This window comes from Scatophagus argus, chromosome 18 (assembly GCF_020382885.2).
Source record: "Scatophagus argus isolate fScaArg1 chromosome 18, fScaArg1.pri, whole genome shotgun sequence".
In the NCBI taxonomy this organism is placed as follows: domain Eukaryota; kingdom Metazoa; phylum Chordata; class Actinopteri; family Scatophagidae; genus Scatophagus; species Scatophagus argus.
Window position 1 is genome coordinate 4,564,298 of NC_058510.1, and position 129,304 is coordinate 4,693,601.

Here is a 129,304-nt window from a genome sequence, read left to right on the forward strand (position 1 = left end):
TCCACACGATTGACATTGTAAATTCATATTTTATTGATTTATTTCACACCTTGCAATCTGCATCCAGACCTCAAGCTTAACTTTTTCCAAAATTTTGTGAGGCCAAAAAAGATGTGCCAGCAGCTCTGTTGCTAATGCTAAGCGAAATGCTAAAGTGAGTATGATGTTTACCAAGTTCACTATGCTCACTAGCTTAGTTTAATATGTTACTGTATGCTATTTTGAATGCAAAAAGTAAAATGCAAAGTATAAAGTCCTGATGGGAATGCACATATTTGGTAGTGGACAAACTGGAAATTTGACCACTAGATGAACACCCCAGTCAGTCCATCTTATAGTTAATATATTTCAGGAACAAAATCATACGTATGGTGCTGCTAGAGGAGGAGTTAGAGGATCACCAAAGGTAATAAGATACATAATCTGGGCACCATAAATGTCTTAACTAGATTTTCCAGCAATCCATCCATTAAAGGTTGAGATATTTCACTGGGTAAATGAAAATTTAAGGTAGTTGATGGTGCTAGAGGAAAAGTTGAGGGATCGCCACACTTTGTAGAATCCACCCTCTGGAGAACATGAATGTGTGCATAAATGTTATGCTAATCCATCTGCTAGCTGTTGGGATATTGCAGTCTGGATCAAAGAGATTGTTGCCATTTCAACAAATCCTTCTACATAAACAAGATTCAGACTGTGGCTTATCTCATCGTGCAAGTCACATATCGTGACGCTTTGACTTCTTCATGCACATGCAGGCACTCACACAGTCAGTCTCTCTGACAGGCACAAGCCCTGCTCTTGTGACCTTTAGTTGCGACCTTTTGCAGCCCCTAAATGCCACTTTGGGAAAGTCATTTATTGTCCTCGGCCCTGCTGTCAAAGTGGAATGTCACATGTGTCTGACTGTCTATGAGCTGCATAGCTCATTGCTGACAAATTTGCAGAATGATGAAAGTGGTGAAGAAAGCTTCAGCACTGCTCTGTCCACAAAAGTGTGTGTGTGTGTGTGTGTGTGTGTGTGTGTACAGGAAATAGACACTGAGGTTTGATGAGGTCAATGTAGGACAAATGGCTGCTTTATACAACATGCATTCTGAGAGAAATGTGCACATTTGTAGTTGCTCGCACTGCTTTACCAACCTTTAACACTCACTTACAAGTGCACATACACCCAGTGTACTCTCGACCCTGTATGTGCATATGCAACCACCTGAGTGACTTTTGCTGCATTGATTTGTCAGGTAGCAGAAGTGAGCTTTGGAGCCAGACAGCACTGGGGCCAAACATTGAACTGCCTCAGCAGGCCCCACCCCCTCCGCCTCCAACCAGCCAAACAGCGGGGTGATTAATAACACCCCCTCCATTACCCTCTGCACACAGATGGGACGTCAGGTTGAAGGTTGATGGAGAACAGCACGGTGTGTGGTGTTACACCCCATCATACAGATTAGAGTTTGGACTTTAGACAGCGCCCCTCGCCACCTTTACCCCGCTGCCTCACGCGATTTGTATCCTTCAGGTATCCTTCCACTGCTGCTGATGCCATTTGTCACTGCAGGGCCCAGCTGAAGACTCCTTTAAAAAAAAGTCTTCCGCTCTGATTTTGAGTGATTTATGAAGTGTTGGTGTGTGCTTACGGAGCTGTGGCTCTACAGTGTTTTGCTCGAGGAATATCAAAGTCTCTAAAGTTGTCAGAGCAAACCGCAGTGGACAGAAGGGTCTCACACCTGTTACTGAGGGCTTTATGCCACTGCTTTCACTCTGTCTGAAGCCATCTTCAAGTCATAAGCAGAGAAAATAACACTTCAGGAGATCAAAGGCGTCATATCAAAGCTTTACAAATGAGAAAAACGCATCTGTAAAACTCACACTCTGACAAGTCTTTTGTGTACGAAGCAGTTTTTTTTTAATTTATGCACAGTAACACAAGCAAACATGTAAAAAGAGTTAGTTGCAACTGAGCCATTGAATAACCTTATATTTGGTTATACTCTGAACAGAAATATCTCAACTTGATGAATGGATTTCATCTTATAGTTTATAGGTAGCACTCCAGTAGGGGTTCGGGAGGACAGTCTCTGCTATGCTCTATCTGTACAGTAAATGCCATCAACATCCTGCACTCACAAACACATATTTAACTCAAAAGCCAAAGGAATAGCGAACACTATCAAAATTCAAAAACATTCTTTTTTTTTCTTTTTTTTTTACAAAAAATATAAAAAGTACGCTGACTGAACTTGATGCAGGCTGATATGAATACTCCAGATTACTTTTCAGATTATTTTTAAGAATGCACCTAAAATTTTATGTCTTTATTTCAAAATGAAATGTTTTATTCTTTAAACACTTTGAGACATTGAATAAATGTATTTAGAAAAACTACAGACATAGGCTTCAAAATAAACTTCCTGTACAAAACATATGTACCATTTAAAGCAAAAAAGAAAAAAAAACCCCAAACACAAAACAAAATTTTTACACTGAAAGTTCAATCACTGCTAGCTGCTACAGCCTGAAACAGAAAGATAAACAAAAAAAGACAGACTTCAAATATCTACATCCTGATTCTGGGTTGGGGAGTAGGATATTGATCCATCTGGAAATTTCTGCAGCAGTAAATAGTAAAAGTCATCAGGCGTCACCACCATCTTTGTTTTCATGACTTCCTAAACCAGTCCTGAACCTCAGACCAGCATAAAACGCTGCTTGCAAGTCCCCAAACTATGGAATGCGATCAACCATGCAAAACAAAACAGAACAGCAGAGAAAACACATCAGATGAAGTCATGCAAAGCAATTTTGTGGTTATTTCCCATCATTACAAATACAGGTCTTTTTTTTTCTTTTTTTATTTTTTAGAGGCGTCACAGGAAAGTTAAAAGGGATCACCTTTCCCACAGTCTCTTTGAGTTGACTTCTTTTTTTTTTCCCTTTTTGTCCTCATTGGGGAAATCCAGTTGTCTGTGTCTCAGTGAGAGTCAAACAGTGAGCTTTCCGAGTGTACCCCAAGGCACCTGAGAGAAAGTGGGCATTTCCCTCTGTTGGCAACGCTGGCTGTCTGTGTTTACATTACATACCAGCTGCCATAGAGTCTCAGAGTGGGACTATCCCACGCATGGTGTCACGAATCTCAATACAAAGCACAAAGAAAAGAATATAGTCAAAATGGATGACAGGGTTGGTATCTCCTCTATGGTATGGAGTCTGAACTGCCGAATCAAGGGTTAATAGTCATCGTAGGTGTTGAGGTCAGTGAAGTATGCGTTGGTATAGGTCTTCCCGGCAAGCTGTGGGTTGAAGTACTTATTCCTTTCCTCCAGAATCAGATTGTTTTTGTTGAAGGCCTGTGAATGAAAAAAAAAAACACACCAAAAAAACAAAATAGATGGAGAGGAGAAAGGGAGAGGAGTCAGTATGGACTTGTTTGCGACACATGGATCAAGTGATTATTCAGCCCAGATGGCAAGGTAAAAGCAAATCCATCTAGCCCAAAAAAGACAAAAAAAAAACAGAAGGTGCAACACAAATCAATGGGAGGCTGCTCAGTGAATGAAACATACATTTCACAGAGCAAGGTCAAAGCATTTGCAAACAGGCTGGAAAAATGATAAGCCACCACAGGGCTGAATTATTTTGATGTGCGTCCGTATGTCCACCTCTGTCATCCCTAATACCCAGCATCAGCAGTTTTTATGGCCCTCAGATTGTTGGTCCTCTAGGACAATCCAAACCATAAAAATCGATCAAAAGGGGGTCTCTTTTCTGTTAAACAATAAGGATGAGCCATGGGGGCATCTTCTCTGTCCCCGTGTGACATAGTAAACATGGAATGAGCTTCTGATGCGGTGCTCAGTACAACATTGGCAATTTGGCGAATGGATGTGTTCATATCCAGTCTGTTGTAGAGAGTGTGTGCTGGGAGTCCCTTGGGGCAGTGTAATTGAACACTTGATGATGCTGCATTTGCAGCTGATGGATGTATGTGACTGACACTGATAGGGAACGGGTGTGCTGGACAAAAAACTCATATATTTTGCCTCTTTCCCATTATGTGATTTGCACACAAAGGGGTTGTAATCAACACTCCAGCAGCCCCCGAGACAGTTATGTGTCTCTGCAGGTGGCCCCACGGCTGCCTTTAAACAGCTGTGCAACAATGCTTGTTAGCATCATCTACTTTGTCTTCTCTTAATTGGCCGAAGAATGATTACGTTTGAATTTTTGGTGCAGTAAACAAAATTTGCCTAAACAACGAAGTGGCATTAGTGATGGAGAGGTAATAGAGGAGCATAATAAAACAGCATCGCAATGAACTGTCTTTCTCAAACTATCAAATTAAGCAAAAAATAGAGGACAAAACAAGAAAGACGAACATGAAAAAACATGCAAATGGAGGCACTTGCTGAAAGAGAAAAATAAAGGAGGGATACACTGCCTTCTCACAAGCCGGTGAGGGTGGGGGAGCGGGTGAGGGGTGCACGAGATGGAGGGATGAAGGAGTCTGAGCACAGAAAGAGAAACTAGAGTCAGTACTCCAACCTGCCACACACAGGAAGTGCCACGGGAAGTGGAAGGGCGGGGCACGGTGTGGAAGAGGAAGTAGTAGTGGTTGGGGTCAAAGAGCTGTTGGGGGAGGGGGTCAAGAGGCGGGATGTTGTAGAGGTCAGAGGTCAGTGGTTAGTAGAAAATCTCCAGGCCACGCATGGACACCCCCATGTTAGCAGAGAGAGGCTGGTGCATGGCAGGGTCGTCCAAGGGCAAGAGTACCGACACATCTGGCTGCAGGGAGGAGAGGAATGGGCAAGAGTCATCCTCACAAAAACCCTAAGGCCATATTCTGTCTTCCAGGAAGACTGGAACTACGATCAACTGTACATAAACCCACAGCCTAAAGGTAACGTAAGTTGGTAATAATAAACTAGGCTGCTTGAAATACACCAGCTACCTGAGAAACCAGCACCTACAATATATTTTACATAGTAATAATGACTAGAATGAGCAGGATATGAGCCAAAAACTCAAAAAATATGGCATCAGGCATTCATCATTCCTCACTATAAATGTTCAAAGGAGGTATATTATGGTTCTGTACACATCGTTTAGGCTGAGTGAGTGACGGCTGGAGGCAGAAGATGCTTTTGAAAAATTACGTCGTGTTCATTTGTCATGTGGCTCCTTTTGTATTCTCACACAGACTGTCTATACTCATATCCATTTCTATTTGCAGCAGATCTAACTGAATTATGCTCTATGCTCCTGACTCTATTTGCATGACAGATGAACGTTCCTCACACCTTTATTTCACAATGAAATTACATTTGGAGACGTTTGCTCCGAGCCAGATGATCTGTTCTCTCTGCGGCACTTTTACAGAACACTTTCAAATCTGTGAAGCAGTTTTGAAAACAGAGGTATTCACTTAGATTACAAAATACAATCTGCTATTGAAAACTTCCTCTGACAGAGGATCCCAAACACAAACACAAAGAAAACCTACTTAATTGCTAAAGTTGAGCTTCAGTATTAAACGTTACTTACATACTATAACTCCAGATTCTATGAGTACAGGTGCAGCTCTCTAAGGCTGTTGCTCATGAGTTTATCCCTCATGTGACTGTGTAGCACTGAAAAGTTTTCATGTCCACGTGGTGTGTGGGCCTCACACTGAGGCTATACAAGCGGCTCATAAAAACAGCTTTTCCTCAGCAATTCACAGAGACCACAACTTAGAGGTCCCCACTCATAGAATCTGGAGTTACGGTACATAACTAACATTTCCTATTTCCTTTCCCCTCTAATCTGCTGTGTCAGATTTTGCCCAACATCACAGTGTTTATTCACCATTTTACTGCTGCTCCTCTGACCACTTGTCACAGCCAACATCAGGTGTCTGCTTTTAAAAGTCGGCAAGACAACTGTGTCATCAGTTAAAGACACACTTTCAAACAGGTAGCCATGTTGTAACAAATCCCTGCTATGCTGAGTCAAACTAAGTCAAACCAAGCCTGCACATGTATATGGAAAAGGGCTCTCGTACTTCCCCCTGGGAGGAGACTGGCCCTGGATGCTATCAGAGTTTAGGCTAACTAAGCTCTGTTGTGTTGTTTGAACTGTTTTTTTATCAGCTGGTGAGGATGGTGACATTTTGCATTGCACATGTAGCTTTAGCCTCAGCCTTCTGGTACAATATCATGCACATTTCCATTAAGTGCATATTTAAGATTTTTTTTAAAACAAGTCAACTGGAAACACATGAAGCTAACACTAGTTTAATAAGCTACAGCTTCAACAACTACTAAAATCTGAAGAAGTCTGCTTCTGTTTGAAATCAAAGACCCATTATTACAAAAATGACTACACAATTCAAATTACAAATCTAAAACTGTAATTATTGTAAATTGCATGTCTGCCGTGTGAGACAGGAGAGCTCGACAGGCGTGGGAACATAAGCTATACAGTAGGTTAGCAAACGGTACAGCCTTGCCTCTCTGCAACTATGATTTGTGCCACACAGTCTTGCAGTCCAATAGCTGATGATCTGCAGGAAAGCCAACTGCTGCCACATGCTTTTAAGTAGCCAACTAGTGGCAGACCTACAAACGTAATTTGTAAGAATATTTTGAGGTTAATTATTCTATTGATATAATCTTGGGATACCAGATTTATGACTCCTGAAGCTACTTTTTAATTAAAAAAAAATGCACAGTGTGTTTAAGTGTTTGAAATACCCTTTAACAAAGCTGTTAATCCTTGAAAAAAGCCCAGCTGGAGCATGAAGTAGCTGTGGACAAGCATTAATCACCAGCTCAGTCTGGCACTAAAGACCTGATGCATCAGCGGATAAGAGGCTGTTTGTACCATGAGAGTGGCTGGATCTCTGTCACTGGCTCTGCTACATCCTGACTGTATGCAATTTAGTATGCCATAATGACACAAAGAACCCGCCTAAGCAGGGAAATGTGCAAATGCAGTGCGTCTTCGCTGATTACCTACCCATGCACTGATAAGTAATTGCATTAGTATGTTATGAGAAAGCAGTGTATGACCACTGACACAGAACAAAGTCACACACTGAGACAGACAGCAGAGGAGCACACAGAGAGAGAGGATGTACGCACAACTACCTATCTGTTACACGACTTGAGTGTGTCAGTGCACAACAGGAGGCGGTGTGACAGTGAGAGTCATGCAGTAAGAAGTGTATTTAATCAGAACTGACACTGGGGCGAGAGGCAAACCGTTGCTCACTGACGTCGATTGATTAAGTCAAACAGTAAGGAAATGCCGCTTAGCCTCTACCCATCCGGACATCTGTCAAGCATGACCCGCAGTGAACCCAGTGCAAACCTGTCCACGGACCTTGATGGCTTCCACCGAGTCGTACTTGTCCAGTTTGTTGATGTGGTTGGTGATGCTGGTGTTGAGCGGGGCGGCTGAGATGGGGTGGATGACAGTGGCGTCGTGTGACTGCTGCTGGTAGCGCTGGCAGTACGAGTAGACCAGCAGGGTAACCAGGCAGCCGAGGATGGAGCTGCTGAGCCCCACGGCGATCATGTGGAAGAGGTTGAAGTCTGGAAGAGGTAAAAAAGAGGATTGGGGTTGGGGTAACTGGAAACGGTAACTGATGCTGCCATTCATATGATAATGATGGAGTGTTCATCAGTAAAGAAGATTTGTTTTGTTTCTTTCTTTTTGTCTTCTGTCTGTGTGTTCTTACTAAAAAAATGCAAAAAATACAATAAAAAAGAAAGAAATTGAATGTTGTTTACTGTATTTTTACGCTGATATATCAAGCAATTAGCTTTCAATAGCAGCAGTTAATACATGATTTAATTATTCAGTATACTTTTTAAAATCATTCTTCCGCAGTAATGTAGTCTAGCAGGATAATTTCTGCATTGGTTATAGTAATATTCCTTATCAATCCTTACAATCCCTAATGAACATCATTTTTCATGGATAAATACTTAAATCCACTAAAATATAAATAAAATAAATTGTATTTGCTATCAGTCAGAAACTATGAACCGTTTTATCAAGAGTGCGCTCCTCTCTTGGCTTTTATTTATGTTCACAATAATTATATGAGAGATTTTTTTCCCTTTTGCCTTGAGAATTGTCTGCACTCCCTCTCAGTCCTCCTCGAACAAGATAAATAGTCTGTGCAAGAGGCAATACTCAGGTCACAGAAGGTCCTTAAAGCCTCGTTTCTCCTCGTGTGGCCTTTTGTCGTGGGCGCTGTGGCCTGTTGAAGGCAAGTTAGATGAGTCTATCCGTATTTTCAGAGCATTAGCATATCTGCATTGTTGTGGCTCGGCAGTAAGATGACACTCTGAAATGTGATTTTATTGATTTCACTCAAACTCCAACTGCAACTGGGGAAATCATAGTGTTTAGGTCATTCAGGGTGGCAGGTTAGACCAGGGTTGCCCAAACTTTTTCTCTTGGCGAGCCAAAACTAAAACTTGATGATGGGCCATGGGCCAAAAGCCAACTTAAGAATTAACTGACTTTCTGTGCCAAGTGTCTCTCTGGCCGTCATGCTCGGATTGTGAAAAACAATTAGGGATCCAACATATCGAAAGAGAACTTTTACCTCAAAGAAAAATAAAACAGTAATTATAATTGCTCAAACATTTTCTTTTGCTGACATCTACCAGGCCAAGTCAAACCTTATGGTGAGCCAACCTTGTCCCGCAGGCCCCACTTTGGCAAGCCCTGATATAGCTGAAGTAAATTAAAGTTTGCAATAAATCTCTAGCAAATCATACATGATATACATATAAAACAGCAACATCAATAAGTCTCCTGTGCTGACTCTTTTTGGAGGAAATGATATTTATGGTTTGAGAAGTGCATCTTCGACTACCTCCAGATATGATCAGATCACCATTCTTCTTTAATATAGCCTTCTTGCTTGCATTTACAGTCGGATTTATATGTTGTTAAGCTGGATTTGGAAAGCGATCGTATTGCCGAAGATGGCGTACATGTGCTATGCCACATGTTATCCTCCCATCTCGCTCATATGCACATACTAAAAGTTACCTCCACAGCGCCTCTCCTCCTGGCTGGAGCGTGCAATCGAGACTTCTGACAAAGGAGAAGGAAAAGCAAAAAGCAGCAGAATTAGGGCCAAAAATCATATACACACACATATCGCCCTGTTAGCATGACAAATTGTACCCTTGAAGGTGAGTATGGAGATGAAAGCTGTACTCAATATGAAACAGATCATCGTAAAAACTCTGTGAGCTAATCACGGCTGTGGCACCTGGAGTGGTTTATGAAAAGTATCAGCTCTCATTAAAGGAAATGAAGTACAAGACGTTGCTAATGAACCTTAATGGACTACCTTTCCCATTAAAGGGGATGGATGATAAGGTATAAAGGCAAATGGGTGATTCTATAAAGATCTGTCAAGAGTTTTTCATGACTATTATTTCCCTGCTAATTAATACAGAAAAGGTTACACATTTATGTTTCAATCAAATGTTTATTCTAACCAATAATTACTGATTCACAAAGTTTAAGAACTCAAGGCTCTGCCCATGAATATATATATATATACACTGTATATATATATACACTGTATATATATATATATATATATATATATATACTAAATGTGTCCAAAGATTTTACAGCACTTGTAGTGTTTGCAGTGATACAATGTGATTGTCTTATACTGTGTTACAGGGAGGAGTTTTAATGATCTCTGCATTGTAGAGATCAATGCTCTAGTGGTCTTGCATTACTAGTTGTCAATAGGGTGATGCCTGTCTAAGCAGACATCAATATGAATGGTGTGCGTGGGATATGTGTGTGTGTGTCTGTGTGTGTGTGTGTGTGCATGTACAGGCATACTACTGTTCCAAAGTTTGGAATTGCCTGTTGAATTGATGTTTTCCCCCTCTCATTCAATAATGGTTACTTTACCCGAGATAAAAACAGCAGAATTCAGATCCCAAAAGGATTATTTACATTGGAAACCATTTTGGGTCCAAAAGAAGACTGGTTAAATGATTCTGAAAACTTGAGACTTCCATTTGCAGTGTTGCGTGATTTTTTTTCCTCCAATATCTTAGAATTTTGACTTTATTTTCCAGTCCAGACAAGCTTAAGTGATCCAGGATTATAACTCAACATATTTCTAATATTCATATCTTACTGTTGCTCAGCAGTGTCTTTGTCTCTTTCTGTCCTTTCAATTGTCAGGCTGGTTGGACCATCGCATAGTTTTGCTCTCCATGTGAAAAAATATTACTGTGTTGCTTTTGAGGCAGGCTATTAGAAAATCCTAATAGGTGCCTTAAAGGTGCCTTTTAGATGCAAAGTACGAGTTCTGTCTTTGTGTTAGGGTTTCTTATTCCTCATCACGATCAAATAAGCAGCTAATGTGCATTTTTGAAAAATGCATTATATGTTAATCTATTTAGTTATTGCTGATTGAATGTTTTTAGTAAAGAATGCGTCACCAGCCTGTATGGTCGCTCTTTCATTCTGCATCATGAGAGAAAGTTGACCCACAGTAAATTTAAATATGCCATAAAAAGTGGTTGTAAATTCACTGTTTTAAGATCTCGGTGACTGGTGTTCAAATATATGTCTGGATGGTTTTTTTTTTATAAAACTAAATATACGATTCGGCCCCATTGAAAATTAAAAAGTCAAAATCTCACTGAGCTAACGTTAGCTTCATTAGCTTGGTAGCTGCAGCTCTGCGACATATTGACTACATGTCTCAATGAAATCAGTGAGCCACCATGTCAAATATTTCAAGCATTTGCAATTATTATCATTTTGAACTGCGAATGTTCTGTGCGAAAACAGACGTCTTGAAAGGCGTAGCAAAATAGGGGTTAGCGAACAATCGAGTTTACCCTCATCTTAAGTTGAGTCGGCATTTAAGAAGTTGTTGGAACCACACTGTTGACAAGCAACAGAAAAGCTCCAACATGCTTTCTAATTAACACTGTGAATATTCTGACATTAAGAAAAAGGTTGAATTATGAAAGGACAAATATGATATGATATGGATGCCAGAAATAGTAAATAATGAATAAAAATACTTCTGGGATCAGATTCAGGAAACAGCCTACAGGAGCTGTACATCCTCCTCCCTCCAACATATAAAAAAAGTAATACTGGCGGTGTAAGTGCTTTTTTCATGGCCGGACAAGACTTCTAGGCTCATAATGAAACTAATATAGCAGCGGGGCTGTTGGAATACAGAGTACAGAGACAGCCCTTAAGTGCAGCACCTGGGTTCACGCCCCCGTGTAATCGTCTGCTGCACTCAGGAATCCTTGTGTAAGACACTTATACCAACCATCCCCAAAAGAGCTGTCCTGGCGCTGAACCTAACCTCTGACCCGAGGAGAGTCCCTTAGAGGGATCAATAACGCATTTCATTATCATAGGATTCTTGGAAATAAACTAAATTACGGCTGTGGGCATATGGTGGCTGGGTGGCACAGAGTGAGGGTGTGTGCTCACGTTTGTGTGCTAAGTCATGCATGAGTGCCCAAGACTTTCCCGAAATGAGGAGGCGACTGTGTGCTTGTGGTCACCTGGTATAAAATTGGAGTCAGGAGAGCATGGCCTTGTCTCGCTGTTGTTTCCTGAACACTGGTTCCCAGTGGGAAACAGGACGTCGCAGTGACGCACACGCTTCTGGGCCCCATTGGAGTCACAGTGAGACCACTCTGACCAGCTGGACCAGCTCTCTGGAAATGGCAATGACAGTTTATCTCACAGCCTGTTCAGTGTGTGTCTGCGTATATGAGTTCTGTGTGCTCTCAGCTGCACATTAGTCATGCATGGGCGCCCTCTGAAAGACTAAAGAAAATAAGCAATGAACCTGTGATGGATTGGTGGCCGAGTCAGGGCCCTAAGCTGCTTATCACTGAAGTGTGTATGTGTGTGTGTGTGTGTGTACCTGGACAGGGTTGTGTGTTGCACAGGGCCTCCTCAGTGTGCAGTCCCAGGCAGATGTCCCCTCCGTAAGCAGGCGGAGGGTTGCTGCAAGTTCGCGTCCTCATGTAGTGTCCCCCACCACACGTCACAGAGCACTTGGACCATGAAGACCAGCATGACCAGCTGCCGTCCACTAAACCGGGGATATCAGTGTCATATTGTTTTTGTTAGTACCTCAAAAAACCTGTATGGTTACATTACTTTGAACATTTTTGACCTGTGCAACTGATGCAGGACAACAGAAAGCAATCACAGCTATTCATTGAATATTCCCTAAAACTTTTCTATTTCCTAGGATTTAGGTTCCAGGTCATTTCCAAAGACAATTTCCTGTGAACATCAAGTGATTGGAAGTCATTCCAAGCCTTTTCAAACAGCAATGCGTGACGCACAAATATGAAGCAATTTGAATATGTGTGTGTGAGTGTTTTGAAGTGACAAGAAGTGTGCTTCACCCAGCTGTTACTGCGAACGCCTGACCCCCTCCCGAACTCAACAATCTCTCCTCTGATTAATAAAGATAAATGAACCATCGCAGCACGCTGTTGTTGTTCCTACCTTCATGTGGTGCCAAGTGGCAAACAACAGGCAGCTAAAAAAGCACGTGAAAATTCATGACAGTATCAGGACACAAAGAAGACATAAATAGATGTGGGAAAAGAGGGGAGGAAAAGGAGCAACAACATGGGGGCAATCTTTGACCATGAATCACAGCTAAAGTAAATATCCTTCTGGTCAAACATCTGGATAAACCCCTCACTGGCAGAGAGAGATATTCCCTTTTCAGAACCATTTGAGAATTGCTTTTAAAGACCTGATGATGGCTGGCAGCACAGTACAGGTAATTGAAGTTGCCGATGCTTTTTGTCATCTAAGTGTAATTTCTCTATCACAAAGTGACAAGGAAGTCGATTCCTGGCCCTCGATGACGGATCGTCTCATCTCGGGCACAGACGCAAGGAAAACACAGACTCATTTGTCTCCAAACCAGATGGATGGTAGGCACAACACCTTTTCTCTCCCTCTCCCTCACAGCGCACTAACGCATTTAAAAAGCACTGGATTAGCCATAGGAGGATTACAATTGGTCTACTGGCACGGTCTGCCTGCCTCTAAATAATATCTCACTTTCAGAGGGGTGCTAATTGAGTATGCATTAGTATTCACTGCTACTCGGGCTTGGTTAAGTCCGTTCCTTTGGGGGACAAGAATGTGGAGCTGTTCGTAAGCACACTGTAGCCGTGGTAATATTACAGTCAAAAGAGCAGGTGTACTACATGCATTAGCATAGTGATGTCAAAGTACGTTCACTCGACATTTTACTCCGGGGGAACACTTGTGCCAACCATACAGGCAGAGCCCTCCTGAATAAAACAGATCTGATGCTCTCGTCCAAAGTCTTCGTCTGAGCTCACAGCTAATAACAGCTTCCCCTATTAGTGACGGCAGCGGAGCTGTTGGCAGCTGAATGCTGTACACTTTCGCTCAACGAATTAACAGGCTGTAAAAATAGTATGGCCCTTCAGTCTGGCTCTTTTGCTTGCTTACAGCGTGGCAGCAGATATGAAGACAGATTGGGGCTGCTCAAGATGACGTGCAGATCCAGGTTTTTAGTGGGATACTTAAGCTCTACTTCAGGGGGCTTGATTAATAATCATCTGGGACAACGTTCCTGCTTGCCTGTTTGGCGTCAGAGCTGGATACCAGGTGTGCTTTATGCCAAAGTAAGCACTGGATTTCCATTTAGACAGCTTACTTCCCTTGTCAGATAGAGTATTCTTTTAATTAGAAAGCGTCCTCTCGCCGTCTTCTGCTTTGAGGGGTGTTGAAAATGCATTGTCTCCAGGCTTTTCACAACAGAATATGGCCTCCCATCGCTGGCAGCATAATTACCCAGCAATGTAATTACACACTGGAGCGCCGCAGGGATTGTCTCTGATTCCTGTTGTAAATTGGGGTCTTCGTCACACCTCTTATCTGCAACTGATTTCTTTTGTGGTTCCTGATGATTTGGTAAGTCATTTTGTCAGTGTAATTCTTTATCCATTAATCAAGGAAAAACATAGCTTCAGTATGGTGCGGAGTAGTGTGTATTTATCTGTGTGTGAGTGAAAAGGAGAGCTGGCAAAGTAATTGACTCCTTGTCTTGTATGTGTTATCTCTGTGTGTGCTCTATTTATTGTGCCAGTTCTGTTTGTGTGTACGGTATGTGTGTTTTTGCAGCTAAAACGTAGCATACATTTATGTGTACAGTTCTTACCTGGACAAGGAGTGATGTTACACTCCTGATACTCCTGTGCTGGCCCCAGGCAGGTCTGACCTCCATACCTGGGCTCTGGGTTACTGCAGGTCCTCTTCCGGCTGCGAATTCCCCTGCTGCAGTCTCTGCTGCACTGGGACCAGGAACTCCAGGACGACCAGCCACCGTTCACCGTGTGGCCTGAGATCCTACCAAGACGAAGCACCTCTCCTGTTGGGAACAGAGTGGGGACAACATAAAAAATTAGATTACTGTCAAAACTATTTTGATTTCATAAAGCTAAAAATACCACAGGTCTAATGCTTTTCTCAGCATTAAGATGACATTTCCTGAAAAACACCGCTGTTTTTTTTAATAAGAAAGCGGGTGATAATTGTCCTCCCATGCCGGCATCACTTTGTGCATTTGTTCTGAAGAGCAAGATGAGGGCTGAGAGTCAAGAGCGGCTCTTGATAAGAGCACCTTTACTCTAAAGCTGTTGGAGTATCAGCATCTCTAAAAGCTTTTGCTTTATTTGTGCTGAAAGAGCAGTATCCACTTCATGTTTTGTGTTGTTATGAAGTTGCTTTCTACTGTAAAGCAATTTGACGATTTTCATTGAAAAGTTAACTGCCAGAACATCATGTACATACAGTGTAGGTGCTGTCATCTGAGGTTCTGTTTGTTTACTATTAATTTAATATCAGTTTTCTACATTCCTGGTCCCAAGAGGATGAGGCCTAAAGACTGGCTTTGGAGTGGTAAACCACCATCTAGTAATTTGATGAACTCGGTAATCAACTATCTTTCATCAGAATTGCCAACACGCACAAATGCTCCAGAAACACAACAAAATGGAAGAACATTTCACAGAGTTGCTAGCATGGCTATAGACTTATAGCACTTTTTCATGTAGCCTAATGAAATTAAGTAAAAAGAACTAAAAATCTTTCATTTTTATCTTCGATATTTCTTATGTCAGGTATTTGTACCAGTTGTACCATTGCCATAGAGCAGAAAAGGTCAGGAGAGGAGAGAGGAGAGTTGAGTTCCTGCCTCAAGTGGAGGAGTTTAAGTATCTCGGGGTCTTGTTCACGAGTGAGGGAAGATGTGAGCGTGAGATTGACAGGCGGATCGGTGCAGCGACAGCAGTAATGCGGTCGTTGTATTGGTCCGTCGTGGTAAAGAGGGAGCTGAGCTGTAAGGTGAAGGTCTCAATTTACCAATCAATCTACGTTCCTACCCTCACCTATGGTCATGAACTTTGGGTCGTGCCCGAAAGAACAAGATCTCGGATACAAGCGACTGAAATGAACTTTCTTCGCAGGGTGGCGTGGCGTGGCGCTCCCTTAGGGATAGGGTGAGGAGCTCTGTCACCCAGGAGGAGCTCGGAGTAGAGCCGCTGCTCCTCCACATCGAAAGGAGTTGGTTGAGGTGGCTTGGGCATCTGTTTCGGATGCCCCCTGGATGCCTTCCTGGGGAGGTGTTCCGGGCATGCCCCACCGGGAGGAGGCCTGAGGAAGACCCAGGACACACTGGAGGGACTATGTCACTTGGCTGGCCTGGGAAGGCCTTAGGGTCCACCCGGAAGAGCTGGAGGAAGGGTCTGGGGAGAGGGAGGTCTGGGCATCCCTGCTCAAGCTGCTGCGCCCGCGACCCGGTACCACACTGATATCGTCAGAAATCAGATGCATGAATGTAATCCATCTTTTAATTCTTCACAGACCTCTTGTCATTCTCTACAGATGGATTCAATGAGAGCTGAGCGTGTCCTGTCAACACGCAAACGCGCCCCCTCATCAAACAACATCAGCTGACTAATCTGTGTACTCTCATCTGGAGTGAGTCCAATAGAGGTTTCCTAATGAAATATGAAACAATTTCTATTAAACTATAATTACCACATGCATTAATCAGAGTCGTGGAAACGAGCAGAGAGAGAGAGGGAGAGAGAAAGTTCTGGCCTTTTTTTGAATGAAAAGAGTGAACTCATGTGTTTGACTGAATGATAATCATGTCCAATGAAATGGCAGTCACTGTCCAAGCACTTCTCTGATGATTCACTCATTCAGCAAACTGGGCTTTTATCTACTTTTTTTGATAACAATGGAAGACTTCAATTTGTGTCTGTGCTGCTTCGGCTTTGTGTCGCATTCTGCTCTTTTTTGCACTGTCACTTTCTCTTTGCTTCTAAAGGAAACTATTTTGTGTTGTTGAGACAGACAACAGAATCACATCTGGATCCTTGGGTCTTAACCACTCGACCATGCCACAGCAACCTGCCTTGTTTGTCTGATTCTGTTTCTAATCTCTTAATTTATCTTTTTCTATGATGCGTATCTCATTGGTTTGCTCGCTACCTCTCTATATTGTCGTCTTCCTCTCTGTCTATCTTTCCCATTAACCTTCCCCTTGCTTTTTATCTCCGTCCCTCTCCCCCTCTACCTCCGTCCTCCAACCTGGCCTCGTTGTTTTGTCAGCATGCTCTTTTCACTGACTGTTAGCGTGGCGCGACTGTTTTGTATTCTCAGGGAGATGACAGTGTGTTTACCTAACCCAAATCCTCGACCTCTTCATAACTACGGCCGACCTTGGCAGTGCACAGGCTGACTCACCCAGGCATCAAGCTGGCGTGAGTGCTGACAGGCCCGTCGAGGCTCCCGCTCTTTATCGATTCTGAGCAGGCAGCAGCACGGACGGTCCTGCCTGCCACAGTGACCTGTAGTCTTTATCAAGACCTCTGTAGCCCAAGACACTGGACTGCTGCTCTGCTCTAAAGGCAGTGGAGTACCTTATAGTCCTCCCCTTGTAAACATGTGCATACACATTAAAAGATTATAACCTGGACACACACACACGTGCACTAAACACCCATGCGAATCAATGCAGGTATGCACAAAGCGTGACACGTAGTTCCACTAGACACACACAGCACTCCTCTCACTTAAACTGTTCAAGCTTTGGCTAGAAACTCTGATGTACTGTGTGTATTGTTAATGCCACTTCACAGGGTCTGCCCTCCCGTCGCAAAAACAAACAGTATGGTGCCCTCCCTCTCAAATAGGTAACGACTGGATCTATCGATCTGCACAAGAACCACACACAGGCGGGGAGAATTAATCCTCGCTCTCCTGACGAGCTGGGTCGGGCCAAAACTAAGAAGGACACGGCACAACATCCAATAGTCCCCGCTGCAAAGAAACTAGGGCAAGAAAAAAGTTCCCTCCTCCCTCCCATTGCTCAACCTCACACCCTGCTCAAAGGCAAAATACACTGTAAACAAACTTATGAACTTCAGTGCGAGAAAGGAGTTCACAGAGCAATGCATGTGTGGTAAAAAAGAGGAGAACAGGGACTCTGCAAGGCCACACAGTCACGCAACGCTGTGCAATCTAATGTACTGTACAGGCAACTGTAAAGACGCCGAAGCAGGGAAGGCGTGAGAGGGATGTAAGGAAGGAAAAGACAGAGACGAAATGACATCTGCGAACCAGAGAGACAACTCTGCTTTGAGACAGACGGATGTGAGAGACGGGGAGGTGGAAAAATCGCTAACTTTCAGCAGTGAAGGGAGATAAACTGTCATGTGTGAGTTTTATCACTGCCAGACTAACACCGGACCACACTGAGAACAAAAAAGTGTTCCTTCCAGACTGTCCTAGATTCAGAACCACACGTTTACTCCACATTACTCTTCCTCCCTCCCATTAGATCAGCAAAGCCTCCCTATGGAGGAACCTATTTCTTTGATTGCACAGATGGCTGTTTTTGCATGTGTAATGCCACATAAAACCACAAAACAAGGACTTCTGGTAGGGCTGGGTATCAACTGAAATAACCGAGTACCAAGTAGCACTGAAACTCCTCCAGTCAAACACCACCTGCAGTCCATTTGGTACCCGGATCTAGAAGTCATACATTGAAGCCCCATACGCAACTGCTTGCTTCCAATCACATGATGGGTATTAAGTACTCTAATAGAATCAATATGATTTTAAGGATACAGTTAATTCCATTTTAGGCTCTGGGTTTCAGTGGAACAATATGACAGCACTCCAGGTGCTGTTCTGAGATCTGCTGAGCGACGGTCGACCGAGAAACCTCCAGAGGGATGTGCTCATGGAGGAGCTAATTAAAAGTTTGTAAGGGCACAATTAAAACGGCAAGCCCACAGAGCATGAGGCATCAGCGCACAAATGTGCAGAAACACAGATGCGCAAATAGTCAAGAAGAGGACATACACGCTAGGCTGATATGAACACAGAGAGTTACCGAAAGTTTAGATTTATTGGACTGACGTGGTTTTAGCTCATCTTCTGTCTATAATGTTTGGGCTTATAAGGATGCAAGGTCTAAAAGCAAAATATTACCTACTTGTAGCAGGAGCCATATTTGTTTACCCTGTGGAATTTCCTAGGATTTAACGTACAAAGGGATTTGCTGGAGATTAAACTCAAGTTTATGGCTGCATTTGTAGACCACATCAAATTGCACACCGTTTCCATTACTGCTAACGTCTGACATCTAAAGTTTCCATCCATCCAACAGCAACCTTTCAATGCCACAAACTGACAAACTCTTCCTACTGTTTTCACAATGTCCGTGTTTGCTTGCCATTTCTCCTGTGAGTTTGACAATGTAACTCACCATGATATAAGACTTTCAGCTCCTGACTGACAATTTGCCCTTGAAAGCAACCTCAAGGAGAGTGCTGAAAACGGTCTCTGTTGTTCCAGACTGTGACAATAACACGACTTTGACAAGAAAATTAGGGCAACTAAATGTTTACTGTGATGGATTAAGGCCCACATGCTGATTTCAAGTCACCACGAGTGAAATGAACTGAAACCTGCTACTGGTTGCAAAGTGGAAAATAAGCCTAAAAGTTTGTGTTGTGTTTGAGAAAATTGTTGTCATGTAAAACCCATTAAATGTAATTTTCCATTAATGGGTTTAAGCACACAAAGCACTGGTGCTATAAGTAATTCATCAAATTAACTTTCGAAGCTAAATCTGTAACTTTTTCAAGCATGTGCTCTCTTCTGCGCCAAATTCCTCAGCATGAATGGGCCTTCGTTGAATTCAGCCTTGGCACATTTGCTCTTAAGCTCTCTTTTTGTTGCTTTCTGTTTCAGGGAATACAACAGAAAAAAAACAAATACCACAAGTGAGAATTCAAGACCAGTTTCTTCATTTATCCTCCTTGCCAATACAATCACAGGTAACACAAAATACCAGCTGCTACTGCTGGCTGCAGCGGCGGGCATTAAGTATACGTGTGTGATATTTGTAAGTGCTTTCAAAAGAACAAACCACCTGCAACAACCAGAAATTGCCAACAAACAGGACTAACAGAATTGATTTTTTTTTTTTTTTTTGCTACCTCAGGTAACTTGCTTCCATCAAAGAAAAAGCCATATCCTTCTCCCTGGTAATTTGAAGTACCACAGCACTGCTCTGCACTGTGCAGTAGCATCCAGGCTGGAAAGAAATAGAAAATTAAAAAAAGAAAAAAAAAGCCCCAAAGCAAAAAGGGAACCAGTGTGAGTGACGACATTGAAGCAAGACAAGCACATGAGTGTCAGAGTTAGAGAGAGCGCAGACTTGTCCTGGGTAATTAGAAGGTACCGTCAAAACCTTATGATGTTTAGAATAGACCTAATTTCATGCAGGCATGTTGAGCAAAGACTTGCTTTGTGCCAGTGAAGTAGATTTGACAGGCAGTTGTTGTGTGTTTTGTTTTTATTTTCCATCGCCTATGCTGATTTGCTAATTTGTTGACTCTTTGTCGGCAAAATCTGTGCCACTGTGTGAGTGCCGTGTTGGGGCAAAATGTGAAACAGACAGTGTATCATCGCCAGTCCAGTGGGCCTGGCAAATGTGGTGTCGAGGATAATTGCAGTGAATTGTGAACTCCATCTGACGGTAATCTGCGGAGAGGCCAAGGGTTACATACTTACATGAGGCATAACAGACAGAGAGACGTCTTCATCAACAATTTGGTGAGAGCAACTGTGCCATAAGAGATGCAGCTATGTCACATATGAAGGCAATGTGACCCAGACTGATCGGGCAAGAAAGACAGACGAAAACAGAAAAGAAAAGCAGGAGTGAAAAAAGAATTTATTGCAATTTATATGAAATTAAGAGTCATTGTAGGTTTGATTCTTGTGTACATTTTTCAAAATAAAGTCATGCCCTTAAAAGTGCTCATCATTAATATAATTCTTTTTCATGTGACTCTCTCTTTCAGATTCATTATTACAAAAGCCACTGCCTTTTAGGGAGATTCAACTTAGATCTTCCATTTTGCACCTACTGGCTTCACTTCACCTCCACCATCACCAGCGTCTGAACTCCAAAGGAGTCGTATCCTATCCCCTGACATTTTTGGCTCTTACTTCACGGGAGTCTTATCACTAAAGACCCTCTCTATCTTAATGAATATTGTTTTAAATTACATTTCCAGCCGACTCTTACTGAAATACACAATATGTGGTGATTCAAACATCAGGGGAAAAGTGTACTCTCACACCCTTCGGGCTCTAACTTAAATTTAACAGAATAAATCAGATGAATTTAATTTAAATATACATGTATTACTTTGTACCAACAGAAATAAACACCTCAGGAGCCAACTCAGCTCCACTGTGTTCAAGTATTAGCTCAACCAGTTGTGTTTCTAACCCTGACAGACACTGTGACGTCCACAGAAAAACAGAGTGAGAGAAAGACAATAAGCACACTGGAATGGTTGCCATCCGTCAGCGGCGTCCCTCAGCTCCGTCCTGTGTCTACTCAGTGTCTGCTCACGACACCCGTGCGGGAGAAACTAATCTGTCACCCATGAGGAGGCCCTGGCCTTGATATCAGATCATCTGAAGTGAAACACATCAGGCTGCTGACATGCCAACGTTTCTCCGTGGGTAAAAAAGAAAAAAAAAAAAATGAAGCCATCACTCACTGACGCAAGCCAACAAAATTACAAACTCGCAGCCCTCTCCAGAAGCGCTTTCTTTTACCTCAGTGTGTCTGCTTATGCCTTTGTGAGAAGCAAATGGAAAAACACCAGGATGATTGCTCGATTTCAATGCCTTTTTAAGCATGATACTACCACTACTGCTACATCATAAAACTAGCGACTGAACTTTTAACTCCTATGTCGAGGTATTGATTACATCAGGCAGGCATATCTGTTTCACAGACATATGGCTTCGGAGACATCATTTAAATTGTCGGTTTGTGCAGTGGGCTGGCCCAGGGCAACAGAGACAAAGTGGCAAATAACAGAGAAGTTTGTTTGTGGAGGCTGACTAATGACAGAGGGGTTTGAATCCTGGCAACCGTGGGAGCGTGAATTCCAGCTGTATGGCAGGTAATTGACAGTTTGGGAAAGCTGAACAGTGAGAGTCCACTCATAGCTTAGCAACCAGAAGAACACGCTGAAAGCCTATCAAGCTTTGCATTTCTCACAGGGATGGAAGATAAGGATTACATTTAGTCACATTAGTCATTTGTGTTCTTGTAGTAGGTTTCCTTTTTAGAACAAATATTTGAAGAAGAAGGTCTGCATCTTAACCAGTCACTGATGCCACAGTGGACTGCTACTCCAGCGAGCCATGTGAGACGTTTCTGTCAAAGCTGTGACAGCAGAGCGACTTTCAGCTCAAAATGGGAGAAGCTTAGTGGACGGGTTATAGTGGGACAGACGGGCTGAGTGGACGGGTTATAGTGGGACAGACGGGCTGAGTGGACGGGTTATAGTGGGACAGATGGGCTGAGTGGACGGGTTATAGTGGGACAGACGGGCTGAGTGGACGGGTTATAGTGGGACAGACGGGCTTGAGTGGACGGGTTATAGTGGGACAGACGGGCTGAGTGGACAGGTTATATTATACATTGAGGATGGTCAAGCAGCGAAGATGAACCAAGAGCAGACTGAGGACTTTATTGTGCACAAGGCAAACATACTGACGTTCAGACAGGTGAATACATCCACTGCGTTGCCTAGCAACATAGCGTTTTGTGTGTGTGCGTATGTGTAAAACTTTGCAGCTGTCTTGGCAGCACAGCAGCAGTTACTTCTTTTCTCTACACTATTGTGAATTTCCCCACTGCGGGACTAATTAAGGATTATCTTATCTTATCTTATCTTGTCTTGTCCTGTCCTATTATTAGCACCTGCTGCTGTGTCCATAGCTTGTTTGATTTATTTATTTGTTATTTATTTTGTCCTTTTTCCTGGATAATTGTAGAGGCTATACGGAGGGAAGCTGTTGTATATCTATAGATTTTTCATTAAGAGGAACTGGAGACAAGTCATCCATCTTTACGTGTGTCCATGTGTCCAACCCACAGTCCAACCCCACAGTAAAGCATTCATAAATACTATGTATAATACTTAAATACTCATGCATTAAATAGGTAAGTATTATATGAAGATTTACTGTATTATTGAGTGAGGCAAAGAGCTGCATAATGGGCAGCGAAAGGGAAGCCATGTTTTATAAATTATCTCTTGATTTTCTGTTTAAAAATACATGTCTATATGGGCAATTATGCAAATGATTAAATGTTTGCTTGTCATTCAGGCATGTGAAAAGTGGAAAAAAAAGGGAAAAATGGCTACAAAAGCTCCAAGACTAATAAGTGGGCGTACATGACAAGAGAGGTCTTTAAATCACTCAGATCTTAAGTAATTAACTCATCGCTATCATTAAGCTATGATCACTGATATGAAACAAGTCAGTATGTTATATAAAAGCTCATTGTAAATGCTTGGCTAATCATATATTTATAATGTATCTCTCATAATAAAGACAGATATAGAGCTTAATATGAGAGGCAACCAGAAAAAAAAAGGAAAAGAGAAGCTGAAGAGAGGTCAGGAAAGTTTCTAACATATCTCACGCAACAATTCACTCTCTCCAATGATGAGATGATGGAGGGATTAACTCTTTATATCGGTGTGTCACAGGTGAGACTTTCAGGTGTGTGTCAGTAACAATGCACCTCGTCTCCACATCGTCAAATGTCAGCCTTATCTGATGGCTCTGATGCTCAAAAGCACAAAACATGGTGACATTCAGCCAGAGCAGGGCGAGACGAGGAAGATCTCAGACAACGTGGCAGACTGGCCTTTTCACTGAGCAGCTGGGAAGCAACATCGAGACGGCGAAAGACACAAGAAGGACAGTTTTGGCCGTAAGGAGACTTTAAATTGGCTTGAAAGTCTCTTAATGCTAAAGATTTGGTAAAAGGATAATGTCTTCTATTCGCACACACAATCTCTACACACACCTTACCTCACTGAAAAGTTTTACTTTTAACATACACAAACATCTTTTAGGAGTAACACTTTTAACAAACAGCTTAAGGGATTATGATTTGAAATTCTGCGGTTACGTTAAAGTTAATAATAATCTTCATTACTTTCACAAATGGCTGAACTCGTCTCTGTGTCTTTTGGGAGTTTAACTGAAGGCTGATGTCAGTCTGTGTTGAGTGTATTCACAGAACGTACTGCAGGATGCGTTAGTTTACGGAGGTGGAGGAGGTGGAGAGTCTCTCCTAAAATAAGACAAATGTGCCTCTTTGGAACTTAAAAACAACATCTTTTTCTTATGTTGTGCCTCTCCTGCAGCCTGCTAGCCTGCTAGCCTGCTCCTACATTCAGTTAGTCAGCCTGTAGGCGCGGACAGGACTTTTATGGAGTCAGTCACAGTAAAAATCTCCAAACCGTCTGCTGGCTGCTTGTTAAACCACAGTGTCCTGTTCTTTATCTACTAAGTGTGACATACAGAAGATTTGATAAGTGGGTTTGTAAGATTTGGAGCTGTTTAAAGGAACCTTTCAGTCGAAGAAGTTAGAGCCACGTCATTAATTACTTTATTTAGTAAACTTAATGTTATTTTCCAATGTGTAGCTTATTGCATTTTTCAAGTAACTTGCCCAACACAGCTCATATGGCAATCAGTTTTATGACGGCTCATAATGGGAAAGTGCAGGTTGTGCATGGAGCTCTAATCGAAACTAAGCCACCCGATGCAAATAGTAAATCTTTATCTGGTGACACACCATTCATTTTGGGTGCTCATCATCTCAGAGGGATCTCGGCATCCTTTTGCCCCAGTGGTGGACATCAATACAAGCTGCCACTGTGTTGGTAATTACTCTGCAATGGCTACTTGCTTTAAGCACCGTTGTCTGCTGTCTTGGATTTGGATGGTGGGAGGAGGACGTACTGGGAAAATAATATGTACACACGCAAACAGCTGCACATATCCAACCGCCTACAAAAAATTGAAAAATTGGCAAAAACACACAATAAGCCTCCCTTGCACACACTAACACACAGATACACACACAAGTGCTCTCCAGACGGATGGTAAGCTTGATAACAGTTGAAATGAAGAAGTGGATCGCTGAGAGTCCACCCTCTTTCATGAGCTGAAACTCCTCGGAGAAGTGACTCATATCGAAACCTGGAGACGAACAATCGAGGCGGGACAAGAGGAGAGGTTGTGTACACCTGAGTAGGTCTTGTTTTCACTCAGGCCGCACGCTACATCTGCAGCGAAACAGATTTTTTTGAAGAGAGAATAAAGTGTTTCATATTCAACGTTGAAGTTTTTCCTCCTTAAAACCCTGCAAGGTTTCAATAAAAAGAAGAACCACATCTCTGAAAAAGTTTTAATGTAAAAAGAAACAACTGTTTCACTGAGCATTTAAATGCTTTTATTAATCTGATACAAATTTCCAATTGTATTAGCAATGTAGACCAGGCATTATTGCCTATAGTGATTTCAATTACTTATCTAAGCATCAATAGGAGGAATACAGATGTTGATAATCTTTGGCAGTGAGTGTATAATGAAGCATGCATGTATGAACAGAACTTATGTAAATTATAAATTATGACTTCTCCTCCAAAAAAGGAGTCTAAATGTGACCTGCAATACTGCTGGTGCCTAATTTCCACCTTCACAAGGTGAGTTAACAGTGCTTCCTGATGCCAAATTCGTGAAAATAACACCTATGCTTGAACATTGGGCGTTTTGAAGCTTGTACTGCACAGCTCACAAATCTCCATCTGCCTGCTGCATCCCATACAGACAGACTGACACGTTGTCAAAAGCCTTCGTTTTTCAGTTTGTATAATAAACACTGAGGCTAATCTGATGTCAGGGCTTCTGGTGACAGCCTCTAATGAAACATGCAGTGTCTCTTACTTCCTCATGTTAATCTGAATCAAGGCATACCTATTAAAGCTCAAGTCTTTGTTCCCTAATGTCTCAGATGTGTGGCTGTCACTCTTCTTAAGGCTTTGAGCCGACAGTCAGGTTTTCTCTGTGCCTGCCAGCATTCATTTAAACGCCGTCAGGAACATGTAAGTGTCAGCTTCAGGGATGTGAAGAGAACGACTTGTACCAAAGACAGCACAGGAGGACGGATGAAGATTAATAATCAGAGTGCGATCACAGAGGAGAAAACCCCAGAGATAGCGTACATTAGGACTAACCCCGGTGATTACCGCAGCTTGTGACATTTAAGTGGTGTAGTGGCAGACCACCCAGAGACACAGACGAACTCAAAGTGATGGGAGGCCACCGCAGCTTAGGCAGGCGCTAACTCCAAAGCCCTTAAAAAAAAAATCTGATTTTCCCTCTGAGGCAAAGAGCCACGCCATAAACAAACTTTAACTGCTGCATCTTCATTTGAAGCCTCTTTGCTGTGGTGTGGTGCCAACCCGCCTGTCTCCCTTCTAATATGGATCCTTCCAGTTGACAACATAAACAACTTGTCAATTAGCAGCCTGTTTGTACAAACGCTTACAGCGTTTAATTCACCAGGGGTGTGGCTGCACGAGACTGTGTGGTGCGAGGGGGAATAGCTGGGATGACGGATAAAGAGTGTGTGTTTGTGCTTCTTTGCAAGACTATAATTTGAGTTTGCGCATTTGCATCAGCATGGGAGAGCTAAAACCAGTTGTAAACTGCTGATCGGCTTTGCGGATTGGAAGTTCATTAACACGTCTGACGCTTTGATCTGCCGATAAAGTTGAGGCGGATGGGACCGCAAACACATGGGCTGATTAAAACAGCCCTCCTTTAACTTCGCAAGACAGAGAGAGAGACAGAGACAGACTCAGAGAGAGGAAAAGTTGGAGGAGGTAAGGAAAAAGGTTCTAATGAACAACACGCACACAGACAGAAGGAATGGCTTGAGGCATGGAGGCCAATAACTGGCGTGCAAAGATGCAGAAAGCCAGCTGGAGTGAGATAACACGCAAACATCCAGAGGCTGAGATAGCTGGACAGAGACCATCTGTCTCCTCCCCTCTGCACTCACCGTCAGTGGAGCAGCCGGTGGAGCCATCACTGGAGCAGTAACGCATCTCGATCCTCTGCCTGCCCACTTCCAGCAGGCTGGGGTCCGGGATGCGAGCTTTGCAAGTGTAGCGGAAGCGCTGCTCATAGTGGCCGCCGTTGTCTGAGATGTTGACGGGGGTCCAGGGAGTCCAGGGCGTGGTCTTCTTCAGGTCGGGACAGGGCAGGGTGTTGCAAGACTGGTACTCCTACAGTGACAGAAGGCATTTTCACTGCATTTAGTGTCGTTTCATGGCAACCACGTTTGCAGGCAGGTGAATTTCACGCGCAGGAGGAGATAATCACAAAACATTAAAAACAAAAAATAAACATGACAAGCTCAGACAGAAATTTGTGGTGTATTTCTTAAGCATGGTAATGGACAGGACAAAGGCTTTTGAAATTCTCTGCAATGACTAATATGGAATTAAACAGCTCGCTTTATGAGGAAATAAGCAGCCTTTTCAAAGCTTGCATTATCATCCATCCTTGAAAGCCCTCTTGCTTCCAGTTCTGGCAGGTTTACTGTACTGCATGTTGCCAGATCCAGTACCACTCATCCTCCAAAACATCCCTTACAAACCAAATGAGTCTGTTTTCCTGACCACAACACGGCCTGCCAGTCTTCATGCATGCACCGACATATAGATGTATTCACATTACAGTGGTATGAAAAAGTTTGGGCACCCCTGATCATTTTCAGGATTTTCCTTTATAAATCATTGGTTGTTCGGATCAGCAATTTCAGTTAAATATATCATATAGCAGACAAACACAGTGATATTTCAGAAGTGAAATGAAGTTTATAGGATTAACAGAAAGTGTGCAACAATTACTTAAACAACATTAGGCAGGTGCATAAATTTGGGCACCCTTGTTGTTTTATTGATTTGAGTACCTTTAGCACTAATTATTGGAACACAAAGTTTGTTTGGTAAGCTCATTGACCCTTGACCTACATACACAGGTGAATCCGATCATGAGAAAGGGTATTTCAGGTGGCCAGTAGCAAGTTGTTCTCCCTTTTGCATCTTCTCTGAGGAGTGGCAACATGGGAGCCTCAAAACAACTCTCAAATGACCTGAAAACAAAGATTGTCCAACATCATGGTTTAGGGGAAGGATACAAAAAGCTGGCTCAGAGATTTAAGCTGTCAGTTTCCACTGTGAGGAACATAGTGAGGAAATGGAAGACCACAGGCACAGTCCTAGTTAAGGCCCGGAGTGGCAGGCCAAGAAAAATCTCTGATAAGCAGAGGCGAGGAATGGTGAGAACGGTCAAACTCAACCCACAGACCAGCTCCAAAGACCTACAACATGATCTTGCTGCAGATGGTGTCACTGTGCATCGTTCAACTATTCAGCGCACTTTGCACAAGGAGATGCTGTATGGGAGAGTAATGCGGCGGAAGCCTTTTCTACGCACATGCCACAAACAGAGTCGCTTGAGGTATGCTAAAGCACATTTGGACAAGCCAGCTTCCTTTTGGAATAAGGTGCTGTGGACTGATGAATGTAAAATTGAGTTATTTGGACATAACAAGGGGCGGTATGCATGGCGGAAGAAGAACACAGCATTCCAAGACAAACACTTGCTACCCACAGTAAAATTTGGTGGTGGTTCCATCATGCTGTGGGGCTGTGTGGCCAGTGCAGGTACTGGCAATCTTGTAAAAGTTGAAGGTCGCATGGATTCCAGTCAGTATCAGCAGATTCTTGCCAACAATGTTCAAGAATCAGTGACAAAGTTGAAGTTGCGCCGGGGCTGGATACTTCAACAAGACAACGACCCCAAACACTGCTCAAACTCTACAAAGGCATTCATGCAGAGGAACAACTACAACGTTCTGGAATGGCCATCTCAGTCCCCAGACCTGAACATTATTGAAAATCTGTGGTGTGATTTAAAGCGGGCTGTCCATGCTCGGAAACCATCAAACCTGACTGAACTGGAGATTTTTTGTAAAGAAGAATGGTCAAAAATACCTTCAACCAGACTCCAGACCCTCATTGGAAGCTATAGGAAGCGTTTAGAGGCTGTTATTTCTGCAAAAGGAAGATCTACGAAATATTGATGTCATTTTTCTGTTGGGGTGCCCAAATTTATGCACCTGCCTAATGTTGTTTAAGTAATTATTGCACACTTTCTGTTAATCCTATAAACTTCATTTCACTTCTGAAACATCACTGTGTTTGTCTGCTATATGATATATTTAACTGAAATTGCTGATCCGAACAACCAATGATTTATAAAGGAAAATCCTGAAAATGATCAGGGGTGCCCAAACTTTTTCATACCACTGTAAGCAATTGCCAAACATGGCAAGAGGCAAAGAAGCCAGCCAGGAAAGGTCATTGATCAAGTTTCATTTATAACGAAGGGGACAAGATGGAGGACAGGAGGGAGATAGAAAAAGAGGAGAAAAAGTGGAGGGAAAGAAAAAAAAGAAGGCAATAATGGCAACTCTTTCTCCCATCTGCATCTGGCTTTGAGAGCCAAGCAGTAAAAATGAAAAACGCTGCACTGAAGCTCTAACAGCATGATATGTGGGCCTCATTCAGAAGTCTCATAAGTATATATTTTGCCTCCACTTCTCTTAGCCAACTTCTATTTGGACTAGTGGTGGAAAGGAAAACAGTCTACTTCTTCTGGGCTGTGCCATATATGATGATACTATTCAGGGAGATAATAGGTGGGTAATAGGCAGTCCAGAACCCTTTTGTGCCCAGATAAATAAATAAGGAGGTGGAGGTAGAGATACGTCTGCAGAAAATGACACCACAGAAGAGTAGGTGAGATGGCTGCCATTTTCCTCACACTTGTTTATTTATGCCAAATAGCCCCTGAGTGTCTGCCAGACCTTGACAAAATAAGATAAGAGTTCTTTTCTGCACATCCGTCAGCCTGTCACATGAGATAGGCTGACAGGTCAGCCGAGGAGAGGAGCACTGTACATTATACAGTATGCAGCTCTGTTTTTTTCTCCTCTTTTATGCTCTCTCCTGGTCTCACTTTCCATCCATCCATCTATCTTTATTTCTTTTGGCATCTTTTTCACACACTGAGCATAACTCGCTTTGTGTCACCTCTCCTTGTTTCTTTTTGCTTCTGCATGTCTGCTTTATCTTTTTCTCTGTCTCTCTCTATACATCCTCGTCTGTCTTCTCCTTCTCCTCCTCCTCCCGCTTTCCCGTACCCTCCTGCCTCTCTTCCCTGGGGTACCAAGGTTAAAAACACAGGGAGGATTTAGATTCTGTTAGGGCCCCGTGATGAATGAGGGTGTCACCTCCACCGCACTTCCTGCCTCTCTCCATCTAGCGCAGTAATCATCTCCAGACATTAATATTTAACATCATCACGCATCACAGACCAGCCCATGATCAGCCAATAATATAAAGGAGAAGAAAGTCCATCTCGGCGTCTTGCTGCCGCCTACAGCGAGAGCAACACATGGCATGAATGGGGTGGAGGCAAACGATCTGAGTGTTTGTTGTGTGAGCTGTTGATGGTGGCCAAACACAGTAAATATTTAATGAGGCTTGTCTGGTAAGCGTTTTTTTTTTCCTGTACTCTCTTAGGATTAGCGTTGATGCAGAGGGCTAAGGAGATAATTACTGGGTTTAAAGCTGAACCTCATTCAGAGTCTCTGAAGGCATCCACATCAAGTGCAGTTAAAGTATACACAGCGAGGTGGTCAGTGTGTGCATAACAAAGATGAGACTGAACAAACACGAAAAGCTCTGTGGCATGTTGAGAGGACTAACAACCATGCACTGGAACTTTACAGACATATTTTCAAAGCAGATCGAGGGTTTTCACTTTTTTTTTTAGCTTCTTTTTTGTTGTGAAGTTCAGGATACTTTGACACAATCTGAGAAGGAAAAATAACTTGCTGGTGGAGCTGCTCAGCCTGTGAGATGGGATGACAAACAGATATTATTTGATTTTAAGAGGTCACAAGCGAAAAAGGTTGGTATCAACTGACCTCACAGTCTGTGGTGCAGCTTTAGAAATTCGGTGGTAAATTTTTTACCCTGCAGATGTTTATTATTGTTTATTAATGTTTATTTGAAAAATGTCTGAAGTATGTACAGAGGGACAATAACAAAGATCTGAGTATTTGCAGTACATATGCGAGACTTGCCTGACTTTTATTTTGAAAATCCAATTAAAGAAAAATCAACAACAAAAGTGATAATATTAATAATGCTAGCAATGTTAATAAACTGGGAAGGTGAGAACATGACATATTGCCATGAAGATATAGTGGTTTCCAGAATCATCCACCTGGAGGTCTATGATATGAAAAAAAGAGACCTCTGCTGTTGACTACGACATCCAATAACAAAAGTCGAAGGGCAATGGACAGTTTATTGCATTTTCCTCCAAAAAAAACGACAGCCCTGTTATATTGGCTACGCACCTGAATACAAAATCTGGTACAATAACAAAAACAAAAACAGTCCCCCTGCTTTGAGAGTGGAAATTTTATAACGTTTTGAATAATGCATTAAAAATGGACCTGAGGACGTGAAATAAACATCCGTATATCTCTGCCCACAAAACCCCCCTAAATCCAACACACACATACACCCACGAGCGAATGACATTCACTGAGCCAGAGCAGCGAATAGGTCACTTCAGGCATACATTACATGTTGGCCATGAAAATGTCCCTCTGAATAAAATAACCGCATTTCTGATTAAACTTTGATTCACTGTTGAAACATTGAGGCAAAAGGAAGATAATCAAAATGAACCATTTAAATGTTTCATCTCACTCTTTCCAGTTGATGTGGCGAACTCATAAAACAAAGTCATAAACCTACAAGAAACCACAAAAAAAAACAGGAAATGTTCCCCGCCTCACTCACATCTCAATTTCAGAGAAATTAACCGAAAGTGAAAACACGGTGGAAAGCAGTCGAATGTGACAAGTGGCATGTGGAACACAAAATTGGATTCAATTAGTCCGCTGATTTCGACTCATAGCCGCGCCCCCCCAGGCGAGAGCAGTGATATGCATTATGGGCAAATGGAAAGCAGCGATTTTATGCTGTGCAACACCTTTAACAGGCAGCTGCTCAGAGACGGGCAGCACTGTAATGTGTTTTTGGCTGGAGCTCAGGAGAGCCGGGCCGGAGGACGCCTGATAGCATCTTTACTTCTCCACACAAACAAGCTGCCTGGTTGGTCAACATGGAAGTGGTGGTCCAGCTGTGTGTGTACGCAAGACTGTGTGTATGCATGTGTCAATTCGACTACAGGGTGAAAGTTTGACTTCAGGCTTGCACTTTGAAACTGATTTGCGTGTGTGTGAGAGAGTGACGCGTGTGCATGTTTATAAGTTTATGCATGGCTGAGTTATGGATTTAGGCTGCTCCTATCTCACTCTGTCTCCAGCTGCAGACCTTTTCTGCTTATTTTTTAGGTGTTATAGGCTGAGAGGATGCAAGTTGAGGAGGAAGAAGAGCCAAAAAGAAAAAGAGAGTGAGACAGAGAGACAGAGAGAGAGTGTGTGTGTGTGTGTGTGTGTGTGTGTGTGTGTGCCAGGACAGTGTTGTATGAGTGCTGGGGCAGTACAACCCTTCAGCCTCTCTCCTTATTTTTATAGAAGAATGTATGAATGTGAAGTGGAGAGTGAAAAACCGTGTGTGTCTTTACTTGTGTGCTGTGTGTGTTTGGGGGGAAAGAGTGTGTACATGTGTGTGTGTGTAGGTACAAAAGGCTCATTGTGGTGTCTGGCCAGCTGTGGGAGGTGAATAATAAGGAGTCGTGCCTCTCCAGCCTCCTACCATCATTACACTCATTATACTTCTTAGTGGACTGGGAGAGCTGCGAGTGTGTATGAGAGAGACCGGGAGAGGAAAGTGTGTGTGTTGCAAGGATGCCTACATATACACAGTAGCACCCTGACATTTAAGTGAACGGTCCAGATGTGAGATGTGAGTGACTAATCCTCTCCAGTGCCTACATCTCTATCTACTGTGGCTGAGTCCACGGAGACGGAGTCCTAATGTCCCTCAAGTCTCTGTGACACATCAGTTCAATTAGCAGCGCCGACCACAACACACTTTGTCAAACCCTGACTTCTCTCTCTCTCACTCCGTCTCCTCACCAGTCCGACTCCATAATGAAGCCTGCTGTCAGCCAGGAGCGGCTCTCTTGGCTACACACCAGTGTGCAAACACACACACACATACTCGCAGCAAATAAGACTGAACAATACAAAAAAAAATGCACGAGTGTGTTCACACATCGGTCTGCCTACACAAACACTGGGTCCTTAACTTTCATTCCACCGCCTGGCAGCACTGTTGAATTTATCGCAGGTAAATAGAAGAGCTCTCAGTGTCATTACGCAGCTCTGCACATCATCAGCTCTGCACATCATCAGTTCTGCGTGGCCCATATTTGACTTATTTAACACTGAGACGGAGAGTCAAGATTCAACAGAGAAGAACGTCCTTTTTGATCCGCGCCTGTGAGACATACTTGATGCATTTTATAGGACAAATTAGGAAATACCACGCATGTGAACGCTGCAAATCACTGAAGCACGCCTTTTTTCATCTAATAGTAGCAATTACAGTAATACATATTAAGCAGATATATATTTTTCATAATGTATGTTTTGATTGGAAGTGGATCTTTTTAAACATTTACTAGTGACTACGTGACTTAACTGCTATCAGATATGCACAACATTAGGGAAGACGTACATGTGACGTTAAATTAACATCTCAACTTAGAAACAAATCCAGTGGTGGAAGAAATATTTAAATTCTTTACGTAAAAGCAGCAATTACACTTAGATACATTACAAGTAAAAGCCCTGCATGCAAAATCTCGCTGAGCAGAAATACGTACTTAAAGTATGAAAAGTAAAAGTACTCATTCTGCAGTAAAATGTTCCCTGTCAATTTTTTAATCTTATACATGATGTTTTTGAATCAGAATACTACTGCACCATGAATGTTTGTTATACATTTCATTGCCGCGCACTAGTTTTCATTTGTACTACGTTTAACTTGTCTGATCATGATCGATCATGATCAATCATTCTTCCCTAACCCGCTCGTCACTCAGCCTTGACGAACTGCATGTGGGTTTCAACACTTTGTGCAAACTGCGCCAAAAGACTTGAAGTAATGTTGTATTAATTATTAATTATAATGTTGTATAGCCTCTTTTCAGAATACCTAACCTTTAATGAATAATTGATTCAAAATTTTGTGATTTAGAAAAAAAAATTAAATAAAATTCCTTCCAGTTTTATCCAAGGTTGGTTGATTTATGCCAGATTCTCTTTTCTAGCAGAGTTTTTGAGCTGCTGCGCAGGACAAGACAGGGTTAGTACATCAGTACATCAGTGCGGAGCCACCAGAGCCTCACTTGTTTATTTCCAGCACAGATTTTGCCTGCTCCTCCGGGGACTCAAACCCGTAATGCAAATACAGCGAAACGAGAAAGAGAGGGAGAGAAAGAGAGGGAGACGGAGCAGTGCTGCATGGACCGGGGCTCAGACTGATGAAGTTGCAGTCATGTGGCCTTTTGCATCAGCAAAATGAGGCACCGAGCACCTCAGGACTAAATACTTCCATGATGATAAGACTGCTGAGGCTTAAGGCAATGACACACAGGGCAACATGAGGGCATGTTTGATGGAAATTATGCACCTTGAAACTTTGTTCTATTAACCATGCGTGTGGCAACATTTAGTTTTTAGCAGGGTTGCAAAGTCAGTAGAGTCAGTGTTGTTTAAACTGAGGTGTCCTTGACCTGCTGAATCCCTACTAGCTTCACTTGAGCTGTTCTGAATCTGACTCTGTGCTATGAGCTCCCTGTGGAGAGGTTATAAGCGTAGAAAATTTTTCTTCTGGGATCAATAGAGAATCACAAAAACGTAACAACTGAATAGATTTTTTGCTCAGTGATTCGCTTTATGGCCTGCTGAGAGTGTAGACTGGAATCACCAGATTCAGTGCATGCTTGTGTACTTACTTAAAATAAGTTCCAAAAAGTTCGTTATTTCTCGCAAAGTTTCTCGCATGACATCTCTGTTGAACACCAAGCAGATGTTGGCTCACCACTGTCCGTTAATGTCTGGCAGACGCCTGCAGCTGACCGCAGGTGGCTGCGGCGATACCAATCCAGACAGGTAAACATGAACACACACGGCTACATGCGCACACCAACGTCTAAGACATACACAGTGTTCATCACTTCAGGTCTCAGTAGGGTGTCTGGTCTAAAAAAGTAGCTGCGATGACAGAAATTGCAACGTGTGTGTGTGATTATGTGTGTGTGGTCTCCTTCTGTTTAATTAAACATGGATCTGTCCGGGGGAAGAGAACACAGACAGATGGCACATAAAAAACAAACTCCATCACATTTTTCACTTTTTCTTGTCGGGGGTGGGGACAGGTGCAGAGGAGGGGGAGTCCTTGATGAAATGAAAAGAACGCATGCCCATCATTCTTGATCTTCAAGTGCTGCATATAAATTTGTACAGTTTTGCTGGAAAGATAGCTGCCGTTTCCAAGCTCTGTTTCCTGTCTTTCACACTTGAACTTTACCTCAAGTGAATTCAAGCAATTGTTATACAGTAACAGCTGTGTTATTAAGCACCTTATTGGAGCTGTAAATGAAAGGTAGCATATGCTTCTTTGATCTGAGTAAATATGCAGCCATAATACAAGTTAGCCAAGCTGTCCAAATAAAGTCCTCTCCAGGAAAGAGAAGGTGTCTGTGAAATCTGCATGTAATTACGACTGGTGGCTGAAGTGGCCCCAATTAGTCTGCGTCGGCATGTTTGAAGACAAGCAGTCAATGAGAAAACAAAACAAAAAGGGACAACAAGTTAAAGTCCAAGAGCAGCGATGAAAAGAAATGTCATAGGGGAGAAAGGGAGCGAGTGGGTGAAACAGACAGAGAAGACTACTGACTTTATACAAGGTGCTCTTTTGACCTTTCCCACTGACCCAGCTTTGCTCTCTTCTGTATGTCACTTCCTTGTCTGTAATGACTATGAAACGGTCCCCTCAGCTGACACCAATAGAAACTCCCTCTAACATCTCCCGCTCGGTGAGCCTGCGCTCTTCACCAAACATCAAAAATAACCACCACTACAGACAGTCAAAGCGAGGCTTTCCCCTTTTGGAAACAGCAGTGACGAGCTACTCAGATTCCCTCATGCCCGTCATCTCTTTGCTTTTCTGATCCGAGTTCCTACAGGAATGCCGCTGCATTCCCAGGATGCTTTAGTGAAGATAATGGTCCCTGAGCAGTGACAGAAATGTGACAGCTGCCATCTGATGGGGTGCATGTGTGACAGAGAAAGTAGGCACACGTGGCAGCAGATGATATTGTGTGAGTGCTAAATTGTGACTTAATGCAAGGTCAGTCTTTTCATTTGGTTGTTCTGCAGCTACTAATGTGTCAGGCAATTATCAGATATTATATATGCTCTTGAGGTTGCAAGGCCCCGTGTGGGATGTTTCATAACGCTGTCGGTGTATCATTGAGCTTTACAACGGGCCATTACACAACCTGCGGGATGTGCTTTTTCAGCTAAATGTTATTTGGGTCGTTGAATGCTTTTTTTTTTTTAGTGTTTGTCAGATATTTTTTTTAAAATCAAATTTTATCCCTTTAATTTTACACAGCAATAAATTCCATGCATATATCGTGAAAACGTGTGTTTTAAATGTATAAACGCAAACACAGTGTCAAGGATGTGGCGTGCATGCGATTGGAATCTTAATTCCCTAAACCTAAACCATAAACTCAAATTTTCCCTCATGATGATGAAGAAAACCCACAAACAAAAGACACATTTAATGGCTCCCATGCATCCGCAAGACCCTGACCCACATTCTTAAATCCTTTTCCAAGAGGGACCCAAGAAGCCACAGCCATCATGTTCATCCTATCTTATTTTTCCCAGGACTGTGGATGACAGTGAGAGCCTGTGTGTGTGTGTGTGTTTGTTTGAAAATAGCAGCATAACACAAGCATCACGTAATTCTGTCAACCAGAAGAACGCTCATATTTCAACACTTCCTTGCATCATCCATGCTTTGGAGAAAGCTTTGCGGCAGAAAATAAGCCTATTCATATGTGGAGTGATTACTGTGTGTGTGTGTGTGTGTGTTTGTGTGTGTGGCATTAAATAGGTCTTGGTAATAAATCTGATGGCTGCTGCCACTGTGCAAACATAACCAGGGGATTTGGTCGTGTTAGATGTTCCAGTTTCATCATAACCACTGAATGTTCATCGGATCTCAGGGTGACTAGACAATGAACAGATGAACGGATACAAAGACGATGCACAGGAGAGGCTATTGTTTGTGTGACATACCTGACCACACCCGGGACAGTCGTTGCCGTTCTCACAGGTTCTGCGCCGTGACTGGATGCCTCCGCCACAAGGCACAGTGCAGCGTTCCCAGGCTGACCAGGCTGACCAGTAGACGTGCGGCGGGCAGGGCAGGTGTTCATTGCAGTACCTGAGATGGAAGAGCAAAGACAGCTCTTAATTCATCATTTCAAAGCCTTATATAGACATTAAATAGATGGTTTGTGTTAAAAGTCAAGGGCAATTCAGAGCAATGGGCGTTTGCCTCTCCTGAACAAATGGCCTTTTAATCCTTTTATCATGGTTTCAGAAGAATTAACCGTCAGGGCGATAGCATGTCACCCTTTGTCTGTTTGCTTTTGGTGGTGGGCTGCGAGCACTCTGTGAGTTTATTGGAGCTTTTTGGCTGAAAACAGCTACCGTTTCCTCAAAATCAAATCAAACCTGAAATAAAACTTACTGTATAATGGGCACGACTGGATTATGTTTGACCGTGTTTCGAGTTATCTGTGGAAAACGGAATAACTACTTCATCTGACTGAGCGCTAAAATTATATGTAAAGGGCACAGAAGACGTCTCCGCACTTGTGAAACTTTGCCACTGAACTGAAATAGCTACAAAGAGCTCACACCACAAGACAGTGGTGTCTGAAAAGGCGTGTTAACTTGATTTAAAACAAACCCCAACAGATGTCCTTGATGTGGCCACGGAGGGCACAGAGAACAAGGTGAACACTGCGAACCAGAACATCTGATTGACCTGAGACTCTGTAGACAGGTCCCTGGTATAATGGAGTGCGTGTCTTAGCGGAAGGTGCTGCATAAAACTACATCTAAGAACATTCCATCTCTTCACCTTAATGAACGTGCATATGCATTTTGCATAATTCATTGACACAGCCTATTAAAAAAAGCCACAGTGATGCATGCATCATCTCTAATTACATCGTTTTACAAGACAGGATTACTGCGATGTCTAAAATACTTAATTACTCAGTGCCCATTATACAATAAGCCAAACGATTGCCAGGCTTATTAGAGCCACATAATTTATTTTATAACTCCTATAAAATTGCTTTTATTGCTATTTTGTTGTGTTTTGGCACATGACTACCTTTTGAGGAAAACTAAGTCTTCTTGTGCTAAAACAGCTTTAACTTTATACCCTTCCTCCAGAGGCTCAGCCAGCGTATTTCCATTGTGCTAGTCTCAAAAACTCTCCTATTGTTCATGGCGAATCAAAAGCCACATTCTGTATACCCTGGTTGTAAGAATCCTTTGAGCAGAGTGTTCTTTTCCACTTTTACTAATCTGCACGCTTGTAGCGGGATGATACAGCGGGGAAAAGGAGTATGTGGAGAAGTGAGGAAGAGTGTGGATTACAATCTCGCACAAGACTGAGAGAGAGAGAGAGACAGACGCACACACATGCTCTCTCTCACACACCCACACACACGCACGCATTTACAATTCATGCACAAGGGCTTGTACACAGACGCCAAATACCTCTGCTGCACCACGGCACAATGAAAAGCTGCTGCGATCAATAGGAAGCAGATTCAGAGCTTCAGAATCGTCATCATACACACTTTGATCGTTTCAGACAAATCAGAGGCTTTAGCTTCTTATCCTTTTCTTTTAAAAAAAAACACACAGGGCTGATCGGACTAAAACGCTGCTAATTACTCGCTATAGGCTGAGTAAGCAGTGTGGACAATGTCAGTATGCTGAGGGAAATGCCAACAGAAGGTTCATAAATGCAGGCATTAACCAGCCAGATTTAAGCTCACAGCGCTGCCGTGCACGGTCGGTTTCGGAACATTTGCTTTATCTTTAAAAGCTGTGGCTGATGCAAACAATCAAGGCCAAACTTATAGGGAGGCCGCTGGCTAAGACACACACAGGAACGAGCTGAAAGAAGAAGTTTAGCTTGGACTTTGGACTCTTTTTTTGTTAGCTTTGTAAATATGCATGCGCATGTACATATGAGCTCACACCATATGCACGCATGTTTGAACATAAGTCTGGAGCATTAAAGCAAACACGGCACTGAAGGCAACACGGGAAGAACAAAGTGAGGCTTACTCCAGACGCCTAACACCTCTGAAAGGAGGCCTGTGCCCCATAAAATAAAACTCTTTCACGGCATTAAAAGAATAGTTCTGTGAGCAAATAGTTGATAAAGTGCCAGTCCTTTTCATGCTACGCGGATTAAAGCTTTCACAAAAGACTTTACCTATTTCACAGATGAGTAACTATAAACAACAGATATGCTGAAAGTTTTTGAACACCGTTACACGAGTCAAACATCCAGTGAGAAGTTTTACCCAGTTTTTGCAAGTGGTACACTTGCCTGATACACTTGGATAGGCTCATATTGAACACACACACAAACATTTTCAAGCATCCCTTTCCTATCTTTCTCTCCCCCAGGCAGATTCAAACTGACACCATATAATTCATCTTTTTACACATTCTCTCTATCTATCTCTGTCCTACTGCTCATCTGTCTGCCTGCCTGCCTGCCTGTCTCTCTCTCTCACACACACAGAAACACACACACACACACACACAAAAGATTCCTCTCCTTTCATTCCTTCTTTCCAAAGGTCCTTCTCCAGACCTCACAGCTGGCCTCAAACTTGCCTAAGGTGTTTCGAATAGCTGAACAGAACAAGTACTGAGAGCAGGAAGCGGAGATGAAACAAAGCAGATTAAAGCCGGGAGAAAGAAACAGTGGAGGTGGCAAAATCTGCGTCTAGGCCTCCCGTGGTCTTCGGTGCCAGCCAGCTTCGTTTTTTGTTTTTTTTTTCTGTGTTGGAGAGTGTTTCATGAGTGACTGGACTGTGATGGTTCCTTCAGATTTCTGCTCCTGGTGGAGGAGCCCTTAAGTGAGGGGCTGCAGGAACAGGAGTGAATCAGCGAGATAGAAAATGGGAGGTGGGAAGACAGGGGAGGTGCAGGAAAAGGAGAAGAAGAGGGTATAATAAAAGGTTCAGGTCCTTGAACCGTAGGTCCTTGATGGCAGCGTCCCATTCCGTCGCATTACTGTTTCTGTTGCCATGGTAACAACTGGTAACAACTGATTTTTCGCATCCCCTCTGAACTGTATTTATTTGCACTTTTTCTGCCTTCACCTCTGGTTATCAACAGGAGTTGGATGAAAAGCATGATGACACTGGGGACACAGACCCTCACATCATTAACGTGGTGTCTGTAGTTCAGTATGGATAATGTTTTCTTGGAGCCATGATTAGAGAGGGGTCTTAGGTTCAAGGGTATTTGTTATATGGGAAGAGTGACCTTTTTCCCCCTCTTTCTGATCCAACATAGAACTGAGATTAGTTGATGAATGACAGACGTTTTATCTCTTATCCACGTTAACAACCAACCTATATAAGCAGGTGGTTAGAGATGATTCGGCAGTGAGTTTCTATTGGCTTGGATCCACTCACATGTACGCAATTGATGCTGGGTTGCTTTGCAATTAACCTTTTTATACAAGCAAGACGGTGTCAGCGGAGATCATTTTCAACATCTTCACATCATCGCTATCTAATATACAATGATTAATAAATACCATTCTCCATTAAAAGGGAATTTAAAATAAAGTGATATAACTACACGTCTGATTTTAAACACCTTGCTAGGTGTCACAGTTTTCCTCAGTCATTTTCTCATTTGGCAAACGCTGAACTAAAGTTTGAGACAATCAGAACAGATTTTGACCTTTACTACCTGGGCTGCTTTGTATGTCTCTTTGTGCTGCTTCACATTCTGTCTCCTTGAAAACCAGATTTTTTTTCATTTTTTATTTATTTTTATTTTAGGCTTTGAGGGTTGCTTAGAAACCACACAAACATCTTTAAAAAGGCGATTATTCTACGCCAAAGCCTCCAAAGCTTCAAAATGCAGACTCGGCCTGTGTGTTAAAGCCAGATAATTACCCAAGCACAGGCCTATCCCACTCATTCCTTAATTGGCTGTCACAAAGTTGGACAGAAGTGAGGAAAAAAGGAAAAAAAAGAAAAAGACACAGGCAAAGTCATACTTCCTAAACTGCAGGTTGCAAATCATGGAACAAAATAGTTTTTTCTCTCGTTAACATGTGCATATTTGCTTTATCAGTGCATGTGAATGAACGTTTGAGCATGAAGTGTGTTATACCTCTCCTCGCGGTTCTGTCCCACACACACTCGTCCGCCGTGGCGAGGGGTGGGATTGCTGCAGGAGCGTTGGCGGACCTGGAAGCCGATGCCACAGGTGGTGCTACAGGGAGACCAGGATGTCCAGGGGGTCCACGCTCCGTTTCTGTGTGGAAACACAATCAGGGCAGCTTCAGTTTAAGACACATTAGTCACTGATGGAGAGGTGATGGGTGCTGCAAGAGTCCAGTACATGAACTACGAAGTCCCATGAATCTCATGAGCTGATCACACCACGAGGAACGCCTTTTGTTTTCCTTGTAGAAGACTTACAGTAAGGTTTGAATTTCAGTTTGCATGTCGTGTTTTAGGATTTGAAGGCGTATATTAAAGTAATTCAGAACATTTAATGACAATGAAGACATGCTTTTGCTCACAGAAGAGGTTTTGGTCTTTCTTTTACCAGATTCTGCTATTTTTAGTGCTCGGGGAAAATAAGAGAGAAAATCCATTTCTCCTGACATGTTTCACGGTAAAGACCTCAGGACGCCACTTAAGCTCTTGGTTGCCAAATGATCACGGTAAATAACTAATTAAAATAAATAAGAAGAAGATCAGAATTGACCTACAATGCATAGAGTCGTTTTATAAGCTTCTCTTAGCTGTCTCAGGGTAGCTCTGACTGAGCATGAAGGCCTGGGATTTCTTATGAACACAGTGCTTATATCAATGGATTAATCTATCAGTCGAGTAACAGAAAAGTAATCAAATTTTGATAAACAACAAGTAGCTACAACAAGTAGCTCAAGACATGAATAATGGAAATATAGTACATAATAAAAGCTTTTCTATCTGATAGGACTACATTAGCTGTGCTCTTTTGTAAATTTTATATCTTGGGCTCTGAAAACTATATTCTATTTTAATTTATCATTGCAGTGCTGTCAGACATTAATTAGATCAAAAGATGAAATACCAAATAAGCAAATTAATAATGAAAAATAACCCTTGGTTGCTTTACCTTCTCAACTCACACTTTGTATCCTTCATGGAAGGACATGTTCACAAGAGCTGCTCAGCAGATGCAGCGGCAGCATCTCAGTTAATTTTAACTCTTAGTGTTAAAACCATCATATCAGCTGAATGGATGGAAAAACAACACCCAATCAACACTTCTGAACCCTGAATTACTGACTCTGAATAAGCAAAGCAGAACAGTAAACAGTGTGAAACAGTGTGGATTTCTCATGAGCAGATGTGAGGATGCAGGGAATAAATTAACAAATTTAAATTAACAAAACTACCTAACCACACAGAGAAAGGTGCCTTCGTATTTGTAGGCTGCTGACAGAGACAGAAGACAGAAGAAAGATTTACAGATGTTTGCAGGTGTGTCGCCACAGAATTTACCTGGAGCAGTTGGCGACCTCCACACTGATGCCATAGCACTGCTGGCCCCCACACTGAGGGGCGGGGTTATTACAGGCTCTTGTCCGACACAGACAAGACCCTGCGCTGCCTCCATCATTATGACTACATGTGGACCAGCCAGACCAGGAGCCAAAGCCTCCATCAACAGTCACATTACGGATCTGTGAGCAATGAAAAGGGCCAAAAATAAAGCATTTAGGAGTGATGGCTTTTCTCAGAAACTAGTCATTGCATTGAACCGATGCTCTCAGAGATGTGTGGCTCTGGGAAACGTATCCCATGGCTACTAGGGCAGATGCAAACAGAAATCAATTTGCCTCAAATAGATACAAAAATAACTGCATTACAGCACATCTGAAAATTGTGTAGACATATGGACAAAAATGTGCTGTAAACACTTGGAAGATATGATGAGATTCCAGAATAGCAGAGGAGATATTCAGAGAGGCAAATCAATGGTGTGAATGGACACATTCAAAGGACCGAAATATGAGGAAATAAAAGTGGCAGCATAAATAGATATCTGAATCACAACAGAACAGAAAGGCTCCGATATTTACAGGAGCTATGAATTACGAGTGATATCTTGGGCGTATGAGCTAACTACAAAAATGCACCCGCGTGAGATTCAGATCTGCAGATGATATGAGCCATGTCATTGCTACATTCCAGGGTGATCTAAAAAATGTGAAGAACAATTTCATACAGGGGAGAAAAGAGAAGCGTGATCATCAGCTGCTTTGGCAGAAGCAGAAATAACCTCTGCCATCCGCTCTTACTGCTAATTGAACTCTGCTGTGTGCCTACGTGGGGGATGGTTGGCAAACACAGACAACATTTGCATCAGTGGACTTCAGAGAAAGCAAACAACCAGACAGAGACAGACAATAACACATCACTGTCAGTTTCATTTACAGCTGAGACTAAAAAGGACTGTACAGGTACATATCAATATACAAATTTAATGCTTTGTAAAAAATTAAAACATTTTTCTTTACTTATAAAAAAAATAAAAATAATAATTTCTTTATAAAATTGCAACAGCTGTCTGTTTTATTCTAAAGAACACTTTAACATCAGGTTTTTGAAGCCTGGGTACATTAAAGGCACTTTTAGGCAGAATGGGGTCCATTAAAAGCATTTATTGAGTAGAACCTTTAATTTTACCTGAATAAAAACATGCAAAACAGTGACTAAGAATAAGTTTAAAACTGCCTAGGAACAGATTTTTTAACTAGTCTCTGCCTACACAGTGTAAATCCATCTCCAGACTTTCAGACATTCAGCCTGTTAATGGACTCATGGGGAGTGAAACACTAACTGTGATAAAAGACAACTTCTTGATTTTAAGCTTTTACTGCTTGGCATTGAAGTGCTGAAAGCAGATAATCTTCTCATCTTGGTCTGGCTTCACAAGCCCCTTTCTATAGTCATTTCTCTCTGCCAGCATTCAAAGCTGTTATTGCCAAAGTTAATTCATGCTCATTCTGAATGGATTGGACCTGGTTAGACCAAAGTTAAGTGAGTAAATACTGGTGTAGGCAGTATTTGGCCAAATTAAAATACATCAGAACTAAAAGAGTGGTGGCTACAGGGGTGCTGGAGACATGGATATTTTCTCAAAACTTGCTCTTTAAAGCAACAGTTTAGAGACAGTTGGCTTAGCTTAGCATAAAGCCAGTAAACAGGGAAACAGCTAGCCTGGCATTTTTGATTTTGTACAGATTAAACAAACACCAATTAACACGAGCATGTGTTAATTAGTGAGCTGCAGAGACGTTGACCTTTTTTCAATTTATTGTCATTTTTAGCTTTGAATAGCGCAAGACCTGCTGTAGCCCCCCAGTTTCCAGTCTTTATGCTAAGTTAAGCAAACCATCTCCCGGCTCCAGTCTTATATTTACTTGCACAGACATGAATTTGGTATCAATTTTGTCATCTAATTCTCAGTAAGAGAGCAAACAAGTATGCTTCGCAAATTGAGCGATCCTTTGAAATATAAGCGATAAACAGTCAAGCGAAACTAATTTAAAGTAGAGACAGCATACATGAAAATATGACTAAGTTCGACGCAGTAATGACTACATACTAATACTCTGATTGGCTGAAAAAAAACGTTGAGCTGAAGCCAAAATCATAATATGTGCGTCTGTTTATGCACATAAGCATGCATATCTGTCCATGTATATATCGGCGTGCATATGTGGATGCAAGTGTTGGCCAAGTTTCTGCCAGAGCTCTGCTGACAGATGTCACTGGGCGCTCAGTGGCTTGAGTGCCAAATGTTCCTCTGAACGCGAAGCCACATTAAAGAGTACGGTGGCACACAGCACTCTCAGCTGTGACTGGCTTGAAAATTATGTCTGCGAAACCCTGAAAAACAGCGAAGCTGTGCTGAAATTGATAGGCTTACTGCCCCCTAATACTGCTCCCAAAATTGGTGCACGTTAGAATAAATGGAGGAGCTGTTTTGCTAATGAACAAGCAGTCAGAGGTGAATGATTGAAGCAGTGCTCTAGATCATTCCCGGGGTACACATTGCTCCCTTCAAGTCAAGTTGTTCAGTCCCTTCTTCGGCGAGGATATATCTTTTCGGCTGGTTTTAAGGGTCTGTGCTTGCAAGTTGTGAGTGTATGGAGAGAATACAGAGTAAGAGCTGCAACTAGCATTGGAGAGGAGCTCACACGTATTCAATTTACGTGAGGAGGACAGCACGGAGGCCGAGTAATGATAATTGTGTGCTCTGTACCAATTTTAAAAGTTTCAAAGTCAACCAAGGAAGCCGGTAACAAGCAAGTGAAGTACAGTGGTGGTGGTGGGGGATAAGGTGGGTGGTGGATCAGGCGGCAACTCACAGGGCATTTTGTGATACTCTGTTCCCATTGGCTCATTCTGACACTTTCCTCCAGTGTGGTGCATTTCTTCAACAACAGGTCCCAACCACAATATGGGTCTCTGGCCCCCACACAGGCTCTGGAAGGACAAAGAGAATGAAGTTCACTTTATAATGGGCTTTTGCTAAACTGTCATATGTGAATACAGATAGCTGTGCACCGTGACGGAACATGAAATCAAACATCAGGTTTAGGTTTAGGCGGGGAGATTAAAAGAAAGGAGATTATGGAGAAAGTTGGGAGATAAGATGGTGGGAGAAATGATGGATGTAACAATAGGAAATGGGAGAGATAAGACGGGAGAGGAAGGTAGGGGAGACGGTGGCAGAGTAAAGAAGGGGGACGCATGGTAGGAGAGAAGTGTAAAGGCTGAAAATTAACATAGATGAGAGGGAGGGAACAAGGTATTCAAGTGACAGAAAAAAGGAGCGAGATAAGTAAGGCAGAAAAAAAATGTTAATTTTGTTTATTCGTGAATGTTGACTATTGCGATGGACTATAATGCTTAACACAATGCGCTGCCTGATTTCTCACGTAATCTTCAGCCAGGCGTCAGGATTTCAGTTTTTGTGTCCACGCACATGCACACACATGTATCTGACTTAAATAGCTTATCAGCCCAGCAAATATTCACTGTGAGGACGCTATAGCAAAGATACCTGGATCTGTCTCTGTCGTATCGGCTCCAGGTTGTTTATTGAGAGCAATAAAAAGCCTGATGTTACTCTTTTCATGCAAATACGAGTCTGCGGTGACAGCACAATGACAATATCTCTGAGCCACAAGCATCAGTGCTGCCTGACACGCCCGAGTGAAATGTAACCAAAGCTGTCCGTGGTTTTCATAACAATGAGCCGAGAGAAACACAAGTGCACCTGTGCAAGGACACAAGATCATACGCAGCCATCCACACGAAAATGCGAAAAGGCAGACACTAACACGCGTGCAGGGTGGCTGACGTAGTGTCTGGGCGCCTAACGAAAAGCAGAGAGTTATGGACAGGGATATCAGGGGTGATGACAGCAGTGCAAAATGAAAGGAAGACAGAGCAAGCTGATACCTGTCTTTCAGAGGGCCTTAAGGCCTTGAAGATTATACACCACCCATCAGTGAGCCACACAACAAACACAGCCAAACAAAGAGAGAGCCGCCTAATATTTCAGGTGGACCTCAAAGAAATGTCAGCGATGAACTCGGTAACTCTCCCTGTACTGCAGCTGCCAGTCTGTGTGCATGTTTGCTCTTTCTTACTGTCTGGCGCTCTCTATTAAAGAAAAAAAAAACGTTGTGAGAGAGGTGATGAAGTGCCATAATGGCTGCAGCATATATCACAGAGCAACAGCTGTAACGTGCAGCCTTAACTCTTCTGCTCATTGTGCAACAGACAAGAATGCAGGTGTGATTCTTTTTCTGTGTGCAATGATGGATGGGATCCCGATCTTATGGTGAGTCTTCACACCCCGTTCTCTGTCTCCGGGTTTCGTTGCCAATATTTACGCTTTGACGAAGCGTCTTGCAGACAGACAGAAACTCAATACAGTATATCTACTTCACACACACACAAACACACACACAGAGCTGCAGCAGAAAACGTACGGTTCGATGATGATGAGAGGAAGACAGTGAGACAGACAGACAGACAGACAGACAGACAGAGGGCAGCCTCGGGCACCTCCAGTGGCTCAGACAAAAGCTGATTTACAGGGTTTAGAATCTCAGCAAAGGCCCCCGACCAACACACAGGCCTGGCCCCCTCAGATAAAGTGCATCTTATGAAAGAGGGAGCTTTAAAACTTTGCTGAGTGCATATTTACTTTTGAGAGTTCCCACTGAGATTAATGGCGTTGGTTTGTGCATGTACTTACTCTCGGCTCTTGTGGTAGCTGCATCTCTTGAGCGGGATCTTGATGACCTGGTCTCTAACACCCACATAAAGCTCGCTCCGGCTGTGCAGAATCAGCAGGCTTCGGATCGGCTGCCTCTTCCTGGGTGGGAACAGCTCGATCTCCTCCAATAGGCAGCTCCCCGTGGACTGATTGAGAGGGGAAAGCACTTTCCTGATAGTACCATAATCTGTAAGAGAAAGAATGAAAGAGGAAATGGTCACAGAAAGGAAACAGAAGAAGTGTTTATCCGCACAGGAAAATGTAAAATGGTGGCGAGCAGATGAGAGAAGGGGTAAGAATAGCAGAATATGAAGAAGGAAAAACCTAAATATATATGCCCTGGATGAGCACAACTGTACACAAGCGGATGTGAACTCAGTGTGAACCATAGAAAAATCACTTCCTTATGAAATAAGGAATATGGTGGTAGAAGCCGTGCCAAGCTTGGTTATGCCACCAACGTGCAGGGATGTAGATGCAACCAGGGAATTGGTATGGCAACCGAATACACAATTTCTCGCCTACTTTTCTTTGAGGGTATATTCCAGGAGAAGAAACCTCTTTGTAGTTCTGAGAGAGAAGAGTGTGGTAATGCATGTCATTGTGAATACACCCTGCCCTTTATCTTATGTAAGGTAGGCCCCCTGAGATAAAGTTAAGGGCGTTTTCTTTTGAGAACACTAAAACAAACATCATCTATTATACATGAAATCCCCTGGGTGAAGATAAAGTAATTAGGTGCACAATGTTACCAAGGGAAGAAAGGTGAATTGCTAATAGATAGTTTCAGAGTAAGGGATGCAAAAGTTAAAGGTCCAAAGCAAAGGATTTAGGGTGTTTAAGCGGAAGGAAGGGAATACAATATTCATAATTATGTTTTCATTAGTGTATAATCACCTGAACCTAAGATTCTCTGCGTTTTTGTTACCACTGAATGACCCTTTCATATTAACGTGAGGAGCAGGTAGGTCCTCTTCCTCCATGTTGTACAGCCATGTTTCCACTGCAGCCCAGAGCAGACAAACCAAAAGCTGGCTCTGCAGAGGTGCTTTTACATTCTAGCAAATGTCCAATGGGAGAGCGGCAGGCTATGTAGACAGTTTGACAAAGTGGCATAACTGTGTAGCAACAACATCACAAGATGCATAGGGGCCAGCAACGGATGATTAGCCCCCTTTTTTTAAGTATGGGAGTTGACATTTTTGTCTCATTGCTGACTGATCTGATGGGTTGGGAACATGTGAGCTTTGTGCAGGAACTGGAGGCGTGTGTGTAGAAGCAGTGAGCTTCCTAAAAAGATTCCCAGTAACTCCAAAGTTGCCTTATAAACATGTTGTGTGTTCTCAGCCGGCTGTTTTTGTTTATGTTTGGAGGTTGCTATGTGCTGGCATAGGCTAACATTAGAACATTAGAAATTAGAAATTGTGGCTCATTAAAGACAGTCAAAATGCTTGTTACTAGTTTACATTAAATTAGTCTTGCACTTACATATAAACATTACATCAAGTCATATATATAAAAACGTGAGGGGACTTGTGGACTTGCTGCTATCAATTAAACATTATCATCTCTATCACTATATGCCTCCTCCTCAGATATGGTACTTCACCACTAATTTTGAGTTGAACTGCTTAAGTGCATTCTCACTTTTATTTTAATATCCACTCGAAAATTATTCCTCGTTTTCTCTGTTTATTTGCAGGCTACGCACCTCTCTGATTTGTGCTGCTGCAGCCCACTGGGGATCAATAAAGACTTATCTCCCTTGACAATGTCACCTTTTTTAATTCTGCACATGCTGAAATAATTACTTTTGCTGTTTAGTAAGTGCTAAAGACATGTAATTCAATTGGTGATACGTAATAAGGAAGTTATAAGCAACTCGACCCACACTGGCCCCACTGGTTTCTGTTTCTCAAGGTCTGTACCTTCACAATCTCCACCACCAGATAAAAAAACAAAGTACTTTGGTGAAATAGGAACTTAGAAAAAAAAAGATTTTGAAATTTAACTGAATTATGTTCACGTCAGAGTTCACTGCAAGAGCAAGAGATTTACTAAAGAAGTGAATGGAGGTATGATTTAAATATATTCATATTTTATATATTTTGTAATTTAAATTACAGAAAGCTACACCTTGGCATTTTTGGCCCCCCAGTTGGAGCTATCAGGTTTTCCACAATGGCCCCAATCAGCAGAGAGCATTTAGGCGTTAATAACAGCATGTGATTAGGTACAATGTGTGCACTACGCAATGGCCCTGGCAGTGTTTCAGATGTTTTCATTAGCGTCTGGTTATTGTCTGGGGAACTTGCAGTGTGGGCAGCTCTGGTCCGACGCTACATTGATCACAGCACCATGCAAACAATGAGCGGGGAGTTTTTGAGGGAGATGCCAAGCACAGAGCCAGTGAACTGGAACAGGCTGTGCGTGTATGTGTGATATCCTAAAATAACACTGACGCTACAACAGGAAGATCATGTTGACATCTCCCAGTGGTCCTGCGGTACATTAGCACGGTGAAGTGGGTCACTACGTTCAAATTCTGTTTGGTGGATTTTTTCGTAATCCATATTTTCTGTCATATCATAATACAGAACAGACACCAAACGCCACTGTGTATCTGGCGTCTTGCTGATGCTGTTTTCAGCACTTTGCCAAGTCTAACGTCACATACTGTCACAGCAGGATGATCAAACAGCCTACTGATAAGCAGGCAGCGCCATGCAGTTCAGACAGGGAAAAACGTAGAGAGTTTAAATCAGAGTTGTATGTGTGTCTTATTAATTATCCGTCCGTCTTCTCTTGACACATGGCTGCTGGCTGTTTCTTGGTGTCTACGATCTCTTAGTAAGCAACTGCATGGGAGTGATATGCAGTGCGATGAGTGTGTCAGTGCATATGGAGGACATATGGAGGTAAAGAGCAATCAAACTTGTGTCAGGATTAAACTTTGAAGTCTCAGAGCTACAGATCTGCAGGCCTCTATTTTTTCTCATGCTTGAAGTGCACTTCAAGGGCTTAAAGCTATTGACTTTGGAAGTATTCATCTATAACAATCAACATTCACCGACAATAAAAGAATAAGGTTAGGGGTATAATAGGTAATAGGTCTATTAATTTTAGCAGTCCTAAAACCATTCTGCTCCTCCAGAGTGTGATTTTATCAGATTTGACTGAAAAAAAACTGTCATCACATGTTTAATGTAATAGTGCTGAAGCCTGATGGGCATTTGACAGTTTGTGATTTAATATATTTTTTTTTGCATCAAATCCACATTAAACCTGTGAAAGGAGGTGAAAATCAAGGCAAAAATACAGAAATCCCTTGTGTGAAATAACAAAAAAAGACCTATGCACCTATGCACCTATGTTTATGTTAAGATAACCGAAAATGACAGCACGTAGACACAAGTACTGCACATGTATGAGAACAGAGCAGCTTTATAAAACATGCACTTGTGCACAGGAAGTCAAAAAACACTCCATGCTATTAACCTACCTGTAGCCAAGAAAATGATGTGAAACAGCATGTCTTTCCCCTGCACCACATCCACCGCCACATGAGTGAAGCGCACATTATCCTCCATGAAGTAGGGCACAGGAACCACGGGCTGGACCACCTCATGCATGAGCAAAAACTTCTGAGCGTCCTGCAGGTTTCTTTCAGTTAGGTTCACGTAGGAGCCAGAGTCGATTGTGCCGCACTGTGGAGATGGGGAGGACAGAAAGGATAAGTTTGACTGACTACATCAATAAAAGCCAAGCTATTTGGGATGGCAAGCGATGTTAATAAGTGCTGCCAGAGACGGGGAAAGAGAAGGATTGAATGATTAAATGAACAAGGCTTTAATGTCGATTACCACCTCGATGTGATGGTTTGCTGTACTCACATCCTTAAGGCTTTTGTAGTGAACACATCACAGCTGATGAAAGAAGAGTGAATGAATGTTTGACTGAGCATGCAGTTATCTCTTTTATTAGATTCTTCCTCATATGCATATATATTGCTGGGGAGTTTTATTAGTAACTCAATAGTAATGAGTCTGGCTGTTATTTTTTCTTGAACCTCAAAAATAAGCTAAAATCTCAGAAATGTTGTTATTTTCAAAGCTTCATTATTGCTTTTTATATTACACAAAATATGCATCCTGTAAAATGCTGCAATCTAATTCAAACAAAGGACTCTCCCAAAAATATCAAAATTACTTGCATCGACAATGTTAGGACCTGCCTAGAAAACAGTTGGAATAACAGATTAATTTGGTTTTGTCAGGCACTATTGGCTCCACATCCTCATTCTGTGTCCCACACGAAGCAGCGCTGGTGCCACAGCTCTTGGTTATAATGTCATATATCTGATATGTAAGATATTTCCCCAAGTTCTGTTATTACATGCAGTTCAATAAAGTGTACTGTCTCCAAGTGGGACTGAAAATAAGGAAATATTAAGGAGTCAAAAGTATTTTTATTTGTTTGTGATGTTGCAGACTGCACAAGTTTATATGTGCTTTCAACAATAAAATTTGAATTTCCTCTTCTTTTTCTCTAAGACACAAAATATTAAAAGATGACAATGCTATCAAAAGCATCCTGTATTACAATGAGCCACTGTGAAAATATTAATTCTGTTGATTCCACCGAGCAGAATGGGACCAAGTGAGGCCAGTCCGGCTGAGGCAGAGCTGTATGAGTAAATCTAACCATGCATGTCTCTTCTCAGTAAAAGAGGTCCCAGACTGGGGACATGGGTTTGGACTGAAGGCCCATCCACAAAGCAAAGGAGCTACTCCAAGACCGCCACACTAATCCCAATACCTGGAGCTGCTTTTGTTTATGACAATGTATCACAGAAGCACTGGAGAAAATTTGCTCGAGGCTAAGCGTTCACGGCTTCGTGGTACTGAGCTGAGACTGGACCTTGGGTGGTGATTAGTTCCCGCTGACTAGCCATAGTAGCAGCAGCACCGCAGACACTTTATACGGATCTATTCCTGGCCTTCCCTGGGCTGACAGATGAGAGTCATAGCGGGATTCCCTGGGATGTGCAACGCTTCAGTGCCCTCACCACATCAGGACATGGGAAATTAAAGCCCTGAAGGACGTGGAAATGCAACAGTGTGTATATGTGCCTTGAATGTGAAGCATGCGCCTCAGCCAAATGACAACTAATGTCTAAGGTTCTCTTCTGGGCTTCGTCCTTGCATTACTTGCATGTGTGTGAATCCCAAAGTGTCTGCATGATTGCATTTCTGCCACAGTGAGACAAAGTTAGGTGCTGACCAGCGAGGGTCTATCACATCTGTGAATGTACAGAGAGAGACGGATGTGGTGATTTCCTCAGCGCAGTCAAGGTGAGGGACAGAACCATCATTTGGCTGAGGACCCATCCAACACTCAGCTGTCCCGCTCATCATCAGCACACTCTGCTCTGCCAGGATGATAAGTGCCACTGAGAAATATGGCTATATTACAGCATGTTTTTGCCAAATGGCCTTTTGTTTAAAATGTACCCCATGTTGTTAAATTTCAGCATCCCATTAAGATCTGATGCTCAGTTGTGGCTCAAAATGATGATAAACAAAGTTGAAATGTCTCTAACAAACTTTCCATCAGCTTTTGCCTCAGACTCCATTTTCTCCTACATATGGAACTTAACAATGAATGGGTTTTTACAGTAAGTGATTACAGTGCGACAGAAAACCTGTACAACAGAGAGACGGCATTAGGTCCTAAAGACCAAAGAACATGACTCACAGCTTGAATAAACACAGCAGGATCACTCTGTGTGGTAGAAATAAATAGGAGGGATTTTCTCTGCAGACACACAGGGAATTAAGCTCTCAATCAGTGATCAGTGTGACTGTGGAGCGATGAGTTCACCGTCACATCCCTATTTGGCAGAAATCTGCAGCCCTCTATTTTTGCAGGCGTATTTGTGTACAGCAGAGATGTGCACGGCCAGTGGCTTTTATAGATGCTGGTCTCCCCGTAGGTGTGTGTTTGTTCATGTACATGTTTGTAGGTGTGTGTGCACAAAGGGCTGGGGGGAAAAAAACAAGTGCAGGCCATAAATCCTGTGCTCGTAAATCTAATCCTCCAACACTGACAAATGCTTGATGAAGATGTCACTGAAACCTAGATAAAGTGTGCATCGGTCCAGCAGTGAGGAGCAGCCATTGTGCCAAAGCTTAAATGGAGAGAGGCGGATGGAGAGGAGAAACCGATCCTGGTTTATCCTTGAGGAACATGGGCTGATGGGTGTATAGGAACCTCTATGTGATGTCCCTACAGTCTGCTGATCAAGATAAATCTGTGGTCAGCACTGACCAGATGACGGAAATTGGTTTTCTCGAAGGTAAGTGCATTTTAGACATATAGATAATGTTGTATATTTTTCTCAGTAACCTGTCACAGCTAGCATTTTTTCTGCACGACCATGTCATTATAGATAATGCGTGCATAACTTTTCGATAGCAGGCACCGCGAACGCTCATGCACCCTCCGGATGGAAACATGATTGAGGTCCCACTGATGGGAAACTTGCAGAAGTGAGACGTGTGCCACTCATTGGCCGCCAGACCTCCGAGGGAATTCAATCCCTCATGGAGAGCTGCATGGACTAGCTCCCTCACTATCTGCTAAGCCCACGACAACTGAGAGCCACCTCTTCTAATAAAACATTCCCTTTGTGTCATCAGGACAGAGCAGCACCTCAAAATGGGATAATGCCCCTGCACTCGGTTTGCTCCTCTGGGCTTTAGGACAGAGAATAAACATAAAGTGCCACTTGTGCAAAACAGTTTATGAGTAAGGAACCGCAGTTCAGAGAATGAGTCTGTGAAAGATCTTAAAGGAATGATGATGGTGCCATTGTAAAAATCACTGGATTTTATAACGAGCGGTCATAACATGTGTGTTCATGAGGAGAGAGAGGGATGATTGAAAGAGAAAGGAAATTAATGAGAGTGAAGCATTTGCTGGAACTCTGAGGCACGCTCATCAGGGTGCACACACATTTATTTATGAGGACACACACACACACATAAACACCACATGCACAAATTTCCTCAGGCAGGCAGTTTTGATGAGTCTAAACCACCTCAAGCATGAACAAATGATCATTAAGGATTAGCTCTGAACTTTAACTCACACGCATATTTGCTTTTGTCAATGTATTTGTAGCCAGCTAATGATGTGACTATAGTAATGCCAAAATTGTATCTTTGCACAAAGATACAACTAAGACGGTGAACACGATAAACATTTCACCTACTTAGTGGCATAGCACCTGCAGCAGGTAGTGAGAACAGCTGAAAAGATCATTGGGGTCACTTTCCTCCCGACCAAGGACATTTACACCACATGCCACATCCGCAAAGCCCTCAGCACTGTGGACGACCCTGCGCACCCACACAAACCGTTCACTCTCCTGCCGTCCGGGAAAAGATACCGAAGCATTTGGGCTCTTACAACAAGACTGAGCAACAGCTTCTTCCCCAAGTCATAAGACTCCTCAGTTCTCGGAGGCTGAGACTGAGTTCTCTACACATCACATCATGCACATTGTCACCTTATACCTCATAATCTTAACAATAACCGTTCTCCCTGCACTTTATACTGTCAACACTGTGTACAATACTGTCCATACCTCTGCTTTATGTCTGTCTCACACATTTCATAACAGGTAGACTATTTGTCCTGTTTCAGTGTTGTACCTGAAAGTCCGGGTTGGGGTTGGGGTAGGGAAGCCACGCAGACCTCGAGTTCTCCTGGTACTTGAAGGGCCCATTGAAGACTTGTGATATGGCACTGAGATTGAAGGCACACACCGCAGATGCAGCAATGCTGTTTCTGAATGTTTGGAACAAGAAAAAAGACACCCAACAAAGTGGGGAGAGGGGAGAGAGGATGGGGGGGATGATGGATGGGAGAGGGACAAACAGAGGAAGGTATTAGGAGGAAGAACTCTATAAAAAGAACACCACAGCTCTAGAAGAAAACCCTGTTCAGATTTTCTTGGTCTTTGTAAAGCTGGCCTCTGTATGTTTGCATTTCATCCAACAATACAAATCCAACACCGGGCACACAGACGCCGTCATAAGTGATTGTCATTATTGGATTATAAATCCAGCAATAGGACTCAGTTAAGCTGTTGGGCCCCTCTGATTAACTGTACAGATCTCGTTCCTGAAATACAGCTTTGACTTTTTAAGCTGTCAGTTTCAACAAGTACCGGTCTCCTCCCTCCGAAGAGAAAGTAAAGAATGAGAGTATTAACTCTCAACTCAAACTGTGAGACTTGGGCGAAGTGAATTATAATCCAATGTGGCTGTTCATTAAACTCTGTGCCTGCAGGGGGAAATGTTTCCAATACCCTTCAAAAGACTTCTTTTTCAGCAATGTGAAGGCATTGACCATAAAGAATAGATTACTCAGCTTTTAATAATGGTCTGTGCGTGCATGAGTGTGTGTGTCTGTGTGTTAGTGAGTATGAGGAGGTTAAAAGATGAGAGAGAAAAGAGAGGAAATGGCGTTTGTGAAAATAGAAAATAATAGTTTTCATCCATGGATGCATCTCATCTCTTACGTCCCCCATGTGCATGATACAGTGTACATGATGATAAGCTTTTTCACATTATTTAAACATGAGTGGGCAGAGGAGCAAGCAAGTCTGTTTGTCGGCTGGTTTGAGTCCTTATGAGAGGAGATTTCTACAGGAAATTCAATTTGAGATGCACTTTTAAATATGCCATGTAAACATCATTGTCATGTTATGTATCACTCTATTCTATATACTCAGTGCACATGCCACAAAAAGGTCACATGCCAAGTTAATGCAGATGCAGACAAAGCGTGATTGTTTACACAAATGCCAGTGTCAAGCCAAAAACACCCTGAATTATACATGAAGCTATTCTGCAGGTGCATTAAAATCAACAAAGAATAAAAAGAGAAGAAAAATCTGCCGATATGTGTCCATATATTTCATCTGATCCCAAGATGCTGAGAGCTGGAACTCACTTCAGGTCATCCTTCACAATGCAAATTATACATACTATCAAACATACGATTAGAACTGGGTTGATTTAATTCAATCAAACGACTCAATCTGATTATTCACAAAGGCTGCGAGAAATGCATGCATATTACAGTACAAAATAGAAAGGCCTTAGATGGGAAACAGAGCAATTTGTGGAAATTTACGAATCACTTGTGGCAGAAAAAAATTAATTTGCTAATGCAAAACTGAAATTGTTGAATAAATAATAACATAGGCCTTGGAACAATTAAAATTTAAACATACTGCTTAAAAATATGACCAATAAAGCATAATCAAACCTTTGCGTTGCATGTTTAAACTAGCAGGTAGGACTAACTGAGGACAGTGCTGCTCCTTTATTTCCATGTCTTCAAAGAAAACCAGGGACCCCTTTCTTAGCTTTCCATAGTGTATAAGTATCCAACAGGTGAATATTTAAGACTCTTGTTTGAGCTTACTTTTTTTTAAACATTAACTGGAAATGTTGATTTTCCATCAACTCATGGAGCTAACAGTAGCTCAATTTTGTCATTTCAAAAGCCAAAATCAACAGCTGCTAACTAGTTAGAAATGTGACGCAGCTTTTGTCGACCTCTTTCTAAAATTCTTTCAAATATTTGTTTGACTTGTTATTTGACTTTGTTACTGTTGACTTCGTGTTGTGTGAGAAAAGAAAGCAAGGGCAAGGAAAAAGTGGTCTGGGTTTAGCATCTGGTCCACGGTGGATGTGAATTCTGTTGGAACAATGTAGAAGTAGAACTAAGGCAAAATCTGGTGTTACTCACACGTTGGTAGTGAAAATGCCGTAGAGTAGCTCCAGCTCGGGCAGGTAAAACGTTCCCTGCAGCTCATTGTAGTTGAAGGGGATTTCTCCTGGTCGGGAGCAGTTCAGCCTGGCCTTCATGAAGGTGGTCCACGTGTCCTCTAGGAGGAAGCGGCCGCCAATGTCATTCTTACAGACCCGTCCTGCGCGGGAAAATACCGTCCGGCCGCAGTCATGCTCCACAGCGTTTTCCCGGAAGAAGAAGTAGGTGAAGTTGCCGATATCGTAGGAGGAGACAAAGTTCGGTTCTGTCAAAGGAGAGGTAACACGGGACGAGGAAAATGAAGGCAGAGAAAGAAAAATTGAAGAAAGCAAAGAGAAAGATTAAGTGTGCATAGAGGAAGAAGAAACAATATTTAAGGCTGTGGGAGTACGAGGGAGTCGGGGAGAGACGGGGGACGTGTTATGACTGATTGACTCGTACTGTGTGTGAGCGTGAGGCCCACACAACAGCAGGTGATCAGGATTAATAACTACAGGCCGTGTTATTAATGGCGTTGTGTTGTAATAAGAAAACTCATTTTTCACTCCCCAAACCTAAAGGTTAGGATGAGAAATGGCCAAAACAGGTGTAGCGTAATAGCTCTCCCCTATCTGAAACACACGACCTCCATGACACTGTCACTGCTAAGGCGTTCATCTTTATGTATGACATTATTGGATCTTAACCGCACACTTTATTTTCACTGGCAGTGATTTAATTCTCCTTTAAATGAGAGTGTGTCCCCCCCCCCTCCTCCTCATTTCAACCCTCCTCTCCTCTGCGCAGGTGCAAGGGGAGACAGAGGAAGAAAATCAATTCACCATAAAATTAGTTATTAAGCCTTGTCCCTGAAGGTTGCTGCAAAGCAATGTATGTGGTGGCTTTTAATTTGTTTTTTTGGGTTTTTTTTCAATTTAGCTTAAATGTGAATCAGATAAAAGTCACTTGCTGACAAGATACAGATTGACCTGCTCCACTGTAGGCTGGACACCTTAAGCTGTCTGAAGTTCCCGCTGAGGAGGTTTGCGCTTGAAGTGGGCCTGAGCTTTCAGGGGGAAAAAAGAACATTGATTTGTGAAGAATTCACAATTTTATGCTCCTCAGAGAGAGTTTGAGATAAGTATGATCTTCTAGTTGCTTAGTAAGTAGAGATAATTATTTTTTACTGATTAAAGGCAACAGAAGAATTGTGAAAAGGATCGTTTTTAGCACTTGCCACGCCACTTCACACAGCACAATGGTGATTTGAGTGGGAACACAATCCAGACAGATTCCACCTCCCATGTTAGATAAGCATCTGCCATGATTAAGTTTCCCTGAGCAAAACCCTGATCCCCCATCAGCTGCAGTGCTGATGTTCCATAGGGGAAAGTAAAATTAGATTTACATAAACTTTAACGTCTCCTACCGTTCAGCCACTTGGAGTTGTACTGGGCAGTGCGGAGGGGTGGCAGGCCACCCAGGCTGCGGTAGATGGCGGGGTCTCGCCCAGAGAAGTCCATGGCTGTGGCAGCATAAAGCTCCCCACTGGAGGTGATGAGGGCAGTGGAGTTGTGGAGGGGGTTGTAAGGACACCGAGCCATCCCACTGATCTGGTCATGGATCTCTGTCAAATTTGTCAGCTGCAATTAAGGGGAAAAACAAAATAGGACAAGGTAGAGGAGAGAAGAAGCAAGTTTATAATGGAAAGAGGCAAAATGGATGAGACAAGATGCATTTTCTTAGTATTTCTAAATGATGGATAATTCTAAAAAAACTGCATAAAAATATAGGACAGAGTATCACAGGGCAACATTAAAATTCAAATCACAGAAGTCTGGTAATGTTTTGTTTGTTCCTGCCAAAATGCAAATGATGCAGGATAGAAAAAAATTCTTCATCTCACTGTGTTTTGTTTGGTTTACATCTACTGAGAAACACACACACACAAAAGATATATATGAGCAAAACCTTCAGGAGCAGGAAACATAATTTGCTAATTTTTAGAATCATTAGCAGCATAAAACCCACAAACACAGCAGCTGCTTCAAGTCCATTGTGAAGAAACCAACTGTTCAGAAAGCAATGCGATTCCTAAAAGTGGATTCTTAAATAAAGTCATTTGGCTGCAGTGTTTCCTTGGCTTAAATTTGGATGCCTCTATAGAACAAGCAGCTGTTTGTCTCATTATAACATTATTACACCACACAAGCCTCTCTGAGTCCAAAACAGGCCTGATGTGAGATGCAGTCTTCACTCGTACTCAGCCTTTGAATATGAAGCCAAATCCGACTCCCCGCTCTTTAAAAATACTTCATAGCATGACCCTGGCTTAGCCCTGACACACTGCACTGGTTCTTAGATTGGAAAAAAATATATATATACAAGCCATAGTTCACTGACTCTGCCTTGAATATCAAAAAGAAGTAATGCGTTTTTTAAATCCAAGATGTAATTATATTTTATGGTGCAAAAGTAAACACAGTATACAGGGATTAGCTCATGGTTTCTGCTTCCATCCAAGTTCATCTAAGTTCTGAGGGCCAACGCATGATGCAAAGTATGGAGATTGCACTAATCTCAGGTTTTTCACAAATGATAATTAAAATTATTCTATTTGCAATTACTTTTCCATCACTCAGGATATTCCACATGTTTGACTCCCTGCTGGTCCACCAGTGACAGCACAAATCCTGTAAGATTCACAGCTCAATTTCCCCTCATGCATTTTCACATTTTCAGCGACTGAATAATCCGCTCTTCCACACAGGAGGCCGGACTCCATTCAGTGCACGCGTTAGGGGAAAACAGGCGACTTCTTTAGCCAATTTCCTGGAGCTAGTCGATTTGGATCAGGGGTTCTGTTAACTCCAGTCACCTCTGCTCCGCCAAAACCACCACAAAACAGAGCAGCCCTGTGTGAGCTCTGCCGGCCTGAGATGAAAGCCTGGTATTGACGGGTCTCATTCTGTGGGCCGGAACAGCCGCTTTAAGGTCAGCTGGGTCATTTAGAAAAACAAGAGGAGGAGTGATAAATAGATAGACGGCAGTGCGTCTGTTGCATTTTTAGGAAGAGGAGTGAAAGTCATCTCTATAGTGCACCCAGCAGCTGTGCGAGTAGGACCCTGAAGTGACTTTGAATGCTTCTGATAGAGATGTCAGAGAGACTGCTGTGAGAGCCCGTTGGGTGCTATGTATGGTGCTGCTGAAACACCATTGTGGCTTTTTGAGAAATCTAGCAACAAGCTTCATATAAGCATGACTCACCCTAGCAGCTATCTGCCGTGCAAACAGAACAAACGAGTTTTCAAATTCTGCTGTTGTACAAAACAAAATCCTTATAGAAGTTCCAACTTCAACACTATAATCATCTTTATAATAAGCCCCTTTATTAATACCATTCTGTCAACAAGCACTGAAATTATTATAATAGCTTGACAGATGAGATGAGAAGATTAATTCCACTCCCATGTTAACGAGTAGCTTAATTCATTTTATGGATTTTGTTACCTTTGAGCAGAGCCAGGCTAGCTGCTTGCCCATTTCAAGTCTTTACACTACGCTAAGTGAATTGGCTGCAGCTTCGTGCTTAGCGTACAAACATTAAAGCTGTATCAGTCTTCTCTTGGCAAGAAAACTAAAATGGGAATTTCCCAAAATTTCAAACTTTTCCTTTAATATAATCACAGAGATGAATAGATTGTAACATAACAGTGTGCTAGAAAGGAAGAATCTGCAATCTAATCTTCATTTATTTTAGCATATGTTCATTAGGTGTCCGGAGACCTTGCTTTTCCTACAATGTATTGACTGAAAAAAACAAAAAGAAACATATTAAATGAATTTGGTATTTGAATCGTCAAAAACATTAAATCCACAAATCCAAATACACATATTCAGTACTTCAGTACACGATGTCCTCTTGAAATGACTTTTAAAAAAGCTGTTAAATGGTTCAAAAATGCTCCTCTTTAATGCTTTTAGGTAAAGACATTCTGACTTCTGCTCTTGTTAATGATTTATCACACATAAAAAAGAAAAGAAAAGCCCCTAATCGTCATGATCACTCTCATTATCACCATCAGCATCATCATCAACAGGGGCAGCGCTGCCGAAAGTCAGGGAAATTAACAGCTGCTTAATCTATAACCTCCGAGCACTTATTTAACTAATAAAGTATTCTGCTCCGTCTCTGTTCATCCATCACAGCTGATAGTAAATCTGTCAGAGTGTGATTCCATTGCTGTTGCTGTGCCCAACCTGTGTTTCACAATAACGGACGTTCAGTGGGTAAATATGACAAGGCCTGATGAAATACTGTTGTAATAATGTCATGACATTTCAACTATATGTATTTTCACAGCAGTAAACAGCATTATGAGCCCATGACCTTTGGATGCAGTGCTTTTGGACAAAAACAAATGTCATCATAATAGTAAACTCCTGCCTCCACCACTTCTGATATCTCACAAAGTAGATGTACATATTTGTTTTCGGGTAAACACAACACTCTGGCATTTTAAATGCTCGTCTATACTTAACATCAGTGGATATTTGTCTCGAACAAGAGGGGATAAAACAATTTGTGAACTGGCCATTTCTCAAGAAACACGGTTATTATCACGGTACGCTTTTGTGATAAAATTTAAAGGGTGGCAGCAAGTTAAAAACCAGTGGTTAATACACCCTCCCACCCCCAAAATCATTTTCCAAGAGCCTGCTGAAACGCAACGGCAACTCAAAATGAAAACACTGCACAGCACTAGAATAATAGATAAAATAAAGAAAAAACAACACAATTTGATACAAAGAAGAGAAGCTGTGTGCAATAACTCACTAAGAACAGCAAAGCAGCGCAGAGGAGACAAGGATATGTTTACTTTTAGGCAAACGCCAAGATTATCAGGAGTAATAAGCTCAAGGCAATATTTTGATCACGACATTTAACAAGTTTGAGAAAACACAACTTTGTAAATAATCATGCCTAATAGAATTAATCTTATAATTAGTCCACATCCCCGGCTGCACAACAAAGGAGGTGAGAACAGGCACAACAGCTCAAACAGTAAATCCTGCGATATAAACTACACGACTCAATCACACCTTGATTAAACGTGCTGATCAACCTTGGCCTTCCCTTCTGACACTGTCAGTTTAGTCAATAAGACTTCGGTCTACATATTTGTTTTGTTATCAGGCTTACCCAGCTTGACTTATCACTGTTATTCAAGGATAATAACTTATTAGGGCGTGTTTCTGGAGTAACAAGTATGATTTAACAGAATTTTAGCAAGCACTGGCAATCAACTGTGACAGATATTAGAGAAAAAAAGAAACTTTGGCTGCCGTCAACTTTCATTATGCACTGCAACATGGAGAGGGATTGTAAGGTGAGGGTCACATCACTGACAAAGACAACTGAATGCGTCAGAAAGGCTTATTCTTCAGTGAAGAATAAGATCGCTGAAGAAAAGGGAAAAAGCAGTAACTGTGACTGTCAGTGTGACTGGAATGCATCCAGTGCCAAAAACCTTTCAATGAGTCTGTTATTTCTATTATTTCGATTTCTATGATATAACGATCCTTTAAAGTGAGGTAACTTTTGCTAAACAAGCCCCAATTTTGCGGTGCTGAAAATCTTAATGTAATGAAGAGAAAAGAGCATAACATAGTAGAAAAACAAAAAAACATTGGTTGTAACTGAAATATACCCTTGGTTATATAAAAATGAATAAAACTACACGGCAAAACCTGCAGCTAGTGTGGTTTATAAGGTAGCCAACATGCTAACACATTAGCCTGCCAGCAGTAGTGCTAACTTACACATCATCTTTGATTTCCCTCAGGTGTCTCCCCAACATTATTGTGCAAAAATGACTTGCTGACTTTATTTGGACCAGACAAGGGAGTTTAATATGTTACTTAAACATATGCTTTAACTAAGTTAAGAATAGCATTCTTGTGAGCCAACATAACATGGCAGCAACAAGCAGCAAAAGCAGGCTACAAAGAGAAAGTGATGTTCATACTGTTCGGTTGGTGCAGATGGGGGTGAAGGCATTAGTCCCGCAGGTAAACAGCCTGTTCCCATTCACCAGCAGCACCCTGATGTAGTTCTGGCACTCCTCCTGTGGAAACACACCAGCAAACACACATATCAGAGTTAGCAGTTAGCAGCACCATCATTATCTATCCATTGACAAGCAGCAGCATTAGGCAGAGGGACAAAATTACTTTTTATGCCAATAAATGAGACAAACACCTGCAACTGCGGGAGGGCTACTCTAAAACGTGGCCAAGCTCGACAGAGTCAAATCAAGGCTAATGCCCACACGGCTTAGCCATGTCACATCTTAATTCAACAGGGACCAGATTTGAAGAGGGATCTGAATGAGGTGGAGAACAGATAAATACAACGGGCGCAGGAGAGGACCACTCAGGATTAGTTTAGAAAATTGCCTTGGCTTTGTTGACGAGCCGAAAAGTGAAATAAAAGTGTAGCCTCTCATATGCTTCATTCAAGCCTGTTTCTCTCAACATTAATCAATCCAAGCCATTTTGCTCTATATTATAGTGAAGTACATGCTCAACACTCTTTTCTTGGCTCGCTCCTCCTCTGAGGTTTTGGCCCGAGTTTCTACAAAACCACTCAGCACTTGTTTAAAAGTGCACGACAAATAAAGTGGGACAGGTGAAGTGAAAGATTGATTGGGTGATTGATTTCCACTGAACGAACTTTCAACATCGCTGTCTGGCTTTTGCGCAATTTTGCTGGGGATTTACATCAACAAAACTCATGGCAAATGTAACAACAGCAGCAGTGAGTATTCATGTCAGAGAGCAGCATTACTTTTTGTCCTAGGACAAGGTAATAAACTCAAAGGGTCCCCTCCATCTGAAAGGGGCCACAGCTGGGTTGGTGAGGGCCCCTCGTAGAAATTTAAAACCTTGTAAATCTGCTATTGTGTGAGCCACTCGAGGTGCCCAGGGCGACTTCCCCTCCCCATCTCAAGGGCCTGATTTAGGAGTGGAGGGCACTGGAGGAGAGATGAAGGGAGGAAGGAGGGGAAGGGTTTTTATTTCTCCCTATCAAGATGGACATTGACTCATAAAACAACTCGTTTACTGGTGCTAAGCACAGACTAAGTACGTACTTGTTATGTGTGCCTATATATCTGTGCTATTTGTACAGCTTGTTGTGTACTGTATGCTTGTGCATATGTATGTGTAGGAGTTGGGGTGGATTGTGTGGACTCTGTATAATTCAATTCTTCTCTGCAGTTTGTTTCTACAGTAAATAACGGCGTATTTAATATTTGCCCAGCCTCACAGTCTTGACTTGTTTATGAAAACTTCCTGACAAATGTTCCACGTCTGACTGTAATACAGAAGCTGTTATGCTTGGCTCTCGCATTATAAAACAAAACAGAGGCAGCAATCAAGTCCTGTCAAGTCAATTTAACTCTCCTTTCTTCTCCTGGTTGAAATAAATCAAATACACAAGGGAAGAGCGGACACGTGTATTAAGAAAAAAAAATACAATCACTTGTAAATTCACTCAAAGCACAAGCACGGTATCTTTGTAATAGCTTAAGCGATGGGATATTGCTGCGCGCTGAGCTAGGTAATAAACCATCGAAAGCCCTGTCAACTGCAGGAGAATGTCTTTTAAAAAGTCTTTTAATGCTATTCTTAGTGTACATCACAGGAGCTGATCCTCAGAAGGGAACAGTGAGCAAAACAATTCGACCCTCTCAGACAGAGGCTACTCTAGAGGACTGAGGTAGCTTTAGTCTGTAATTCACAGCAGCTATCTTACGTTGGCCAGCCTGTGCATGTCTATTATGGGCCCCTAACCACCTTTCACAGGAGGATAAATATACAGCGGTTCGCACACACACACACACACACACACACACACACACACACACACACACACAAACACACACACAGATCAGGGCTGGGCAGTTCACCTGCAAGTCAAGTTCAGCTCTTAACCAGCTGTTTGGTCTGCAAGAGCAGGGCAGCTAACCACATACAAAAACAACAGCAACTCCCTTTATGCAAGGTCAACAAGTAAGAGTAAAGCTGTGGTTGGGAAAGCTTTTAACTTCCCAACAAGTCGACTTAGATCCTATCCCACATACGGAGCAGGGATACCCAGTGAGTTCGTTTGTTCAGGCTCCTTGTTGCTTTCAGGCTTCAATGTGTTTCATCAGAACTTGACATTTTTGATTTTAGTGAGCTTTTTGATTGATGTGATGTGTTCACTCACGGGAAACAGGTGATTTCTGCTTCTACAGGACTTAATTCTCTCTTTTTCTGATGCACTGTTGGAAAAGACTGCGACGTGGGGCCTTCGGTTTCATTGGTAAACAGCATGCATTCATTCGTGTGTTATTTTTGTGGATAACCAAACCCACATGGAAATGTTGAACAATCATCAGCTGTTTTGGAGAATGCAGCTTCGCAATTAAAAAGTGTTCAGCAGCGGTGCAGGAGTTCTTTCTGCTCAATAGTTGTTTACGATTACCATACTACTATTTAAAGGAGAACCCCACCAATTTTACAAAGTCATTTATTAGTTGTCTTCCAGGCCTCTGGAAGGAATTTTTATTGAAGTCATTATTTTGAAAATGTACATTTTTTCAGTATGTTGCACTGTGATAAGTCACAAAATGACTTAAGACATCTGCAAATTATTGTTAGGCCATTCGGCTGGTCTAAGTGCAGCCTTGCAGACTTGAGGACATGGCTGTAGACTTTTGCACTGTAAATAGGACGTGCAATGAAATGTGTGTATGAGACACAGACAGTCTACCAAAGACATATTACTGCGTGTACTAAACCATTTGAATACCCTTTTAATTCACCTTAATAACACCACTATGATCATTTAGCTGCTAAGTAGCAACCATGAGCCAAATTCATTGCATTTCACAGAGAACATGATGTTTTTTATATAACCAATACTGAAACTTGTTTTTCTCAACATGGAGACAAGGGTCTGGTAAAGCAATATCAGCGTGACATTTGAAATGCTCAGGCATCACTTAAACTCACCTCAGATTTTCCACGACTGAAGCAGGCTCCCTTGGTGAACTCATCGCAGTGCCACTCCGCCTCCTGCAAAGAGAGAGAAAAACAGCACAGGGCTCACAGTAAATCATCAAGAAGACGCAAGCATCAAACAGCATTTGGCGCCATGTCACCACGAACCAATCTGAAGACCTCTCAGGGAACCAAACAAAACAATGCCTGGCTCTCGACTGTGGCAAAATCCCCACCTTTTTGAAGTCAGTTTGTTGATGTGAGGCAATAAAAATGCCACAGAAGACATTAGAACAAAAGTAACAGAAAACCATACTGTGATGAGTTAGACACACTGGCTCAGGCACTGATTTTTGGATGCTGACTATTCTTTGACTTGAGTGGGAGGACTGGATTAAAGCAGGGAAGAACAGTAAATGAATTTGACATTAACACTGTACTCTCAATCCCACATGTGCACACTCACATAGACACTTACAGCACACCTAAGTTTATAAGCCACGTTAAACACAGGCACAGAATCCAATTAAGGTGCACGCCAAGCAGAGACTTTAAGAAACAGGAGGGATGTGCGTGCAGAGCCGAATTCCAATTTGATTTATGTGTGAGGGAAAAGGGGGGGTCTTAAGACATAACATGCGACGCCCCAGAGTGGGATGTCAAAGTGATTTACATGTGAGGAAGAAACAAGGGGACGCCTTTTACATTTTACAACAGGGGGAATAAGACAAAACCTCGTCTCATCTCCTCCAAGGGTGAAGACACCAGTGTGCTCCAATTTCTACCATTTAATTTCATCCTGACCTCTGGGTTGGTCCCTTCCTCATTGATAAAACTTCTCTATTCATGAAATGAGTGTTGGCCTCGGGACACCAGCGGACCACTAAGACACTCGTGCTTGTGACAGGCAGAATGAGTTGTCACTGTCACCAGCTCTGTATGACTGGCAAAGAAGGGAATACATAACAGCAAAACTGGCAAAAAGTCAGGAAAGTAAAACTATCCAACTTCTATCTTTCTCAGGAAGACACAAGTTTCTGTAGTAATAACCTGGGTAGTGGCCAGAGGCGCAGGACTTCACTCTCTGTGGGAATACAGTAAATATCGCTAACTGAAAGAGAATATTAGATTTCACCTTGGTATCAGGACTGTTTTATGCCAGGACGAGAGGGGAGAGGAAAGCTGAACCCCCCACAGCACTTAGGAGAACTTCTTTCATTTCCTCTTTGAGAAGGCTCTGGGAATTTTCTCTGTGTGTTTTATGACAAGGCCCTTTTGCTTTCCGCCTCACTGGCCTTTGGGAGGCGTAGAGACAACCCATATGTGCACACATAGACAGTAACAGGAGGGAGCTTAGAGGAGAGAGCTCGGGGTGTGTGGTACTATTCAGGGAGGATAAGATGTGCAGCATTAATGGGAGCTGGCTCCTCTCTTTCTCTTCTCAGTGTGTATGCATGTGTGTGTCAGTTCGCATTCCAGGCCAAAGCAGGCTATTCTGGGGCCATGCAGCCACCACAGAAACAAACCACACACATCAGCGCAAGCGGCACAGCCTGCACACACAGCACCACAGCGTGTCCCAGCAGAGTTGAATGTGGGCGCTGAAAAGTGCTTTCACTAATCATAAGGGGGGGGGGGGAACTTGTTAATAGCCTGTAACCTTACTCACTCATGTTTAGTGTAAAAATCAATCAAAATACAATGCCAGATTTCAACTTGAGATCGCATTAAAAACCGCAAAGTGGTTGCTTTTATCATTAGGGGCGGATTATGTGATTCATGATCATTTGAAATAGTACAAAGCAGATTTTCAGAATACTATATATTCCCATTACAGCTATAAGATATCAACTTTATGGCTACTGAAGGAAGTGATGTCCATAAGCCTGTAAGTGTAAGCCTGAAAGCCACCCTATCTGACTGCACTGCCTCAAATGGTCCGGAGTAAAGAACAGAATCACAGGCATGCAAAACCAAGTGCAAGTATCATTAAGAAACGTTAAAAGCTCATTATCGCTCTACTGTGATCCTAAGATGAATCTGTCTTGAATGGAAGTATGTTGGAAATGTGCTGTCGTTAAATAATAATTCTTGGTTTTATCAGAGGAAGCTGCCTTGCAAAGATCCTTTTTTTTTCATGCCGTTGTCACCGAGAAGAAACTGAAATAGAGAGACTTAGTGGGAAACAAAGAAGATGAGAAAATAAGAGAGGATCTGGATTAAATTTAGTGATCTGAACATGGTGGTGAACTGGCCCGATAGAACAAAAGAAAGAAAAAAATCCATCATAGTGCTGTAATCATATTTGGAGAAAATCCATCCATCGGTAGGATTCATGTGGAAAAGCAAACAGCTGTTAGAGGATGATTATGGTTTATTACAACTGTTTATTTTCGAATATTCTGGCATTATTGTCATTGAGTTTGATAACATTTTACTTCCAAAAGTAATGAAATCTAGGAACAACCACCACAACAAAGTGTGGCAGGGCCAAAAACACGGATGGCCAGATGACCAGACAGGTTGAAAATGAGAGAAAAGTTTATCCAGACTACCTAAATCATTTAGCACAAAAGTGTAAGTGAGTAATGTCAGCATAATGCTCAGGTACGACTATGCAAGGTAGAGAAAATCAAAGGATTAAATGATGAATTGATTCTTATTATAATCACAAACATCCCTAAAATTCAGGAAACCTAAAGTCACTCAATTCAGTTAATTCAGTTATCAGTTAATTATTCTGAGCCGTTTGTGTATGCTGAGAGGTGACAGAAGGTCAGCCAGAGGAGGTCTCTAATGCAAATGCTGTTAATTATAACAGATAAAAATGGATGTTTATAATGAACAATCCACTGACCTCCACAGCACCGTGCCAGCAGTGGATAAACAACTGGCTGCACTCGTTCAGGCTTTTTGTATTTCTTTAAACCATAATTCAAATCACAATCGTCTTGGGCAGTACGGTGACCTTGCAAAATAGTGTGTGTGTGGGGGGGATGAACTTTCTTTTGGTTATGGTTAGAGTAACTTGCCACGTTCAGCATGAAGCCTGCTTGCTTGGAGGTTGTTGTTTTCCTTAACATGCAGATAGGGAGGAGAATGCTGCCTGAAATAGGCATCCAAAGGCAGGGTTATACCAACAGTCAACATCTCGTGAGTCAGACTAACAACAAACAGCTTCGAAAATAATTCCACCCTTTGCCTTTTCTTTTTCTTCCCAATAATGTTTAGCTAACCTAAGAGTTTGTTTAGAATCTGCATGATTAAATGATTGCTCCCTTTTTTTTTGCCACGTCTGACAATAATGCAGCCTTGTCACTTCTCCAGATCTCAGCTTACCCTGGGCCAAACTACAATAACAAGACTAATGTTACAACCAACAAGAATAATCCTTTAAGCAAGATAAAACGAGATTAAGATGCAGTGGGAATTTGGCAGAGTTGAGGGCATTCATCTGTTGCTTCAGGGAAGCTGAAATAAAGACTCCTCAGACATGTTGTGTTCTGTGTGTCCAGCCTCTGCTGTCCCCTGCAATGGGTACAATCCTCAGAGATGAACCATTGTGCCTGGGACTCACACTGAGGGACTATTGTCAACGTGAGGTGGGTGCAGGAGAGATACCATGGGAGAAAGGAGGCAGGGATGGAGGTAGAGACAGAAGAAAGGGCAGAGAAAGGAAAATAAGGGACAAACAGACAGAAAAAAACACAACAAAGAGAAAACAGAGTCCAAGTTAGGAGTCAGCCAGAACAAGGGAGACAGTGTGGGCAGAGCGAAGCAGTCAGTGAGACGGAGGAGGGAGTGAGGAGCTGAATTCTAAAACAGCTCTTTTTCCAGACATGATATTGAATATATTTTGCATAAAGAGGGTCCAGAGAACACACTTGCTGCTGACAGCTGTCTCGCTTTATATAATGACTGGCTGTGCGTGTCATCATAAGGAGACAGCCAGCTGAGAGTGAGAGCTGGACAAATCCTGTCGAGGAAATCTAATCTGTCTTATGAATAGCTGATACTACCTTTTGATGTGCTGGCTCAATATTTACCATTCAGACTGATGTCTGCTGATGTAAGCTGCTGAAAGATTTACACACGAAATTGGTCTTGATGTTACGTCTGGGCGAGTGCGCAGGTCTTCCACACTACACGTATCGCCATAGCACCATAAAAACATAAAGTAGTGTAGGAGCGACCCCCTGCCTCTTACTACGCAACCCTTTTGCTTAAATATCAAACGCTATAATATCGCTAAACGTGCTGCTATCTGCATCTCCAATCCTACTGATGCTTTTTATTCTATGCATTTAAATGGCCAAGTTAGCGGGTGCTAGTAATTGAATTAGCAATGCTTCCAGAGCTATAGAGGATGGTTTCTGTTAGCTACTGATTAGCAGGGCTAATTGTCTGTCTGACAAATTGTAATTGCAAGAGACAGGCCCATGAAATACAACAAGTGCAACTGGAGAGAGCCTTTTGTGTGCCTCCTTTCTTTTTAACAACCCAACAATACGAGGGAAGTGAAGAGAAATGGATGCACAGTATACATTTCGACACCATACAGCGGTTGTTGCCAAGCCGAGCTGTTATGGATAGTGTTCACATGTGCCAGTGCAGGAGGAGAGAGAGACGCCCGAGTGAATATCTACTATTTTTCTCCTCCTCTGGTGCTACATTGAATAGTGAACAATGCCACTGATCCTCTTCATCCTAGTGCTTATTGACTAAAGCTGCGCCACAGTGATTCTGTTGAAACTCAGCCACAGTGTCTGCATCCTGTTTCAATTTAATGCACTGGAAAAAAGCAAGATCATAATTGTATTCTTAAAATGGGATGCTTTTTTAAATGTAATTTTTTTTTTTTGCTTAGAATATTGTGAATTCAACAAGTTCTTATTATGCCTGCAAACTAGACACTTTGAGCTTTCAGGACCAGCATGACAGTGTGTAGCCTGTTATTAGACCAGGTGCGCAAGGTTGAAGATGGAGCTAAAAAGAAAAGTGCAGGGGGGGATGATTATATTTGCGTATTCTGCAATGTCAAAGGATTTTGAATAGCTCATGGACAGATGGAAAAACAAGGCTGAGTGGTACATCGGGCCGATTTGGCCTTTTATTGGCCCTGGCAACAAGATGGGAAAGTGAACACAATGCAAATGCAGAAGGGACGATTCATCAGCGTTTGTCGACCTTCTGCTGTGGGCCATGGAAGGTGGATAATGGTGATGCCAGCGTTGATTTGGCTGCCCAAGGTTGGCAGCAACCGAGGGCAGGGAGCTGAGTGAGGGACAGAAGGGGCAAAAGGACAATCCCAAACAGATGTGAGCTATAAAGTGGGATTCACCTGTAGATGGGGGAAAGGTATTTTGCTTTCTGGCTGCTGGGGTAGCTCTAAATGTCTCGTTAGTTGTGCAGCCAAAGAGTTAAGTTCTGCTTTTTTTTTTTTGTATTTAAGCTGCACAAGTTTGAAAGTGGAGCAAGGAGAAAAGTGTCAACCTTTTGTTCCTGACAGTGTTTTCCAGATCAGTGAAGATGAGGGTAGAGGTTGACAGGGAGAGAAAAGACTCTTCAGGCTGGAAGGACACTGCAGAAAAAAAAAACTTTAAGTACCAGACATTAACTCCAATCAAGGCCAGAGGGAGGGCTGACTCATGTTTCAAAACCCGACTCTCTGCACTTCCCAGATTGCCTTTCAGTTTGAGTACATGCTAGCTAGTTTATGTAATATAGAAAATGTCGTTTTTAAATTGTTTATAATCCTGAAAGTGTGCACCTGTTGTATGAACAGCTCCTCAGACAAACCTTTATACCTTTCTGAAGTGACTAAACCCTTTCTGCTCCCAGCAATTACTGACCAGCTCTGAGGGATGGCCATGAAAAACACATGGCCAATGAAAATATAAAAGTTCTCAGATGGCTTAACATCAGTTCATTTAACAAAGGTCCTCCTTCTCTCCAACTTCTGATGTTCTTAGGTGTTTTCTATTTTTTATTACCTCCAAGCAAGGAGGGTATTTACTGAGGAGATTATGGTTGCTGGGCTCAGGCTTTATCGATCTCTGAGTCTCGGCTCGATATGAGCAATACACTGGGTTAGACCAGCAGTGTTCAGCTACCACCTGAAGTGTCACTACTCTCTAAACCCTCCATAACAAAATGGTAAACTACCGAGCACTCTGGGTTTATTTTATGCTTTGCAGAATGCTTGAAAACAACTCAAATCATACTGCAACCAAGGGCAGGAAAAGAGGGTGGGATTCATTTTACCTTCATGCAGCATCAGACCTTGGTGGTGGTTGTTTTCATAAATGTTTCATGCATGTACATACAAGATGAGATCAGCCTGCCATCGATCATATGGTAATTATACCCACCTCTTTAGAGTATTATGGGCTGTGTGTATTACACTGGCTCTAAGCCTTGTGCTCTGTCAGACCATACACAGCCTCCCTCTTAGCGCTGCCAGCCATGCAAGAACAAATCACTGCCACTGGGCATTATCTGACAGGGCTGATGCATGGGGATGGGGTGAAATCACAAAGACAAGCGTAGGTGTAGCTTTTAGCTTGTTTTCCTTCTGCAGTAAAGAAAGGGGAAAAAAGAAGCTCATGCAACTCTTCTGAACAACGGTGCAACCGACATAAAACGCACCACGACTAACGACTGCTTATGCTCAGACTTTCATTGTTTGCTTTGGCACTTCCAGCTCCATATTCTCTTGTAAATCTATTTGATCAATCAGCAATGCATGTAACATGAGTGGAGCAACAGTGCCAAAAGGGAAATCCATTCAAGTCTTTCAAATCCAACAGCAATAAGAATGACAAATACATACGAACTCAGTCACAGAGGCACCCAAGTCTCTGTACAATTAATTTTTCTTCATGCAAGGATGAAAAATGAGGAAATAAAGACAAAGATTTGAGAGGAAGGTGAATAGAAGAACAGCACTTCAGCAGTTGAACTTAGCCTTGACTCTACAGCCCTGGTCCAATCAAATGCAAAGCAGGGAGTAGTGCGCAGGTCAGCTTAAATTGGCTCTGGGCCTCGGCAGGGATTATCAGGTTCTGAGAAGAAGACTTGGAGATGAGGGGCTGGTTGAGCTGGGGGAATGTCCTCGCTGATTCTGCAGCGGCAGCCGAGCGCAGGATGAAATAAAGAAGGGGGGATGATTGGGTGTGCGAATGGCACAGAGCATCTTTAAAAAGCATCTGTGTCCCAGTGAGCGGCCACAAAAGACTGGCTCTGCATGAATCCTCGTCTCTCTCTGTGGGGGGTTTCTCTGCTTTCTTCCCTCAGTCTGTTGATTTCTTTTTTGTGTGCTGCCCTCCACTCCTCCCAGTCCAACAAATTCAGCCGTGCTTGTTATTTCATCTGACCGTTTTTCTCATTTTCCCTTTCCAGTCGGATTTATATCAACACTGCTCCCTCCAGTCTCCCTTTTGTTCCATTCAGCCATTTTAGCACCACTGTTTCTCTTTCGTTCCCTCCTCATCCTCTCCCCTGGTTTTCCAGGGTGTAAATGGCAAACATCAGCAGTTGTCTAATCATCAAAGATACCTTGCTGCTACCACCTAGAAGTACACCCGCCGATGTCAATGTTTGTATGGTAACTCAGTGGGTCACAACACGCTTAGGTCCACGGGGTGGGGGTGGGGGGGCATGGAAGTATGGAAAAAAGAAAGAAAACAAGAAAGCGACAGCATGCGGAAGAGTGGCAGTGAAGGACAGAAAAGTGTAACTGCCACTTTTATTGATGCATGTTTTGTACAGGCATGTCATCATCCAGAAACTGAAGTCTGCATTCTTTCATTTCTGTATAGTATTTCACAGTATTTCTGTATAGTATTTTACATTTTGGTCGTCTCCTGCGGCAGAAGAGTTCAACCAAAATAGTAAACTCATACTAAAGAAGCTGCACGAGGCGTAAACACCCTAGAAAATGTGGAAAAGTGCAGCTGCAGAGTATATGTCAAATACAGTTTCAAATTGGATTTAAACACTCTTTACCTCCCTGTGTGTATCAACCCACAGCACTGTCGACCAAACCCACTGTCACTCCACCGGATGGGAAGTTGTTGTGACATGTGAAATGCTAAAACCATTTTACTGTAACGGCTTTAAGTTGTGGGAGCTGGCAGCATGCTACAACTGTAGCACGGTGTTTGTTGGAGGCGGGCAGAGCTCTGGATGCCAGTGCCAGCTTGACTGTAAGAGTCATACGAGCAGACAGAGCGAGTAGATATTCGCTCAGGAAAGCGGGTGAGTCAGACTGAGGGAGAATCAGAGCGACAAGAGCGGGAGAGAATTAGCACTCACCTGGATCAGTGTCAGGTCTTCCAGATTGAGCCTGAAGAGGTGATTTCTGTGGAAAGGTGGAAAGGAGGAAGTATGTTAGTTGCTGGAGACATTTTTTGTTAAAATACCGAGAGAAAAAAATATGTGTGGATGTTACAACATCTATTCTTAGAAGCCAAAGCTTTTTATCTGTGGTCTAACTCTCTCTAGTTCTCTCATCTCCACCCCACTACCCATATAGTGCCGCCGGTACAAAGGGATCCTCATAAGGAGCAAACTGTGTGGATGGATTCAACCACTGCTGAAAATAACGGACCTCCAGGTTTATCAAACCCATAATTTGGAGACCAAAATATGGAATTAGATTTGTGACGAATATGATGAAAGAAGTTTGAAAGCAAAAAACACCATCTGATAATATGTCTCTTTTGTTTAAAGTTTCCTCTGCTTCTTTCTCACTCAGCAGACTTTTGCTCTCACTGTCAGCTCTCTCGATTGCACCGTCTGACTTTTCCGACACAAGCCTCATGGGCGTGTTTTCTCAGGGGTGTGTTTTGTTTGATCCTAAGGACACAACTGTGACTCCATACAAAAAGGCCAGATGAAGCAGTGCTAAAACATTTGACAGTATGCTACTACTTCCTGGTGTTGTGTGCACATGAGAAATAGGGAGCAAGTGACAGAGAAAGGCAGAGATCGTGAGAAAATCAAAGCCTGAAACGTCACACTAATAACTGGCTATCCTGCTTTCCCTGAAGCTTTTCAAATTTGCACAGCACAGACAAAACGGTTTCATCTGCATTCCCAACTTCTCTAGAAACATTAGGTTGTAATAAATGCCTTCTCAAGAGGAATATTTAGTTTACTGAATAATGATGTCAGGCAGTCCTCCAAAATCATTGTATACCATTACCTGAATGACAGTTAGAACTAAAATTGTTTATTGTAATTTTTCCCTATTATTACTACTATTATTCATATTTTGCAGTTTTGTTCCAGAAGAATTTTGTTGGCTCATGCCACCAAAAGAAAAATGCATTAAACCTTTGAAAAGATTACAGTCATTTTGCAGCACAGATTGACCTAAGAAATTTTTTATTGCATTGCTTAAAACCTTATTTATAGGCAGAGAACTTGCAATAGCTTTAACAATAATCCATAATGTGCCTTTCTTTCATATCAGCGATCACTTTTAAAGAGCAAGTATTGTTTTTTCATAAAGGTAGATATCTCATTTTGGAGATATCACAAACACACACACACACACATTCGCACACACACACACACCTTCACAGAGACCTATCAGTCTCCAGAAGAGTGGCTATCAGCCAGGTCTCTGTGTGGCCACGGCCCCCATTTTTACTGTATTGATATTTGCATCGATCCCTCTTTCCTTCCATTATCACTCATTCTTCTAACGCAGCCTGCAGCCATCCATCCAGCCACATCGCCTTTTACAGTTAGACGCTCAACAGCCACCGAGTTGGCACCGCAAAGTGAACTAAATCTCTTATTTGATTTTTTGAGTGCTCCAAATAGCATGTGTTGATAGAATTGGCTGAAGTGGTAGCTAAAAATAAAAGCCTGTCAGCAGAAACATTGTGTTCCTGTTGTATATTATATTATATATTCACAATTTTGCTGTTTCAGTGGGAATTCGTTCACCTCTTCAACCTTTCCTCTTCATGTATCCACGCATACACACTTTCCCTGATTAGCCTTTTCCATCTAAGTTCCTGGGGTGCATTAGTAAATTCCCAGGGCTCACTTTGTTTGTTGTTGTTTCTTCCTGCTGGCTCCTCTGTTACCTCCTGTTCACATTGTAGTGAGTGTCTTTCTATTGACAACTAAGCCATTAAGAGAAGTGCAGAGCGCACTTCATCAGCCACAGGCTCGCACAGCGTGAACGTATACACCCAGTCCTTAGGTACACGCACACACACACACACACACACACACACACACACTGAGGGATACATGCAGGCTTTAATTTTATCACATGCCAGCATGAACAATGCAAGAAAATGTGGAGTTAAAAGCAAAAGTGTTTGTCACTAAATGTGTGCAATCTCTTTCAAATTCAGTACCTCAATCACAGAGAAACTGTAAACACACACACACACGCACACACACACACACCCACACACATAAACACACTCCTGGCTGGTCTTGCCAAAGACAACAACCCTCAAAGCCATTTTTCTCTAGCTTTTGAAGACATAGAGAAAGTGATCATTACTCATGCAATGCACCAGCAAACACTGAAAAATGGGGAATGAAAGACAAGACAATAAAGGTACAGACAACAAAAGAAAGAGACCTAAGGGAAGAAGAAATGAGGCAGAAAGAAAGCCAAAAAGACCTCTGATATGGTTTACCTGGCACCGACGATCAGTTCGTTCTGGCCAGGGTCAAAGGTCAGCTGTGAGTAATCCACCGTGCCCTCTGCCTTGAACCTGAAGATCCACGGCTCCATCTCTGCCAACGACACCACAGGACACAACAACAGTGAGCCAATCAGAGCGGAGAGTTCATGACTGCGAACGACAGCTGGGCTGATGGATTAGCTGCGTTCAAAGGGCTGCTGTAACTTTTCTCAAGACACTCAAAGGCCACTTTTTGATAGCAACAACGTCTTTCTGCTACTGTCTTTGTTCTCATTAATTTTCATCTTTCCTTTCAACCTTACCTTCATATTTAGTGATGCTGCTGAGCATGTGCGAAGTAAATACCATGACAAGAAATCAGCAGGAGTGTTTCAGACTATAATTGAATTGAAACTGTGAAAGTTATATTGCAGTAATTCTGCATTACTGGCAGGAGCAAAGTAAACACTTATTGTCACACATCAGTACAGCCTGCAATAAGGAACTGAAGAGATAGGGCTAATTAAAAACAATTAGCTGTGTGGGGAGTCAGGCCACCTGCCATATGTGGTAAGACAATGATATCATGAACGGCTGTGCCTCAGCCGCCCTACAAGACACAGCACACCCAAGCAAATAGCTCCCTGAAGAGTAGTGTGTGCGTGTGTGTGTGTGTGTGTGTGTGTGTGTGTGTGTGGGTGGGTGGGGGGACACTGGTGGGGGGAAATATATTTACATTTAGTACTGAAGTTCAATTAAAACATACTTGTACAGTATAACACTTCTACTACATTAGATTTCAGAGAGAAATTGTTGTAGTTTGCACTGCACTGCATTTATTTAATAGCATTTACATACAAAATAAATGCTATTAATAAAATCATTTTATAGAGATATTGTGCATTTTTATAGATTAGACTAGCAAACAGTATATATAGCAGTTAAGATTAGCTGCAAGATAAACAGCTACAATGACATTAAAATGCTGCTTTTAGGTTAATGCATCATGAATAATAACATAATAGTAAGAGAAGATAATAAGAAATTGATCATACTTTTACTTTTAATACTTGCTGATGGTACTTGTGAATGTTGTTTAAGTTGGATTTTGAAGGCAGAACTTTTCTTGTAATGTAATTTGTAGTAATTTGACTCAAGGCTGTAAAAGACACTGGGAATGAAAATCACCTTTAAAGTAAAGAAAGAAAAATCCTCCCTCCTTCCTTGTTACAGTCTTTACATTCTGGGTAAACCTGTCCTGACTCGACTTTTAACATTTTAGGTGTTTTTGTTTGCTTTAAGGCGATCGGTGTTTGAATAAAGAACAAAAATGCTCAGAAACATCCTGGGCTGATAAGGTCACACATTTAAAAAATCATTTTGTACGGTTCACAACACTCCTCGTGTGCGTTTGTGGCTCTCAGCCTCTTTTTCTTAAAACCCATGAAAACAAAAGTGAAAGCTGAGACCACTCTTCATAAGTGAATGTGCACAAACCAGTGAAATTCAGCTTCTTGTGACTCGGTGAGCAGTCCTTTGATTTCTGTGCACCATCACGGCTGGTGATTGACTGCTTTAATGGAAATGTATACTGCGGATGAACTCTGAAGATCTGACTTTTTATGGAAATTGACCTTGTCTGCTGCAACATAGCACGGTGGATACATGCCCACATAAAAAGAGAGCACGAGAGAGAGACATCCCAGACAGACACTGACATCTCATCCACAACATGCCTGTTCTCATGGCGCCCAACCCATTAACCCCTGACCAATCGAATCACAGGCCTGGTTGTAGAGCGACGAGGTCGGCCTGTCTACTGTCTGGTTACCCGATAGGTTTAGTTCAGGGTGGTCAATCAGTCATCGCGGTGACATGCTTTCGTCATCACTCACATGCACACACAGGTCGGATTACACTCGCAAAAGGCATCACCAGATACTAAACATCATCTCCAAGTAGCAAGAAATTCCTAATTATGAATAAGTTGTCTTTCCAGGAAGGCAGAATTTTCAGCAGTGGATGCCACATTGATTTGAAATCATTCATAACTACATCTGTGAGCTCTTTCCAGACAAAAGAAAAAAAGGACTTTTAATTTACGGAGGAGCTTTCCATCGGGGCCAGAACGGAGGGAGAGGACAGCTTGAATATCCTCCTCGAAACACATTATCTGCTTCTTCTGGCACACCTGTCAGACGACGTTTCAAATGAAAGCACGCTCTCTTGTCACTGCATCAAAAGCAAGCACTTTGGGTTTCGGCGACAAACGTGGGATTTCTGAGTTGTTCAAAATGAGGACAAACAGAGGAAGAAAATGGGGCCTTGCAAAGAACATCTGCCTCCTCAAGCTCACGTAGTGGGACCAAACTCTGGCTCTCCTAACAAAACAATATCATCTGCTTTGCCACTGTTTGCAAAGGCATTTCCCCTTGTTCTCTTTCAAGTCTCCGGTGACAAGTACAAGGGAAGTGAAATAGGAAAAAGCATCACGCATCTGGTTTCACCGTGCTAATACATTTTCATTAGCCGCGGTGAGATAAATATCTGGGAGATCACGGTCGACTTCACCCCAGGAGAATTCATTTTGCTTAATGGCTGCTGCTCTGGTTATTCTGGAGGGAGACACAAAGTTTTGGATGTGCCAATCCTTTGGCTCCACTGGACTTGTTTTTCACACTATCAAGAGGATCCCTGGAATACAAATGTAGCTGTGACAACCCCGGGGGAAGACGGCGCTTGACGAACCCAGCCTCTCCCCATAAATCTCCCTGACTCACCGGGGGAGGCTCGCTAACGGGGTGATGGAGTGTGTGTGTGTGTGTGAGTGTGCGTGTGTGACACTGAAAGAGAGACGAGAGGATATTTGCTGGGAAAAGGGGCAAAAGGTTTTAATTGAACACAACAGCACTCAAAGGATTTATGGCCCTTTGTGACGAGGCCAAGGACCATTCATAAACATTCATAACCGGAGTGGATGGGCCCTCCCAAGGCTGCAGAGCTAAATATACAGAGCTTCACAAAGTCAAACTCATGGGGGTTTAGCAGATCAAAGTTTGGCTTTACTACAGGGAAACAAAACTGTGGAACTGTAGAAAGATTTTTCAGAAACAACACTGTGGGTAAACCGGCTTCACTTCACCACTGAGACTAATCACACTGATCTGAACTTGTAATATTTGTTTTTGGATGGGCTGTAATATTTTAGGGACCCACGCAGAGGTTTTTACACTCTGACAAGAACAACCTGAACAGTAGCTAATGAAAAAAAACCAAAACAAATCCTATTCCCCACCTCACTTCCTAGATTTCAGGCCTGCCTTGCACATTACAGGGGTTCATGTCAGCTGCACTTTAAATGCATGTGATAATGTGATCACATCACAGCCATGCTTGCACAGAGGCTGTCTGAATCAAGGGGATTGGCTTCCTTTGAGACAGAGGTGTAATCGCATACAAACACACACACACGTGTGCAGACTTACATGCACGTGGATGAAATGAAATGAAAATGCAGATGACAGCCAGGGCTCTGGGCCAACATAAAACCAGGGAACACACACTTACGCACCCACCCCTCCTTTCTTGGTCCCATCTCATCCCCTTAACCCCTGTCTCCCTCCTCCTCAAAATAGAACCCATCACTCACATCCCGTTTGTTATTCCCCGCTTTGACACGCAGCAGTTGGCACAAAGACAAAATGACAGGATATATAAATATTTACACCCTGAATCAGAGGCCACGCCAGTCTCCTGTCTGCCTGCACTCAAAGTTAGTGCTCTATAGTACTGCCAGGCCAGCAACAATGGCAACATGTGGAACCAATTCGAAAACATGAATGGTTTTTCTGTGACTAGGGTAAATAGAGTGTGGCAGCAGGCACACACATAAATGAAGAGCCAATTCACTCTAAAGGCATCTGTGTGGTATTGGGCAGCAGAAAGAATGGCAACTATTTGGTCAAGTTGATGTGAGGAAACGATTTGGCTTTGCGGTCGAAAAACAAACACCTGCCCAGCCTGAGAAAGTGTAAAGCAAAAGGAAAGGTCAGTTAAGAGCTTGGTGCGCCGGTCTGTGCTTGAAGGTTTTCTTCCAATTATGTTATTTCGAGCAAGAAAAACAAGCACATTTTGCAGCTAAAAGTTCTGGGACTCAGATTACTGTGGTAGTGCTGTGGGCCCTGGGGCAGCGAGTGAATCGTGCAAGACAAACCACCATGAAACCACAAATAAGTGCCCAATAAAATATTTAAATCTAATGTATATTTAGGGCTGGAGTCCTTTGGTTTGAGTGGTGCGGGAGAGGAGACAAGCTTTTAACAAGATGACCAAATCTCTTCAGGCCACTTGACAAAAAAGACACGAGTGAGGAAATGACATGTGGGATTTTTAATGCAGCGGAGTAAATGAAAGACATACAAATTCAAAAATTTTCCTGCTTCGTGGCATCGTCAGCCCATCATCCATTAAAATAACACATGGCTAGAACAAAGCTGACGTTGGACATGAGCAGAGTGGAGATAATGTTTTGAAATGAAGCTCCAAAGACCTTGCAGGACTTTAAATTTAAAACAATCACTCCCAAATGACCAATTAAAAGATCTCTGATACCAGTTGTAGCCTGTTGCATTTATGAATGCTGTGAGGCCGTTTGTTTTTTTTTTTTCCCGCCCTGCTTTCACTCCCCTCTCTCTAACGATGTGTTAGCCGTTCAGGGATGATAAAAGCTGAGCTCAGTCGGCGGCTGTAAAACAAGTCTGCTGGTTCCACTCCTCTGAGACATGGCCCCTCAGCTTGGCCCGTGAAGGCATTGTTTACACCACAGTTTATAACCTTTAAAAGCCTTCAAGCCTACACTCAGGAACACTTGTTAAATACAACACTTTATTAATACAGTATATCTCAGGGGGTTTGAGCTACAATAACACCACAAATACTCAGAGATCTTGGCCAAAATATATCCTTTGCCAAGAATAGGGATTAGGTCTTTCAACACCCCTCCTGAAAATGATTCTATAAATACACATTTGCATTGGACCTCTGCTAAAGCTACATTCAGACCTGTCTTTTAGTGAAAGTGTACCTTTTGGGTAAACATTTGGGACTCAACTGAACAGTGTACTTTCTTTCTGAAACCCTACATTTGTAAAACCGCCATACGGAGCAGAAAGCGCTCTTTAGACTATAGCACCCTTGCACCACAGTAGCAGTTCTGTCAGCCAAGTGTTGTGCCAAGTCAGAAAACCACCATCCCCAGCGGGGTCAAACCCATGTGAGCCACACCCTTCAACAGTCAGGCCACAATTACACACACACATACACACACACAGAAAGAAATGCTGTCACTGGAACACACTCAGACAAGCCTTGACCTTGACTTCTCATGACGGGGCATGACCACTCTGAGATGTGCATCCTTTTTTTGAACCAGTCCAGCGATTAGAGACTGCGAGCTGTTTCAGTAAGTCAAGCAGAACCACTGAAACCAGCTACTACAGGAAAGAAGCCTTAATTTCCAAATACCCTTCATCTAGTGTCACTCCCAACCTTGAACAGAAAAAAATACATTTTTACATTTTTTGCCTCATGCCGGAATGCATTAACCTATCTGCTGCTGATTCATCCATTAAATATTTCTTTAACACAGGTGTTTAACCTCTAAAATGTCAGAAAAATATGAACAATTAAAATATTGATGCTCCACAGACCAAAGTGATGTTGTCAAATCGTTTGTTTTGTCTCACAAACTGTCCTAAAACACAATTTATGAGAGAAAACAAAGAAAAGCCAAAGAAATCCTCAGAGTTAAGAGGCTCGAACAAGGTCAATTTAACATGCTCTTTAAATGGCTTAGATGATTAAGTTGACTAAGTTTTCTAATTCATCTGATAAACTGTTTGAGTAATTTTTCCCTTGAAGCAATAGTTTGCCTTTATTTTTTATTTTTTTGCAGAGAATTAGATGAGAACACTGATAGCACTCTTGAATCTGTACACCAGTTATGGAGCTGCATCTTGCATCCTAACAATAAAACACAGTATGTGTCTGTTTCAGGCTTGAGGCCCTCCATTACGTTAAGTTTTCATCCCTATGAGGGAAAAAGTTTGGGAACCCCTGCTTTAAATATATCTCTGTGTACGTCCAATGGGGATAAGGTTTGCCTGGACAGAGTGGGAGTGTAATGCTGTTGTGATCCACAGGGGCATGTTTAATGTGTTTGTAGTCCTCCCGGCTCGCCTGAAGAGGAGCCATGGCAGCCTCGCTCTGCACATTCTCAACAACCAGGGATTACACTCGGCTATATTACATGGAGTACAATGACTCACAACAGAGAATGATAATAGGTTTAAAGAGAGGTTTCTCTTCCCTCACGCATCGATCGCGTCTGAACGTACACGCGCGTATGTGTATATGTGTCGGCGTATTTTGTATTGACTCAGCTTTTTAGAGTTTACTGCAAGAGAAAAGCAAAGGCTGTAATTTGGCAGTCTCTTAAAAAGCTTTGTATACCGTACGACTCACAACAATGATATGTGTTTGAACCACACAAAGACTGTCATCAGCCCATGAAAGGAAAGTTATTAAAAAAAAAAAACTGGGCAAAAACATTACCAAAAAAGACAAAGATTAATGAGCATCTTCATGTGACCATGGGAATTAGCAGCTGCTCTGCAAATGCTCCTGATTCTTATCCAAGGTGAGAATGAATGAGACTGGGGTGTAAACAAAAAGTCTGCTGTAAAGCTTCATGTCCTGGAAAACAAAGGTGATGTGTACGCAGTCAGCAAGCAAGAAACTCAGGGGTGAATTTTTTGGAGGGGTCAACAGGTTTAACAAGCCAATGAAACGATACAGCCTGTGCCTGTTCCTGCATTAGTTAGTTCGATCTAATTTCATGGACAATATTTCCACTCTTTAACAGAGTGAACACACGTGAGTGTCGCTGAGTTGACTGCTTTGTAACCCAAAGAGAGCACAGAGACTTACCCACCCATTCATCCATACGAACTCAAACACCGAAGGCGCAAGAGGATGCCCTTAATTGTAACTTGAACCTTGAAATATCATACTGACACCACCCACTGCAACTGAAAAGACTGAAAGGCTGCCCAGTGAAGCAGCCTGTGGAAGATGAGAAAAGGTTCAACTAGTTCTAGCCCTTGGGAATGTCAAGTAGGAGACAACTCATTTTCCTTCCCTTGGGAAAAAGAAGCTTGGCTGTTTTCCTCTTCACTTAATGATGTAAAAGTACTGTGCACTCACTTAATTCTTCGTGATTTTAGTTCACAAACAACCAGACTGGATAAACTGACCTTTTAGCTTTAAAAATGCAATCAGCTAAACCATCACAGCTGAACATTCAGACCGAAGACGCTGAATCACAGACTGTGAAGCCTCGAGTTTATCTCTCTTTCTTTTCTCTCTCTCTTCTATACAGTAGGCTTTGTGTTAGTGAACCATGTCAGATTGCTAACTGTAATGTCGACAATTTTTATTAATGCTCTTATATTTCAACCAAAGCATTAAGCCACTGGAGCTTAATGGTCCATTCTGGTCCATTAGAGAACACAAACGCATGGGCCACAGCTGACCCCACTGGCTGCCGTGTGATCCCCCTCATACAGAAAGCATAAGGCTGGAACATATCACAGAGAGGTTAGAGTGCCACCTCAGCTTACAATGAAGCCAGAAAGACAGAGTGTAAGAGAGAGAGAGAGAGAGAGGAAAGAGAAGAGGAAAGACAAGAGGAAAGAGATGGGGATCCTGGGTGGTTACACTGAATATGAATCTTTACATGCACGCGGCTCTTTGGACACACACAGTGACCTTGGTCCTCCGGTCAATTTTGTCCTAGACAGACTGCTATGTGATTATCTGACTGGGACTCTGCTGTACTGAAAACAGCTCAATGACATTTTGCTGCTTGGCAGTGAGTAGACAGGACTCCATTGATCGCTATAGATACCTTCTTTCGACTAAGTTTCACAGCATTTCATTACAGTTTAGCTGCTCAATAACAATGTAAGCCAAAGGATAAGGACATTGAAATCCGAAGCGGAGTGTATTGTATCTAAAAACTGCAGAGCCATGTAGTAATTAAAGGCCTACAAGGAAGGTGGCGTCTGCTTGTTCTCTCAAGGGAAGGAACAAAAACGACAAAACAAGAAGGAGGGGAATCGAGGAAGAGAGGCGAAAGTTTTTCTGCGCAACCTAAAATCTTTATATGTACTGTTTTGACAATGAAAAAGAAAAATCCAGAAAATTCCACAATTGGCCGTTTGTCAAGCCTCCTAGTTACTGTTGTTAGTCTACTCACACAATGCATTTATATTTTACGAGCCTGATTTCAAAAAAGTTGGCATGCTGTGCAGAACATAAATAAAAAGAGAATGAAATCATTTGCAAACAAATTGTGTTTATGGGCGGTTTGAAAGTTTTATGAAGTGCTCCTGAGATGTAGTAATATCCTTTATACAGTCATGTTTCACAGAGTGGTGAACCTCGCTCACATCCTCGCTTGTGAACGCCTGAGCCCTCTGAGGATGATCCTTTCATAAATAAATCATTGCTCCTGTCACCTGTTTACCTGTGGAATGTTCCAAACAGGTGTGTTGTTTTCTTGAGAATTCCTCAACTTTACCAGTCTGTTGTTGCCATGGAACCAGCTGATTTGAAACATGCTGCTGGCATCAAATTCAGAGTTGGCAGATGTTAACAAAAATCAACTAAGTTGATGAGGTAAAACATTAAATAAATTGTATATTAGACTTTTTTCAATTGAGCAGCCCGCATGTACATTAAGCATTCACCTGTATAGAGTTAGCCAGTGCCAGTCACCTGGACAGTCCTTTTTGCAGTGATGCTTTTACTCCAGATTACCTTTGTCACTTCCCTCTTACCACAAAATAAACAGTTTCAGTCATTATCTCGCTTGCAGCCATTGTTACAGGTAAGTGAAGTGAAGCGTTACTGAGATATCTAATAAAAACACCACGGCAAGTCACTTCTGTTACTTTTCTGTGGTCATCATCACAACTGGAAACATGGTGTGTGTGTGTGTGTGTGTGTGTGTGTGCATGTTCATGTGTATTTCTATGAACGCTTACCTGAGTGTGGGACGAGGGGATGCTCTGTCTTGTGACAGGGCGATTCAGGCAGCAACACTGGCCCTCTCCTACTGGCCACGCCTCCAGGCCGCAGAACCAGCATGCACTGCAGCAGCAGCAGTGCATGCTGGGTGACGGGGCGTCCCATGGGGGCCTGGGCTTGGCTCACTTCTCCTCAGGCCTCAGGGGCCAAGAGCATTGGAGAGACACACCTGAAAGGACAGAAAGAGACAAATTTGAGTCTGAGACTGATCTCACATCATTCAGTACAGGAGATGAAAAGCAGCAAAAATAAAATCTTACAAAAAGGGAACAGGGCAGAAAGAGGTGCAAGGAAAAGAGAGTGTGACAGACTGGGTAAGCTGTGGGCAGTTTTTGCTGAGCAACCGCAGCCCGTGTGCTCCTCATCACACCTCTCACCTCTGACACCCTGTGCATGAATCAGACACGACTCTGCATCATCTCACACGCCTCATATGTGTGAGTCCTCTAACATCTGAAATGATGTGCCCTTTGTCTTTGTGTCCGCTGCAGAGGAGCTTTGTCTTATGTAACGATGAGGGTCTGCTGTGCATATGCGTTCCAGTGCTCTTCATTTTTAAAAGTCGATTTGTTTGTTTGCATATGTGCATGGAGCCGCACTGCAGCACGAGTCAATTAAGCCCTATAGCTGCTGTGAGTGTGATAGTTTTTATTCACAACTGAACTTGCTTCCCAGAAAAGTAATTCACTGCAAGAAAAGCAAAGCAGTTTTTACATCTCAATTGGTTATGATTTCTTTTCTTGGTGGGGTGAAGTGATGAACAGTCTAGACCATCTACATCATGACTTTTTAATCATTTATGTTATGCTATTACCGAGAATAATTCATGCTGTGCGCAACAGAAGAATAAACCTCCTTGACTGTATACCACATTTAAAGCAGCATGCGTGCCAGAGTGAGTAACGATACTGAGGATCTTAGCTGCTATGTGCTACTAATAGTAAGCTTTCTTGACAGAAAATGTTTTCTGTAACTGAACCCCGGGAAAATTCATATTATTTAATGTATGTGAAATATGCTTTTCATCTGTTGTCCAGTCAGTGTTAGGAAAAAAATTGGTGCTTTGTGGTGCGGGAACAGAACAGAACAGTCCTCCCTCTGTGACAGAGTTGATTTAGTGTGAATGGTCCATTGCAAATAAGCAGAAACTAATACCATATTTGTTGTGGGAAGGCAGAAAAATCCGAGAAAATATGCACACTGTAAAAATAAATAAATAAATAACTAAATAAATATAAATAAAGTGAAGCGAGTCAAGAGAGAAGGACGTGGTGAACATTCGGTCTCCCCAGACAAACCTCATCTCCACTTCTCTCTTAAGTCTGAACCTTAGAAAGCCTGGAAGCTTGGAGCGGCTCTGGGAACATAAGGCACCTCTCCACTCCTGCTTTCAATTGAAAGTCCTAATGTTGAGAGTGTGCTGGTTTTATTTCATTTTCCCCTTATATAGAAAGTTTACTCTGCCTTTAGTGTGCATGAATAAAGCTCCGTGACCTTGAGGCCTATAAGGAATTCATTCAAAGACCAGTGAAATGCACAGGCAGCGGGGATATGTGGTTTTGCCTTCACCCACGCTGTAATGTAAAACACCTGTCAGCCACAGCCGGGAAAGCAAGTGACAGCCACTGCCAGTTGCCTCTCTCTGTTCCTTTTCCTTTCGTCTCGACGGTTCACACGTCAGCTTTCGAGGTTTCACTTTAGTCAAACTGTCATTTTACTTGTCATTTTTCTTTGTCTGCTAGCTTCCTTTGCAGTCTTTAATGGTTTTTTTCCTTAGCTTTTGCTAAATGGAAGTGGTAAGTCATTTTACCTGTTGCGGCTGAGAGTGAGCAAGTCACTTTACCCAGGTATGTCTGGTTAAGTGACTGGGTATGTCTTTGTTATGTCTGCACTCACTGAAGGGAAATATTTGATGATCTGCCGGACACGGAAGCGGACCAAGACATAGTCAAGTTGTGTGTGTCCTGTGCACACACACATGTGCATAGGGCTGGTTGACGTGAGCAGGAAGTGAGATGTATGCTCTTTGTTGACCTCTCAGTCTCACGAACACACACACACACACATGCATGTTCAGAAAACAAAAAAGTTCCATCACCTCATATCTGTACAATGTGTAATACTTTGTCCTTGTGATACATGAACAAAGTATTATGTTGCCATTTCTCACTATGGTTGGTTGTCGCTTTGGTATACTTTTATGTGCATTATGTGCATTAACACCAGCAGCAGTGGCTCAGTGGAGTTGTGTGGAAAACCCAAACACGTATCGCATTGCCCATGTGTGATAGGCCTACAACTGTAATGGTCTTTCAAGAAAATTGCACCATAGTGCAAATAGTGGCCTTTCACTTAACTGCAGAAAAAATACACAAAAATTAACAAAATAAAACAGCACAAATGATCGAAAGGGTCTAAAGGGTGAAGGGTCTAAATGACATTTTTTTGTTATGTATTTAATGTCAAAGTCAAAATGCAAAATGAATCCATCTCTTTCTTTGCCCTTAATGAAAACCTGTTATTACATGGTGAAACAATTAAACCATTCTAACAAATGCATATGTCACTTTGAAGACTGCCAGATAACCTGATTTATGCCCACACGTGCATTTGCATCATGCCTTTTTAAGTACCAGAGCACAGACAGACAGCCTTTACTTGATTTAAAACCAAGTGATCCCTGGTGGATCCTATTTTCTCTTTAACTCACCACAAGCCACCGACTGGTCCTGTGGGAGAGAACTGGAAGAGCTTTCTGTGCTGTTCGGTGGTCTAAACTCTAAATCATCTTCAGGGCATTAGTACAAACCTCCTCCTCCTCCACCACCACCTGCTCCTCCTCCTTCTCCTTCGTCTCCCACTCCAACTTCTTTCTTTCACACCTCTACAAATACAGACACACACAAACACACCTACTGCACCGGTGCATTCACAGCACACACACACACACACACACACACACACACACTAAAATCACCCCGGGACCTGGTGATGGATGACACACTGGTGCATTCAGGGGACTTAGCAGAGGGAGCCTCATAATCACATAAAAAGCGAAACAGCGACTCTGACATTTGAAATGCACGTACAGAGCAGATGACTGTAATTCTCCCTTTTTGAATTTTGATAAGGCGCAGACACTGTGAGCATCATCAGCATGCTTTATTATCACACATGATTTTCTGCTCTCTTGACTTCATCAAAGTGATGTCTGAGGTCGTCCCTTCTTCCTTTAAATGCAGTCGATCAATTAGTCATCTGACTTTACAAAAGAAACATAAATACAAGACTTCCAAAGCAACAACACAACCATCGTGAGGAGGGAAAAACCAACTGAACTGCCATTTCACAATAGGAAATGAGTAATTCCATATTTTTTCAACTTTAGAACTTAACACACTATCCTAAAGGTCTTTCATCTCAGATCATTGATGATAACCACAACTAATTTATTTCTGAATCTGCAATTTTAATACATGCACCCGGTTTGGAAATGATCCTCTGAGGTGCTGATTTAGTCTTAACGGTCAAAATGGATTCCACAGCTTCTCTGGTGATCTGCACGACTCCCACATGTGTTCATCTGTATGTTCACTGAGTGAATCCTCACATGCAACACATTAGTACCACTTGGACTTTACAACTTCGAAGTGTGTTACAGCTTCATACTTCTACCCCACTACATTTGTCTGACACCTTTAGTTACTTTTGAAATTATAATTTGCCATTCGTGTCCTGTGAAAATCGTGTTTGAAAATAGAAAATAACCTCAAGCTCAAGAGGTGAGAAAAATCTCTCACCTTGAGCTACAAAACGACTTAAAAGTCCTGGAAAATGCTTTGTCAACGAAGCTGAAAACACAGCTGTTAGGTTACCTTTGGGAGAAAGGTTCTGAACGCAGGACTTTTACTTAGGGTGGAGTATTTTTACAGTGTGGTGTAAGTACTTTTCCTTAAGTGAAAGACCTGAATACTTTCAAATGGACACTAATCAGCAGAGAACTGATAATACACGAATCTCTTGCAGATTTATTTGTTACAAATAAACATGATGTACGCCACCATGTCTCCATAGATACGACAGGTTATAAATACAGAGCAGACAGACATCAGAGAGGGACAACAGCAGAGGGAAAAAGAAAAGAAGCAGACATATGTAGGGGACTATTTGCTGTGCTAAAACATTTATGTGTGTTCCAAGAGCAAATATCAGATGTGGGGTAGATAAAATGATGCAGCCAGGCAGTGGCATGTCTACAATGGTTGTATGGATGCTTTGATCTCCACTGTATAATGTTATGTTATTAGAAGGACAAGGTGCACAGTGGCAGTGAGACTTTTTTTATTGCTGAAATTGATGCTTGTATGACACAAAATTTTCTAGCTTTGTGCTCAGAAAGAAGAGAAAGAAGAATTCAGATGTTAAGTTTGCTTGCAGTAAAATGTAACAAGCAGAATAATCAATTGGCTCAGACTGTCAATAACTGTTTACCTCATAGTTCTGAAAAGTCACATAATGGTGCATTCAGCTGCATATAGACAGTATTACGAACACACACACACATATACATACACATTCTTCTCTGCATCCTTGCAGTTTTGGAGCTGAGGTGTCAGCTAACCAATCAATTGAAGTCTTCCTGCAGCAACGAGTGCAGGGAGGATCATATTAACACCACTATTGATTTTGTTTGATGGGGACTTCATGATGGTTGAATCTCACTATACATAACAAACAGGTTGCTAAATAAAACGGCAGTTTTGTATCGGTCACACTGACACATGCGCACACAGACGGGTTCGCACAGAAACACGTTTGTCAGATGTGAGTGGTGCAGTGATGATGATCCATCTGTCCAAACACAGTCAGGGGAGTGTGAGATCGAGGTCACAACACAGTGCTGATAGATGCTTCTCTCTCTCTCTCTCTCTCTCTCAGGCCAGACAGGACACACACCAGTAAAATCAACCCAGACTTTGAGCACACAAAGACAACACAGAGCTGCTTTATATAGCTGTGTGCCCATTGGGCTTATATGTGTGTGTGTGTGTGTGTTTGGACGCGACTGACTGGGTGTTTGCCTGTTTATCGCTGTCTATCAGATGAGTTATTGCCAGTTTTTGTTTGCTGTTCCGTGTGTCTGTTTGCCAGTTGGTATCTGTGATTTGGGTGTTTAAAGCACGCACACAGAAGTGACCGAGATGCTTGCTCTTAACTAAGGACAGCCGGTTATCTGATTTCTTGAGCGTCACACTGACTGACTGAACCCATTTACTGACTGATAAAAGTGATGACAAATTCAAAGGCTAACCAGGAAGCTACCAACTTGAACATGAACGATTCACTGACTCTGACCGACCGTTAAACTTGAAGACTGACTGACTGTCGGAATGGCAGACTGAACGACAAACGAGCTGACAAAATAACAAACTAGGTGACTGACTGACAGAGAGACTGATGATGCAACCAAGCGAGTGAATAACTGCTGCCTGAAACATGACATGATTGACTGACCGAGCAGCTAACTGACTGACTTTTCTTCCTCTCTGGCTGTCATGAGCATTTTTTTTCCTCCATCTGTCAAATTTTTCAAACTTCTGTCGTGTCCCTTTCTGTTTCTACCTTTCGTTGACCTTTCCCTCACTGTTTAATGCGCTCGGCCCACCTCAGTCTGCTGGACGTCCCATGGGGGGGCTCGGCGGAGTATGACGGACAGAATGACGGAGTGATGACTTCGCCAACAAAGGCTCATTGCCGCACAGCTGGGTCCTTTCTCCCCGTCGACCTCCCGAGATCAGAGGGCAGATTAATTCCGTATGAAGAAATGCTTGTGTCTTCCCAAGAGTGCATTTGAAAAGCACACTTGGATCAAATCTTGTTTGTTTCAAAAGCTTATCTGCGCTGCACAGTGTGGCTTTTGAAGCTCAAATCAAATGTGCACATGTGCAGTTTATCTATTTTGCTCTTTCTGCTTCTGAATCTGTGCAGAATCCATTTTCACACTCCAGCTTTCTGACTCTGATATTTCTCTGCATCTGGATCGAATAAGTTGATTTGTGTGTGTGAAAGAGAAAGAGACACACACTGAGGCCTGAAAGTCTTTATGTATTATATGCAATTTATTATATTTAGTACTTTACTGCTGTTACAGATTTTTTGCCTAGTGCCTCTTTTCTTGTTTCTGTAAGGTAAAGCAGTTTGAACTACATTATCTCTGCTACACTCCTTGTATAAAACAAGTCTATATTTTCCTTGTGTTTTCTTTTCATATTATGGTTCTTTTTTCAATTTTTTGTTACAAAACTTGAATATAAAGGCTATCATTAGTGTTTGTTTTGCTTGTGTGCTTCTTTGGTCAAAATTGCAAAGAACAAAAAGAAAAAATAATAAGTAATAGTAATAAGTAATAAGTTTTTGCACCGCGCCTATATTATTGCCGGAGTTCATTTGATTGGTGCAGTGTCTTTATGAGCGGGCACTGAAATCATTTCATTCACACAACATCCGCACAGGTAGTTCACCAGCCAGTGTGCTGAGTGACAAAAAGCAACATCTGGCGAGAAGTCCGGCAAATGTTAGCCAGCTCCCATGTTTCAACAATGAGGAAAAGCAGAGCAGCTTCTGGTTGGTGGACAGAAACTAACATCGCAGGTACTCAGCTTTGTTCCACAAAACTTCTGCTGGAACTTTTTTCAGGAATAGTCACTGGGTAAATTTAAGAAAATGTCATCGTCCTCTGCTCTTGAGTAATGGTTGTACACCCCTCAGCTTCTCTGGGATTCTTTTGTTTTTTTTCTTCTACATGCTGAAAAACACAATGAATCTTAAGCACACCAAAGTCTGCGTCGGCTACTGCACTGAGCTGAAAGACTGTTTTTAACCTGCCCTGATGACTCGTCTGACCACAACCATAGCTTTGGTCCAGCTAAATCTGGGCTGTACATCACACACATTTGCCACAGAAACACACACACACTGACTCTCTCAACTGTCTTGCTTCAAAAAAGAAAAAAACCCACACACACACACACAAAAAGCACACCCATCAATTTCATCCGAGTCCCACCCTAACTCCCCAGAAGTTCCCAAATCCTGCTGTTATTTTTACTCAACTCGGGCTGTTGCATTTCCACGTTCCAAGTCCAGACGAGGAAAGGCTTCAGCAAGATGCAGTATGTGGCAGAGCGAAGTGACATCATGCCTGAATGGAGCAAAACATCCGTGTGAAAGCTCTTACATGCCACTGGACTACCAGCGTGACCAGGAGCTGTCTGGCTGCTTCCATGATTGCTGGAAGTGGTTCAGTATGACCTGTGACTCAAAGCTATTACAGAAATCCTGGCAGGATAGCCCTTTGAATACAGAGCAGGGCTTTTAAAACTGTTCTCTTCCAAATTTAGGTCAAGGTAAGGCAGAGTCAGGACTTGTAGCCTACACAGTCGACTTCATAATTCAGGGGAATTAATCATTTCTGAGCTTAGTCGGTTTCTACTTGGCTTTAGACAAGAGAACACTGAGTTTTCTTTTCATTTGTATTCTTTTCTTTTAGGAGGCCTTTGTCTTAAAGAAAAGTTTGACATTTGGGGAAATATACTCTTTTTTTTGCCAAGAGGAAGATGAGAGGATCTTTTGCCTGTGTGCTACTTATGAATCTATTGCCAGCAGCTAAGTTAACGTAGCACAAAGACTGGAAATGAGGGGAAACAGCTAGCTTGTCTCTGTCCAAAGCTAACAAACTCTGCCTACAAGCACAGCTGTTTCTGCCTCTGATGCTAAGCTAAGTTAGCCAGCTGTGGCCGTTAGTTTTACTGCAGCACACAGATGAGCTTCTCATGTAACTACCAAAAATTTCTCCAAATGTCAAACTTTCCTTTAAAGTTTTCTTTAAAGCAGAAGACCCCGAAGGAGTTCAAAAGATAAACAAAGCCACAAGCAGCAGCTTTATCAAGATTAGCTGACAGCACACAGTCTGCCTTTCAGTTGCAATTAACATTACACCACAAGCTCCACCTCCACCTCTACGGCCAGGCTGCAGCTGCAGCCGCTGCTGCTGAGATGTCGGCATAACACAGCGTCAGCTTGTGAAGGGAGAAAGAAAAAAGAGTGGCTGACCCAGACTCTGATCGGCTGTTGAGGCAGCAGCTCTGACACACAGCCCAAACCCTCAGGCTACTGTCAGAGCTGCTCTCAGTGTCAAGAAAGCGCAGTTCACAGGGAGAAAATTGTCACAACAACCTTGCAGCTCTGGAGTGGCTTAAATCTCAGAGAAGAAACTGAGTTTGTCATCGCTGTCCCAAAACTACATATCACTGAGAGTTGATATTTCCATAACAACCTCAGCAAGGTACTACAAAGTTGACTCTCTGGCAGGAAAGCAAGTATTATTATGCTACCAGCAGCACTGAATAAAGTTTGGTAGTGCATCTTCAATGACAGTATCACTGATGACTCTGACTGAACAGCAAGCACTGAAGATTAACATAGAACCCTTTAGATATAGATAAACCTTATAGATATAGACATAGAAAAACCTTTAGCTCATTTGAAAGCGTATGATCAGGTTCTTTCTCACCGGGAAAATGATCAAAACAATCACCACATGGACATCTGAAGAATTTTCTGCCATTTTCTTAACTGCTTGTGTAGAGTATTGGCATCAAAGATTCGTTACACTTCAGAGCCTTTGTTCTCTGCACGGTGGATTAACGGGTCCAGTCCACACGAGGGGAGCGGTGTCATCTGACGCATGATCAAGAAAATCACTCACAACATGTGCAGGAAATACAAATATCAAACTCATGCGCTCATACCAGCACATGCACGCTCAGCTGGGACTGCACAGATAAGGTGCATAAAGCCCACCACAGAGGGATGGTGACATTTTTAAAGCTTTAATTACATGCTTGGCTAACAGGTAGCCGACTGTCTCACTGGGTGCAAAATTACACTATCACAGTTTACAGCTGTGCACATATGCCATTCACACAAACACCTGCCTTTTACACCTCTGAGGTGAAGAAGCAAAGTGAGGGCACTCGCTGCTCTGCCAATATCAAGGGTGACTACTAACTACAGGCCCAGCTCATTGATCTAGCCATACTTTCAAAAGGGCACAGATGCACCTCACAGGAGAATGAAATGCTACCTTGGCGCTAACCAGACTCTAAATGAAAAGAAAATTACAGTCATCCAAGGGTAAATTTCTCCCATCCAGCTGAGATTGTGGAATCAGTGAGCAGAGACTTTTTTTTTTTTTGTTCTGCACAGATTACTGCAGTTTTGAATCATCCAATTACTAATATCGTAATCAATCATATCAGCCTTAGTGGTGACAGGATATGACTGGGGGAATGATGGATGAAATCTCTGAGAGATAGATTCTACTACAGGGGAGGTCGAGTCTCTCTGGTTATATTTGCTGTGAATATACAGAGCTTTCAGCTCTGGAAGGAAAGGTGGAAAGCTACACAGATACTTCAGCATCATTTTGATGATGCTGAAGTATCGAACATGATGGATAGATGGCATAGAAAAAAGATGGATGGATGGAACACTTATTTCCATTTTGAAGGCTAAATGTTGTTTACATCTATAGTTTCAGACCACTTACTTTAAAGCTGCACTTATTAATATTGATAAATACAATGGATCAAATAACTATGTTGCGGAAGGGATCTCTCAATTGTTCAGCCAAGCCCGCCCACAACTTAACTGTTTTTGATTCACTCTCATAGCAGACTTCACTTTTTCAAGAAAGAAAAGAGCTCAGAAAAACACTGTGTGCTAACCTGCCCAGCACAAAATGGCAGACAAACGAAGTCAATAAGCAGCTGGTGAGCGTAGCATTTAGATGGATTTCTCAGGAGGTGGTAGAGACCAAAAACAGAATCTTAATTCATAATGGAGCAGCACTTGATTATTTTGTAGTTTCACCTGAGTTTGGTGAGCTCTGTTTAACAGCTCGATAAAATATGGTTCTGCAAACATGCTGTAACCGAGATTCCTATCTGATCAGCGCTAATTTTACGGATTGTACTTGTACTGATCCCTTAATAATTACATAATTGTGAACTTAGGAGGAAAACCTGCTCATATTTGTTCTTTTGAGTGCAGTCAGCCACCGTGTGTGTCTTTCTTGTTACTTTGTTTTCCCCTTTTAGAGTAAACACCAGGAGAATGGAGAAATTAGATCAGGTACAATGCGAGTGTATTCCTTACTCATGAGCCTAATGCGCACTAAGTGCTATTCTCTGTCTTGTATTCTTTTACTTTACTAAAGGAGTTTATTCTTTTCTCAGCTACTGGGCTCGATCTAACAGTTGGTAAACACAGTGCATAATCTGCATGACATGACAAAATAATCACATTTAATCACAGTTAGTCTAAATTCTGGTCCTTCACTGATAAAAGCCCCAACTGGTCAAACCCAAAGGGAGGCAAGGGCCGGGGAGAAGAGCACTATAATCAATCTTCCCACATGTTTGTTGCAATCATAATATCCAAGATAACAAGCCTAACAGGCTGCCAACGCCTACAGCTCAGTAATTATATGCCTGAAAAACAACAACAACCAACTCTTTGGCAGAAAAAAAAACTAAAACATACACACATACAGGGACCTACAGCAGGGGAGGGAGCCATAAGGATGCTGCCTTGAGGTGAGTCGTCTTACTGTATCTGAAGAAATGTAGCAGGAGGGATAGTAAATTAGCTCTTGGCTCCTCTGGAACCAATTAATCACTCACACGTGTGGATATGTCTGTGTCTGTGTGTGTCTGTTGACTGGCCTGGCCTTTGTAATTTGTCCTGTTAACACCAGAGATGAGCACAATAGCAGAAAGTTATGGCATTAATGAGGAGAGCGAGACGGGTTAGGGTTAACTGGCTGATGTTTTTAACACAGAAAGGATGCAGCTGAAGTGGTCTTTGTGTGTTTATGTGTTGCTGTGTTCATGTGTGCATGTGTGTGCCTGTCTAAGTCTCCGTCTCCCAGAAAACGTCTCCCAAGGGTAAACTGGAACAACAGAGGAGCAAACTCGGAGACGGAGCCTGCAGGCATCCAATGTGATCATGTCTCTGCTAGACCAAGCAAACATATGTAGCCCCCCCCCAGCACACACACACACACACACAACGTCTGGCCTCTGTCTTCCTCTCTCTCTCTCTCACTTCTTCTGCCTGCTCATGGGGAGACAGAAGGATTGTGTTTCATTGAGAGCTGAATGGACTGAATTAGTCCACACCAACAGATAGCCTCCTCGAAAACAGGGACGCCTGAGACTTGTAGCCACTTTCAGAACCAACCTGCACCCCAGGCAACTCGTGTCTCCAGATCTAGTAAGCCTATGTAAAAAGACAGACTTCACCCCGTCTGTGGAATGTACCACTTGAGTAATTCTTCCTTCTTCTCCACTTTTCTACAGGAGTAGGGCCTAAGGGTAAAGGCTCTAATTGGGCATTTGAATCCCAGCTGGAGTCCACAAAAAGAGTCAGTGGTACAATTAGGAGGCACCCGACTTGAAATGTATTTATTCTGCATGTATATATATATACTGTATGCGTGTGTGTGTGTGTGTGTGTGTGTGTGCGTGTGTATACTGCATTGCATGCATTGTACATAGTAAACAAGTAACACACAAACACACCAAACTGCTGTCAAAATCTGTGATATCAAGATAAATTTTTCAGCATTACATTTACAAAGATTGTTATATAAATACAATAACTGTGAATATTTCACTGGCGGGAATCTTTAGAGACTTCAGAGAAGCTCCTCTTGAGGTCATGGGATGCACCTATTAAAACATGGCTGCTTAATAAGCTCATTTACATCTTGTGAAGACAGGAGTGAGTAAATCAAATGATTTGTGCTGTGTCTTTGAAATTCAACACATTAAAGAGGCTAACTTTTAAGATCAGGGCTCAGTGATGAGGAATCTGCTGGGAGGCGGTAATTGCATTTCCTTACTGTGTGATCCAGTGTATTTTCCCCATGAGGGAGGCCAGGCGGTTTTTCAAGAAGCACAACAACATGCATATCTCGCAACACACTCTCAGAGGGTTAAAAAAACCAAAGCAAGGGAGGGCAGGGGCAAGAGTCACAAATACTAATAGATGGGGGGATGTGCACCATCCCAGACACAAAAGGGTAAAAAAAAAAAAATGTCAATCAAACAACATATTTTATTTACCAGAACCTCTGCAGAATTCCATAACAAGCTCACTTCTCCTTTCTTTATAAAAAAAAAACTTACTAACCTTAATGCCATCCTCCACAGTGCAGCATGAATATTCACGAGTCTATTTATAAGTATTGAGGCTGATAGCTGACGGCTTTAACAACCCATATTTCACATCTAACACTGACTCTCATTTAAGTCAACACAATTGCACCACTGTACGGTAAAAACCTTAACACCGCGCCACATATGGTCCCATCATTATCTCACCCACATCAATAGATGCCATTATCTACATGCTAAGGTCCAAAAGCTTAATGATCGCGTTGTCCTTCACCGTGTGCTCATTAACCACTGTGACAAAGCCTTTTGTGCAGGTAGATTTCCTCTGTAAATGCCAGTCGGAAGGTCACGAGAAGCAGTGAATAAGCGCACAAGTTGACAAAGTGCCAAGGAAGAAGCGCTGGTTAAATTAAGAAAATGGCAGCACAAGTTAACCAAACTAAAAATGAAATACTAACATCACTGTCATACGGAAATTTCCCTCTTTGTAGCACAGGAATCCATATTGCTCCTATAATGTTGCACACTTTCATAGCAGCATGGATGCATTTGAGAAGGGTACACTTTGAGGACAAAGACAGGATGGGTGACTTCTTAAACTTCTGAGGCAAATAAAAAAAAAAAAAGCTGATTTTCCGCGGGTGTCATTATTGATGCTGATCCCTCGGCGCGTCACGCTATACACTCTTACTAATCAGGTCTCACTATAATGTTTCCACACTGTCTCCTTCTTAGATCAATGACACTCTGCCCTCCTTTAAAAGCATGAAACTTCAGACAGAGAGAGTGAACTGCACTTTTAATCCACCACTACTGTGCTGCTAAATAATCGACATGGACGCAGGGCATGGCGTACATGAAATAAAGACACACAGACACACAAACTTTCTTTAAAAATAGAGATGCACTGGCTTAATCAGTATCAGGGATCCTGTCCACTTGGCAGATCATTAAATCTGCTTTTGCTGAACAATTTCGATAAAATGAGCCACCGCTGTAGCTGTAGGACTGTACAGTGAAACTAAATGAGCTGACATGTGCAGTTAGATAATTTTACCATGTTTGACTCTATCAAGTCCATTCTCATTTCAGTCTTTTTGCAACATTGCCTGGACAACATTAGATTTTACTGGCAAATCTCAGTAAGTGGAGCAGCTCAGTGAACGAAGACTGACGTTACTTATCACACTACTTTTACGTTACGTTACTGTTCTGTTACTTTTACGTTCCTCTCAAAACAAGCAAACAAGTAAAATACAGGAACAACAAATAAAATATGTTTTTATTGGGAGTAATTTCAACAACATTTTAACAAATGAATTTATAAAATTAAGCAAATTACTTATTAGAGCGGTTTTATGGCTGGTTTTATTTATGACCGCGATCCCAGTGTAACAGTGGTTACTTCTGCAGATTTCAAACAAAACGTCACCTCGCAAAGCTCACCTGTGGTGACTTTAATAAATATGAAACAATAATTCATTATGTGCTACTAAGGGCTGATATTGTAAAATTCTTTTGCACAGTTGCACAACAGCTTGCATATAAGCACAAACACACACTCCCACACATGCAGTTGTCAAAACAACAATGCTCTTCTCAGCTTATGTCACAACTGCCTTGTAGCAACAACACAAGCCTTTAAAGACTCTACGTGACAAACATTTGGGGGTATTTGAGACTGTCACTGTCAGACCCCTAATTGCAAGTCTTTGGGGTACTGAGCCACTGTGCCCTTGAAACAACACAAAACAAGTTTCCTCTAATTGACCTAAATGAGCCATGTAACAGATAGAAATCACTTTGATAATGTGTCATCAGTTTCCTCTGAAAAACTGAGAGCGACAGGCAGTAGAGGCTACAAAGAAGACACATCCTGTCTGTCTGTGAACCCGAAAGAGAAAAAAAAAAAGGCTGAGTGTACGACTGCTATCTGTTGGGACACATTGCATATCAAACACTTTTGGGTCGGGGTTAAACTACAAAGACAGAATAATCAAACCCCCCCGATCTTAGGAGGAGGAGGATGGATGGTCTGTAATCGTCATAAGAATGCATGTGTCAGCAGGTATTCATACAGTAAAAGAGCAGGTGTGTGTATGTGTAAACGCACTGGGCGGCTTCAAGCTTCGCGTTGGTGTTTAATGAGTTTTGTAGGGGAAACTCCAGGGTTTCCGGGATGAAAGTCAGACGCCGTAGTGTATTTGGGCCAGCATTAGCTCTCTGAGCCTTCGTAGCTGCAGGCTCTTTTGCTAACTTGATTAGGCAGGAATGGGCCAGGTGCTCTTTTGCCTTCCCTTCTCTGAAAATTAAGGCTCTTCCAAGGTCACGCTGTTGCAAACATGTACGCAAAGGGACAAACACACGTCGGCAATCTTTGTCTCACTTTACGCCTTTCTACCTCTCTGCCTTTAAACGCATACATGCTGCCACAGCCCCTCCCAAAATGCCATTCGGGAGCAAAAACAATCTCATCTGGTCAGCAGCACAGCTCTATCAGCCTCCCTGACAGATGAAGAGACATACAACCCGGTACGGCATGTGTCTATAGTCAGTGACAGGTCTAATTTAAGCTCACAGCTAAATATACAGTGTAGTGCAACGCTGCCCCTCTGAACCAGGCAGTTTCATGATGTCTTTCATGGCTCGACATCAAAGTTGAATATCATTACTTTTAACTCCAACGTATTAATTCGCTTTCTATGTTTAGGTTCTGCCTCATATCGCGGCGGTGATGAAACAAGTTATTTTGCCCTCAGTGTGTACATTCATACAAGCGCACACGCGTTACGATACTGACGCCACACAAGACCACAAGCTCTTGGACTCCGGTCGACTGACCTAAATTTCCCAGAAATAATGCTGCGTATTAATCTGGAAATACCTTCCTGTGCCATTATGATAACAATTACAGGTTGTGGTCCTGGTTAATACCCCTTCAATGCTCTAAACCCCAGGAGTCAGTGGCAAGAATACTGGGTGTCTGTGATGTGTGGTCTCCACTGGTGTTGACGCACCGGCCCTGGGGTCCATCTGGGCTTGATTGTAGGCCAAAAACAGATGTTCCTGGCCGTATCCATGTGTTTATGTGTGTTTGCATGGTTTCTTCCTTATTCCATGTGTGCCTGAATGTGTGTGTGTGCACAGCTGTCTACCTGACACAAATGTACCCATTACGGCTGAAATGACTCCAGCGTGAGTGTAGCCAACCCACTTGTGTCTATTTGCGTTTACTTGCATGTTTCTCTGTGAGTGTGAATTAGTGTCTGTGCCTCCATGTATTTATCTTTGTGTTATACAGTGTGTCAACACTTTTAAGGGTGTTGTGTACAGTTGCTCATTTGATCTTATTTATTGGTATTAACTTGTCTCTTTGTCCGTGTGTGGACATGTGGGATGCCTGCAAAAATTCTTCTAAACCCAGACAAGTGAGGGTGTGTGTGTGTGTGTATGTGAGTGTGTTTTGTAGCACTCAAATAATTAGACAATTAATCAGTTAGTTAGTCCACAAAATAATAACCTCCAACTATTCAAAATCATCCTCCTAGGATGGTCTCTGGTCACAAGCTGCTTCTCCAACCTCTAGGCCACGGCTGCCCCCTTATGTAATTATATATATATTATAATCATACTTCATTGTATTGAGCGAACCTTATTTATTTTATTTTTATTGCATCTGAATGTGACAGAAATCCCTTTTACGACATCAACATGACTTGCAGATTAGCAGCGCCTTAGAAGAATTCAACACAAATCTGCTTAATAACACTGCAATGCTGCACACGTTCCCAGTTGTACAAAGTTCATACATTGTTCTAAACATTAGCAGACAAGCTGATGGAATTTTGGAGCTCTATCCTTTCCAGTCCAGTAGTGCAAAAGTGCATTATGACACGCTTACTCTGACTTGTGTTGCTCAGATGCGTGCAGTCGGTGGACAAAGTTAGAGCAAATTTGAGCGTGTACGTGCGTGACGATGCCATATAACTGTGCGACGATTTACACTCCAGCTGAGCACTCCGGCGAGTTCGTCTGGATGCCTGCACACATTTTATTTGCCACGGAGAGAATTGTCATTCAAGAGAGCGTATGTGAAAATGTACATACACGCACACACCGTGTGTCCGTGAATGTGAACGTGCATGAGAGCAAATTTATTTCTTTGTCTGCGAGTGAATTCCTGGAGGCACCAGAAGACTGAAACAAGATGAAGTAACAGATTTCAAACTCTCACTGACCTGCTCCTCAATACGTGAAGAGAGAGGAGCAAAAGAGTGGAGAGGGTGAAGAGGCGAGAAAGTCGTTTAGGGTCAGTTGAGGTAGATTACTGAAGAGAGGCCGGCAATAATAAGAGGAGCAGACCAACAAAGGATGAAGGAGAGGATGAAGAGTAGGGGTTGGATGAGATGTAATGAAGGGACGGGCCTGGACGAAGGGAAAAAGGAGGGGGATCTGAAGGAGGTTAAGCAGGAACAAAAAGAGTGGTGAGTGAGGAGCAGAATGGAGAGGATTAATAGAAAGAAAGAAGAAAGAAGAAGTTTAGAGGCACTTCAGAGGAAGGAAAGGAGAACTGGAAAAAGAGAGCCTGGGATCTCCATGAATAACACACACCACATGCCATAAAACTGCACTCTCCTCAGTCCAGTGTGTGCATGTCATGTGTGAGGGAGCCGTCCCACAGAGGTAATTGAATCAGGACAAGAAAACAACAGGGGAACAGAGTCGGGGTGAGGTGGTCAGGCGCAGCTGGAAAAGCAACCATTCCCCCTTGTTTCAGGCTGAAGGGAAAGGAAACGACCGTATTGAGAGCATCTGGGACTGTGGAGTCTGGAGAGCTGACTCCACGTGGCCTTTCACCGGAGCCACAGCTCCAGGTGCCACACAGTGCAGGTCTGTTCAACATTCAGCTCTTTTCCAATTCCTCATGTCTTTTATTTCTTTAGACCACCTCTAATGGATCTGTTTTCACCAACACACCAGGCCTTTTTGGTTGTGTTTTTACTTCAACTGAAATCGTATCATCCATCGCAGTGTGAAACGATGACAGGATGCGAGAAAATTGATACAAACACACCCTTCCCTGACGGGGTAGGCTGAAATAAACCAGTTCGCGCAAAACAATACCTGTAACAGCCTGGCCCGCTTTTACAGGCCAGAAAATGTTGTCGGGGAAGACGCCAAAATTGGGTGAGAGAGAGCTTAAATTGCTTCTGTTTGTCATGCATTTTTATCCAGGCTCATCAAGCAAACTACCCTCATTGTAAAGGGGAAATTGCCTGTAAAAAACTTCCCCTCTGCTACCTCGTCCCTCAGACAGGAGAAAATCTGAAAGTGAAGGTTCATTGTGGCAGCAGCTTGTAAATAAACATAAACAACGCTAGGTGTAAACGAGCCCAACAGGAGTATAAAAAAAAGGTGGGTTAGTCGTCTCCACAGCTGGGCCAGACTGTTAATGTCTGCACTTTTTCTATTAGACGGGACCCCCTGGCTGCCTCATACAATTATGTTATTCTTCTGGGGCTGTGAGTGTGGGTGTCTGTATTGTGAGACTGTGTCTGGAGGTGATAAAACAGCAGTAAGCACATAAATAATGACTTAATGATCCCCTCCACCCTTTACTATAATGATGACGAGGGAGTTTTCCAGGCTGGGACGCTGGTGGGGGGATGGGAGGGGTAATCCACATGTGGGCTCCAGGTGTGCTCAGCTCCATCTCTTCCATCTTACTTCCTAACCTCTCAACTTGCAAAGGCCACTTTTACTTTGTCCATCCCACCATCACCGCGCATCCATCTCTAATTTCATTCTCGCCTGTGTGAACATTAATCTCGTTGCAATTGCAGAAATATGTATTGAGAGCTTTGTGCTCTCAAGAGAATGACACAGCTGGATGATCTGCATTAATCATCCCGTCAAGTCGCGTTCTTCTGTACACTGGGAATGTATGAAAGTGGCATATGTCTGTGGGGATGTACAGAGAGGAAAAGGTAATTCTGAGTGACGCGATTTGTGGGACCAGACGCAGAAATCAGACACGCAGCTAAATTATAGTCCAGCCGCTAAGGGAGAAATAACAGAGTGATTTGAGTAATTGTTCCTTCAGGTACGTTCTGCTATCAGTGCTTTACAACAATAGCAGTAAACCATGTGACGGTATGCTGCAATTAACATCCTCCTTCACAGTAATCATGCTCTGCAGCTAAATATGGATGCAGACACTTTGTTCTAGAAACATTTTAGATTTTTCTTTTTGTTTTTTGTTGTTGTTTTTTTTTTTACTTTTACATCTCTTAAAAAGCAGCACATTTAACTGAGGAATCTGAATGCCATCATTTCACAATGTGAGAGAGGGAGAATCGAAGATGAAATAAAGTGACTGTAACCTGCCAATTACTGTAATTGCTTCAGCTAAGAAGCTGATGGACATTTGATATCTGATAGGGTGAGATATCACACATGGGTACATGCACATGTCCTCATGTGCAATCATTAAAAAAATCTTTTTAAGGCCAGGCCAGTAAGAATCATATATTATATTCAAGTGTCAATCATGAAATATGGAGCCTGGAGGGGGAAGGCTGAGATGCAGTGTGGGTGTGGAGCTACTCTGATGACAATGGCAGGTTACAGAGGATCTCGTTGTGTGCAGAGAGACCTGCCACCACCTGTGGGTGTTTGGCCTCAAACGATTCCAGGAAGCAGAAACTGCTGTTGTTTCACGACTCTTAACACACAACACTGGCCATAAAACTGAACACAAGGGTTTTAAGTGTCCTCGAGTATGTTTTTGCATCCCTCCCAGATCCAGTTGACCCTGCACTCTGACCTTCCTGCATCAGAGGGAGGGCGTACAAAAAGATTATTTCCCTCAGGGGATGAATTGAGTATTGTATTAACATTAAAGTTCTCAGTACAGAGTAAGAAGGTAGGCGAGAGGTGTAACGGGGTTGAGGGATTGGTGAAAAAACATCCTCTCAGTTTCTAGATCTCCTGTTACAAATTGCAAGTTTTAACACCAGAAGATGCATTAAAAATAAGAAAAGAAAACTACCTTTACTTCCTCAGTATCAGCAGCTCGATGGTCTCCAGCAACAGTTTCCTCATCGCATTGTGCAATATAATTCCTTTGCGTGTGCTTTTCTAAAGTCAATAAAAAGACGTTGACCCTGCAGGAAAGAATCCCCTTTTGCCCTTAACTGCTGCAGAGAAGGGAGTACTTTTCTACCCAGAAAGCCTTTGGGGAACAGCATGGAGCACAAAATAGATCAGGATGCTACGGGGCCCTTGCTTCAGAAGGGCAGAGGTCTATTTTTAATGACAACAAGAGCACTGCAACAAAGTGTTGTGGTAGGGCAAGTCCAGAGGAAATTTATCCTCTGCGTAGGAGTTCCTCCCTCACTGGCTGTCTTAAGAGTTCTGCAACAGCTTAAGCGAAAAACAACTGTGAAGGTTTACTGCAACAAAAACCATTTTATCGTCTATTTATATTGATTTAACTGAGCTAATCTCAGCTTATCCTAATTAAGAAAGCTGTCTTTCCGTTTAAGTCTTCTTCCACTAAACTGTGGGAGTGTCTTCACCATCTTTCTGGCACACCTGTACAGCAGCCGATGTGGGCGAGGATGAGGGATGGCGCCAACCCCTCGTTAGCAAAATGACGGCAATGTGTCCCCCCTCTGTTAACCCACCACACCTCTGCTAGTCACCTCACCATCCCAGTGAGGTGACTAACAGACCGGCCGCGGTTGTGGACTTATAACTGACTATTACATTTTGATGGAGCCTTTTTACTTCAAATGGTGCAGCTTTTCTAACCTTTACAGCACTAGTGGCCCAGGAAACTCACAGACCAATTGCATGCATTGTAAATCACCTGACATGATGCAGCATATGAAATCAGTGCATAGGAAATACCTGAGTTGGAGAAAAGCAATTTCACGTGCCACGCTGTAACAAGATGAAAGTAGACAAGAAACACAGAGCTTTTAACCAAGAACGGACAGACTCTCACAGCTTCCTTCTTCCCACGCCCTTTTCAAGACCAGCATGTCTCGTATCTGAGATGATGGCGATTATTAAAAGGGGCGATTTAAAGGGTTCACAACTAGATGAAGCACAGAGCATCTTTCTGTGGGGCGAGAACAGTGAGTTTAAATTTTGGAAATGAAAAAAGTAAACACTGGACGCACTTGTACTGGAAAAAGCTGTATGTGAATATTGTTTGGCTGCAGGGGAGGTGGGGCTGTTAAATGTTAACAAACGGCCTGCTGCACCCATAGGCCTTTCTTTCTGAGCGCGGAAGTCGGGGGTCAGGGTTGGGGTCGGCTGTGGTCAACCTAAGGTCAACCAGTGGAGCCTCTGAGAAAGTGAAACTGGAGCCTTGCCTTTCAGTCGCCCCGCTGACCCTCTCGAGGCCTTAACACACACACCTGGAAGCAGAGCTGCATGTGAAACAAACACAAGCAGAACTATTAATATTCTTCATATCTGCACGCAGGGCTATTTTCATTATGCTTCTCTGGTTTGCTTATTCTTGGAAATTTATTTGTTGGTATCATCTTTCTGTCTGTGCATCTGCCTCTTTCTCAGTCTACACTATATGATGCTGCAGGGTTGTGTGCTTTTAGGCACTTTTGGGTGTTTATTTGTATTTTAGTCTTCTCTCTTCTGTATGCCAGACAGTGGAGGGAAAAAACCACCTCATCCCAGAGAATCTTTTAACAATCCACTTCAGTCCCAACAGGGCAGACGAAGCACACGAGGAGAGTCAGCAGAACTCTTGAACGTAACTCACTTCTCGGGGGAATTTAGTAACACAATAGAGCTAAAGCAGGAGGGTAGAAACATTCTCTTGTTTCATTCAGCAGCATAATCAGACCACTGTATTAGCAAACCAACACAGTGTATGGAGAAAAGGACACTCCCAGCCATGCCTCTAGAATTACTCTTTTGTCTTTTACAGTAACTGATATCCTTATCGCTGAAGCCCAGTACCTGGCTAGACTTTTAATAGACTTAATGTTCCATAACAAAATATCCCGTGAGATCAAACTCCATCTCGTGTTCAATAGTATTCAACTCCAAATGACCACTTCCTCTTCTGCAAAGAGCTTATAAAGAAAACAAAAAAAATCAAAGTCAGCTTAGCGTGCTCTAAGCGTGCAATCAACAAAATAAGGTGTTCACGGCTGGCCGCCAGGTTTCTAACTGAGGGCTCATTCTTCCTGATGGTTTTTTTAAGGAAGAATGAAATGTTGTTCAGAAGGAATAATAAGTGGTTTGTTATTCACTGCTGGTGGTTCAGATCAGACCACACATCCTCCGTGTGGTTTCACCGTCAGGACTGAGGCAGCATTGTGCCTACGACGGGGTAGACTACACATTCACATTCATGCCCAGCACAGACTAGCAAGGGACATGACTCACGAGAGTCTCATGTCTGGAGTGTGTGTGGCGTTTGCAGGCGAGGATTTGGAAAACAAAACTGAGGGTGTGTGTTAAGAAGTACTCCATCATCAAGACCACGCGACCGGCTTTCATTTTTTGCTTCGCCTCGATTTCAAGGGTGTGGGTTTGGGTTCTCGCACACGATGAAGTCAGAGTTCAGAGAATCAAATACTGCGTAAATTGCTGCATTATTAAGGGGGCAACCCTACTTAAAATCACATTTAGTTTGCTTGATAGAGACTGATTGATACTTAATGGTAAGGGTTTTATTTCCACCTTTACACTTGCGATCGATCGACTCCTGCATTGAAGGCGAGCAGGCGAGCAATGCAGGAGTGAAAGAAGCTCTCAGATTCTTCACTTAACTAAAAGGTACCAATTGAACAATTTCAAAATACTCTATTGCTAATAAAAGTCTTTCATTCAAAATTCTACTCCAGCAAAAGGACAGATGTATTATCAGCAAAATTGTATTGGTTGTGCTGTGACTGATGAATTCATCACATTGTCACAGAGTTAATGCAGCAGTACACATGTAGCATTTTGCTGTTGCAGTAAGTTAGTTTTAACTATAAACAGCTGGATGATTTGGTCATGTTAGGAGTTGATTACATGTGATAAAATTTGCACTGATTTTTGAGCTATTCTCCACGTTGTCTGGTTTTTGGTTAAATATCGGATCATTCTACCTCGTGCTTTCAAAACTTGTTTAAAACCATCTGCGAAGTTTAAGTAAAATCTGAAACGGAGCCGGTAGCTAGCTGTCAAATGAATGCAGATGAGTAAAAAGCATACGTGGAGAAGAAAAGCAACATTAGAAGGGACAAGTGTGGCACAAGTATTTCAACATTCAAATGCACTCAAGTTAGTTTGTGGCCTAAGAGGCAAAACCCAGGGAGAGATTATAACTGCCTCCATGTGGAAAGTGTCGTTTGCTTCATTTCCCCTCTTCTGTCATCTTGTTTTTCTCATTTCTGACAGATCTCCTCTCCTGTCTTTCCCTTCTGTTGCTGCCTACTTTCCTCTTTCTTGTCTTGTCCCGTCCTGCTTGTCTCTCCGTCCCTCCCTCTCTCAGGACATCGAGAGACGCTGACAGATGAATCCAGCAGACAGATGCATCCTTGGGACCGACTAGACTGCGTCCTCAGGAGAGAAACTCCTCCTTGTATATGAAACAGTTTCCCTCCAAACCCGCTCGGCATGCCAGTCTGCTCGTCAATCCTTGTATCACCCCTTCTATCTCTACATAATTCCTCTTCCTTTTTCTTCTGCCCTTTTCTCTCTTTTTTTTTCTTTTTTTTTTTTTGTCAGTCAAAAAGCAGGCGTCTCCTCTCTTTGTCTGGGAAACTTAAGTTCTTATCTTTTCACCTCTAACTGCACCGTCCAATCTCCCTTTTCTCTCTTTTTATCTCTCATCTTATCTGCCACTGCATCTCTCTTCTGTTCCCGTTTCTTTTGCATGGCAGAACTACAAGTAGTGTGACGCTTTATCTTTTAGATGTTATCGCAAACTTTCACTCGAGGTCGGATAAAAGGAATATAGCGCACTGTAATTTCTCATTCGTCTGTTGAGGGAAGCATCCTCTTCGCGACATGAATATTGTTTTTTCTCGAGGATATTGCTCTGATTAGCCCCTCGTAATGACTTCAAAACAGAGATAAATGTTTTCCCTTGCTGAAGATTAAAGGAGTTTCTGTATTTATATCCTCTCACTGATCAAATTAGAGCTTCTCTGGCTGTTTGCATCGATGCGATAAATGAAGCTCAGATAGCTCTAAACACATCACATCAAAACAGCTTCTTATCGTATAACGATATGCTCTATAAAGATAAGAACGTCCCATGAGGAGTAAAAAAAAACCAACAACTCAAACCCACGAAAGACTTTTGGTGTATCAACTCCTGCTGATGTGAAAAACATCAGCAAACACATCACGGCACAACACACAAACAGCTACACAAGGCGCACACCCATGCACCTGCTTTAGTAATAGTTGCAGGTTGCTAATTTAGCTGTGACTATACATAGCGATGAGTGTCAAAGTCTCACAGGAGGCAGTCCAGTTTTTGCTCCCACCTCAGAGGCACAAGCTGCAGCCTGAAAGAAGAGGAAGCTCCTATAAAAGAGAGATATACGAGCTGAGCGCCACTATGAAATGATCCTCTCATTCATGCTTCAAAGCCATTCATCTTCCAGAGAAATACAGCTGGGTGACGGCCCAAAGAGTGTGTGTCTGCCTGTGTGTGTTTGGTGACAACTCATGACTCATTTCACCCTTCAGATGGCCCTGTGGCGCTCAATCAGTCAATAAACAAAGACCAGCAAAGCTTCTTCTGTCTTTCTTCCTGAATCTCTCATTTTCTTTTCACGTCTTCCCCCCCCTCCCGACTCATTACACCTCCTCACGTGTTCTCCGCCGTCTTGTTCTCCTCCTGCACTCAGCTGCTCTCCCTCTCTAGCGCCGGTACAAGTGCGAAAGTAAAGTACAACAAACTGCAAACTTAAATGAGTTTACAATAATCGCTTCTCCTGTTGTCGCAGAAGTTTGGATCCATTTCTGTTTAACCTTTCAAACATCCTCTTGGCTTGATCCCCAGTGAAAAAGAGGCTTTGGGGATTATTTAATCGTGACCCAAATAGAGTCTCCCTCTTCTTTCTGTACTGCCACGGTGGTTAAAAGACACATTCCTCTGCTATTTGAGTGGTGTTTGAGGTTGTAGCAGTGAGAGGGACAGAGCTAATGTGGTGTAACAGAGTGAAGGCTGCTTCGGCGGTGCTAATTCCCTCTGACGTGCGGACATGAAACTGGATGTTTTACTCAAACCACAGACATCCGCTCTTGCATCCGAGCAGCAGCAATAATAGCGCATCCAGGATCGCGTATCGCTTGCCTGTGCGCTCGCATCATTTCCTACACCTGCCTCTGCGCTGTTTAGCATGCATTGTGAGATGATCACAGCTTCACCTGCCTGTTTAACAAGGATCCGTCCCGTCAGAGATCCGGTGCGTGTGTTTGTGTTTCTACACGAGCTCACATCCGCTTTTTATCAATTCACTTCCAGCTTATTGCATACATTTTCATTCTGTATGTCTGCATTTTCACTCCAGCTGTGCAGCATTACAACATAACATCCCTGGCAGGAAATAAAGTCACAATGAGCGTTTGGAGACAATGGAAGCAAGTCGGCTTTTCATGCAACAAAAACGTGACAGCTGACCTTGTCTGAAAGAAACGTAACTCCTCTTTATTTGTATGGAAGCGACACAGCAGACATTAGATGCTATAGGGTGGCATTGTGTGCCCTCTTAAAGCTTCATCACGATCTCTTTGGCCTTTCAAGGGCAGAATTGTCTTGGACGATAATCTTTCTTTTTGCCAACGTTTTCACAGTGATGGACGTGGCACTCAAATTCACTGCAGGAAACCTTGGAGTAGCCATAGCAACATCGCAACACCTCACTACACAACCGGAGCTGGTAGAGAAGAAAGAACTGTTTGCTTACACTGTGGTAACTTTCTTTGTTATGTTGAGTCAGGTCAGTAACGCATCTGAGTCTGCTGCTGCCGGCACAAATAAGCACTTCAGATGAGCGTAAATATTTTGAATCAGCGTCTTCTCACATGTGGGATGATTCTCTGGAAGGATCAGAAGTGGCAGGAGGAACAAGGGAGGGATGGGACGATGGCTGAGTGGTTGTTATGTATAAATAGTCAGTGGTGGTGAAAGGACAAAGCACAGCGGGGAGGAACAGCACACCACTTCAACTATTGTTACAGTCTCCGAGTTTACTTGCAATAGCTAAAGAGCAATAAATCATCCGCTGATGAGAGTTTGCAGCATCAGGGGCTTCCAGGCAACTCAGAGCCAATAATCACAGATCCTTTGTGAGGCTGTGTGTACTGGGACAAACTATCTCAGAGCACCATCTTGCTGTTGTCAGATAAATAAGTAATCACAGGGCCCTAAAGAGCACCGAGGGGCCAGAGGGTAATGGCTGTTTAGTTTACACGTGCATGATAATGCCTTTCACTTTCACTCCCAACGGGGCTCGACCCCCGAGGGGACGGCGAGTCACAAAGGTCGACGACAATGGGCTTGTCATTCAACGGGTTTCTGTGGCAACCACGCAGCCCTCTGAGGCCACCGGGGTCATTTTCATCATGGCATTCTCCTGGCTGGGACTAATTGCTGTTTTTGTGCTGGTTTTCTCTGCCAGTGCTAGAAAATTCCCAACACAGCACAAATATCAATCATACTAATCATATGCTGCTCTTCACAAAGTGCTGGAATGTGTGGCTGGTTTCCGTACTATCTGCTGCTCATGTCATCTGCTGTGACTGTACAGAGCAGAAATGCAGGCGTCAATGCCATTTATGGCTGCAATATTAAATCGTATTCTCAATGAACCAACCAAGTTTGTGGGGTGTAAAGTGTAAGAAAATGCACTTTGCACAGACATGTTCAATTTTCTTGTTTTATCCAACCAAAGGTCCATTAGCCACAGATTGAAAATGAATAAACCACGAAGAAAACCAGCATATCTTCACATTTAAGACACCAGAACTGGTAAATTTTTGGTATTCCAGATTAAAAATGGCTTAAAAGATTTGTTGGTTGGCAAAAGAGCTGCCAGTCAATATTCTCAATTAACTGATTCGCAATTTGATCAATAAAACGTAGTAAAGAAGTGACCAATGTCCATCTCTGTTTCCAAGAAGCCAAGGTGATGTCTTCAAATGTCTTGTTTTGTCTCTCCAAGCAAGATTTATTTTCTCTCAAAATCAATTAATCGACCAATCGTTGCAACTATAACGTTGTTGCTTTTCCCCTCCGTGCAGCGTTTCTCAGCACTCCAGCTGCAATATAAACTGGCAACTTTAGCCAAAAGGCATCATGTCAAATGATTTCTTGATTCAGCACTTTCACGTTATTCCTCTCTCTTTCTCTCTCTTGTCTGCTGTTTCTTTTTCATCTCCTTTTGCCCCTCTTTTCCTGGGAGGATTTTAGCATCTGACGTCTAATAAAGGCCTGGATGCTGGGAGTCCAAAGTAATTTTATCATCTGGATGAGGGTCCCTTTTTCTACTGATATTTCACAGTGTGACAGGACGGAGGAGCCATAACATCCTCATGGGTCGAGGCCATAAGATCAGAGGAGGCTCACTGTGTTTATGAGAACTGCGCCTTTCAAGTCCTGAAAGCTTGCAGTACCAAAACAACCACAGATCCGCCACAATACCAATGGATTGGAAAAGAGTGATCCTCCCTGTGCTTCACACTCTTTATACAAGATCCGAGTCAAAACTGGCATCTTCCCTTCAGGCTTGAAGAAAAAAAAAACACCTTGAATAAGCAACTCAGGTAACAATTATGTCCAGTTAATCATACACTAATCACGATCAGAGTTGCAGATTAGCATTCATCTAAACCTGCAGCAGGGCCAGCGGGGGCCACGGACCGAGCTGTGGGCCAAGCGAGGAGCTGTGAGTTCGTGCAGCACCTGAACCACATGCACTATCTCTTTCACAACACCAAACAGAGCCTTTCCCTATTGCATATTCACGCTTGGATCCTGTGGCTTTGTGCTTGGTTTAATTAGGAATTTGTGGAGTGTAAGAAAAAAATTCAAACAGAGCTCTTATTCCCCTTGTAAAATAACTTTTTGATACTTTTAAACCTTCAAGGACCCGGCGATAGCTGCATCATTGTGTGGGAAGCCTTAAGTTTGAGGTGTATGACTGGAAAGTCTGAAAGCCTCAACAAAGAATAAAAGAAACCTGGCACATCAAGTCACTTTGATTAAATCTGAAATGTATGTATTATACTTTACACAATCAACATCTCTCATAAAGGTCACATGTTGTGTTCACCTCTTCTGCACATTCAGAACACTGAAATCATTTCACCAAAGGCAAATGCAACATTTTCATTTTCAGACTCAACTCAAACACAGCAGCAAATACATTTTAAAAGTCACGTATCAAAGCCAAAACAAAAGATCGAAGACACTAACGAAACACTGCTGTTATCTGCTGTTACACTGCTGAAATCTTAACGCAGGTAAACAGGAACCAGCGTGATATTTTGCATTTGGGCTTTCAAGGCATTGACATTTTCAGGACTGGTGCTTCTTTTTTAACAACAGTTATAATCTACCCATAATGCACCTGCAGCAGTGAATGCAGAAAATCTGTGCTACTGAACGCATTCGCCACGACACCACAACCTAATCAAATGTCATAAGCTACTGAAAGACAAAAGAAATTTGCAGAACAAAAAGGTTTGTTGAAAGCTCTCGGGGATGTGGCGGTGACGGCTGCACTCTGCCAGCACCACCAAGTGGTCGGACATCGCAAAGCAAAATTCAAACTTCTACAACTGAATATTTACATTACGGGATTTAGGGTTTGTGCATCAGTGCATGGTTCCTATGGGATGCTGCTGTATTCCCATTCTGCAGCATATTTCAACATATTTTAATTTGTCATAGAGGAGGCTGTATGTCAAGAAGCAAAAGTCGGAGGTTTATTTTCGGCAGAAAACAAATACCTCGCGTTTTGAATCGGAATATCTGTGATATGACTAAATAATAAAAATCCGCTGCACAATCCGTAACAGAAAATGTTTCGTCTTACCAAGTGAGGTGCCCAACTCCCGTTCATCTAGTAGGAGCGAAGCTGAATGTCTTGTCCCAGTGAGAAGAGTGGTACGGAGAAACAACAGGATAAAGACGAGCTGAAGATGATATATCCTCAGTTCTGCTGTGTCACTTCGTGAAAATCACGCTCGATCTATGAGGAAAAACTCCTTCTCTCTCTGCACAGATTCCTCTGTGCTCTCCCGTCCCTCCGGAGCCCTGCGTGCTATTTCTGCCCCACAGAGAAGCGCTCTGTGCCGGTGGCTCCTCGGCGCACGGTTTGTAATCGGACACTGCACTGTAGCGCTGCGCCACAGACAATGTGCCTCCGCTCTTGGGAGGAGGGGACGCGGGTGCCAAAAAAGCAACAGAGCCGGAAAACAAGAAAAAAAACAACCTACCACAAAACTGTCCTTCAACTGGAACAGACAGAGCCTGCGCACAAGAATCCGAGCGGAGGTGGGCGATGTGTCCAATCCTGCTCTCAGTCACAGCTACGCATCTCACGGGCAGGGGCTCCGGCGTCTGAGGAGTGCGCCCCCACTTTGCGCGTCCACCCCAGCAGCGAGCAGATACGTGGCAGCGGCGCACAGCTGTCCTGCAGGTGCAAGAGAGGAACACAGTCGGCAAACAGCTGGAGCTACAAGTGGCACGTGTGAGATATGGACACTTTTTAGTTTGTAATCTTTACATCAATGCACTAAATGGCGCCGCAGCAGCGCAGTTCTCCTGTGGTCTGTCTCTGTCAGGGAGGTCAGGGGTCAACATCTTTCTGAAAAGCCCTCACCTCTTGAGCAATCGATCAGTGAGTCGTTTGGACGAATCCCTTGATAAAGACACCCAAAAAGCCTGAATTTCAGAGCCCTTTTCACATACAAAATCCTCAAAATTATGTGTCTGTTGCTGTGACGGGATTGGTTGGGAATTTAAGCCAGAGAGGATCTGGAAAAAGGGGCTTAAACTGTGTCATTCACCTCTGTCACCAAAGAGTTTTAAAAGAAAAAAAAGGCAGGCTATTCTGAACGACAGCAAGCTGATCTTCAGGAAGTAAACATATGTCATGTCTCACACGAGCGTGTGTGTGTGTGTGTGTGTGTGTGTGTGTGTGAGAAGATAAGTGACAGCGCTGTGTTTTCATGCCTTTGTGTGTTTTAATAGTGACATCGCCAGTTCAATTACCTATTTATCCCCCCGCTGAATGAACGCAGCCTCTATCGAGCTCCAACAGCCCAAACAGTGTTATACACAGCTTCCAGGCTGCGACAAGTGTGTGTGTGTGTGTGTGCCTTTTTGACAGACACGTAGCAGAGTCAACAACAGCCTGTTAATACGCCTCGTCGTTCAACAGGAACGCGCTTCAGTGAATGCCTCGGCTCCTGTATACCCACGTCTGAATTCAAATCAGGTAATTTTCATAAAAATGTAGCTACAGTGCAGTGTGTGTGTGTGTGTGTGTGTGTGTGTGTGTGTGTGTGTTGGGGGGGGGGGGGGGCGAAGCTGAGATTTACATTTCTAGTGGCCTCCATGCAACTTTGGTAAAAGCGTGGGTGACCTTTTTCCTTTTAACTTTTTTTTGCTGCACTGGGAGCAGATGTGCAGCCTTTAAATCAGAACAGACTGGATGAAGATGCTGCAGGCCCAAGGCTTTGAAAAGAATCACACTAAACAAAAAAACAACAACAATAAACTAACTTGGATACAATACGCTGCATTTGCACCAAAGTCAAATGTTAGTTAGAAAAGCAGCCATCAGATATTTTCATCCGCTGAAAGTGCTGTGACCTCTAGAACTTTTTCTCAGCGCTTCAGGAATTTCAGACACTATTCTCACTCTGCATGGTTTGCTCTCTTGTACAATAGATGTTTACCTTGCTCACAGCCCAAAAGCATAACCCACAGAGCTCCTGCTACACTTCAGAGCGAGACTTCAGCTGCCTGCGCGGCACAGAGCAAGTTTCATCAGTCAGAAACAATGCAGGGTCTTTGAATGAGCCATCAGACTCGTGATGAATGATTTTTGGGTGCGTAGGTCCGTGATGGGAGGGCAGAGGCAGTGTGTGTGTGTGTGTGTGTGTGTTTGTGTGTGTGTGTGTGTGTGTGTGTGTGTGTGGCCACCTTTGTTGTTTTGATGTCAGGGAAATGAACTCAAGTGACCAAGCAACCGCAGAAAATTCAGATTCCGAGGCAGCCTCATGTTCTTCACCTGGTCATGTAAGATCTCAGTGGGGTGCATTTGTGTGTGTGTGTGTATTTGTGTGTGTGCACGCGGGGATGTGAGTCTTGTGTTTCATCTCTCATCTTTTTGAACCAATGTCATTCTATATACTGAGCAGTGACCAAATGTTTTCAAAGTAATGTCACTATGAAAGAAGCTGAAGGCCAACTTTTATCTGTACAGGGAAAAAGGCAGAGCAGAGCGGACGAAATATTAATTTGAGAACATCCCCTGGCATGTCTGCTCATTTCTGTGTTTTCTTCTGCTGAATGTGTGCGTATGTGCGTGCACGTTGTGTGTGTTTGTGCACAGTGATGGAAGGAGGGGAGATACTAACAGCAGGACAAACCACTCGTTTTGGAGCCAAACCTCAGCTGACCGTAACTGAGCCCCCAAATCCCTCTCTCAAGCGGGCCATCTGTCATGCAGTTTCTCTGCCGCCTCAAGCCCCAGGTCAGCTCACACCTTGCAAACATAGCCAGCCAAAAAGCCAGCCACTGGGATATGTAAAACACACACGCTCACTGACACATAGATGCAACATTCTTCACATGTGGAGGCTGAGATACGGGCGCACTGTGATGCTCGCACACATGCACGAGTGTGGAAGACTTCGGACTGCCTCAGAGAGGTGAGAGCACAGGTGAGGGAGAGATGGAGGGGGGTCATTTCCCAGCAGGGAAGGAGCTTAAAGAGGAGGGACAGATAGAGGCAGAGGAAGGAAGAGTATGAAAAGAAAGCAAAGGTGAGAGACAGAGAGAGAGAGAGAGAGAGAGAAGCTGGCCAGCTGTGAAAGACTGCAGTCATTCCTCACTCTCAGCTCCATACCTGCAGACTCAATGAGCCGTCCCACGCTGCAGCAGGGCCAAAGCCTTGCGATTTCTCAGGCTTACTCAGCCTTACTGTGCCCCTGCATCAGCATCATTCCTGGGCCTTGTAGTGCCAGGACTCCCCAGTCTACTCTCACTGCCACGCTCCACAGAAGGAAGGATTGGACAATGATGCCGTAACTGTCACGGTGTCAGAGGAAGTATGTATGCGACAACGGGGACGGCAGTTCTGGGGGCAACAGACTCAGCAAAAGAGGACGAAGTTTTCTGTAGGTGCTGATTTATCAGCAGAAAATCTGAGATGCTGCCACTTTGACCCCTGACGTCTTTATCAACATGCCGGCGGCGTGACGATGTCATTCTGATGGTCCGCCGACCACTTTGCTCCAGAGTGAATTATCTCAACAACTGTTGGTTGGATTTCAGTGACATCTGGAGTACATATTCATGGTTGCCAGACTGTGAATCCTAATGAGTTTGGTGACATTCTGAATTTCCTTTGTCTATAAAAGGAAGGAAACTCAAACCACCAACAAGCCATACTACCACCTGCCATGTAAATAGGTGTGAAACCAATTATACAGATTATAGGAGAATAATGTGCACTCAGAGGACAGGCTGAGGCGGTCACTGAGCTCGCCAAAGCATGCACAGCTGCGTCCTGCAAAACCATGTCCATCTGGGTGAAACACCAAGTTTTTAGGGAGTCCCAACTTATAACATCATAATGGAAGTATACTCCATCTTTATCTTGGTCTTGTGGGTCTGCCCACCTCAGAGCGCTACAATGCAGAGGAATGATAGAGTGTATCTGGGGCCCAGTCCATCCAAAGGTAGTGAATGAATGGACTGCATGAGATAATGAAATGCAGCACCAGAGTCCAGGGGGGTCATCTTTCTTTCTTTCTGCCCAGATTCTGCCTGGCTGTATTTGTCTTTGTCCTCCCTTCTATGGCCCATGATGGATAGTAAAAAGAATATGGCTGATGGTGAGATTTTTTTTCTTTCTATTCTTCTTCTCTTTTAGTATTTTCTCTTTTTTTTCGATCACCATTAACAAAGTGGCAAAGTTAAGGGCTGGAGAGATGAACTCTGTGAAATTCAATCATGGGAATTGAAGGTTTGGAGGCGTGAGGTCTTGGCCCCATGGGCAGTTTGGAGATTGCTTCAGATTAATTAATGTCAAAACGGAGAGGGCGAGGCTGCGGAGGACAATTATGTATGTGACTGCTGGCCATGGTGTTTGTCATTCACCGTAAAGAGTGCAGTCTGCCGATTTTCCTCCGTGTTACAAAAATATTTTATTCCCAGTCAGTAATTTTGAAAAGCCCAAAGCAATTGAAGTGAAGATAAAGTAGGCAAAAGCTACCCATGGCTAAATGGATAGAAAAATAAAGCCACTTATGTAAGTACTCAAGGCGTGTATAATCCAGAGAAGCCACAGTGGGGAAAACTACCACCATCTCCTGTGCATTGTAATCTTCTGAAGGCACACCCGAGTTGGAAGGGAAACACCACTCAATTAAATGTGAATTAATCAATTCATATTTCATTTTTAAAGCTATGAAACATCCACTCAAAACCTATGAGCCATCGGCATGATGTGCTGCGTATTGCAGGTGTGTGTTTGAGCTTAAAAAATGTATTTTCAAAGAGGATCTTGTACTACTATGGCAAAGCTCAAAGCCAAAAATATAACATTATCTGCAGAAAATCTCCCTGCTGTCACAGACAGCCAATTTCCTATTTCCACCACAGATTAAGGAGACGAATAAACTGTACGCTGGTCCTCATGTCCACAGGAAGCTGAAATGATTGTTCACCAACACTGACCAAACCGTTTCAGCAAACAGAAATAAATACTCACATTTCTAACCCAGCGGATGCAATTTGTTTCTTTCAGCACCATCTTGTGTTTCAGATTGACTTTACTGGCCTCTCGCAGCATGATACAGTCTGTTGTCGAAACACAAAGTGTCCACATTAAGTGAGAGCACAGACGTCATACACTCCAGTATTACATACAGCAACACCAGACTAATGAATAAAGATGTGCCCAGCCACGCATACATTTCCAGATGTGCCAGACATGCTGTGTCTTTTGTCTCCGTATGTCTCGCTCTCGGATACAAACACATCCGCAGACCAGCCGACGCAGAGGGAGTTTGTATGTGCGTGAACCGTGATGCACTCTAAGCAGGTGTGCACGGGAAATCAAGATTGGGCTTCTCGCTATGCTGCATTTCTATCTCCAGAGTTTTGGAAAGCTTGATTTATGTGTGCTTCTCGGGTCTGCAGAGGAAACCAAAAAGTGTCAAAATCTGAGGGGCTTTCACAGTTTGCTAGTCTCACAGATTTGCTTGAAGAAACTGAACAGCTTTGGAAAACATGTTTAACTTACATTAAAATATGTATGCTCTCGGCAAATATGGCACATTTTTATCTTTGATGATTTTTGTACTCTTACGATAACACTGACTTTCATAAGCCGTCCCCCTTAAAGGAAAGAACCAGCGAGGCTGACAACAGCAACCAAAACCTGCATTAACTGCTGATAATCGTACACATTACTGGAATATTATCGTTTCTTATTATTCTCAGCAATGCAGATCCCGTTTGTAATGAGCCTGCAATATGGCACAGGAACTCATTAGAAAGAAGGCACCAGTGGATATACAGACATCCATCATATCTGCACTTCTCCTGTAGGGGCCAAGTGCAAAGAACTGCAACACACTACTCTTTCTGTTCATGAGAAACGAGCTTTGTTGACAAGGAAGGAGGTGCGTGGGTAATTGTTTTTGCCTCATTTTAGACAAGTTAATTCATTTCAATTACTGGCAGCTCTCCAGCTTGAGGTCGGAAGTCAGCGCTGGACGAGGCCGTGTGGAGGAGGTGGAGTTTGATATTTATTTTCCCACTCATCAAAGAAGACATAACAGCACGTAGGAGTGGTTAGTTACCTGTGAATACATTTAGACAGACTTTCCTCTGAAGTTGCCTTAAGAGCTGCTCTGCGTACTGATCGAGAGAGTGAGCTCAGTCTCGCTGTCTCCGCACAGTGGAACGAGGACCATCAAAATGGCATTATAAGATGGGAGCACCTGCTTGTTTTGAGGAAATTTAGGCCACTCTGCGAAAAGGAGGAAACCCTTTTGCCTCGGCTTTGAACATGTCTTTTTTTCCCTGATACCTCCTGGAGTCACTTTCACTTTTTCCCCCATCTCTGAGGCACGCCTTTGGACAAGATGAAAGCAAATGTCTGAACACTTCAGTCAGGGTACGTCAGGCAAACTATAGAGAGACAGCTCATGTGAAGCAAAGTGCCTCTAAAAGCAAGAATTCAAAGCAGAACAGGAGACTACAGACAGTTTTTAATGGTTTAATGGTACTGGCCAGACTGCATGCTTTTGCACTAAAGTGAAAAAGCATCAACACATGATGGAAAAAGACGTTTAAAGGAAATACTCTGATGTGCAGAGATGTGTGACTGTGGGCAAAATGTAGCCTGCCACACAAGAAGTCACATAATTAATGAAATCTAGTGACAGACTCAGAGGTGGTGACGCTGCATCCTCAACCCTATAACGCCAAACGTATCATATTTCACAGTTTTTGTGTAATATTTTTTTTCTGTGAAAAACCTGATGTGTACAATCAGATACATGCAGAGCACAGATATGATATTTGAAAATTGTTTTGTTTGTTTGTTCAGAGGGACCAATAAAGGCTCCAAGTTCAAAGAATTGGAATTTTCTGTCAATTATTTAACGGTTTGGGCTTTACAGGGTTAAACAACTGGGGTCTCATGTCTGTACAATTCTCCCCTACAGAGCAATTTTTTTCAAATTCAAGGCTTTTTCTAAACTCTAAATGATTCAGTGGAGCTTTGTAAATAATTAGGAATTTGGCTGAAACTAGTCAGCTTTTATTCAGCCCAACTTTTTAGCCCTGCATCTTTCAGTTGGGGCTGCCAACACATTAAGCTGTAAAAAAATAAAAAATAAAAAAAATACAAATACTAACACCGCTAAGCGTTTTTCTATTCTAATATTCAATACCAGGTCTTGAGAGAAAAATGACAGCTTCTATAGAAGTAAGTCACACATCAGCCTCCTCAGCACTCAGCAGAGTTCAACACCTAATGTTCCACATGCAAGACATTTTGTCACATGATGCCTGCGGACACGTGCTGTTCTGGCCTTGACGAGTGCTGGAGGTACAAAGCTGCTGGGCTATTTTTTAAGGTAATCATACGGCTGTGTGAATCACGTCGGAGATGGATCAGTGAATATTACAAGCTGTTTGCAACAGATTTAATGATTTAAATATTTATTTCCACCCAATCCATTATTAATTTAGACATTCATCGGTTATCTTGGAGAGTCAACAGCAGTAATCGAGGGCTTCGAGAGACTTTCGTTCTCAGGCCGATCATGTTCAGAAATTTTCATTTGTTTTCATGAGACCAGAATGTGTTATATTGCCCTCCATGGCGATAAGTTCGCAGAAATTAACTCTGCAAGTCTACATTTTAAGAATCCAAATGGTAATTATTTCTTAATTGTAAACTTGAAAGCTTTCCCCCAGGAAGGGCACTGATTTCCCAAGTGTGACTTTCTGGTTGGAACAGGCAACAGAATAAATAAACAGCCTGATTTTGGTGCTTTGTTGAGCCAAGTGCACACTTCTCACTTTCAGCTACACATGTATTACCATAATAGCTACACTGGGTCTAATCAACCCCCTGATTGATTGGTTAATTGCTCAGAATCCCTCAACTGTACCCCAATGACCGACTGGTGTCGCTTCAGGGATTGTGGGATTTGTGTCAACATTTTCCCATGCCATCTCATTCATTCCCTCTTTATGCTACTCGTCTGCAGAGCGTGAAGCATGAGATTGGATTTACAGTGTAATGGAATAAAGCACATTGTTTCTCATCTGTGAGAGAGGAGGACAGAGCTGATAAAACCCCTGACTTGCCCAGCTGGAAAGTTGATCAAACGCTGGGCATACAGGAAGGAAGAATAGCGTTTTTCTTGTTATGTTTACTGCCCCACACCCCCAGCCCACCCCATCCAAAGAAAAGAAAAAAAAAGAGTACATCTTTGGGTTTCTCAGTGCTGCTGCTATCGATTTGCTCTGCTGTCTTTTGGAAGACGAGCGGGAGTGAATAAAAGAGGTCATCATCAAGGGATCAAAGGCTCCGATGTGACAGGTGTGGTGTTTTCTCCAAGAAGCTTGTCGTGCGATTTGTATGGGAACAGACATGATGAAATTCATACTCCTCGATTTGGGTCATTGTTATGGCAGCTGTGATGAAGATTACTCAGCATTCTCGGTATTCATGCCATCCCAGTGTGAAATTTAATCAGAAGTAATGAAATTATCTGCCTTTATTTTAGACCTACAGAACGTCCATTTTCTCTTTGACTCCCACCCTTTATTTCCATTCACTGACTTTGAATGGAGGGTCATTATCAGTTAATTAACTCTTATCTTCTTTACTGTTACAATAACACTCTCCTGTGTCACACTGGAGCATAATCTGCCTAAGTTACAATGTCACTGCTACCACAACTTTACTTTCAGTTCCATATGCACCAGGTTAAAGCCGAGAGAAGAACATCTATTTGCTCAGCTGAAGCAATGAGAGCGGAAGGTCGGGCTGGATGCAGTTAGTCAGAATCATAATGACTTCTTTCGGCTACTGGCACCGGCAGTGTGTTGCTCAATTTATGCTCTTGACTTTTCAGATGCTCTTTATCAGTGTGATACCGCAGAAGTTAATCACTGTGTCGTTACTATGTACAGCGCTTGGATGGAGGCTGCAGGTGCCACAGTCCGGAAATAATGTAATAATAACAATGGAAATTAGCATTTTAATGCATTTTAATCACAGTGCAATGGGCTGGGCTTTCGTCCACAGCAGCGTAAACGAGACACAAAGTCGAGTTCCTTACCTGGCTCTTGTGTAGCACAAACATAGCTTTGGAATAGTCCAGTGAGGCAGTGCCAAGGGGTTTGCGAAGAGGTTTTCAAACAGGAAACTGGTTTGAGTTGATCTGTGAATTCAGTTGGCATTACGCCTCTCAAATCCAGAAGACAGGAGTGTAACTGGACCTGCAAGAAAAGATGATAGCTTCAGTAAAGCTAGTCGATTAACTGATAAGCTGATTTACAGAATGTTAATTAGCACAAATCTGCAAAGTTTAAATGACTCTCAAAGCAGCATGACTTAACGGATGTCAGTCGGTTGGTCAGTTGGGCAGTGACAGTCGCTGCCCAGAAGCTGAATCATGCAATCCAAGAAAAAAATGTAATTTTGTGATGTTGCCTCAACATTTCTTCTCGGGCCTTCATTGAATCAAAATAATTAAGTTTTTTACCAAATACTTGCAAGATTAACAATCAGGCGAAATAAATGAATCTGCTTATTAGCAAATGTTAGCATGCCAACACGCTAAAGTAAGACTCTGATCCCGGTAAATATTATAAACAAGAATATGTCAGCATGCTGAAGTTAGCATTTAACTCAAAGCACCACCTTTGGTCTGTTCGGGCTAGTGTTTTTAATTTATTCATTCAGACAATAACCCGCAAATAAATTCATTCAGTCATTCATTCATTTTCTATACCGCTTATCCGTCAGGGTCGCGGGGGAGCTGGAGCCTATCCCAGCTGACTACAGGCGAGAGGCGAGGTTCACCCTGGACTGGTCGCCAGCCAATCGCAGGGCCGACACACAAAGACAAACAACCACACACTCACACACTCACACCTAGGGGCAATTTAGAGCAGTCAATTAACCTAATGTGCATGTGTTTGGGATTGTGGGAGGAAGCCGGAGAACCCGGAGAAAACCCACACAGGCACAGGGAGAACATGTAAACTCCACATAGAAGGGCCCAGACCGGGATTCGAACCTGGGACCCTCTTGCTATGAGGCGACATGCTGCCCTGCAAATAAATTAAAAATGAAAATAATTGCTTGCTGTAGAGTAACACCTCAACTTTGCAAATCGATTTCATTTCTAAATGTGCTAGAGGTGATATTTCTTGAATTAGACTGTATTAAAAGACCTTTAAACATTAGACAAACTTGACTGAACTTTACCACTGACTTCATCCCTCGGCATGCACCCACGTATTGTCTCATATCATATTCTAAACAGATGTAAATCTCAACCAAACAAAGGCAGGTGCTGACGAATCACATCTTTTCTTTTCTTATTAGACCCAATCTCTCACATCAGCAGTCAATATGCTGCACCAAAGAGAGCGAAGGAGTGGATGCGTCCACCCTAATTAGTATGATGGAGTTCTGATCTGTGAGTGATCTGAGAATACACACACACACACACACACACACACACACCTCGAGCCCAACTCTCATTCCCTGCTGTCTTTACACACACACACACACACACACATTCCAAGCATATCCCTGGCAACAGAAGCATGACAAATCTTGGCATGATCAAACTCATTAACGTATACAAAAGTAGATGAGTAAACACACACACACACACAAAGCCCAGCTGTAGTTGCGCGACACACACGCACAATCAAAAGATATTCCTGGTGATGGCTGCGTGAGCAATCTTGGCACATGAAGCTGAATTCTGCATAGTCAATGAACGGGTCTGACTGCCTGTCATCTTCAGTGGACTCGCACTCTGAGCCTGTAAGTTGTTTCTCTGAAGGGGCTCCAGTTACTCAGCAAGTATAGTTTGGCTCAAATGTCAGGATTCAATTAAAATGTAAATTCTCGCTAAGCTGATAAAGGAGAACAACAGTCCTCTCAGTTCCTCAGGCACCAGACAGGAGGCGTCTTTTTGCATCGAGACGTGGGAGTTGTTGTGTGGGACAGCAGGTGAGCAATTAGGCCTAGCAGGAAGAAAGAGAAATTAGCATAAGGTCACAGGTCGGCCGGATTCAGACTATTCAGAGGGATTTACAGACTGGCCTGCTGTTTCCCTCGCTGCTTCTCTCGCTTCCTGCACATCACGAATCTTCTGTGTTTTGCAGGTCTTTGTCTGGCGTATTGACAGCTCCCAGAAAAACTCAATCTGGTCTGTACCTTTGAAGTTTTTCTACAAACTGTACAAGAGGAGAGACATTGTTTGCAGGGAGCTGACACACTTCTTCGACTTGTGGTAGTTTGAGGATGAAAAAAAAGAAAAAGTCAGCAATGCATATCATGTCAAAAACCCAATACGCTGAAGGGCAAACGCAGCACTTTGGAACGCTGAAACCAGATAAAAATTACAACATTTTCTGCAAGTATTTCCAAAGTGTTTCCGCACCAACTCTTCTCAGCTGCTTTCTGAAAGCTCTGAAGGAACAGCAGCAGGACAGACGAATGCTTTGCTTCATGGGCCAACGCTGAGGCGAGCTGCAGGTCCTCCAGGAGGAGAGACTTTCTAATTTTCATCATTCAGATCCAGCAAGTGGTGGAATTAAGCCACAAACCCACTTGCCTGGATAACAACTTTCCATTTGGAGACATTTTTAAAAATTCAAAACATGTTTTCTCCAGCGACCAGCAGATCACCTTCTTGGAAGAGTGGGCTGTTCTGTGGGACTACATGTGGGAGCCGTTAAAGAACAGGTCCTGAGGAAAGTTAACAATGATTACACCCGGGAGGTTGTAATAAATTTGTAAAATGAAACAACCTGACGCACGAGTGCTGCATCATTATGTCCAACACATGCCCGTCTGCACCAGGTGCTCATCCTTCCCTCCTGACATTCAGACATCCTCACTTATCCTGTCATCACGCAGACGCAGCAGCAGCCACGTCCCTGCCCTCTAGATTATATCTGTAGTGGTGGGCCAAGGAGAAACGATGAACCTGCTTATCATGCTGTTGACACTTGATGTTGATGACAGCTGCTATGGACAGCAGTATTTTAAAGAGAACCACACACTCTGTCCTCATACTGAAGGGGAAACCTGCTCCGTCTTCATCTCAGTTCTCAGACTCGTTGAATATAATCCCTCATTATTTTATGATGAAAATCATCTAATAGCGTGGAAAATTAAGGACTCATCACAAAAGATCACAATAGATGTTTCATCAGCGGTGGAAAGAGTACTCGGATGCTTTACTTAAGTACTAATACAACCATGTGAAAGTACAACAAGTAAAAAGCCTGAATAAACTAAATCTACAGAAGTATTGTCATCTAAATGTACTTAAAGTATCAAACCTAAATGTCTTCTGTGGCTGACATACAACATTATTACATTATTGATGTTGACGCTTCAATGCATAAGTAACATTTTACTGCTGTAGCTGCTGGAAGTGGAGCTACTTTTATCTACTTTGTATACAGTTAGGTAGTTCAGTCAGGTATTCCTCCTTACCCAAGGGCCCGGGTATCTTCAAAGGGCCACGAGATAAATCTGAGGGGTTGTGATTCATGGGAATGAAGAAAAACAAAGTTCTGCTACACAAATTTGTATTCACTGCTTGAAATATTCGCTAATGTTTGCATTTTTCTGAAATATTTGAGAACTGCCTGAATGAAACATCTGAAAAGTTTAGAGGAGAAATCGTTCTTTGGTGCAACGTGACGACCTGCACACTGAGTTTTGTGACGGGTCAAAAGCCCAAAAAGCAGGCATGTTTTTAACGCAAACTCTTAGTCTGTAAGGAAATCTGCCACACCTGACAAATGAATGCAGTCAAACAAAAAGGGTAATATTCTATTTATTTTTGGATTTAAGTACAGCAACTGCATAAATGTTCTTAATCTCTTCCCAGGTGTGTGCAAACATACATCCGTGGCTTCTGTGCCAGACTTTACGCTCTTCTCTTTAACAGTATTTAAGCAGATGTTACAGTTGGGACACTTTGCACACACACACACACACACACACACACACACACACACACACACACACACTCAGCAGCTACCATCACACCCACCGACCAGACTTCGTGTGTGGTTTGAAAGTGAAGGCCACGCTCAGTTTCCCATATTTACAGTGGAAGCGGCTCAACACAACACAACACTGAACTGAACTAGCAAGTAAGACATTAGAACAAGGAAAGAAAAATGCTGAAGGTGTTCAGAGTGAGAAAGGAAGAAATCTGTTAGCGGTTAAATGACCTGCAAAACTCATTATCGTTTCCTCTGTTGCTTGTCGTCACGTTGTGCTGTCCCTGTGTTCTAAAACTTGCTGCAAGATGAAAATTTAAAGAGTGCATGACAAAACCTTTAGCCTGGCTAGTGATGGGCATCCTCATCTGAAATGACTCTGAGGAGGGAACTCAGTGACAGGAATATTTTTGACATGGTATGCATCCTCAGCCACACCTGGAACGTGCTGAATTCAAAAGGTGTGGGTTTTCTCCAGCACCACCGCATGATTCCCACCCTCACAGGTGCTCAGCCTTTATGCATGGGCTTCAGGTGCAATGCATCTCTGATTAGACAAGGGAGGGCAATTGAGCCGTCGCTTCTGTTTGTCAAACAGCCTTGAACACCCGGGTTTTCAATGCATATCCTTGAGGAGGGTGTTGCATCTATTACACGGCTGTTTATACCCAGATGTAATGATTAGTAAAGCAGTTTACATGATGGATAGTTGCCTGTTTTCCAAAATGTAAATATTTCCCCTGAAAGCACCAATTACTCAAAGCAAAACCAGGACTCCAAGCACAGGAGTGACAGACTGTAAGACACACTCACACATGAATTCACACATGAATCCGCGAGTTCAGCCTCGTGCTACTGATGAATTGCCTTCACTTCAGTGTTTAAAGTCACATCTGAATTGAATCTGAACCGTCAGTTTCACGCGTATCTTAATCAAAGGCATAAGAAAATAATCTCAGTAGTTTCACTTTTATTTCTTTTTCTTTCCTAACTTGTTTTTCTATCTGCTTGTCAAATCATTTTGCTTACGAAAAAGATCCACAATCAGGTGTGTACACATTGTGGATTGTCCCAGCTCAGCTTATCTGTATGCAGCCTGGTGATGCAGCAGCTGAGAGGCTAAGATATGAAAAATGAACGTCCTTGAGCATCTACTCCGCTATACATTCCACCACAGGGCTGCACGATTGATCTTGATCGAGTCCAATTATTTTGTTCCGTCTAAAGCGTAACACTTTGGAACAAATGTCAATGCCACTCTCTGTCAAAAAAAATACATAAAACCTGTGTAATAAAAGACATCAATCAATACTAACGTGATAGGAACAGCACAGCCGGTGTCACGCGCTGCACTCAAGGCTGAGCAACAGGTGGAGGCCGCTCAGCCGCGCGAGGCTAAAATCATCTTTGGTGCAATACTGCCCTCTAGTGGCAGCTCACAGGCTCACTTTGTTTATGAACACGGCTGCCTCACAACAGCTGGTTTCGAAGAGATGGGGGACTAAATCTACAGTGCAGGTTCTCCTGAATGTATGCTTACACACACTGATGAGGGGAGGGTTTTGTCCTCACCGTCCCAACCATCTCACTGCACCGGAATCATGTGACGAAGGCCCTTAGGACAGAAGTCACCAGATTAGTCAGACGCCTTTCTGAATATTGGGTTCATTTTAAAGCAGTAGCCTTCAAAAAGTGTGCAACACGTCCAGTTGCTTTCCACTGCATTTTGCACATGCTCAAAGGCTACTTTAAAATATATGTTCAAAACCTAACATCACACAACTACTTATTTGCTACAGCTGCATCTAAAGAAATATAAAAACAGAAAAGGGAACACTGGCTCAGATTCTTACACATTCCTGGCTTGTATGTTGCCTGCAGGGAAACAAAACTTGTGGTTTGAGAAGTGCACTCTGACCCGCACTAATTATAAAAGCCTGTTTAAATAGCCTTGTACAATGCACTACTCGGCCTGTGAAAACAGTTATGTAATGTCTTCTCTGGCCCTGGAAAAAGAGCTTTACACAGTTTGAGAACA

The 129,304-nt window shown here is 42.7% G+C and overlaps 1 protein-coding gene across 5 annotated transcripts; it reads right to left on the reverse strand.

Annotated features, from left to right (window-relative positions):
* Positions 1-1,885: 1,885 nt before the first annotated feature.
* Positions 1,886-115,140, reverse strand: sema5a (sema domain, seven thrombospondin repeats (type 1 and type 1-like), transmembrane domain (TM) and short cytoplasmic domain, (semaphorin) 5A). Of its 5 annotated transcripts, none has more exons than XM_046371649.1 (23): positions 115,019-115,140; positions 114,729-114,925; positions 85,956-86,167; positions 76,861-76,960; positions 74,504-74,549; positions 66,200-66,262; positions 63,166-63,264; positions 58,566-58,779; positions 57,137-57,422; positions 55,027-55,162; positions 50,811-51,015; positions 47,288-47,495; positions 45,384-45,501; positions 42,508-42,689; positions 41,120-41,263; positions 36,956-37,103; positions 26,576-26,801; positions 14,246-14,455; positions 11,948-12,118; positions 11,580-11,735; positions 9,055-9,099; positions 7,354-7,577; positions 1,886-3,350 (listed from the first exon to the last, which is right to left on the reverse strand). In XM_046371649.1, the coding sequence occupies exons 3-23, from the start codon at positions 86,101-86,103 to the stop codon at positions 3,231-3,233; spliced, it is 3,249 nt and encodes a 1,082-aa protein (XP_046227605.1). In that variant the 5' UTR covers positions 86,104-86,167; positions 114,729-114,925; positions 115,019-115,140; the 3' UTR covers positions 1,886-3,230. The 5 variants fall into 5 exon arrangements, 4 of the variants coding, with proteins under 4 accessions (XP_046227605.1, XP_046227604.1, XP_046227606.1 ...); XR_006841448.1 differs by lacking the exons at positions 114,729-114,925; positions 115,019-115,140 and adding exons at positions 4,546-4,785; positions 114,326-114,704 and having other exon boundaries at positions 3,283-3,350; positions 7,366-7,577; XM_046371648.1 differs by lacking the exons at positions 114,729-114,925; positions 115,019-115,140 and adding an exon at positions 114,326-114,703.
* Between the last annotated feature and the right edge of the window lie 14,164 nt (positions 115,141-129,304).

Excerpts from the sequence above, each read along its gene's own strand:
- sema5a (XM_046371649.1), bottom strand. The coding sequence starts at position 86,103 with ATGGGACGCCCCGTCACCCAGCATGCACTGCTGCTGCTGCAGTGCATG. Across the intron at positions 66,263-74,503 it reads AAGACCTGACACTGATCCAG|GAGGCGGAGTGGCACTGCGA; the intron begins GTGAGTGCTAAT and ends CTCTCTTTGCAG. Across the intron at positions 47,496-50,810 it reads CATCATTTTCTTGGCTACAG|ATTATGGTACTATCAGGAAA; the intron begins GTAGGTTAATAG and ends TTTCTCTTACAG.